This window comes from Pantherophis guttatus, chromosome 10 (assembly GCF_059756535.1).
Source record: "Pantherophis guttatus breed Tessera chromosome 10, ASM5975653v1, whole genome shotgun sequence".
In the NCBI taxonomy this organism is placed as follows: Eukaryota; Metazoa; Chordata; class Lepidosauria; order Squamata; family Colubridae; genus Pantherophis; species Pantherophis guttatus.
In genome coordinates, this window is record NC_142072.1 from 1919508 (window position 1) to 2024101 (window position 104594).

Genomic DNA, 104594 nt, shown 5'->3' on the forward strand with positions numbered 1-104594 from the left:
ACCCATCGGGTTAAATTGTATAGTGCTAATTTTTTCTTCGTGAGCTGCGAGCGGATAGAATGTGTTGGGCAGACTGTTTGTAGCTCAGAGTTATATGAGGGGTCGTTGGTGCTCTCTGAGTTTGGCGGATTTTTTTTGCAGATGTTTCATGACTGGACTAGGTAGCATCATCAGTGCCAGAAGGATGTTGGGGGGGGTGCAGAGAGGAGAAGGAGGACTGTGGCTTCCTTGGTTCTCTCTGAGCTTGGGGGTTTTCATGTAGATGTTTCATGACCCAACTAGATAAGTTCATCAGTGATGGGAAGGAGGGGGTTTGCTGAGAGGAGGAGGAGGAGGGTTGTGGGGTCCTTGGTGTTCCCTGAGCATGGCGGTTTTCTTGCAGATGTTTCATGACCCAATTAAGTAACATCATCAATGCAAATCCACTTTCTTCTACCAGTATGTTATCTAGTTGGGCAATGAAACATCTGCAAGAAAACTCCCCAGCTCAAGGACCCCACAGTCCTCCTCCTCTGTCTCATCCACCCTGGCTCTTATTCCTGGAAGAGCAAGGAACCCCACTCACACACAAACTCAGGATATGCACAAACTCAGGATATGCTTTTGGGAAGTGCCCCAAGTGTGCTGTGCTTGGCCACGTGGCTCTCCCCTGACCCCATTGCTCAGGTGTCGGTGCCCCAGCAAGTTAGTGATTAATCTGCTCTGCAAGGGCAGCCGGTGGAGGTGGGATCCGAGGCCCTGGGTGCCCCCCCTCCAAGAGATGGGCATTGTGTTTGAGGAGTAAACAATCATGGGTCACAGACTGCCCTGCGTGGGTGGCAGTAAAAGGTAACTGTTGGAGCCACGGCCTGGGCCTTCTGGAAGGGGGTCTTCGGGAGCTGGATGGGAGTTGAAATTAGTAGGAGTGGGAGTCCTTTGCACCCCTCTCCCGTTGCTCTTCAAAGTCTTTTCCAGGGCTATCAAACTTTAGCAACTTTTAAGACTTGTGGACTTCAACTCCCAGAATGCCCTAGCCATTGATGTTGAGAAATGAGCAATTAGCCCACTTTCAGTAGAAAGCTAGCATGTCAGGGAGAAAGGTCTTTCTCCCTGAAATGTTGATGTGTGTGTGTCCAAGTAATCTGAACACAGCACCATTGCCTTCTCTTACAGGTTGTGGCAGCTAACATAGGGATCTCCAAACTTGGCAACTTTAAGACTTGTGGATTTCAAATCCCAGAATTCCCCAGCCACCATACCATGGGTGCCATGTCTGTGCGTGCATATATATGTAAATCATGCTTTGTTGGTCAGGATATCAGTACTGTAGACGAGTGTTTCTCAGCCTTGGCAATTTGAAGATGGGTGGACTTCTGGGAATTGAAGCTCACCGATCTTCAAGTTGCCAAGGTTGAGAAACATTGCTGTAAACACTGCAATCGAAACAGAAGTTAAGAAAATTTCATAGATATTGGTTATCTGTTTTTTTTCTGGATTATACTTTTCCCTTAAAATCATTTCTTTGATTTGGATGATAGGTCAGAGGTTTCTTGGAAAGGGAAAGCAAGATTTCAGTTGCTTTCTGAGGCATGGTTGACTTGGAAAAAAGATGTTAACAGTGATTTGTTTATTATCAATAATAATCCAACTATTTGTAAGGTCTCACTAAGGGTTAGGAGTCATTATATCCCCAGGGCAGATTTATAAATGTTTCAGATGAACTTTTTGTTGTTGTTGTTCTAATCATCCCGAAAAGCAAGAGCGAAAGACACAGAATTGAAACCAAGACACCGCCCTGAGCTGTCTCTAAAGCACGATATATTAAATCAACTCTTACCCTTTTCCCAACAGAAAGCACATGTATTTAAATATAAAGCCATTACAAAAAAATATATATATTTGAATTATATTCCCTGTTCCACTTTAGGCTGTGGCATAATCGTCTTTGGTGTAACCAAACCTCTTTCTCTACGTGTAACAATGGAAGTCCTCACCAAGCTTGATTCTGACCTAAACAGGTTTGAGTATCCCGAGACGAAATTTCAATAATTGACTGTAACATTTTCATTGAGACAGCAAAGTCCTAGGCTGCAGCACAACCTCTTCCCTCTTCGTTTACATGTGGACATTCGCCATAACTCCATTCCTGGAGAGATAAAACATAGCTAAGAACTGAAACATTCCAAGTGAGGCCCCTCAATCTGAGATGGTGAGGTTTTGCCCTTGGGGAATCCATGCTGACCAATGACCTCCATGTCAACGTGGACAGGGATCCACCACTGGTCTTAACCAGTCTGCCCTTGATAGCAGCAAGGCATGGAGCTGGGGTTTTTTTTTCTTTCTTCTGGCTGTTCCCTGCTCCCTGTTACTTTGGGCACAAGAGTCTGTTGAAGCAGAAGGTATTGTTGACCATGATGAGATTTGGAAAGTTCATCCGAATCAGGTAGACCAAGCCTCACGGTACGCTCCTTTCCTCTACCCATATTGTAGCTGGCTGGTGATGGGAGGGAACATCTCGTGGATGGTCTTCCTGGTGATTTTGGCCGAGTTTCTCTGATCCGTCCGGTGTCCTTCCTTTTGATTTGGTGGTAGGGCAGCAGCCTTATGAGGCATTGAGCAACGAACGGCTGTAGAGGCTCTGGTAGTAGGAACCGGTCTCGCCGAGCGAGGTGGAGCTCTCATAGGTATGTTTATTTTCCACTGAGTGTGGGGAGTTGTAGCCGCTATACGCCATAGCCTGCTCATAGGATTTCAGGTCAATCTTATGGCTTTGCTCGGTGGACATCAAGTTGGTGATGGAAAAAGGATGATTGAAGTTGAACTGAGGGTCCATTTTGAGATCGTTCGGAAGATCCAGGTTGGTAATGGAGTTGGCAAAGTAGTGACTAGTCATAGATTGGGAGATGGGAGCTGGGGAGGCCTCGGACGCCGGGGAGGAGCCCTGAGCGCCTGAACAATCAAGTTGAACCAAACTTCTTTGCTCCTCAGAACCATGGGAGGTGTCTGAATGGCCAGACTCAGCTCCTTCTGAACCAGGGTTGGGACTCTGACCTTCCTGAAGGCCTTCAGAAACCTTTGAGGCTTGCTCTCGAGCGTGGGAAGCCTTGGAGTTGGTCTTCTTAGCCTTGTCCTCGATTTTGAAACGCTTCTGGCGTCTCAGGTAGCAGCCATTTTCAAACATGTTACCCGAATTAGGGTGGAGGGCCCAGTAGGACCCCTTGCCTGGCTTGTCTGGCGAACGGGCCACCTTGACAAAGCAGTCGTTGAAGGACAGCGAATGGCGGATTGAGTTCTGCCAACGTTGCTGGTTCTCACGATAGTAGGGGAAGAGATCCATGATCCACTGGTAGATCTCATTGAGGGTCAGCATTTTGCTGGGGGCCTGCTGAATGGCCATGGTTATGAGGGAGATGTATGAGTAGGGCGGCTTGGCATGGGTCAGCGTGCGCCGGTAGGACTTATTGATCTCCTTGGGCCTGCTCATGTTTGGGGAGGAGTAACCCAGAGGGGCCATGGTCTGGCCAACGTTTTGGTAGGGTGACAGTGAATTGAGAGTGGGGGGCTGGGCTCCCAGTGGCGTCAACACTGGGCTGACCGGAGATGCCACCGTGGGGAGACCCATGGGGCTGCTGGCATTGGTCAGTCCCGTGATGGAAGGGCTGCTCAGGCCACTGTTTGGGTAACTCATATTTATGGAATTGGGAGAACTCAACGGATTGAGGGTCACATAAGAATTAATGGGGTTCATCGGCCCCAAACTGGACGCCATTGTGCTGACGGAAGGAAACACCTGAGGAAAAGAGAAGAAAGACTTGGTCAGAAGATAAGTTCTGTGGTGAGAGAGTCACAAAAGAGGCAGAAAATCCATAAGTGATTTCCCCACTGTTGGGATCAAGTTGAACATTGATTTATGCTGCTGCTTCCGAGATACTTCTAATAGAAGCAGAGAGTCAGCTGCTAACAGTACAATCATCTGAGACTTGTTGGTCTCAGGAGAGAATAATAGAAAGGGAAGACACAGCACAGTTTATCTAGGGAACTAGAAGGACAGGGCCCCAATGATTCATAGGGGCTAACCCAATGTAGTTTCATGACATTTACAGAACTGTTATCTCTGTTTCATTGAATGGATCAGCCCAACATTTTTTCTATGAGGTCTTGCATTACCTACCATTCGTTAGAAGTTTTTTTTCTGTCCCTTTTCCCCAAAATGCCACCAAACTATAATTTTGAATGTGACCGAAGGAGATATTTAGTCAATGCCTACCTGGAATGCAACCCATATTGATTACATTTTATTTTTGTTACTTGTAAGCAGAATAAAATTTAGAAGACTAAACTGGTCCCAGTGACCGACCCAGACTGGATCTTGCAGAATAAAATCACATCCGGTTTTGACTCTGGATCACCCAATTCTTCTTAAAATGCAGCCTTCAGCCCCTGCTCAAAAGCCACGCTTGGCTCTTCGATTGCAGCATTAAAAAATTGGGATCTTTTGCCATAAATAGAGGCAGATTGACCAATGCATAAATTTAGCAATTTCCCATTTGAGCCTAATCTTGGCTATCCAGTATTTGTTGGCTCAAAACCACAGAAGAGAGAATTTAGATGCTGATGTTTGAAAGAGTGCAGACTCCACTATCCACTCGGTGTTGTTTATATTAGATAGGGACTTAATTGACAATCTGATTCGTCTTCTTTAATTAATGGAGAGTTGCTGCCAAGGGCTAGGTGAAACCAGTTAATGTAGATTGATGTCATGCTGGCCCTTGGCTGCGTCAGCAGAATAGCAAAAAGGAAACACTGAATTTGCATAGAGCTTTATGGAAGATAGGAAGTGCACCTGAAGAGGTGAGCATAGGGTGGGAAAACCCAGGTTCAGATCCCAGAACAGTTAGGATATTTCCTGGATCTGAATCATGAACACCAAGCAGGGTTGGAAATATTAGAAAGCAGGGCTAGAGACACAAATCAAAGCAGCTTCCTCCAAGCCAAACTCTTCCAGATGATTTGAACTACAGCACCCAGAAGTCACAGCCATTTCTTAGCCCTTGGATTTGTAGTAGCAACATAGTATTCCAACTTTGTTGGAAACTGTATGATGGCACACAAACACACATACACACACACACACACACACACACACACACCAGTCTCCTCAAGGAACAGGATTCTCAGACTTCTAGAGAATTTCAATTCTCAAAGTCCCATAAGCCAGCAGAGTGTCCTCTTATTCACACAGTGATCGGGGGTCTCTTGTGTATGCAAAGTACTTTGGGCTATTTCAAATTCTGTGCAATAAAAGTATCCCAGAGAGTATATCTGAAATTAAAAATATTATATACGGCATACAGAAAGTGGTGGCAGAAATTTTGGGTTCAGTTGTGGTCGTTCATCAAGGGCTACCTGTATAGTTCCCATCACCACCATTGGCAACACCATGATGACTGTGAAGACTGGACCTTGCGATTCAACAAAAAAGAGAATATCTATCTCAAAGTTATCTAAGGAAAGCAATGGTTGGAAACGTTAAGAAGAGAACCAACATAGAAATAGGAAGAAATTTCCTGACAGTGAGAACAATTAACCAGTGGATCAGCTTGCCTCCAGAAGTTGTGGGAGCTCCATCACTGGAGGTTTTCAAGAAGAGACTAGAAAGCCATTTCTCTGAAATGGTATAGGGTCTCCTGCTTGAGTAGGGGGTTGGACTAGAAGACCTCCAAGGTCCCTTCCGACTCTTATTCTGTTATTTTGTGCCTTGTGCTTAGGAAAGAACACTTTGGAGAGTCATCCTCAAATGACGTCTGATCCTCAAACAGTAACTCATCACCTCGGAGCAAAAAATGAACTTTCGGTTGACTCCGATTTGGCTGGCTTTGTCTTGGATGCATATTGCAGCTTAGTTTGGTGGGCCAAACCTCCTAAATCCTTTTTAGAATAAGGGAAGGAGATTAGGAGTCACCAAGGCCAGGGTCCCATTGTCTCTGAGATCACTGATGGCTTTTGAACCTTCTTTCCTTATCTTAGATTAAAAGGAGCTATTTCAGGGCCACTCTCGAAGACCCTCGTCACATGATTGGGATTTAGTAGACAGATGTTTCTTAGGTCCAGTAGGAACTTTTTCCCCTAAAATGGACAGCAACCTTTGGAACAAGTCCTGGGAGGATTCCTTGACAAGGACATTTTGAAACCCATGCAAGATGCCTCATCTCTTGCTCCAGGGGTCAAATCTCTAAGGGTGAGGAGCAAAGACAGTTAGCCCTCGATTTATGACTACTGATGTAGGTTGCTAAGTGAGATATTGGTTAAGTGAATTTTGTCCCATTTTACAACCTTTCTTGCCACCATGTTAAGTGAATCACTGCAGTTGTTAAGTTAGTCACATGGTTGTTAAGTGAATCTGGCTTCCCTGTTGACTTGCCTTGTCAGAAGGTTGCAAAAGGGGATCACGTGACTCGGGAACACTGCAACCGTCATAAATATGAGTCAGTTGCCAAGTACCCGAATTTTATTCACATGTCTGGGGGGATATTGCAACAGTCGTAAGTGTGAAAAATGGTCATAAGTCAATTTTTCGGTGCCGTTGTAACTTTGAATGGTCACTAAATGAACAGTTGTAACTCAAGGATTACCTGTATATCTTTATAAATATAGGGTGATGTGTGCTGTTTGTCCCAGATCCGTCATGTATTTACCAATAAACCAGCTGTGCTGCATACTTAGGGGTTTGATTGTTTCTGACACCAGAATGGATGCAGCAAACATAACTTGCCATATAAATTATATATGTGCGAGGCAGCACTTATAGGGAGCTAAAAACAATAAGGATGAATCTTATCCTGGCTCAGTTGTTCGACTGGATGCTCTTCGTGGAGTCTAAACATTTCTGCATAATTCTGTGAGCTACGGCCAGCTTTTTCATCAAATTGAATATTCACGGGCTATATGAAATATTAGAATTGTAAATATCAGTTTCACAGCCAATAGGGTCTCATGTTTCCCAGTACTTGAGGACTGTCATAGAGAGAAAAAGGCCAACCTATTCTCCAAAGCCCCTGAAGGCAGGACAAGAAGCAACAGAAGCAACAGATGGAAACTAATCAAGGAGAGAAGCAACCTAGAACTAAGGAGGCATTTCCTGACAGTGAGGACAACTCATCGTAGAACGGTTTGCCTCCAGAAGCTGTGGGTGTTCTAACACTGGAGGCTTTCAAAAATAGACTGGACAACCATTTGACCAGGATGGTATAATAGTAGCTCCTGCTCAAGCCAGGAGTTGGACTGGAAGACCTCTGAGGTCCCTCCCATCTCTCATTCTGTGTTCTAGAGCAGGGGTCTCCAACCTTGGCAACTTTAAGACTTGTGGATTTCAACTCTCAGAATTCAGCTTTGCTGGCTGAGGAACTCTGGGAGTCCACAAGTCTTAAAGTTGCCAAGGTTGGAGACCCCTGTTCTAGAGTGTATCAAGTCCAATTTAAATCTGGAATCGAGAGCTGTGGGTTGAACTCTCTAGATGTGGCAAAAGGCGGAAAACTTTGGAAGAATTAATCTTCGTTTTCCAGGAAGGCAAAGCAATTCTGCTCACACAGGGCATGGGTTCCCTCATTTCTCCTCCCCCCCCCATTTGCATTTGGTGAGCATTCTTCCCTCTAGGTTTTGACAAATCTCGGGGTGGGTGGGGGGAATAAAAGATCTTGAATTGCAGTTTTGGGGAGGGAAGATTTGCTCCCTCCAGGGCCGCTCTCATCTTCCAGATAGGCCCAAATCCTCTCCAAACAGCCCAGCAGACGCAGGGATTGTGCAAGTGAGCCCGGGGCCGTCACCCCTCACCCTTCCCCCTGAGTAGGCAGCCTTGGACGTTAGCATCTGTTGTTTGCCTGGGGTCTGGCAATCAGTGCTGCTGAGCTTGGTTCTCTCCCAAAAGGACAGAGGGAGCTCTTATTCCCCCACCCACCCCACGTGGACAAGATGACCTTTAGAACATGAGAGCAGCAGGGCTGCGGCCCACCCCTTAGTTGGGAAACTGGAGTTCAACCCCCTGGTGCAATTGAGAGAGAGACGGAGAGAGCGATGCAGAATTTAACAGAATGACAGAGTTGGAAGGGACCTTGGAGGTCTTCTAGTCCAACCCCCTGCTCAAGCAGGAGATCCTATACCCTCCTGGACCAAATGGCAGTCCAATCGCTTCTTAAAAACCTCCAGTGTTGGAGCACCCACAACTTCTGAAGGCAACCCTTCCTCTGATGGACTGTTCTAATCTTTTCAAATCTTCAACCTCTGTTATTTTATCAATCCAGCCAGCCGACCTCTGGCTCATGCCCTGCAGATGTGCTCAGCTGCAGTTTCCATCCTGACCCCTTATCCAGTATTGCGGGTAGAGATTAGGAAAAAGCTCCATTCCATTGGGATAACAGTCAATTAACTGAATTGGGACAGTCACTTTGATTTCCCAGTCAGAGGGCAAGCCTGGGAAGGCTTACACAGAAGCACGTCTTGCATGTGATCCCAAAAAGTGAGCCCACCCCCATTCCCATCGCAACTTCAGCCCCGAGCAATTGCGACATTGTGCACCCTGGGTCCTCCAGACCACTGTTGTTGTTTTTTAAATACACATTTTGTCCTTCCTTAAACACCAACACTGATGGTGAATGACGATCCGTTTGTACGAGTACCTTGAGTTGGGGATCAAGAGTTCTTAACTAAAGAACTCTTGATCCTTTAGGGCTAATCTGGGTTCGATGAATGGCTTTTAAAAACTTCCAAGGACTAACCCACCCCCACCCACCCCCCATCCCCATCCCCATCCTCCAAAGTTAGGATTCATTGGGCTGCCTTTAGTTACTTTTTGCAATATAAGGAAAGAGTCAGAAAGTCTATTCCATGTTAGAAATAGCTTATTTCTCTTAGATGATTCCTTTCCCTAATTTTGCTGGTTTCCAGATTATTTGGTTTATAATCCAAAATCTGCATGAGATACACGTGACAATAATTCCAAAGAAACATGCCTTCTGGCCTGCCTTCCTTCCTTCCTTCCTTCCTTCCTTCCTTCCTTCCTTCCTTCCTTCCTTCCTTCCTTCCTTCCTCCCTCCCTCCCTCCCTCCCTCCCTCCCTCCCTCCTTCCTTTCCTTCCTTTCCTTCCTTTCCTTCCTTTCCTTACTCACACTAAGGATCCCAGCAGGGGTAAAAAAAAACAACCCTCTTCTTATCAAACAAACATCAGCTAAGTATACAAAAGCGAAATAGCCATTCAACTGGGGTCTTCAGCATGAGTGGGAAGCATCCCAGAGGAAGGATGACTCTGCTTACCACCTAGGAGTGGGGTGAGGGCAATGGATTAAAGTCCCTTCCCCAACCAGGTACTCTGTACTTGCCCTGATAACTGCAGTTCCCAGAATTCAGGGCACCAGATTGAGCTGAGCCAACCTATCCCAACCTCCCTGAAAATTTCATCCCCCCCCCATACTCCAATTTGCTGGCTTCTGGTCAAAAGCAAAATCAGAGGTACAAAGAGGAACTACGTGGCAAATGCGGTGTCTGTGCTGTCCCTCTGTGTTTGAGTTGACTGCATGTTCTGTCACTCTTGCTCAAACTTTAGCCGGCCAAATCGGACCCCTCCCCCAGGCCACAGGGCCCCCCCCCATCCCTTCCAAATCTGGCTGCCAAATTGAAAAGATTAAAGTGAAAGCAGGCAAGAACGGTTATGATTCAGTGTGTGCGGAACGCGGGTTATCAAATTACCATTTAATTAAGGGTAAGAACGAGAAATAAATCAATTTTGCTTCCTTCTGGAAACTGTCCTCCTTCTAGCATCCTATCCGAAAGCTGAGCGTGGCCTTGCCTGTAACTAACCTGTGGCTTCTTTCGTACCTCCTCTGTGGGGTGATTTCCCAAACCCCTAAACCTGACCCCCTCCCCTCCAGTCCCCAGCCCAGGTATGGTCCTAGCCTTGGGAACAATTGAAGGAGATGTTTCAGTTGAAGTCAGGGTGGTCTAGTGGTCAAGGCACCAGGCTAGGAAGTGGGAGACCACGACTTCACTTTTACCCTACTCATGAAAGCCGGTCGGGTGACTTTTGTTTTGTTTATTTATTTATTTGGGAAATGTATATGGCTGCCTATTCACTCACCGCGACTCTAGGCGGCTTACAAGCAATAAAAACACAGCATAGAAAATAAAACTTTGCGCCAATCACCAAGAGACAGTGAGTTCTTGTTCCGCCTTAGCGTGAAAGCTATCTGGGTGAATTTGAGCCAGTTGCTTTCTTTCTCAGCACAACCTACCTCAGAGGGTTGTTGTTGCGGGGCAAATAGGAGGAGGAAGGTGTGTTGGATATGTTCACCGCCTTGAGTTATTTGTAAAAACAAAGGGGATGGATGGATGGATGGATGGATGGATGGATGGATGGATGGCGAAACTGCTTGCAAGAGATCTGTTGGTAGGACTCCAGTTGTTACTTCTTGCAAAAGACCAACCCAAGACATGGGTCTGGGCTGTTGTGCAAGGTTCTCAGGCCAGGATCCTCCTTCTCTCCCGGGAGAACTGCACCCTAGGCCAGGAATCGCCCCTAGCTTGCTCTCTCCCATTTTGAGAACCAGCCCGCTTGGGATGAAACTCTTGCAGCTTCTCTCCAAGCTCGGCTCACAAAAAGTGGAGGTAATGAGTTAACCATTCTGGACCCTGAGCTGGTGGGGGGAGACAGAAGCTCCTCAAGGAGCAGGGATTAGGAAGGCTCCAAAGCAGATACGCATTTGGGGGGAGTGGAAGTACCGGAATGATTCAGCCGAAGGCCACAGATTGTGTTTTCCTGCCCGGGAATCCAGTTTCTGAATGCCAGCCTGCATTGTTCAAAACACAGGGACAAACATCGTGCAAAATGCTGGCTTCCTCTTGCACACCTTCGTCCCGTATTTGTGGTGATGGGAGGCACCGGGTTTCCCTTCCAACTATCCCCTGACCTTCTCTACTGGCACCTTCCAGAAAGGCTGGCTTGAAGCAAGAAGCTAAATGAGGAAGGGTTGGCAACTTGAATCCTGAGGGCCCTTGCCTGCCCTAAATTTCCTCCCACTCGAAGGAGCTTGCCCCCCACACCAGGGCTCTCCAACCATGGCAACGTTAAGACTTCTGGAATCCCAGAATTCCTCAGCCGGCCTTGCAAGGAATTCTGGGAGTTGAAGTCTACAAGTCTTAACGTTGCCAAGGTTGGAAAGCCCTGCCTTATATTGTTGGGGGCTGGGAAGCCACAGCTTTCTCTTGCTCCCAGGTTGGCTGGTTGGTTTGTAGCCTGCCTTTATTCTTTTTGCAAATAACTCAAGGAGGTGAACACCTCCCTCCTCCTATTTTCCCATAACAACAACCCTGTGAGGGGGGTTGGGCTGAGAGGGAGGAATTGGCCTAAAGTCACCCAGCCACTTTCATGTGTCAGGCAACACTAGAACTCACTGTCTCCTGGTGATTGGTCAGAAGTCACCCAGCTGGCTTTCATGCCTGAAACGGGACTAGAACTCATAGCCTTCTGCTTTCTAGTCTGGTGCCTTAACCACTAGACCAAACTGGCTCCAAAAGCAGCTAAATCAAACTGGTTCCACCACAAGATTATTGGAGCAGGAGAAAGAATCATGCCAGTTTTACCTGCGCACCAGCCTTGATTAAAAGGGCTGGGCGATTTGTGTTTCAGCAGATGGTGTCAATCAGGCTTCTAATGCTGATCCAGGATATCATTTATTTGTTTGGGAGAGCCCGTCGTGTAAACATGGCCATCGGGCTTTGTTAACGGGAATTAGCGCGCTGTATGAAGCCAGCCTAGTATTGAGGGAAAAAAGGTTGTGGTCAGTTGCGGGGCTGTGAGACATTTTGTGTTGTAACAAAATATCTCACAGTTCCTCCGCAGATCTTAAGCCACCTCACTCGGTTTTCCCACTGTCCCTTCTAGCTTGCTCTTTTAACTTGGCCATTTTAGATTTTCTTAGCATCGGAGAAGGAGAGATTGTTAGTCCATGATATCAAACCATCAGAAGGCATCTGGGAAGCCCTTCTCCAACTAACCCGTTGCATTAAATTGTATTAGTAGGAAAAGGTGCTACCAAATTCTTCCTCATCTTAACACACAAGTGGTTCCTTTTAATTTTGCCTTTTCTGTGTTAGATTGAAATTGGTCCTTGTACAGAGAGCCACCCCAGGCAATGTCAAACATCTTTCTACATTCCCCAAAGGGCTGAACCCTCAATAGGTGTAAAACAATGTCCCGCCTCCCTTCCTGCTGCTTTCACGCCTTGCTTAAAAACTACATTGTAAACCTGAATTATTTTTATTGCTGAAAATCAGTACATTTTTGCTGCTGTTTTTGCTGACGCTACAAAGCTTTGTCTGAACTGGCACCCTAGTTTTATCATTGTGGCTTTGATTTCCAGAATAAAGCCTCCAGCTAATTTTATCTGAAACCTACTTCGTTAGTGCCAATCAAAATGACACTTATGTCTGCAGGTCTCTAGATCAGTTCCCTAAGCACAACGTTGCAAGACAAAATAAAAACGAAAACATGACTCCAAAATCGATCACTGAGATCTGCAGATTAGAATGAGTACAGGTAATCCTCGATTTACAACCATTCATTTAGTGACCATTGTAAGTTACAAGAGCACTTATGACGGTTTTTACACTTACGACTGTTGCAGCATCCCCGTGGTCATGTGATCAAAATTTGGACACTTTGCAACCGACTCATACTTACGACAGTTGCTGTGCCCAGGGTCAGGTCGCCCTTTTATGACCTTCTGACAGGCACCATCAACCGGGAAGCCAGATTCCCTTAACAACCCTGTTACTAACTTAAAAACTGCAGTGATTCATTTAATAACTGTGGCAAGAAAGGTCATAAAATGGAGCAAAACTCACTTGCTTAGGAAAGACAATTTTGGGATCAATTGTGGTCATAAGTCGAGAACTACCTGTGCACTGAGTGCGTGCATTCGTCTTGGGCTATAAATAACAGTCACACTTCTCTGACCTGGCAGAGAATCAGAATTTTAAAAAAAGAAAACCGTCTTTATATTAGCAAAAATAATGATGGGTGTTCCTCTAGGTGAAAACACAAAGTAAATTCCTGAGAAATATTTGTATAGTTGCCTTCGAAACAAACGTGGCACAGTTTAAGCTTGCGCCTATCTGCAATCCCACCCTGATTAGACACAAAAGATTGTACCAACAGGAGAGGATATTTATTAGATGGATGGAAGGAAGGCAGGCAGGGTGGCAAAATATATCCCTCATTTACAGTTCTCCCCACCATCTCTGGCCTCCGGACGGAGTGTCCATCCTGCTCAGCAGGTTTCTGTTTGCTCCATTCCACGAAGACCACAGAAGGTGCTAAAATTAAGTTGATTTTCCTGCTGGGCAATGTTTGGACCAATTTTGAAAGTCTGGGCACTGGGCGTGATGATGGATTGGTCCACGAAGCAGGAGGGGGAGGCATGGAGGGGCAAAAATGGGACGGTTGTGTTCAAAACTGCTCCCGGCGCCAATGCCATCTGAGCTTGCAATAGGATTCTTTTTTAAAAAAAAAAAATAATGAGCCCTCTAGAAAGATATCCATAAAGTGGATATCTACCATATCCATAAAGTGGCCAAATTTTTAAACGGGCTCTGCTCCTGTGCCTCTGACCTCTTTCTCTCTTGCATTGCTGAAGAAAAGCTTCTTGTCTTGCAACACAGTCAAGTTGCCACCAAAGGCAAAAGAGCAGGTCTAATTTAAAAATTTGGTCAGCTTTTTTTTCTAGGAGTGGGATTCTGCCAGCCAGCCGGAATTAGTTCACTAAATCAAAAGTTTCAGGTTAAGACATCCGGAAACAGAATAATAGGACTTTCTTTAGAATCAGCGTTTTATCTGTATCTTTCTCGTGGTGCTCAAAATTAAGAATTTTTTCTTAATCTGGCCCAGGGACTACAATGGTAGAAAGAAAACTCTGTATAGAATATATTTCAAAAGGCCATTAAACAGTGCCAGTGAGTACCAATGTTATGTTATAAACCGAACTTTAATACCGGTAGTCCTCGATTTACAACAGTTTGTTTAGTGACCGTTGAAAGTTACAACGGCACTGACAAAAGTGACTTATGACTCATTTTTCAGACTTACGACCATTGCAGCATTCCCATGGTCACCTGATCAAAATTCAGATGCTTGCCAATTGACTTATATTTATGGCGGTTCCAGTGTCCTGGGGTCATGTGATCCCTTTTGGCGAACTTCTGACAAGCACAGTCAATGGGAGGCCAGATTCACTTAACAACCGGGTTACTATGTTAAGTTAGTGCAGTGAGTCACTTAAGAGCTGTGGCAAGAAAGGTCATACCACAGGGCAAAACTCACTTAACAACTGTCTTGCTTAGCAAAGGAAATTTTGGGCTCAATTGTGGTTTTAAGTCGAGGTCTACCTATAAAATATTTCATTAATAATGTCAACATGATTCTGACTAAGTCAAAAATGCTTAAGCTAGAGCCTTTCCATAAATCTTTTCCCTTTTTTGTGTGACTTTTGGAAATAAATGGCACAGCCCTTCATTAACCCAAATGTCTGAAATGAATATATTGAGTTGGGGTTTTTTACTGTATTCTTAAAAAAAATTATACTTCAAAATACAGAAAAATTATCAACGAATGAATGAATGAATAATCTGAAATGCACACACACTTCCCAATCAGAAGCTCATTTACTAAGATCCCAGTTCTGCTATGATATGTGACTTATTTTAAAGCAAGTGTTCAGAAAGTTGCAAAATGTGTGTGTGCGTGCACACACACACATTTTTTCTTGGAAGTGGCGAGCTGCTCCTTAATAGCATGGCATCAGTCCAGATCTGTCACTGCAATGAACAGGACCTGGAGAATTTAGTACAGATCTGTCTGGCTCTAAAAAGGTCATTTTCTTAACCTCTCTTTTTATTTCCACATTCCGGATGTTCTGGTAAAGATTGCTTTTTTCTTTTTGCAAAGTAAAAGCATGCTGGAATTATCACTGCATTTATTATTATTCCCAGTTTTTGATAATGCAGAAATACTGACAGGAGTATCTGTGAAAGAGAGAGGAAGAGGCAAAAAAGTCAAGACAGTAGTCACACCTTTGAAGCCCCCTGTTCACGCGTGTTGCAAGTGCCCACCAATTGAAGCCCACCACCTTAAATACATCTAACTGCATTCAATAATATGTTGATTGTTCTAAGATCCAGATTTTTGGGAACTGTTTAAAAATACGCTCTTCACAAAATCTTGGAACCTTTAATTTGGGTTCCTGAAGTTGGCACCAGGATTCCAGAAATGCATTTAGAAAGTTTTAGGGGTTTGCCCAGTAAGTAAAATCCCTTTCCTGTTTTCTGCTCATTGACTCTTGTCAATGAGCAGATGAGTCATCCTGCCCGGATCTCCAGAGGTAAGTTTTAAATAAGGAGAATAACAGAGTTGGAAGGGACTTTGGAGGTCTTCTAGTCCAACCCCCTGCTCAAGCAGGAGACCCTATACCAGTTCAGACAAATGGTTGTCTAATCTCTTCTTGGAAACCTCCAGTGATGGAACACCCACAATTTCTGGAAGGAAGCTGTTCCACTGATTAATTATTCTAACTATAAGGAAGTTTCTCCTTAATTCCAGGTTGTTTCTCTCCTTGATTAGTTTCCATCCATTGTTTCTTATCTTGCCTTCAGGTGCTTTGGAAAATAGCCTCTTCTTTGTGGCAGCCCCTCAAATATTGGAAGACTGTAATCATGCCAGCCCAGTCCTTCTCTTCATTAGACTAGACATTTCCAATTCCTGCAACCATTCTTCATATGTTTTAGGCTCCAAGCAAGTCAATAATCCTCACCTCCCTCCCCGAATGCCCCACAGAAGACCCACTGGTGGGCGTAATGCCAGGGAATCCCTCAACTTCCAAAGGGCTGGAAGTTCATGGACACAAGATGACCACTGGCTGGTCTTCCACCACTGAAATAGTCTTCCAGGCTCAGAACAAATCTGAGACTAATTTATCTTCCTCTCATGAATTTGTGCCAAATCAGATTTTTTTTTTTTTTTGCTATGCCAGTCCTAACCTGGCAGGCAAAAATTTTTCCTGCTATGAGTTACATCAGGAAGTAAAAGCCCAAAAAATGGCAAGAGTAAAAGTTGTGGTGACAACATAAAGAAAGATGGAAAGGAAATAGCCTGCCTTCCGTCTGGGTCAACAGTGGCAGCGGGCACAACTTTTACAGATGATGAATGGGGCCTGCCCCAATACCCACACCCCTCCCCGATCGCTGCACATACAGGTGAGGAATTAAGGCAATAAATATATGTTTGAAAGAAGGGATGTGAGCGTTGTGCTCTGACACCCAGATCCAGCCAACTGTAAAGCTCACTTCTGGGGAGATTTCCAGCAACCTCCCAAATAAACGGAAACCTGGTTGGTTTCACCTTCCCAACCCTCAATTTTTAGAAGATCCATTCTATTCCGTGCTCATCTTCCGAGTACATTTAAATCCTTTACAGATAGTCCTTGACTTAATACCACAATTGAGCCCAAAAGTTCTGTTATTAAGAGAGACATTTGTTAAGTGAGTTTTGTCCCATTTTGCAACTTTTCTTGCCATGGTTGTTAAGTGAATCCTTGCCATTGTTAATTTAGCTTCCCCGTTGACTTTGCTTGTCAGAAGGTCGCCCAAGGGGATCAATGATCATAAATATGAACCAGTTACCAAGCCTCTGAATTTGGATCACGGGATCACGGGGACACTGCATCGGTCGTAAGTGTGGACAAAATGGTCCTAAGTCACTTTTTTCACTTTGAACCTGTCACTAAATGAACTGTTGTAAATCGAGGACTCCCTGTAATACATTTTCAAGGGGCCTCTTTTGGGTCCATTTCTGAAATAACCTTTGTTAAGACTCCGGGCATTTTCCTGGTCCGCCCCTTCGCCTCCTATCTAAGGCTGTGTGCAGTTCACGTCCATAAGGCTTCGTCACCTTGGGTGTGGGCCACACACTCTTTTTATTGTGCAGGTGTGTTTGCACGTAAGCTCAGGCGGGCTCTGTCTTCGGTGGGGAGGTGGTCATTCTTATCCTGGGATCATGAAGTATACATACAATGAGCAATTTCTCTCCTGAGCAATAATAGCTGCCCATCCTGAGGTTTGGGGCAAAATAATACGGCCTTCAGATTGGCGGCTCTCAATCCTCCTTGAGGTTCTTCAAGTGACAATTCTTTGGTTTGGAGCAGAGCCTTTGCATCTCTAAAAAATTTAAACAGTTCAGATAATACAGATAGTACCCTCAACAACAGTTCATTTAATGACTGTTCGGAGTTACAACGGCACAAAAAAAAATGACTTATGACCGTTTTTCACACTTATGACCGTTGCAGCATGCCCACGGTCATATGATCAAAATGCAGATGCTTAGCAATTTATTTATTTATTTATTTATTACTCCAATTTATATGCCGCCCTTCTCCGTAGACTCAGGGCGGCTTACAATGCATTATAGCAATAGCCTGCATACTTTTTTTGTATATACCTGCTTATTAGGGCTTTCGGGGCCCCCAAGCGGTGTTGTTCTATACAAAGTTGGCTTATTGCCCCCACAATCCGGGTCCTCAATTGATATTGATGTCAATTGCAGGGTCTTGGGGTCATGGGATCCCCCTTTTGTGACCTTCTGACAAGCAAAGTCAATGGGGAAGTCAGATTCACTTAACAACTATGGCAAGGCAGGTTGTAAAATGAGGCAATCTTCTAATCCAACCCCCTGCTCAAGCAGGGGATCCGATACTGTTTCAGACAAATGGCTATCCAGTCTCTTCTTAAAAACCTCCAGTGTTGAAGCACCCATCATTTCCAGAGGCTCTATGGAACGTTTTATTTATCCTCCTGTTTATTGGATTTATAACCTTTGCTCCCCAATTTTATAACTGAAACAGGAACCTCATAGGATAGTTTGAGCTGAGAGAGAACAACTGGTCCAGCGTTTTAGGGGAGGGGGCATCAATCTGATTTTCCCCAGTGCCAATCCAGCACTTCACTACCACAATCAGTTTTTTAATGGGATGGAAAGGGGAAGTAATTAAACCCATCATAGAAGCATAATATTAATGAAATGGAAAGCCAAGTAATGTGTGCCTTTGTGCTATTTATTCCCAGCTCTGTAAAATGTTCCCACTCTCCTAGGTCAGTGAATTTCATAGCTACAAACTTAACATTTTCTACAAAGGAGCCTCAGCAACGAGAACGAAGCTGTTGTGAATTCAGAGTTACACCAAAGCGCCAAAGTTACTGATTAATCCAAATCTTTCCAGCGGTTTACAGAAAAAGCCCCAGTCGTAAAATCTTCTGCAAGATAATAAACATATATTCATCTGCAAGGGAGATGATATGAACCACAACAGCCTCTTTTTCCCACCACGTAAAGTGAGCACCTTTAGCCCAAGCTCGGTTTTAAACTGATTTTTGTAGGACTGCAAGTTTTAATTGGTTTCTCCCATAAATGAAGCTCATGCAAGGCAGAAATGGCAGCCTACGATGGGTTTTGGTGGAGCAGGATTGTAATTCTAAGAGTGGTGCTGAAAGTTAAGGAGGTGGATGTTTAATCTGAGTGGCAGCTACTTTGGTGAAGTGCTCCTACTTCACACAATCTGACAATGCAGGTAGTCCTTGACTTACAACCATTCGTTTAGTGACCGTTAGTTACAGGAATGGCACTGAAAAAAATAATTTACGACCGTTTTTCCCGTGATCATTGCAGTATCCCCTGTGGTCACGTGATCAAAATTCAGATGCTTGCCAACTGATTCATATTTATGACGGTCACAGTGTCCCAGGATCATGTAATCCATTTTTGCGACCTTCTGACAAGCAAAGTCAATAGGGAAGCCAGATTCACTTAACAACCGTGTTACTCACTTAAAAACGGCAGTGATTCGCTTAATAACTGTGGTGAGAAAAGTCAGGAAATGGGAGCAAAAGTTATTTAGCAACCGTCTTGCTTAGCAATGGAAATTTTGGGCTCCACTGTGGCCACAGGTCGAGGACTTCCTCCATTAAGTCTGTTTCCTTTTTCACATCTTCTTTCGTGTGCCTCTACTTAAGTCTGATTTATTTGTTTCATTTCATTTTATTTATTAAATTTGTGTATAGCTCATCTTACCACGAGGAGACTCAGGGCGGCTAAATCGAAGCAATAAAGCCATAAAGAAGATATATTTACATTCAATAAAAATACGGGTTGTGATGAAAAGCTGGGGAAGGAGGGCGCGGAATGGGACTTTTGCTGAGAACTCTAAATAGTTCGCTAAAAGAGAAGCCAGCTAAATCCTCCTTGGTCAGCCTACGGTCTGATTTTCCCCTTCGTGTTTATTTATATCGAAGCGGGCAGCTTTGGCACGGAGGAAACTTTTCCAGTTCGGCCAACTTGAATTAGATTACCTAGATCACGGGTGACTGTCATTGAGCAACGGCACCCTGGCCTGAAGTGTCGCAACCTGGGTTATTTTATCTCAACGGCCAAATTAAAAGAAATCTGATGAAGCAATTGACCCCATGCCGTTTCTCTCCCTCCTTCGGCCCCAGTTCCTCTTCCGGCTACACACGGGGTCCCTTCTTTGCATGGACTCCCTGGACAAAGGGATATTCACGGCATGGCCAGCCCTGCCTGCAGTGGGATGGGGTGGAGCTGGAGTTTGTTTGGTGCGCGTGTTTTACTTGGGGGAAATCTGAAAACACCACCTTCCCCAAACCAGCGACCTGAAGGAGGAAATGAATCAAGGAAGACTTTAGCATCTTCCAACAAGGTGGACATTGTAGGGCGTCCAGTAAAATATGGCCATTCTTTACGGGCAAGCTGCTGGGAAGCAGGGCAGAAGCAGCCCATCTTTTAGGCTGAATCTGTTTTCTTCCTCCTTTGCTTGTTCAAATGGGAAGAAGAAAAAAATAAACGAAAGAAGAAAAGGAATAATACCTAAGTGTGTGTGTGTGTGTTAAATAAACAAATATAATTAGCCTTGTATTGCATGATTTTGAAGGCCTCTGGGCTCAGTTTATAGCTACCCAATTCTGAGAGTTTGCAACGCCAAGTCCCTGTTGATTTTTATGTAGTATATAAATGTAGGTATATAGGCATATAGGTATATATATCTAGTTATATACAGTATATGTATATACACACACATATGTATGTGGGTGTTTTGTCAATAAATGCAATTGATTCACGTAAGACCACTTTTTATTATGATAATTGTGTTTCATCATACAGTTAGCCAGATGTTTAAACTGGAGTTGGCTTTTTTGTTCACCTATTGAGTTATTATTGTGATTATCATCAACTAGAATATTACTAGAATATCCATAAATAAAAGAATATTAATATAACAACAAGAGAACTCAAGATGGTTGCTGCTGTTTGGAACAGCCACCGATACTCTTTTCCAGGTTATTCCATTCCTGACCCTTTTCTCTTCCCCAAAGTACAATCGATTGATTGCGCTCTTTGGGGCTCCCTATCCACCACAATCTTCACAAGGTCATGGTTTCCCTCCTGCTCCTGGGCCCCTTCCTCATTGTGGGCGAGTGGTCCATATATATATATATATATATATATGGGGATAATGCTTGATGCTTCAGCACAGGGGTCTCCAGACTTGGCCACTTTAAGACTTGTGGACTTCAACTCCCAGAATTCCTCAGTCAGGCATGTAGTTGAAGTCCACAAGTCTTAAAGTGGCCTCTGGTTTAGCAGAAAAGAATGGAAAGATAAGATCATTTTGGACCTCTTGACAAGCAGCCTTTGAGTCTCATAAGTGTTTGGGGTATCTTTCCAAATCTGGAGACCTCCAAAGACACTGAAACGTCCTGCCTCCAGAAGTTGTGGGTGCTCCATCACTGGAGGTTTTAAGAAGAGATTGGACAATCATTTGTCTGAAATGATATAGGATCTTCAACTGGAGCAGAGAGTTGGACTAGAAGGTCTCCAAGACCCCTTCCAACTCTGTTGTTCTGTAATTCTGATATTCTAAGTGATCCTTAGCAAAGCAGTCCAGATTAACATCCTGTTTGGCCTGCAAAATCCAAGACCACCAATTCCTCCATGGGCCCATTTCTTGGTCTTTGGGGAATGATAGCCCACTGTGATAGAAAGTTATTTTTTTCTCAAGCCCCCCACTGATCTTTTGTTGCCTAGACCAAGAAACAAGCCTGCAGTTCACATTGCACATTAAGCAAATTATTGACTCAGGCAACTGATACGACAGTCTGTCTTATATGCCAAAACCCTGGGCGGTTCACAGCAACAACATAAAAAACATGTTTTAAAAAACGTCATTACATGTTTCAGCTGTTTTGGGCATAGGGCGGTGAAATTTGCAACAAACATGGTTCAAACCATGATGTAGCATGGGGGAGGGAGGGAGACATCCTGCAACTCAGTGGCTGGACCTGTATATAACTGAGAGTCCTATAATTGGTTGGTTTGACCTTTAATCTGCAGAGAGTCCTCAACCTAAGTCCACAACTGAGCCCAAACTTTCTATTGCTAAATGAGACAGTTGTTAAGTGAATTTTGCCCCATTTTACTATCTCTTTTGCCTTAGCTGTTAAGGGAATGGCTTGCATTTGTTAAGCTAGGAACACAGTTATTAAGTGCATCTGGCTTCCCCATTGACTTTGCTTGCTTGTCAGAAGGTCGCAAAAGGGGATCACGTGACCCCCAGTTTCTGCAGCTGTCATAAATACGAGACAATTACCAAGCATCTGAATTTTGATTACATGACCATGGGGATGCTGCCACAGTCATAAGTGTGAAAAATGCTTATAAGTCATTTTTTTCAATGCTGTTGTAACTTTGAACTGTCGCTAAACAAATGGTTGTAAGTTGAGGGCTACCTGTACTAACTCATCCAACCTTCTTTACAATTATCTTCAAGTATGGTTTGTTCAGCAAAGCATAGGAAACAAACCGTGGTTTGAGCCCATTGGTGGGGAATGCTTTGAGGGCTGTTCTCGGTTTGGGTGATTCCTCCTTCCATTGGCAGAAAATAGTTCTGTTTTCTAGCGGCTGAAATCACGGGTGGTTCAGTGGGCTACGTGTTTAGGGGCTGAATGACCTTCTACATCTAGTAAATCAGTCAAGTAATCCAGATCCAGACCACCGTTGCAAATGAGGCCAAAATCTGTCTTCCTGCATAACTGGTGGTTTCTGCGGATTCACATGGACCCATCCCTTTGCAGTACTTATTGAACTCCAAACAATAACCTGCAGGTGTGGACAAGTCAGTTGATGTGACCTACCTCAAGCCAATCTTTTGAGGTTTGAGAACGTGTCAGCTCAAACAAGGCGCATTCACACGTTCAGTTGAGTGCAGGGTTGGCAAGGTTTTACCCATGTTTCTTTAGCATTGCTGGGTCTTCCCATTCCCAGCCTAATAATCAGGCTGATTTAAGTGTGCTGATCTATGAGCAGGCTTTTGTTTGTGACGTTGGTAATTTCTTTTCGTTTTAGAAAAGTGTATTATTTTAATATAAAAAGTATACTATGGTAATACTTCCTATTATGGGGCATCATAATAATAGTAAGTACCAATAAAGGAGAATATTTGTAGCTCAGGGTTGAAATGAGGGGTCCTTGGTGCTCTCTGAGCTTGCTTCTTTTCTTGCAGACATTTCATGACCAAACTAGGTAACATCATCAATGCTAGAAGAGAGAGAGGGGAGTTAGCCTAGCAGTGATGATGTTGGCTAGTTTGGATAATGAAACGTCTGCAAGAAAAGAAGCAAGCTCAGAGAGCACCAAGGACCCCTCAAACCCTGAGCTACAAATATTCTCTTTTATTGGTATTTACTATTATTATTATTATCACTTCCATTACATTTGGGTTAACTATATTGAGGATACAGAATTTAAACATTTTTTAAAAAGTTTTTTTTCCCATTAATTAAGGAAGGGATCAAGTCCTATTTATCCACGGTGTGCCACCTCTGACTCTTCTGGTGTTGTTAAAGGATCCCTTATTTGCAGAGATTGGTTAAAAATATGAGGTGGTATCTGAAAAAGTGTTCTCCCAACATTTCTGACCATCAAATCCTTTCTGCTGCCAGAAAGTGATTTCCTAGTGAAAATAAATTTGTTCAGGTTGCTTCCATGCCTGCAAAGGAAATTTAAGAATCTCTTTGCAACCGACCGATCCAACAGTGAAGATCCGCTGAAATTCAGCGTTGGAAAGTTTACAACAGAGGAAAGATTTCCTTTTGCCAGCCTGGAATTTCTGTCTCATCTTTGAGTTATTGAGGAGCAGGGAAAGACTGAGCTTTAATCTGCATTTACTTCCACTGTGATCAGCAGGGTGCTACCCACAGGTAAATGCGTGTAGATTTCAACTGCTGCCTTAATCTTTTCAGAAACTTCTGTTGACTTACTTAGTTGCAGAAGAGATTAAGATCAGAATGGATGAATTTGGAGAGAGTTGATGGCTGAGAACTGCAAGGAACAGAATTAGAAATTTATGGCGAGACGGGCATCCCTGGTACAAAAGCACATTCTTCAGGTGGCAAACGTGTGCAGATGGTAGTTGGACTAGTAGCTGAACACGGGCAGCATGGAAACATTGTAGAAACAGCCAAGATGGTTTCCCGAAAGGGTGTGTATGAAATCAACCCAAATCAAGATCAGACAGGGTGACAATCAATCCACCATCAACCCTCTTGCCAGCAAATTCCCTTTCCTCCACAATGCCAGTTTATGGAGCTGTTTTGGAAATTGGCATTTCAAACTCTCATAAGTAGGTAGCTGTAAACTGAACCCTTCAAAATTGGTCCCTTACAAGGCTGATTACATTTGCTTATTTAATAAAATTTAAAAATAATTAAAATAAGGGCAAGAAAAAGGCAGGATGGATGTCCCTTGTAAGTTTTTATAAGTGCAGCTTTCATTTTATTAAACAATCTGCTCGGTTTATTAAGAAGTTCTCGTTAATTGTAACAAAAATGGCCACTATGGAAAAGTAATTGGGTTTTATTCCCTTAGATAAATATGACGGGGTTGATGAGGATTCAAAATAAAGCAGTGCTGGTACCAATCAGTCACCAAGTTGGTTTGAAGTGATGAGAACTGTAATCCAACAATTATGTCAGGGTTTGAGGGAAATCTGGAAGCCGTTTTGCAAGAGACCCGATTGAGAGAATTTATCAGAATGCAAATTATCAAGGCGACCTGAGTTCTTCTTTATTTACAAAGTTATTGGTTTATTTTAAGAACGTTTATTGGGCGCAGTGCCGAAGAAATATTTTTTTTTTAAGATCATTAGATAAAATTATAAGCAACTTCTTTCATTTGTGGGAGCTGATTGGAATTTCCAGACCTGGGTAGTTTATAAATAATGAAAAATGATTTGATTCTGAATTTTCTGCAGATGCCTAATCACTTTTGGAACAAGGACTTTTTAGGATTAATGAATCTTAGCTCCATTAAAAAGAGAGTCTATTCCTCTCTTGTTAAATGTCATTGAACTGTGCTCTGAATTGTAACTTTTTCAAAATTACAAAATTTGTAATTTTGTTAGCAAAATTCTGTTACACCAAATGAAATAATAATAATAATGATCAAAATGCAAAACTCAACCAGCTTATGCGATCAGTCTATTTTATTTTAGCTTATATCTTAATTTAAAGTGTTTAGTTTAGTTTAGTTTAGTTTAGTTTAGTTTAGTTTAGTTTAGTTTAGTTTAGTTTAGTTTAGTTTAGTTTAGTTTTCTCCCCTGGGCAAAAGAGACCATCTTGCTATTCATAATATTTTGTAGGTTTTCCTACTTTTTCTGTGAAATCCCATCTCAGGACCCCGCCATTATTTTCTACGCACACATCCTAACCATGAAAGAAGTCCAGAACTCTTCTTTCCCCAAAACCACCCAGATTCCTTGAATACGACTTCTTGTTTAAAAAAACCCCACTTTCCACTCCACGTACCTCTGTAGGTTCGTTGTAGTACGAGGTCCACTCGGAGATGTCGTGCGATTCCATTTTGACGGAGCCCAGCATTCCAAAATCCCGGAGAGGAAAAATAATGGCTTGTCCGTGTTTAAAATTTCAAGGAGAGTGGGAAATCCTCCAATTGGTTTCTTAGGGAAGTTTTAATGCTTTATTTTAATGCTCTTCTTCTTCCCCCAAATGCGTTCGTTTGGAAACTCAGCCTAAACCCACAGACCGAAAGAAAAGAAGATTGATCTCGGAATGGCCTGCCTTCCCCTTTTTCCAAAGTGTGCAGTGGCACTTTGGGAGCCAAATGCTCAAGATGCCCAGAAGTCAGAGAAGTCAACAGGTTTCCATGATTATAGGACAATCCATCCAGTTTTGGGACCCAAGGCCCAGGAGGACTTGCAGGGGGCTGCCTTTGGGATGTGCAAGCTCTTTGTGTCGGTCGAAACCTGGACTGCTAGTTGTCCCGAGGTCGTCTCCCAGTGTCTGAAGGGCTGTCACCTGGACAGGTCCGAGTCTTTATAAAGCTACCTCTTTATCCCAACTCCTCCTGCTGACAGTTAAAAAATTACCATCTAGTTATCTGGCATTGGCAAGCGAGGGAAACCAGGTCCCTCTGCCACCTGGTGGAAGGGACACCGTTGCAAGAAAGTGGATGGCTAAGTGACATCAGAACCAGGACTTGGTTGAACTTTAAGGAGTGGTAACCTCTTTTAAGGGGAACATCTGGCTACTGTTTTGTATCAGGCCACTAGACAGCTTGGTAATGACAAAAATATTGCAGCCTACAGGTGTATTGAATTTATTTCACATTGTACATACTGTGATTTCTATTTCACACCAAGCAGGGACATATTGGCTATGTCTGGTCTAAGGAAGAGGAGGATTAGTGGTGACCTGATAGCAGCTTTCCAATATTTGAGGGGCTGCCACAAAGAAGAGGGGTCCACCTATTCCCCAAAGCAGAAGTAACGGGTGGAAACTAGTCAAGGAGAGATCCAGCCTGGAACCATGGAGAAATTTCCCGACAGGGAGAACAATTAACCAGTGGAATGGTTTGCCTCCAGAAGTTCTGGATGTTCCAACACTGGAAGTTTTTAAGAAGAGACTGAATTTACTACCATTCATTTCATGTCTGTTTGAAGTTACAATGGCACCGAAAACATGATTTATGATCATTTTTCACATTTAAGACCATTGCAGTATCTCCATAATTTCTTATTTAAAATTTGGACACGTCAACTGGTTCCTATTTATGATGATTGCAGTGTCCTGGCTGGGGGCATGTGATCCTGTTTTGCCACCTTCTGACAAGTCAACATGGAAGCCAGATTCACTTGACAATCATGTTCCTAATTTCTGCAGTGATCCAGTTAGTAACTGTGGCAAGAAAGGTCGTAAAATGGAGCAAATCTCACTTAACAACTGTCTTGCTTAGCAAAGGAAATTTGGGGCTCAATTGTGGTTGTTAAGTCGAGGACTTCCTCTACTGCAAGAGGCTCAATATAGAGGCATTCCCAGGAAGGGGTCAAAAAGGAAAGATTGGCTATTACCATAGGTCAAACCCTTTTCCCTTACTGATATGTGTCATGACACAACTTCACAGTGAGCTGCAGCTCATGAAAACTGCTGCCTTTTAATAAACTGTGTTAGTCACAAAAGCTGGTGCCATTCTTCTTATTTTGGGCTTTCCTGGACTCCTTCCACTGACTCCTTCTACCACATAAGTCAGAGAATGATTCCGCAAGACTTTAAGACTTGTGGACTTTACCTCCCAGAATTCCCCAGCCAGCTGGCTAAGGAATTCTGGGAGATGAAGTCCACAAGTCTTAAAGTCACCACGTTTGGAGACCCCTGCTATAAATCCTTGATTGCAGAGGAGTGATGAGAAGGAACTGTTTCCCACATGCTCCAGATCTGCCCAGGCTTCAGCTGACCCAACTTAAGGACACGTAGGTGGGCAAGCAAATAGGCTAGAAGACCCCTGGTTCTTCCTCCAACTGTTAAGTAGGTTGTCTTTTCAGACGGCTGCTTTTGGTGGTCCGAGCTGGTGAATCCACTTCTTGATGGGGTCACCTTGCAGCAGAGCTAATGTTAAGTAACACGGTGAGCATCACAGCTTCATGAGCTGGGGCTGAGAGATTCTCCCTTTTCTAGGGTAGCTTTGGGTAGCCTGGTATTCCAGTTTGAGACTCATAAACCGTTCTAGAATCTAGATGAATAGTTGCAGGAATTGGGAATGTCTGATCTAACGAAGAGAAGGACGAGGGACGACATGATAGCAGAGTTCCAATATCTGAAGGGCTGCCACAAGGAAGAGGGGGTCAACCTATTCTCCAAAACATCTGAAGGCAGGACAAGAAGCAATGGATGGAAACTCATCCAGGAGCGATCCAGCCTAAAACTTAGGAGAAATTTCCTGACAGTGAGAACAATTATAATCAGTGGAACAGCTTGCCTTGGGAAGTTGTGAGGGCTCCATCACTGAAGGTTGGACAGCCATTTGTCCGGAATGGAATAAGGCAAGAGTGTCCAACCTTGACAACTTCCAAGACTTGTGGACTTCAACTCCAAGAATTCCCCAGCCAGCATGGATCTCCTGCTTGATCAGGGTGTTGGACTAAAAGACCTCCAAGGTCCCTTCCCACTCGTTATTTTATCATTCTCTTACACCTTTGCCCTTTGCTCCTGCCCATGCTATGTGAAATTGTTGTCAGCAACTGCATGTTTTGCTGGTCATATGGCCTTTTAGGTGGCACCACCATCTATCCCAGGAGTCTCCAACAGTGGCAAGTTTAAGCCTGGTGAACTTCAATGCCCAGAATTCCCCAGCCAGCTTTGCTGGATGTGGAATTCTGGGAGTTGAAGTCCACCAGGCTTAAAGTTGCCAAGGTTGGAGACTCTTGGTCTATACGTTCTGGACTCAGGCATTGTCCATGAAATGTGATAAGAGACCAGAGGCCCATCACCACAGCCCCTGCCATAACCTTCCTGATAAATTTGTGGGGTGAACAAACTAGATAAAGGGCAACTTCAGATGACCAGCAAAGTTGTACACAAGGTGTATTTGTGTGTGTCATTACATACACAGACACAATAGCGGAAAAGGAGAGGAATCCATGGGGGGGAAAAAAGATAACCAAGTTTATTGACAGAGACAAGTAAAAGAAAATACAAAAACAAATTTAACCTTCTCTCTTCCCCCTCTTCCCAAAGATTTCAGTGTGGGAATCTGATCCCCACATCTTCTCCCGTCCAATCTCTTCCCCCATTGCAACACAAACACACACCAAAGTCGGCAGAACCATCAACGAGTGAAACAGATGTGGAATCACACACACACGCACACACACATCAGAGGTTATGGGGTGGTGCCTGTATTTTAGTCCCCTGCACCTCCAAATCCCATCACACCGAGTGTGCCATTCCTCCCTCCCCTTTATGGATTTATGGCCACCCTTCTTTAATTAAGAATGTTGATTTTTTTTCCCTTGCCGCCTAACACCACCCAGGAGATTCTTCTGTCACAGGATTCCTCTGGAGGAGGCGAGGAAGCCGAACTGAACTTGTGTGGGTTTTTTTTTTCCCCCAGTGCCATCCTGAGCAAGGATAAAACGCACAGCACCTCAGAGCAGTCTCCCCATCCAACCTGAACTCCTGTGCCCATTATTCCCAGCCATGGCTGGCTGAGGAGAATGGGCGTGGAAGCCAAGCTCATCTTTTAAGATATGAATACGCCTGAAGACGTATTCTCTGCTCTTCTCTTATTCTTTCAAGAGAGCTTGTGCGGCAGAAAGAAAATGGCAGTGGATTGGGTCCAGATTCAGTGTTTTCCTCCGCACACCTCTCTCAATCCTGGCCTTTCTCTACTCTCTTCCACCTGACAAATTATGCATTTTAACAACAAACACCCCCCCCCCTATTTTTGGCGTGCATGCTTAGTCTTTTGGTATGAAAAATACCCCCCACCGTCTAACTGAAGATCAACACGCGAGGCACTTTTTCCATCCCTCTCTTCCTCCTGCCACACTGCTTCCCCCTAATTTCCCAGACCCTCTTTCTCCTTTTCCCCTCCCCCCAACCATTCCCACACAGCATGCCTCCTTCCCTTCCCTTCCCTTCCCTGGATCCACCCAGCAGACTTCTGAACTTCCCAACCAAGGTGCACAGATTCAGAACAGTGTCCAGCGATGGGCTGTGATGGCCAGGCTGTGAGAACAACACGTACAGAGACCGGCCAACCAACGGGGAGAAGGCCTCTGAATGCAGTGGAATGGGGGAGCATGAGAAAGTGAAACTGCAACCAGGATTAAGTAGCACCTAAGGGACCAATGTGAGGCTGGGGAAACGTTTTGGTTCGGGAAAGAGTCAAACATCAAGACATCAGAGAAAAGCGGGCTGTAGCATCTTCGTGGCGAGCAGGATGCCTCAAGAAACTTCTGAAATTTCAGAAATGCATCCGCCGAGCTCATCAACTCCGCATTTCAGTCTCCCCATCCCACAAGTGAGTAGTTCATCCGCCCACCCCTCCCCCACCCCTCCCCCCCTGTAGTAGGTTACGTAGATGTGACTTCAGATATAAGCTGGCTATGGAAATAGGATTTAAAAAATAGAATTATATACAGGCTCCCCAAGTCCGCAGCGGGTTGCAGAGGATGTCAGAGAGGCAATAAGTTACTCCAGTCCCTGCCCCGGCTGCAGGAGCCAAGGTGGGTAGGGGGCGTCCCGTGGCACACCATCCCAGATCGTAGCTGCTCCTCTCTGCCACTTTCATGGATCGCGTTCCTTTTTTACTTTGACATCCCCTGCGAGGATGGTGGCAATCTCGCCCTGCATGAAGGCCCAGGGCACATTGGAGCCCACCAGGGGGCACTTCTCCCCGCTGGGGCAATAGACCTCTCCAGCAGCTCCTTGGGCTTTAATGAAATCCCGTGAACAGGGGAAGCAGAACTTGTGGCCTGGCACCGATGGACACTGCACAAAGTGGGTGTCCTCCAGCCGCTCGTGGCAGATGGTGCAGCAGAGCGGGGCGCTGCCAGCCCCTCCGGACGAGTCGGGGGCACTCTGGGTGCCGCTGGGTTCGGCCGCCCCGGAAGAGTGGGCTCCAGAGGACGAAGACGAGGAAGAGGAGGAGGAGGACGAAGAAGAGGTGGTGGTGGCCGCTTGGCCCGGCTCTCCGTTGCGGGGCACCAAACGGTGGGGTCCCGAGGTGGCTGGCGAAGCCGGGCTGGTGCTGTTCTGCCGGGCGGTGGTGGAATGCACCGGGTTGAGCTCCTTGCCGCCCAGCGTGTCCGCCACGTTCTTCAGGGCCGTGATGGGCGAGGGGTCGTTGCGCAGGGAGGCCTCGGGCAGGCCGGCTTGGGTGGGCAGGTGAGCCAGGCCCGGGGGCGGGTACAGCCCGGTGGAGGATCCCGGGGGCAGCCAGTGCTGGCGCTGCTGCTGCAGCTGCTCTTCACCCGTCAGCTTCCCGGCCGCCAGGTCCCCCTCGGGCTCCGGGGAAGCCTTGCGGCGTCTCAATCCAGGGCGGGCGGGTGGCGCGGCCCGCAGCAGCACGTTGGGCGGCCCGGCGGCCGAGGAGCCGTCGAGGAACTGCTGGGGCAGCGCGTCGGGCGCTGGCGGCTCACGGAAGTAGCGCACGGCCTCGGTGAAGAGCTCGGCCAGCAGGCGCCAGTCGCCGGAGCCGTGCCGCTTCTCGTACTCCAGGTACTTGTAGCCCGAGGACAGCACCTTGCCCGGCTCCTTCAGGCAGTCCTGGAACATCTGCTTGGCCACGGCCAGCACCCCGGCGAAGACGTTGCCCGAGCCGCAGGGGTACTCGGCGAAGAGCTTGAGCTCGTACTCGTAGCCCGGCCGGGCGGCGGCGTCGAAGGCGAAGATGCGCCCGGTGAGCGCGTGGTCCTTCTTGAAGCGCACGGTGAAGGGGGCGCAGCCGCACAGCGCCAGCAGCTGCTCCCGCACCGCCTTGGGTTTGCCGTGCCACTCCTCGGCGCGGGCCCGCATCGCCTCGTTCAGCTCGGCCAGGCACTCGCTGTGCCGCGCCTTCTCCTTCTCGTACTCGTAGCCCGCCCGCGACGCCGGCTTGGCCAGTTCACCCAGCAGCGGCGAGGCCAGGGGCAGCGGGGCCGGCGCGGGACGCACGGCCGCCGCCAGCATCAGCCCCGGCGGAGGCACCAGCCCGGCCGGCGCCGGACCCACCAGAGCGCGCCGGGCCGTCGGGCTCTGCCGGCTGCCTTCGCCGCCGCTCACCTCCTCGCCGCCGCCGCGGCCCAGCCCGTTGGGCAAGCGCGGGCTGAGCGCGTAGTCGGGGCCGGCCAGGCGGGCTCGCTCGTAGCGCTCCAGCCCCGTCCCGCCGCCGCCGCCGCCGTCCTTGGCCTGCTTGGCGCCCGGCGGCCCCGGCGATCGGCCCTCGGGCATGGCGTGGCTGCGCTTCAGCTGCCGCGCCGTCTCGATCAGCAGCTCGATGCGATCGGCGCCCTCGAAGTTGACGCAGCCCCGGCAGACGGCCTCGCTGAAGTCCCAGATCATGGCCCAGGGCATCTTGGGCAGGTCGCACAAGTAGCACCATTGTCTGCGGGACGCCTGCACCGAAGACATCTTGGCCGCCGCCGCCCGCCCGCCCCGCCCGCGCCGGCCCCCGACGCCGAAACGCCGCCGAAACAACCGGCCCGGCGAGGGGGGAAGCTGGCCCGCGCGGCCGGGAAGGGGCTCTGTGCGGGGCGGGGGAAGGAAGGAGGCAGGCAGGCAGGCAGGCCGGAGCGGGCAGGCAGGCAGACGAGGCGAAGAGGGAGGAAAAAAAGGGGGGGAATCCCCTCTCGCCTGCCCTCCTACATGGAGAAACTTACATAAGTCCCTCGCGAAGCCTGTCGGGAGATGTAGTCCTGGAACTGGAGGGAGGCGGTCTGGGTTTGCGGTGGGGGGGGGCGCTCTTAAAGGCCCCGCTGCGGGCTGATGGCCGCAGAGGTGGATTGAGGAGACTTTCAAAATTGAGGATGTCTTTGGAGCCTCGCTGAGCTAGATATCTCACAGTGGTGAAGGACTACTGTTCCCATTTTTCACAAGGGAATGCACAGGGGTTGGGGAGTCCGGGTGATTTCAAAGAGGAGAAGAGATGCTTGCAGTTGCACTAAAACGGGGGTCTCTAACCCTGCCCTCTTTAAGACTTGTGGACTTCAACTCCCAGAATTCCCCAGCAGACCTGCAGCTATCTGGTTGGCTGGCTGGCTGGGGGATTCTGGGAGTTGAAGTCCACAAGTCTTGAAGTTGCCAAAGGGTAGAGAACCCTGCACTAAAAACCCTTAAGACTAGGATGGTCCATCTGTCCATGGTCCCGTGTCCATCCTCCACAGAGGTGTTCTTTTGTTCCCAACGCTATATTGATGAAAGCAAGTAAATCTCATGAGATGGGCAGCAAACAAATGTAATAAATAACAAATAAATGAATTTGGGGTGTCAATATTAAAACAGCTTCTTTTCCCCAGGAACGAAGGATTCCCCACTTTCTCCCTTTCCTGCCTTTGCATCAGATGTTCCAGATGCCCAAATATTGTCTCTTAACTATTGCAGAAGGACCGATTCAGATAACCACTTTCCATGTAAATCACAGATTTAATTTTCAACTTTTATCAGGGGTGGTCCTGCCCCCACCACTTTTTGGGGTGCAGGTGAAGGTTCCGAGGCCCAGGATGTCTCTGCCCCTCGAAAAGTTGTACCTGCCCTTCCGACGTAGGATACCCAAGATCCAAGAAAGAGTTAACTGGGCTTTTCAGCGTTAAGGAAAAGGAAAATACATTACCCACTTGGCAAAGCGGCTTGAAAGCCCGGATGTTGGGCTGTGGTGCATTTCCGGCTGCACCACTTCCTCTTTTTCTTTTTTTTTCCTTTTGCAAATCACCTCTGCCCCTGCAGTTCAAAGTTCAACTATCAGGGGTGCTGCTAAGGGGGTTCTCGACAGGCAGGGAGAAAAATTTTAAAAACCCATCAAATCCACAAGGAAGAGGCTGTGAAGATGCAAGCCTCGTATTCCTTTTCGTCCAGCCAGAGTGAGTTCCAGGGTTCACTTTCCGCCAGAGAGCTGGCATGATGGCCCTTTGCAAATCCTTGCAAAGGATTAACGGAGAGAATGTGGTTGGTGTGCAGAGAATAGGCCCAGCGTTGTTTAACCCAGTGGTTTTTCAAACTTGGGGCAACTGGGTGATATGGGGACTCCAAATCCCAGAATTCCCCTAGACAATTTTCTCCCGCTCCCAAATATCCCGAATCTGTAAGCCCTGCAAGGATGGCATTGAATGGTGGCAGTTGGAAGTACCCAGGAGCCCCCATGGGGGATGCCAAGGGGGGGTGTTATTCAAGCAGGCATCGCTTCCCTTCCAGACATCAAGGCAGCCATTCAAAATCCCTTGTTGCTTTTTATTTGGGATCAACTACCAATTTTTCCTCTTTCCCAATTTAATTTTTTTTTTTTTTTACGTCTAGGTTTGTGGGTCTTTGGAAAGAGCACTGAAATATTTTAATCACAAAGCTAGTGGTTTTCCAGGAGACTAGGATGGATGGAGCCTATGCAAGCCCTGGATGGGCTTGGCAAAGAGCTTTTCATAGATTTGAGGCCTCTATGGAAATTGGGGGGGGGAGTCTCATTTGTCCTGCCATTCGAGCAGAAGTGGTCATGTGGCAGTGCCCGATGGCTGGAGGGGAAGAGATGTTTCTCCAGAAGCCTCAGCCAGCCCAACAGATGGCCAGAGCCTGACTGCATCCCCATTGCAAATGAAGGACTCCAATAGAAGAGAATTTTGGGAGCTTGGGTTGAAAGGTGGGATCCTTGGTGCTCCCGAACTTGGGGATTTTCTTGCGGATGTTTTATGACCCAACTAGGGAACATCATCAGTGCTAGAAGGGAGGAGGAGGAGGACTGTGGGGTCCTTGGTGCTCTCTGAGCTTCGTTGTTTCTTGCAGATGTTTCATGAACCAACTAGGTAACATCATCAGTGCTAGAAGGTATTTGTGGAGAGCAGGAGGAGGGGGAGAGGGGCAGGAGGACAACAACTGTGGGGTCCTTGTTGTTCCCTGAACTTGGTTGTTTCTTGCAGATGTTTCATGACCCAACTAGAGAACATCATCAGTGCTAGAAGGGAGGAGGGGGAGGAAAAGTGTGGGGTCCTTGGTGCTCCTAACCTGGTGGTTTTCTTCCAGACATTTCCTGACTCAATGAGATGACCACATCAGTGTAGAAGGGAGGGGGATTTGTGGAGAGGAGGGGGAGGGGGAGGATGACAACTGTGGGCTCCTTGTTGCTCCTTGAACTTGGTTGTTTTCTTCCAGACGTTTCGTGAACCAACTAGGTAACATCATCAGTACTACTGTTGCTGATACCACTGATGATAATACTGGTTGGGTGATGAAATGTCTCGCTGAGCAGTGGAAATTCCTGTTCAGTCATAAGTCAAGGACTACCTATGTGCAAAACCAGCAGTATGAAATATTCCCCCCCCTTTTTTTGGGGGGGGGAGTGTGAGAATATTTCTTAAATGACCGACTTTATCCCTTTTGCATCTTAATGAGGCATGAGTTCCACCTTCTCCGCCTACAGCCCTCCCTTGCTCACCGCCCGTGTGTCACAGGTGTTCCAGTGAGAACTGAACAAATCCCCCAGAGAGATCTGACCATCGTATGAAAATAGTTTATTGAGCTTCTACCGGAGGGAATCCAGTGCCACCAAAGGCATTGACTGCCACATGCTTTCTTCTCTGCGATGCTCCAATGATCTTCCGGCTTCCGGCCTGGCCTGAAATTTCCCTAAAAGTTACGTTTCTTTTCCAGACTAAAGGGGCCTGGACCAGCTCCCCATATGCTAGGATGGAACAAATAAAACTGTTGCATTGTGGGAACAGAACTGCAGGAGCCCTGGGTCTCACTAAACAATCTGACCAAATTACAGGTAGTCCTCGACTTACAACTATTTGTTTAGTGACCGTTCGAAATGACGATGGCACTGAAAAAAGTGACCGATTACCGTTTTAGACACTTAACGACCGTTGCAGTATCCCCATGGTCACGTGATCAAAATTTGGACACTTGGCAACCGGCTCGTATTTATGACGTTTGCAGGGTCTCAGCGTCACGTGATCCCCTTTTGCGACCTTCCGATCAGCAAAATCGACGGGGAGGCCAGATTCACTTTACGACCGTCTCGCTAACTTAAACCACTGCAGCGTCTCACTTCGCAGCTGTGGCAAGCGAGGTTGTACGGCAAGGCGAAGCACACTTAACAAATGTCTCACTTAGCAACAGAAAGTTTGGGGTCAATTATGGTCGTAAGTCAAGGACTGCCTGTCCTATGTGGCCCTATCTAATTTTTTCTGACTTTTTCCCAGCAAGCCTTCCCTTTGGAATTGAAGACCAACATTCCACCAATGGAGAAGTGAGCAGCGGTGCGTGGCAGCCCACAGGGCGTGGAATAAATGTTTGCAGTTATGCTTGGACCACAAAAATCAGCAGAGGGGACCTCAGGGACTGGCATGGAGTGTGGCCCCTGGTGCGGCCACCACAAGGCCTGGCGTCAGAAGTGGGGGTAGTGCAGAGGGGTCCAGCTTGCCCTCCCTGTGGGAAGATGGAGGGAGAGACTGAAACAGCCATCCCAGGAGAGCAGCCCCCCCTCTGCCTTTCCTTTTTGGATGGAGGGGGCAGCACATCTGTCCTGATGCTCACAAATTCTTCCAGCGCCCTCTGCGTTTCCGAGTTGGGGTCCCCTTCCTTCGCTTCTGCGCCGGAGGGGTCCGGTTTGTAGATGGCCCCCTTTCAGTCCCGGGCTCTTCCTGCCTTGGAGATAGCTCCAACTTGGCAGGCACGCCCTCGCGAGGAGGGGCAGTCTCTGTGCCCGGGGCTGCCATGGGGAGACCGTATTCCCCATGTGGGGGCAACAGACCATTTGGCAAAGCCGGAAGGAGGGGCAGCAGTGCCGCCACCACATCCGTGAGCCGTTCCAGGCCTTGCCGCAGGGTGTAGGTCAGCTCCCGGATGGCTGTGGCTGTCTCCCTCTGAGCCTGAAGGAAGTCCAGAGAGGGCTCGACAGGCAGGTCCAGGTGGGCACGTCGGCACCGCAAGGGGGGTGAAATCGAAGGGCAGGGAGTGGTGCCCAACAACTCTCCCGGGGAGTGGTCGGGATGTGGTCGGCAGCCTAGGCAGGATGGAGATGGAGCCAGCTGGACAATCTGCAGTGATGAGGGTTGGCCTGGAGGGGGCGCTGGTGAGTCACATTCCTTGGGTTTCAGCAAGCATGAAGGCTGGACAGAGGTCTCTGGGCTGCTGGAGACGTTGGCCCTGGTGGGCAGATCTGTAGGGGCTAAGGAAAGAGAGTTACTGTGGTGGAATGGGGTCTGGATTCCCAGGAGGGAGGGGCTGCATTTCAGAGGGGAAAGGGGCAGTGAAGTTTAGATCGCTTGTGTGAGAGAAAGAGGGTGAAGAGGGCTCCTCCCTAACTGTTCCCCAGAATATACGTAGAGTTATGCAAAGGGTTAGTTTAGGGTCCTTGGTGCTCTCTGAGCTTGGCTGTTTTCTTGCAGATGTTTCATTGCCCATTTAGGTAATATCATCAGTGCTAGAAGGCAATGGGATTTCTGGAGAGGAGAAGGAGGACTATGGGGTCCTTGATGCTCTCTGGGCTTGGTGGTTTCTTGCAGACATGTTATTACCCAGCTAGGTAACATCTTCAGTGCTAGAAGGGAGTGGGGTGTGTGGAGAGGAGGAAGAGGACGACTGTACGGTCCTTGGTACTCTCTGAAATTGGTGGCTTTCTTGCAGACATTTCGTGACCCAACTAGGTAACATCATCAGCCTCTTTACCAGTTACTTTAGTCTGGCAAGATTCTGCTATAGATGGGGAACAAGAACAACAATTACTCTGTTGTTCTTGGGGCCTGACAGTTACCAGCCTGCTGGCGTCTCCAACCCAGCTGCTCCCCTCGACACCTCCACCAATACAAAGGGATCCCGCCATCCCTGGCCTCCTGTGCCAGCACACCTGCCGAGACAGCTGCTGAGTTTCTCTAGTCTAGATGAATCTTGCTGGTATGCAAGGAAGGTGGCAGACAAACCTCATGGGGGTGCCGCAACGGTCGTAAGTGTGAAAAACAGTCATAAGCCACTTTTTCCAGTGCCGTCGTAACTTCGAATGGTTACTAAATGAACTATTGTAAGTAGAGGATTATCTGTAATGGTTTAGTTGTCTGAATAAAAAAATGCTGGAGTTTATTAATCCAGCACTTTTTAAAAAAAGTTTAAGAAGATTGTGGCAGAGTTTCTAAAATCTACATTGATTTAACTATACGCAGGATTTTTTTGGTGTCTTTTGCTGCAGTAAATTTCCTAGGCCAGAAGTGAATATTCTATTTCCATGGCATTAGCCACAGCAGAGAGATAGATCCATCTGTTGCCTCTTTAAAAATTGGGGGTGAGGAGGGGGGGCAGGTAGCTGGCCTCAAACTTTGCCTGAAGCCCCTACAAACTGGAAAGGTTGTCCTGCCCCACAGCAATATATGAAAAAGGGCTCCTTTTTATCATTTATTCAGAGAGAAAGTTACACAGTTTATTATGGTCATAAACCAGCTCAAAACAAATGCAAAATTCAAAGCAGCTGTTCCCAAATCACCAATATTAAAAATAAGCAGGAGGACCCGGCACTGTGAAACCTTGGAGGGAGTGAATAATTAGATTAATTAAACAGTGTTCAAATATTTGAGGGGCTGCCCCAAAGAAGATGGGGGGCTCAACCTATTCTCCAAAGCACCTGAAGGCAGGACAAGAAGCAATGGATGGAAACTAATCCAGGAGAGAAGTAACCTGGAACTAAGGAGAAATTCCCTGACAGTGAGAACAATTAACCAGTGGTTAATCAACGAGAAAGGAGAAACTTCCTAACAGTGAAGATAATTAACCAGTGGAACAGCTTGCCACCAGAAGTTGTGGGTGCTTCCATCACTGGAGGCGAGATTAAGGAGAGATTGGACAGCTCCTTGTCTGGAATTGTATAGGCCAGGGTCTCCTGCCTGAGCAGGAGGTTGGACTAGAAGACCTTTGAGGTCCCTTCCAACTCTGGAAAAAGTCTATTGGCTTGTCAATGGTGGGGAAGCCCTTGACTCATGTTCAGAGGCACCCTGGCAAGCCTGGGCCCTTTTTTCATTTAGAAACCAGCTCCAGCTACTGGCAACTGTCTCTCCCCCCCCCACCTCTAGGAACCCAGTCCGGTCCAAATGCCAACCCACCTCTTGACAAATTGATCCAGAGTGTTCCTGCTCCCTGATGCCCAACTGACCCTTTGGCCCCAGGACCGTGGCTACTCACCGATGCCATGCTCAGCTGCCGGTTGGTAACTGGGAGGCCCAAAGCCCGACGTGCCCTGCAAGAGCCCAGACTCTGCCCCTCCTGGACCTGGCATCACACCAGGCCCCAGGATGGCAAAGAGTGTTTCCTCTTCGGCTGAGAAAGCCTCGTCACCAGCGTTGCCCGTCCCTTGGGTGGAGTGGGGCACCCGTGCCAGCTTCTCCTTGGTGCGCCGCTTGAAGTCATTCCAGCGTTTCTGCACCTCCTGGCCGGTGCGCTTCCAGCTGGTGATGCTGTTGATCTTGCCAGCGATGCCCTCCCAGACCCGCCGGCGTTCAGCCACCGTCACCCGCCGGCTTTGGGTGCCATAAAGCTTGCCATAGTTGGCTCGCACTTCCTGGATCAGGATCTGGTTCTCCTCGTACGAGAAACGAGGTTTGCGAAGACGGGTGATCTCCTCGCTGTCCCCAGACATCTCTGGCCATCAGATCCCTTCTTAAGGGGGGGGGCTCCTGCCCTTGGGACCTTCCTGCCCGGCTCCCGGGAAGTCGGGTGAAGATGGTGGGCACTGCCAGGGGTCTCACCTGGGGGCTGTGGGGCTGGCAGTGACAGGTGGGGGGGCAGCAGCTGAGGCTGGTTTTACCACTCCAGGGAGCAAGTGGAAAGCTCCTTTGGGCATCGCTGGACAGGAGCCTGGCAGCCTGCAGGCTGGCAGAGGGGACCCCCCTCCCAAGAAGAAAGCAATGGGAGGGGGGAAGCCTGGCTGCTGGGCCCCTTTGCTTCACAGGATGCTCTCTAGGGCCACCTTCTCCTTCAGGCCCCCCAGCTCTCTAAGGCTGCCCGGTTCCATCTGATGCCAGCCTCCCTCTCTCTCTCTCTCTCTCTCTCTCTCGCCTCCCTCCCTCCCTTCTCTTCCTCCTCCTCCTCTTCCTCCTCCTCCTCCTCCTTGGGCATGCTCACTGCTTAGCCGCACTCCCAGCAGGCCATGGGGGCAGCCGAGCGGTTTCCATAGCAACCGTGGCCTGCTGCCTGCCTCCCCCCCACTTGCCTCCTCTGGCCAGCCCCAAAGCCTGCTGCTGCTGCCAATTTGGAGCGCCAGCAACACTCTGGGTCACAAGCCCCAGGTGGGGGCCCTCTTGGCCACCTCTCTTCCTCCCCCCCCCCAATGGGGTAAAAAAGGCATGAGAAGCAGAGCTTGGCACCCCCAGTTCTAAGGGGTTAACCCTTTGGGGGTTGTGGGGGGAAGATTTGGTCATTTGCCTTTGCAGAATGGGTCTCTCTGCTGATGGGAATCCAGGTTCCCTTTAATCTCCTCTGGTTGATCTTCAGCCAGCAGGGACCAAGGTCTCATTCGGTCCCCATTTCTCCATCTTCGGGGATCCTGCAAAGATGCTAAAATAAATAATAAAATAAAACAAAAATTCATTGGCCTGTTGTTGGGCAAACGACCAGCAGGTGGCAGTACTGGAGCAGACTAGCATGCAAACCAACTCCATTCTAGGCTATGATCCCTGTTTTGTCATTTCAGATGTTATTGAACTTACTATATGGAGCCCTTTTTCTCAACCATGACAACTGGACGCTTTGTCGACTTCAATTCTGGCTTGGAAATTCTGGGAGTTGAAGTGCACACAGCTTCAAGTTACCAAGTTTGAGAAACACTGCAATAGTATCTGTATTTAACGTGGTCCACACTCATAGATGTTAATTTTTTAATGAATGCATTTTAACTTTGTGTTAAACTTTATTTTGCTCATTATCTATTAAAGATGGATGGGTGGATGGATGGATGGGAGGGAGGGAGGAAGGAAGGAAGGAAGGAAGGAAGGATGGATAGATAGAGAGACAGATAGATGCATAGAGGTAGTTCTTGACTTAAGACCACAATTGACCCCAAAATTTCCATTGCTAATGGAAAACAGAATTTTGCCCTATTTTACAGCCTTCCTTGTCACATTTGTTAAACGGATCACTGCAGTTGTTAAATTAGTAACACGGTTGTTAAGTGAATCTGGCTTCTCCATTGATTTTGCTCGCCAGAAAGTCACAAAAAGGGATCACGTGACCCCCAAGATACTGCAACCGTCATAACTACGAGTCAGTTGCCAAACGTCTGAATTTTGATCACATGACCATGGGAAGGGTGCAATGGTCATAAGTGTGAAAAATGGTCCTCGGTCACTATTTTCAGTGCTGTTGTAACTTCGAACGGTCACTCAAAGAACCGTTGTAAGCTGTTAGGAACAATTTGGAAATCTTCAAAGGTCCTGGATCATTTTGCTCAATGAGTAAATGTATAGTTTTGTTGGATTGGAGTCTCTTTACCTAGTTTTAGGCCACATTTCAGGCCCAGGTTTGCATACAAATATTGACAATTCAAAAGCATTTGTGAAGTTTTCCTCCCCGCCGTGCTTTTCTCCCACCTCTGCTCTGTGGAGGGCGCAGGCTGTGTGAAATTGCACAACCAGCGTGCGTGAGTTTGCGTTGTCTTTTCTTTTCCTTTTGAGCAAAAAAAAAAAAAAAATCAATTCTCCAGCAAGTCTAGGAGGGGGCCAGGTGGTTAAAAAGGAAGGGTGGATCCCCTGGGTGGATCCCTCAGCCCCCATCAGGGAATGGGGGGAGGGAGAGGAAGGACATGGTGGCAGTCTCCCTTGGAGGGTGGGGGGTTCCTTGGGGGCTCAGCTTCCTTTGCCCGGGATCAGACAGCAGGACCAGGGGTGGGGGTCTCTGGGGAGTTTGTGGAGCAGGGAGGGGGCTGCGTCCAGGCTGCCCGGAGTCCAGATGTGTCAGCCGTGGACAATAGGCAAGCAGGAAAGGACAGACAGATGGGCCGGCTGAGACAATGGCCGGCCGCTTAACATTCAGGAGCTGTTCTCCACTGACTTGCTGCCCCCCCCCCCTCGCTATTGAGCTGGCCAAAGACTGCCAGGATGAAAAGCCCATCTGCTCAAGGCTCTCTCCCCCCCCCAGCCCCCATTCACTTGAGAAGCAAAGAGGGCCTGAAAGAGAGGCTTCCCCAGCTTCTCTTGCCCAGGGCTGCAAATGGTGTCCAAGGTGGGGGGGGGGTTTCAACACGGCTTTCGGCATGTGGATCTTTCTTTCTTTCTTTCTTTCTTTCTTTCTTTCTTTCTTTCTTTCTTTCTTTCTTTCTTTTTCTTTCTTTCTCTTCTCTTTCCTTCCTTCTCTACTTCATTCCTTCCTTCCATCCCTCTTCTTTTCTCTCCTTTTCTCTTCCTCCATTCCAACTTTTCCTTCCTTCCTGCTTTCATTACTTCCTTTCTTCCTCCTTTCCTCCTTTCCTTCCTCTCCCTTTCTCCCCTTCCTTTCTCTTCCTCTTTTCCCTTTCCTTCCTTCTTTCCTCCCTCCCTTCCTTCCTCCCTCCTTCTTCCTTTCTCTCCTACCTTCTTTCTTTTCCTCCCTTCCCTCTTTTCCTTCCTCCCTTCTCAATTTCTCCTCCCTCCCTCCCTCCCATTGCCCATTAGAGAAGCTGGGGAAACAGAGTAAGCTATCAGCTACCTACCTAAATGTGTGGATATCGAAGCCCCTGTCAAGGAAGGGGTGTCAGTCCGAAGCCTCTTGCAGTGCTCTGGCCAAAGGCCTGCAGAGAATCCAGAGCGTCTGAACTGAAATTTAGGCTGCTGCCTCCCTTCACCCAGATCTGGCTTATTACACCGACTGGCGATAACTGCTGGGTCGGCAAAGAATGGCTTAGTAAGACACATCCCTGAAGACTTTGTGTGCGGAGGGGCCATGGACAAAGATGAAAATGACTTTAACAACATCAGCAACAATAATAATCATATCCCTAGGTTTGATGAGAGATTCAGCATCCATCTCTCATCCAACGGGGGATATTATTATATTATAGCCGTAGAGCAGGATTGGGGCCAAATGGATCACCAGCCAGGATTTACTAAGTACTTCAGCATCCCCATTTTAAGCTCTGCTGGACAAGTTGCTGAGCTCCTTAAAAAAAAAGCAGTTCATTTATTTTTATGCTTATGTGTGAGGTTGGATCTGTGGAGCAAGTAAAAGGAGGGGGAAGGAGGGAGGGGGGGAGAGAGAGAGAATATTCAGATAGTCCTCGACTTATGACCACAATCGAATCCAAAATTTACGTTGCTAAGTGAGACAGTTGTTAAGCGAGATTTGTTCCATTTTGCGACTTTTCCTGGCCACGCTTGTGAAGTGAATTCCTGCAGTTGTTCAGTTACTAACACGGTCGTTCAGTGAATCAGGCTCCACCCCCCCGTTGACTTGGCTTGTCGGAAGATCGCAAAAGGGGATCACGAGAGCCTGGAACCCTGCAACCGTCATAAATATGAGCCGATTGCCAAGGGTCTTAAATTTGGATCATGAGACCATGGGACGTTGCAACGGTCGCAAGTGTGAACATTGGTCCCAAGTCCCTTTTTTCACTGCCGTTGTAACTTTGAACGGTCACTAAATGGATGGTTGTAAGTTGGGAACTACCTATCTTTGTATTACAGGAAAGTGGGAGCTGAACCCGTAATTACAGTGTGTCTTAAGGTCCTTTGTGAAGTGTGTGTCTGTTTTGTGAGTCCAGGTGGGGCACCGTGTGCAGGGAATGGTGGTTTAATAACCCAGGCAGGACAAAAGGAATGTTGTGTCCCTTGGAGGAGGGCAGAGCAGAGAGGGGCACTGGGAAGCAGCCAGAGGCACCTGCCTCAGTTTCCCCTGCGGTATATTTGAAAGGAAACGGTTCCTGGGAACAATCGGGGGCCTCTCTGCAACGGGAACTTTCCTGTGGGGCCCCCCTGGAAACCAGCTGAGGAACAACAGCCCCCCCCCTACGGTGGTCTTGTCAGGCTCCAGAAGGCCAGTTTCCCCATTGATGCTCACCTCCACAGCCCCTCTAGCCTCCTCACACCCCTGAGAGGTAGGCCGGGAGGATGCAGAAGGGCAGCGGGTGGCACAGCACAAGAGGAAAGGAAGAGGAGGGAGGAGGAGGAGGAGGAAGAAAGGAAGAAAGGAGGACGGATGAACGGCACCCTGGAGGACAGGCGAGCAACCTTCCCCCCCCCACCCCGCCTTTTTCCTTTCCCCATCGGCTCTGTCCTCCAGCCCACCCCACCCCCGGCAGCTGCCTCTTCTGTCCGCCCCCCTTCCCCCCTCCCCTCCCGCCCAGCTGCGTCCCCCTCCCGGGAAGAATAGCGCCTCTCTCTCTCTTTCTCGTTCCGTGCCTCTCCGCCGGCCCCCCTGCTTTCACTTGTCAGCTCCTGGCAACCAATCTGCTGGGGGGGGGGAGACGGAGGCTGGGGGGGTGGGTCTCTGCTTCCACGTCAGGGGCTGGGCTGCTCCCTCGGACGCCCCCCCCTTCTTCCCCGCACCCTCCCTCCCTCCCTCCCTGCCGGCTGCAAGAGCGAGATGCGGGGAAAGCCGAGCCGCTGCTGCCCTCCGCTCGCGCTTACTCGCTCTTTCCCAACGCGCTTCGGTGGGTTTCGCTCCCCTCGCCCCCCCCACCCTCCCGCTTTCTCCGCCTCCGGGGCTCCCCCGTCGTCGCCCCCTAAATCGCCTCCCCATCCCCGTTTCCCCTCGCTAAGCACCTAAAGAGAAGGGCGAGGGAAGGGGGGACCCCCGGGGCGGGTGGGAGGGTGGGTGGGCTAGCCTTTTCTTCTCCTTCGCTGCGCCTGCCTTCCTTTGCGGGTGGGGGGCTCCGTCTCCACCGCCCCCACACCCCGCTTTTCCTGGGGGAAGGAGGAGGAGGAGGAGGAGGAAAGGAGGCTGGCTAAAGAGAGAGAGAAAGAGAAAAGGAGGACTGGGTCCCTCTCGGGAGCCCACCCACCCAATTCCCGTCTCGGCCGGTCCGTTTCCCTGCCGCCTCGGGTCCGTTGCACCTGGATGTCTCCGCTCTTCCTCAGCTGGACACACCTCCCTCCTCCTCCTTCTCCCACCCCTCCCTAAAAGCTGAGCATCTTCGCCCCCCCCAACACCCCCTCCCCCTGCTGGAGTCTCCCGGGTACGGCGGGGGGGGAGTCCTCCGCGCCCTCGGCTTGAAAATGCTGGCAGGTGGATCGGTCCATCAGAACGGGCTCTTTCCTTCGGCCCCCCAGCAGCCGCAGCAGCCGTCGCCGCCCTCGCTGTCCCAGCCGCCGCAGCCGCAGCCGCCAGGGGGGCCTCAGCCTCAGCAGCCCCCCCAAGCCGCCCCGCAACCCCCCATGGATTCGGATCCCCCCGACTCCAGGAAAAGGCCCTTGGAGACCCCCACCGAAGCCATCAGCACCAAGAGGAGCAACACGGGAGGTGAGTCCATGGGGGGCGGCGAGCAGGTTGCGGGGAGGTTGGGGTGGGTGGGGGGCTCGGACGGGGTGGGGGGGCTTAATCGAAAGATGGAGGAAATCGACGGGGAAGAAAGACCCTTCCCCGTTCCGAGCCGGCTTCCCAACTGGCGACATGAACGCCTTCCCTGGGCTGAGAATATGTCTGTGTGTGGACGAGGGGGGGGGGGGGTTGTCTCTGGGAATTCCGACAGGGACCCCTGGCTCCTGAAAAGACCCTGCCCCATCCTTGGGGAGGCTGTCTCCCTAAACAGAGTCCCTGACATCCCAAGTCTTTCCTGCAAAAAAGGTCTCTCTCCTCCCCCCCCATCCCCCCCCAGGTCTGAATCTTCCCCAAAAATCTCTTAAAAGGGGGGAAAAAGGCTAATCTCTCTTTCTCTATGGGGGCATCAAAGCCCCTTGGATCTATTTTTCCTTTCCCCCCACCAATTTTTCACCTCCCCCTTTCCCCCACCCCTTCATTTCCTTCCTCTTCCCTTTCTCCCCCCCTCCTTTGGGGGGGATTTCTTCTCCCAGCCTCCAATCTATGGGGGTTTTTTTCTCCCCTCCTTCGTGCCCGGACCCACAACCCACAATTTGCACCCTCCAGAACCGGAGGCTGAATCTTGCTTAGATCAAAAGGGGATTTTTTTTCTTCCCTGGGCTTCAGCATCAGCCCTGGAAGGGTCTGGGTGAATCGGGCCCTTCCCTTCCTTCCCCAGCCTTTCTCCGGGGACAGCATCTCCATCTCGGCCTTTCCTGCCTCGAAAGGGGTGTGGATGTGTGGATGCACACAAAAGAGGACCCCCCCCAACACACACACCTCTTTTCCCTTCCTTTTCCCAGCCTTGGGTCCACCTCAGCCCATCACAGCTGGCGATGTCAAAATGGAGTCCGCTTGTCTGCTTAGGAAGGGAAGGGAGAGGAAGAAATTAATATATATATATATATAGTTTGCACCCAGAGGGACTGTAGAAAACCTGCCAGTCCCTTCTTTCTCTCGCCCTCCCCTCTGCAGCAGCAGCAGAGGAAACAGGGGAAGGATGTGGAAATATGAACAAAAACAAGGATGCAAAAAGGACTGGGTGATACCAGGGATTTCTGGGCAAGGAAGGAGGGACTGTGCCAGCTAAGGATCTTTTGGGGAATGTTTTCTGTTTTATTTGCTGCTTTTCTGAATGTGGAGGAGGAAAACCTGCTTTGAAAAGGATTGGCTTTGAGGTGTGGATTTTAATCCTTGTGCTGTCTTAAAAAAAAAAAAAAGGAATCTGGAAAATAGCAATCTCTCCCTCCCTCCCTTCCTTCTTTTCTTCCTTCTCTTTCTTTTCTTTACCTCCTTCTCCCCAATAGGACAATTAGCAGTCAGTTTATGTGTTTTTACTCATTCTTCTCGGCCTTTTGGCTAAGATCAAGTGTAGAATCTCACTCATTAGTCCTCCTCTTCCTCCTCCTCCTCCCCCTTCCTTCCTTCCTTCCTTCCTTCCTTCTTCCTCTTCCTTTTCTTCTCCCTCCTCTTCCTTCTCCCCAATAGGACAATTAGCAGTCAGTTTATGTGTATCTTCTACTCATTATTATTTCTCCACCTCCTTCCTTCCTTCCTTCCTTCCTTCCTTCCTTCCTTCCTTCCTTCTTTCTTTCTTTCCTTCCTCTCTCCCTCCCTTCCCTGACTCTTCTGTGAAGGACAACTTCAATTCCATGAGGTTTCGAGGGCTTTTGTGTGTTTGTTCCTCCCCGGTGCTAAGAATAGATTCCTTCTTATCATGATGATGATGATTACATCGTGATTGCATCTGGGTCTCTTTTATTGCTTCAAATGATGATCCGGGCTGTAGAGGCGCCCACCGAAACGCGTGGCTGCCCAGGCAAGGCAGGGAGTCAACGCCGACACCACCCTCGCCAGGCAATTAACATTTGGAGATATGCTGCTCGGGAACTGCAGCGTTAAGGCAGAAAGCAATAAATATGGCTGAGAAACAGCTTTGGGGTCCTGCAGGAAAATGTCCTGCTTTGATGATTATGCTCTGACCAGGGAGATGGGAAATAAATAAGGCTTGGAAAGGAGGCCTTAATAGCCAAGAGAGACTTGGCTATTCCGGCCTGCAGATTAAAAAAATAGGAAGAACAGTTGCAGGTTTGGGGTTTGGGCAGTCAGGAGAAAAGAAGGGGAGACATGATAGCAGCGTTCCAGTATTTGAGGGGCTGCCACAGAGAAGAGAGGGTGAAATTATTCTCCAGAGCACCAGACGTCAGGACAGGAAACAATGGATGGAAACTAATTAAGGAGAGAAGCAACCTGGAATTAAGGAGAAACTTCCTAACATTGACAATTAACCAGTGGAACAGCTTGCCACCAGAAATTGTAGGTATTCCATCACTGGAGGTTTTCAAGAAGAGGCTGGACAGCCACTTGTCTGAAATGGGATAGGGTCTCCTGCTTGAGTAGGGGGTTGGACTAGAAGACCTCCAAGGTCCCTTCCCAGTCTATTCTGATTGATTGATTGATTGATTGATTTGAGGAAGGAAGAGGGAGAAAAAAACAGGCCAGAAATGGAGGAATTCCCGCTTGGGTGGCTGTCCCAAGGAGGCTGCATCAGAGGGGAGGAAGAAGGAGATGAAGCTCAATTTGGCTGTGGAAAGCAGACTGTGGTTATCAAAAGCGGTTTTTATTTTGAAAGGCAACTGGACTGGTTTTGTTTGTTTGTTTGTTTGTTTGAAGAAGAAGAAAACCTTTTGCTCCCTATCCTGGGAGCTTCACCCGTTGTAGCTTCGTTGGCTTCCAGGATAGGAAGCCGAAATGTTTTCTTCTTCCACACACAAACCCAGTCCAGTTGTCTTTCAAAATTAAAAACCGCTTTTGATACAACGATACCCTGGATGACCGAGAAGGCCGTGGTGGTTATGTGCCCGGCTGGTCCTGCTTTTTATTGAGGGCCAGTCTGGGTGGCGTTGGGCTGATTCCAATATGGATTTCGGGGAGGAAGAAGGGAGTGAATTGGATGGCACGACAGGAAGGCGGGAGGGAGGGAACGCACCGAGATGTGTTCGTAGTACCTAACGTGTGTGTGTGTGTGTGTGTGTGTGTTGCAACGGACAACGGATGGCGGTGGAAATGCGCAAGGCGGAAGGCCAGGCAGGCCTCGCGGCCCAGCCAGGAGGTCAGTGAGCCTGGGGGTCTTCTGTGCATCTGTGCATGTTTGCCGCCCTGAACCCGAAGGGAGTGAAGGTCAAAACAGGGTGGGATTTTTTTTTTAAACTCGGCGTGTCCAGTTAGGGGTTTTCATTTTCGTTTTTGTTTTTTAAAAAAGGGAAGGTTGCTGGAGCATGTCGGAAGGGCGAAATAGGAAGGGATGCAAATGACCGGATTAATTCTGGCTTGGCATGGCTGGCAGTTAATCCCAGTGCCGCCGTTTTGTGGAGTATCTGGGAAAAAAAAGCATCATCAAAACTAGGCAGGTCCCTACTACAATGGACAAGCAGGCCTTGCCGGAGGAGGGCAGAGACAGCGTGGCATCATCGCCAGCTGGGCAGCCTGAGGAAGAGCTGTAGCCGTCGGCAAAGGAGCGTGGTGAACCCAATCTCTGGGTGTAGGAGTTGGTGGTTGCAGAGGCCGTGGGTTGGGGAAGGGAAGGCAAAATTTAGGGCTGGGCAGAAGGTTCGGATGAGGAACTCTGAGGAAGATGGACTCGGATGCGTATTTTTAGCTAGGAAGGTCTTCCTCATCAGCCTTCCGAGACGAGGTGGGATGGCGGAGTCCGGAGAGGCTTCCTGATGTCCAGCCTGACATAGCCTTGGGGTTTCTCCTTCATGCTGATGGACAGCTCCGATCTTTTGTGGTCCTCAAGGAAGCCGACTGGCTGGGGCAAGAGGGTGTTGCTGCTGCTCTCAAAATGGCTGCAGAGGTGACATCGCCCAGGCCAAAGCTGGCTTCCGAGGGGAGAGGAGACCCACAGAGCAGTTCCAAAGGCCCAAAGAGGAGATGTTCCCATACCACCACCAACCAAGAACAGAACAACAGAGTTGGAAGGGACCTTGGAGGTCTTCTAGTCCAACCCCCTGCTCAGGCAGGAACTCCAATACCATTTCAGACAAATAGTTGTCCAGTCTCTTCTTTAAAAACTTCCAGTGTTGGAGCTCTCACAACTTCTGTAGGCAAGTCATTCCACCGGTTAATTGTTCTGTCAGGAAATTTCTCCTTAGTTCTAGGTTGTTTCTCTCCTTGATTCGTTTCCATCTGTTGCTTCTTGTCCTGCCTTCTGGTGCTTTGGAGAATAGGTTGACCCTTTCTTCTTTGGGGCAACCCTTAGATACTGGAAGATGGCCATCACGTCACCCCTCGTCCTTCTCTTCCTTAAACCAGACATTACCCAGTTCCTGCAACTGTTCTTGGTCTGTTTTAGTCTCCAACCCCCTGATCATCTTCGTTGCTCTTCTCTGCACTCTTCGTAGAGTCTCCACATCTAACATCTAAGCCAGCGGGTCCTTCACATTTTACAGTGGTGTAGTGCGGTGTGGGGGAAACCTTGGCCCTTTTATGGCTTGTGGGCTTTAAACTCAAAAGGGCCAAGCTTCCCCACTCCTGTTTTAGAGGGTGGGTGAGCCTGAATTAATACGGAGAGAAACTACAGGTCCTGCCCACACAAGGGAGCCCTTTCCACAAAGCCGTGGGAGCAGAGGGTAAGGAGCTGGTCGGTGAATCAACCATCTTTTCCAAGTTTGGGAGAGTAAACAACTCCTCCCACCATGGCACGGTCTTGTCATCGCTGCTGCTGCTGTTGCTGTTGTTGTTGCTTTCGAGACGAGATGCCTTCAACCCCTCCTCCCCAAATCCCAATAAAACCAGCAATTGCTGGTTTGCGCAAAGAAGCATAAGTCCTGCGTGCAACAAATTTAACCTGGATTATTTGGGTCTGCGCTGTAAAAGAATCAAACGGGCTGGATCCGCACCGGATGCCAGGCTATTCACGTGCACACAAACAAACAAAAACCACCAACGTTGGTTAAAACCAACCAGGTTCGTTGAAGTCCACAAATCTTAAAGGAGGCCAAGTTTGAAAAGCCCTGTTCTGAAGGCCTAAATGACCTGCGGTCCTCTGTTGGGGCTTGGTTAGCTTAGCTCCGGGTTGAACATCCCTGCCTAGTTTTGCCATTGACCTGAGTCAGCGTGTTGTGTGCCTCCTTAAGGGATGGGAAAGGGGGAGCATGTGTGCGCTCAGGGCAGGGAGACCCTGAGGAGCGATGGGTTTTGGGGAGATCAAGACGGCTGACCAGGAAAAGCTAAAAGAAGCAGAGAGGTAGGTAGAGAAGATCTCCTGGGATCTGCTCTAGTCTTCTGTAGAAGGAGATCCTCCTAGGCAGGAAGAGGGAAGGGGGTTCTCTTTTGAGGGGATCTTGGGTGCTGAGGGTTTCCTTTAGGACTGGATTAGGGCCCCATTAGAGGATCAGTTGGTCATTTAGGACTTTAGAGGAAGGGTCTCCAACCTTTTGTGGACTTCAACTCCCAGAATTCCCCAGCCAGGAATTCTGGGAGATGAAGTCCGCAAGTCTTAAAGGGGCCTAGGATGGAGACCCTTGCTCTAAAGTCCTAAGTGGCCAACTGATCTTCAGAGGCATGTTGATGATGGGAACAAATGATTGCGTGTGGGCTCACTTTCTTGATCTTGAAGGATACAAGTAGGTCCTGCTGCTACCTGACTTCTAGGCCTCGGCTTTGTATACAGGTAGCCCCGGATTGGCAACCGTTCATTTAGTAACTGTTCGAAGCTATAACAGCATCGAAAAAAAACCCCTGACTTACTATCATTTTTCACGCTTATGACCATTGCAGCATCCCTGTGGTCATATGATCCAAATTTGGATGCCGGTCAACTGGCTCATCTTTATGACGGTTGGACTGTCCTGAGATCAGGTGATCCCCTTTGGCGACCGTCCAACAAGCAAAGTCAATGGGGAAGCCAGGTTCACCGAACAGCCGTGTGACTGACTTAACAACTGCAACCATTCACTTAACAGCTGTGGCCAGAAAGGTCATAAAACAGGACAAAAACTCACTGAACAGGTGTCTCGCTTAGCAACAGAATTTTTGGGCTCAATTGCGGTCGTAAGTCAAGGACTACCTGTAGGTGAAGACATTTCTTCTTCTCTGCCCGATCTACAGGGAGGCGAGGGTAAGGCTGGCACAGTCTCCAGGAACAACAAAAAAAAAAAACAAGACCTTTTAACAGATTAAGAGAGTTGGAAGGGACCTTGTAGGTCATCTAGTCCAACCCTCCACCCAAGCAGGAGACCCTACACCATTTCTGACAAATGGCATCCAATCTCTTCTTGAAAGCTTAAGAGCTAGTAAGCTATCATCCACAGGCAAGGCAGAATAGAGTCGATTTTGGTTGCAAGTCGGAAAAAAAGTTGGGCTGGAAGTGTTTAAGTGGTTGGATGGCCAACTGGCAGGGATACTGATGATGTTACCTGGTTTGGTCATGAAACGTCTGCAAGAAAACAAGCAAGCTCAGAGACCACCAACTGAGGGGTCCAGTTCAACCCTGAGCTACAAATATTCTCCTTTATAGGGATGCTATCATAATGAATTTGACTGGAGAGGAAGTTGACTTGCTGTTGGTGGTGGCAGATGTTGATGTTGAAGGTGGTTGGACTTGGCGGTGGGCCTAACTGGACTTGGTGATGTCCAAGGCCCTTCCAACTGTAAACATGATGGATTAATATAAGAATTGTAATGCTCAAAACCCCCAAAGGGGACAGGACGACGCCACTTTAAATCCCAGAATTCTTAGCAGCGGCCTTGCTGGTTGAAGACTTCTGGGAATTGAAGTCCACAGATCAGTGCTTACCAAACCTGAGTAAATTATCCAAAATGGGCTAAAAGTGGCTTTTATGAAACAGGGACATTTCCATTGAGTTAAAATATTATCAGGGTGTTACAGTGTTACGCAAACTGTGCCACTTTAAGACATGTGGAATTCAACTCCCAGAATTCTCTGCCGGCTGGGGAATTCTGGGAGTTGAAATCCATGCATCTTAAAGTGACCGAGTTTAAAGAATCACTGGCTTAAAGGGTTTGGGAATAGATCAAATACCAACAAAGAGGCCGTTTCCCGAAATCTCAAGCTATTCGATTTGTGATTGCTACCGATTTGCTTTGGCCACGATTCTCAAAGAATGAACCAAAGGGGAAAATAACGGCTAACCAGCCTATCGATCTCAAATATAGATTTCACACAGTGCCTTGAACTCACAAAAATATTTGGCACTCGCTGGACAGGTCAGTTCTGAGGTTGGTGTCAGTGTTTCTAACAATAGTTTCTTGTGATCGGTGAATTTCAGGGACACAACCTTGTGGTTTTCCTGGCAGTAATTTGGAAGCCAATTTCGGAAAGGATTTTGATTTCCCAGTGGTGGGTTTGCCTGGCGCTCTCCCCCTACAGGTAGTCCCTGACTTACATCCATTCATTTAGTGACCATTCAAAATTCGTGATCAAAATTCAGACGCTTGGCATCTGGTTCACATTTATGACAGTTGCAGTGTCTTTGGGGGTCACATGATCCCCTTTTGCAACTTTCTGACAAAGCAAAGTTAACGGGGAAGCCTGATTCACTTAACAACCGTGTGACTAACTTAACTATTGCAGTGATTTACTTAACAGCTGTGGCAAGAAAAGTCATAAAAATAGGGCAAAGCTCACTTAACGAACTTCTCACTTGGCAATATAAATTTTGGGCTCAATTGTGGTCATAAATTGAGGACTACTTATATTCCCCACTTTAGATCTCTGTCTTTCAGAGAGAACCCGAGGTTTTTCATCCCTAGCATTCCCCAAGACATGATGCAGAGGTGCCCATCACAACACCCCAGCAGTGTCTGCAGGGCATCTCAAATAAGTCAAGATGGAATTTTGGACCATTCCCTGTGAACACCCAACAATTTGTGCAAATGACACAGATTATGCAATCTGCAATGGACACATCATCTCCTCACATCCTCACCACCTTGAAGATAGCAAGGAAATGACTATCTCCGAATAGGTCTTTTGCAAGGGGCAACTGGACTTTTTGGTTTTTTCTTTGAAGATGTTTCGCTTCTCATCCAAGAAGCTTCTTCAGCTCTTGACAGGATAGTGGGGAAGGGAAGGCTTTATACTTCTTGCAGACTGCTGGTCATTTGCATCCTTTTAGAGAGTCGTTGAGGCCACCTAGAGGTTTATTTGTGTCCTCAGGGTCACCTGAGTAGTGCAAATGGGTGTGTAGCAGTGGTGGGTTGCTACCGGTTCACTCCGGTTCAGGCAAACCGGTAGCAGTAGTGGCAGGAGGCTCCGCCCACCCATCCGGATGTCATCAAATATGCTCTGTGAGTGAAACGGTAGCAAAGGTAAGTGAAACCCACCACTGGTGTGGAGCCTTCTTGGAACTGCTGAAAGGACTGTGTTGTAGACTGGAGATAGATGATGTCGTATCCCCCCCTCTGTTGAAAGAGGGCTGTTCAATTGTGACATAGATGGCCTCTTTGAGTCCTCTTTTAAACCAGCGGTCCTTTCTGTCCAAAATGTGGACTTTGCTGTCTTCAAAAGAACGGCGTTTGTCTTTTAATTGCAGATGGACCGCTGAATCTAGTCCTTATGGGTTTGTTCTCCTATGTTATGCCACGTGTTTACGAAGTGGTTGTTTTGTTTCCCCAGTATACAGAACTGCAAATGGCTCCCTGCATCGTACTGCATATACCACGTTGCTCAGTTTGTGTCTGGGTGTTTTATCCTTGGAGTGGACAAGCTTCTGCCTTAGTGTATTCTTGGGTTTGAAGTCTGGTTTCAGTCAGAGCTAAAGAAGCTTCTTGGATGAGAAGCGAAATGTCTTCCAAGAAAAACCAGAAAGTCCAGTTGCCTCTTGAAAAAGCACCTTTGGGACAACCATCACCTGGAGGACTGAGAAACTCCATAGACCTATTGGGTTGATCTCTGCTGGTTGATCACTCCAGCCAATTCAGAGCAGACTTCTCCGGGAGAATCTGGGCTCTTTGCCTTCAACCCGGTAGTTTTCTTCCCGGCTGCCATCAGAATCAAAAGGGCAGAAGAATTTTCTCGGGCCTGGCAGATGGAAGGGTCCACAGGACCAGTTGGCGCACCGGGGGAGGGTGTTGGTCCTGCCACCTTCTGATCAGTTGGGGGTTGTTATTATGGGCCATTTCATTTGTGCAAATTAAACGTCGCCGATCGATCTCGTCTTGCCCCGGGTTATTGGTTTTGTAGAGTGGGTTCTCGTCTTTAGTAGCCTCTCCTCCGTTCGCTCCATTGCTGATAGTCTGGGGGACTTGCCGTGGGCGTGCCAGATGCCTGTGGAGGATCCTGAGATGACAAGCAAGAAATGCGTGGCAGTATCCGAGTGGCGATGGTGGCCGTCGGTTTAATAAGGCCCCTTAAGCCGATTTGTAGGGGATGCTGGAAACCGAACACAGGATTGCTTGAAGCTGCAGTTTAGCTCGCTCATCTCCTAAAGCAGCATTTTTCAACCATGGCAAAATTAACAGTGAATGGAGTTCAGTTCCCAGAATTCCCCAGCCAGCTAGCTGGGGAATTCTGGGAGTTGAAGTCCACTAGTCTTAAAGTTGCCAAGATTGGACTCCCCTGATTTAGACAAAACTACATCACTCAGCTTTTAGTTTCTGACTCCAAATCAGGAGTGTTCAACCCTGGCAACTTTAACATGGATGGACTTCAATTCCCAGAATCCCCCAGCAGGCTGGCTGGGGAATTCTGGGAGTTGAAGTCCACAAGTCTTAACCTTGCCAAGGTGGGGAGCCCCGTGATTTGGAGCCAGACATTAAAAGCTGGGTGATCAACAGACAGCACTAAAAAGAAACTAAAAACTAAAAAGAAAAAAAAGTAACTGAAAGCCAGAAGGCAGAACGAAAAGCTGGATGATGAAGAAAAGAAGAATTATTTTTAGAGCTCAAGGTCACCCAGTCACATTGAGTCGTGGGGGGAGGGAGGTCAAGACTTTCTCCCCAGTTATAATTAAATGGAGAGTGACTTTTGGCAGACACAAGGATGCCAGATACTCCTTATATTAAGGAGAAGCCTTGAAATGGAATTACTTCCATTTCAAGAGGAGGGCTTTCTGATTTATCCACAGTTTACAAGCCAGGGAGAAACCTGGCAGGGTGCAAAGGGTGGGGGAGGGGGGGCTTTATTTTTTATTATTTATTTATATCCCATCTTTGTTATTTTTTCAACTCAAGGCAGCGAACATAACTGACAGCTTCTTCTTCCTCTTTTCCCCACAACAGCAGCCCTTGTGAGGTTGGTTGGGCTGAGGGAAAGACTGGCCAAAAGTCACCCAGCTATACTTTCATGCATCAGGCGGAACTAGAACTCACAGTCACCTGGTGATTGGCCCAAAGTCACCCAGCTGGTTATCCTGGATTTAAACTCATGGTCTCTTGCTTTCTAGCTTAGTGTCTTAACCACTAGACCAAACTTTTTGGAAATCTTCAGAGAAGGAGGCCTGAAAAGTCACGAAGGAGTCAGATGGAGGAAAAGAAGCAAGGCCACTTTCTCTTGGCTGATCAGCTTGGGCTCCGAGACAGTTCTAATGACTTAGCTGCTTTAATCCACCTGAGAGAGGGAATTCTTTTAAGTGGATTTGGACTGAGGATCCCTCTGCTTAGAGAAACCCTCGAGGGAACCTCGTGGGGGTGTCAAGACAGGAGGAAAGCAAAGATGTCCAAGAATAGATGTGGTTACGTTTCTCCCCATCTTCCTCATGAGAAGCCACTTTTATTTCCAAGTGGCCCACTAACAAAATAATAATCATAATAATCATAATCATATATTTTAAGAAGATACTTGGTTGATACCTCGGATGCTGGCAGCAACCCGTATCAACCATTAGCACCAGTCAATCATATTTGTGACATATTTTTAAATTTTCAGTTGACTGAGTTTCATGTTTAATGAATAAAAGAGATAATAATAATAATTAAAAAAAAAAAACAGATTGTAACTATTGCAGCACAATCTCTCGAAATATTCCTGAAAGCCAACGTTTCTCTTAGCAACTTTAAAGATACAGGTAATCCTCGACTTATGACCTCAATGGAGCCCAATGGAAATTTATGTTTGCTAAGTGAGACATTTGTGATGTATGTAGTTTTGCTCCGTTTTTCGACTTTCCTTGTCACTTTTGTTAAGCGAATCACAGCTTAAATGAGTGCTTAAATGAGTCACCCAGTTGTTAAGTGAACCTGGCTTCCCCCCTTGACCTTCCTTGTCAGAAGGTCGCAAAAGGGGAATCAGTGCGGCCGTCATAAATATGAACCAGCTGTCAAGTATCCAAATGTAAATCCCGTGACCATGGGGATGCTGTAATAGTCTTAAGTGTGAAAAATGGTCATACATCCCTTTTTTTCAGTGCCGTTGTAACTTTGAACGGTCACTAAATGAACTGTTGGAGGTCAAGGACTAGCTGTACCTGTATTTATCTCTCTGAATCTCCAGATGCCGAGGAAGCTTCTCGGATGAGAAGCAAAACCTCTTCAAAAAAACCCCAGAAAGTCCAGTTGCCTCTTGGAACAAAAGCACCTTTGGGACTCTGAATCTCTTGTATTCATGTATGTGTGTGTCTGTGTTTGTGGTGCACGTGTAGGAAATACTATATTTTCCATAATGTTTGTGCCTCATGTGCTTAATAATCGTGATACGGCTCTGAAACGTGTCATTTTGTATGTGCACAAAGCAACCCAGGAATGGTTGTTGCAGGAAGAGTCTTTAAAGATGGCTTGTTTTTAAATTGGACCACATGGTAGTTAACCCAAGTTTGTGCAAATGGTTTAAACCAGTGGTGGGATTCATTTTTTTCTTACTACCGGTTCTGTGGGCGTGGCTTGGTGGGCGTGGTGGGGCTTGGTGGGCGTGGCTTGGTGGGCATGGCAGGGGAAGGATACTGCAAAATCCCCATTCCCACCCCATTCCTGGGGGAAGGATATTGCAAAATCCCCATTCCCACCCCACTCTGGGGCCAGCCAGAGGTGGTATTTGCTGGTTCTCCGAACTGCTCAAAATTTCCGCTACCGGTTCTCCAGAACCTGTTGGATTTCACCCCTGGTTTAAACATGTCATCCGGAGGGATGCCCGAGTGACCCCTTTGAAGGCTACAGTCACACAGGAGGGAAGCTGATGGTGGTGGCGGGAGGCTCAGCCCACCCACCCAGACATCATCAAAAATGCTCTGCACATGCGCAGAACCGCACCACACACTCCCAATAGTGAACCGGTAGCGGCGGGATTTGAAATCCACTACTGGTGCATTTGTTGGCGACAAGCGTCGGTAAGGATTGATGCGATGCAGTGGGAGAAGGGGAAAAAAGCAACATCAGAACCAATAGAGACATTATTAAGAAAGCCAGCTGGGGAATTCTGGAAGTTGAAGTCCACGCATGCTGGCTGGGGAATTCTGGGACTTGCAGTCCATGCAGGCTAACTGGAGAATTCTGGGAGTTAAAGTCTGTGCATGGTTACTGAGGAATGCTAGGATTGACATCGGTGCATGCTGGCTGGAGAATTCTAGGATTTGAAGTCCAGACATCTTAACGTTGCTAAGGTTGAGAAACACTGGATTAAACACTAGTCTTACATACACTAAACCTGGTTAACTGACACCCTTTTAATATATATTGATAGGGACCCACCGCCCTTAGTCTGTCTGTAGAAGCCTTGCCAGCTGGAATCCAATATTCACTTTTAGGGTTTAGGATTTTTCAACGGCGCCTGCTTGCAAGAAGTATCGGGGGGGGGAAACCCCACCACCCTTGTCCTTTTGTGGGAAGACCCATGGGCGTGGCCACAATTCCTGGGCCCAGCTTCAAAAACAAACATCTGAAGGAGAACGGACCAGATTCTTAAGGTAACCAAGGGCAACAGAAAGCCTCTTTTAAAGAAACCGAGTTATTTTCCAGGAAGTAAACAGAACATCTGTTATTCTCAACTCACAAACAAAAAAGGCTGTGATGACTTTTCTGTATTAGTGAGTTATGCCTAGATCAAGGGGTCTTGTGGACTTCAACTCCCAGAATTCCCCAGCCAGCCATGCTGCCTTAAGCATTAAAACCAGTTGGGTAACTCTGGGTCAATCACCAGGAGATGGGGAATTCTAGTCCCATGATAACTGGTTGAGTGACTCTGGGCCAACCACCAGGAGACAATAAATTCTAGTCCCACCTTAAGCATGATAGTAGGACTAGAACTCCCAAGAGACGAGAGCTCTAGTCTTGCCTTAGGCGTGAAAGCCAGCTGGGTGACTTTGGGCCAATCCCACCCGCTCAGCCCAACCTACCTCACAGGGTTGTTTTTTTTTTTAATTTGATTTATATGCCGCCCTTCTCCGGAGACTCAGGGCGGCTTACAATACGTTAAGCAATAGCCTTCATTCTTTTTGTATATTTTATACAAAGTCAGCTTATTGCCCCCACAAACTGGGTCCTCATTTCACCTACCTTAGAAAGGATGGAAGGCTGAGTCAACCTTGAGCCTTGGAGAGATTCGAACCAGCAGAAATTGCAGGCAGCTGTGTTAATAACAGGGTGCACTAAACCACTGTACGTTGTACATTGTTGTTGTATGCAACGACATTTTCATAAGATTGTGGGAAGAAGGTCGCAAAATCTTCTGGAAAAGAAAAGGGTATTATTAGGCCAAAATTCTCAAAATCCAGAGTGAAAAGGAGAGTATCTGGAGCAGGCTGGGGAATCCTGGAAGTTGAAGTCTGCAAGTCATAAAGTTGCCAAGGTTGGGCACTCCTGCTCTAGATATTCTCACTCTGGATTTTGAGAGGATTTTCTCTGCCCTGAAGTTTTGGAGCGTAGCAAGAGGCCGGCTGACACTGCAAGCAGCGGACTTGATGGATCAGTTTCTTTGTCGGCAAGTGCATTTACTTTTACGCAAAGTTATTTAAGGCAGGAGCCCTGAGCTGCAAGCCTTCCAATAAATTCTGGATTGCCGCAAAGGAAAAATTTGCTTTGCTTTGCCTGCCATCCATCTCTTGTCAGCCGGTTCTCTAGGGTGCACCCAATTTCTAATCTCTGTTTGTGCAAATCGCTTAACTCTCATCGGTTAAAGGCCTCCCAGCTGTACACTTGTACTGTTTGAAAGTCTGGATAATTTTTAATCTTGGGGGTGTGTCTCTGGATAGCTGGGTTCGTACGTGTGTTTCACTATATTCCGGGGATCCAGTTTACGATCCGGTCTGTTTTGCAAAACTGCAAAGACTTGGATTTTGAAAAAAAGTTTATTTTTTTTATAAAGAATTAGTACCGCTTGATAAACCCCTTAGTAAGGCCGCACCTGGAATCCTGCATCCAGTTTTGGTCACCACATTACAAAAAAGATGTTGAGATTTTGGAAAAAGTGCAGAGAAGAGCAACTAAGATGATCAAACGCCTGGAGACAAAAACATAGGAAGAACGGTTGCAGGAATTGGGTGTGGCCAGTCTAGAGAAAAAAAAGGACTGGGGGGGGGACATGATAGTAGTATTCCAGAATTTGAGGGGAAGAATGGGTCAATTTATTTTCCAAAGGACCTGAAGGCAAGACAACAAACAATGGATGGAAACTAATCAAGGAGAGAAGCAATCTGGAATTAAAAGAGAAACTTTCTGACAGCGAGAAAAATGATCCAGTGGAACAGCTTGCCACCGGAATTTGTGAGTGCTTCATCACTGGAGGTTTCAAAGAAAAGAATGGACAGCCACCATTATACCACTGAAATGGTATATGTTCTCCTTGAACGGAGGCTGAGCTAGAAGACCTCCAAGGTCCCTTCCAGCTCGATTCTGAGTTTCCAATTTAGTCTTGTGCCTGAAAAGGAGTTTAAAGTTTCCCACTTTCTCGAGGTGCTTTAAAGCAGGGGTCCCCAACCTTGGCAACTTTAAGCCTGGAGGACTTCAATTCCCAGAATTTCCCAGCAAAGCTGGCTGGGGAATTCTGGGAATTGAAGTCCTCCAGGCTTAAAGTTGCCAAGGTTGGGGACCCCTGCTTTAAAGGGTTCTCTATTCAACAATCCCCATCACTGTTTTTCTTCTATCCTGAACAGCCCCGAAGGTCTCCGTGGGGAGCCTCACCTTGCCCTCTGGAGGTCACCAAGGAAAACCGCGCTCGGCGCTTGTGCTGTGGGATTTTTGTTCAGAAAGAAAGAAAGAAAGACAGAAAGCCGGGGAAGAGAGGGTGTGTTTGTGTGCAGGTGCGAACGAGGGAGCTGCTCTCACTCTCTCGATGGAAGGCTTTCATTTAGCAACGGGAGTTTTGCAACCAGAGGAGGAGCGGTGAGAGCAGATCCCATGTGCTTCTCACCAGCTTAGCCATCGCCTCTCCCGTCAGCATAGGTGAGAGAGGCAGGAGGAGAAGTAGGTCAGCCTCCTTCTGGAGTAAGCTGGGTGTGCAGGAGCAACCCCTCCGTTTCAGGTCAGGTAAAAATAGATACTCCTGAGTGAAAGTGAAGGGACGGATTTGGAGTGCCGGATAAGCGCAGACTTTCTCCCTGCACCCGTTGCGCCGCTCGCCATATGCTTCCCCGGACAAACGCCAAAAACCAGATTTAATTTTTGTCGTCGTTGCGATGTGTGTGTGTGTGTGGAGAGGGGATTGTAAGGACGGATGGAGAGAAGTCATTTGCTTATAGACGCCACAGGTGCCTTGAACCGCAAGGTGGGCGCCAATGCATTGGATGATCATCAGAAATACAAGGAAATAAAGGTCCTTGGCTTACGACCATAGTTCAGCTCCACATTTCCGTTACCGAGTGAGACAGTTGCCGAGTGAGTTTTGCGACCTTTCCTGTCCTTACGTGAATCACTTGCAATCGTTAAGTTACGAACACGGTTGTTAAGGGAATCGGGCTTCCCTCCATTGGATTTGGCTCACCAGAAGGTCACAAATGGGATCACCTGAACCTGGGACACTGCAACCATCATAAATACGAGTCTGTTGCCAAGCGTGTGAATTTCGATCAGAGGTTGATCACGTGACGACAGGGTGCCCTCCACGGTCTTAAGTGGGAAGAAAACGATCATTAGTCACTTTTTTCAGTGCCGTTGCAACATCGAACGGTTTACTCGTCAAATGGCCATAAGTCAAGGACTAGCCTGTATTCAAGAATGCAACTCAACAGTTTCTGGATCCCGAATGCTGATTTTTTCCCTCTCTAAACTGAGTCGCGTCCATTCAGGCCAGGGGTGTCAAACTCAATTTCATTGAGGGCTGTGGTTGACCTTGAGGGGGCGTGGCCAGCTGGGTGGGTGTGGCCAACTGGGTGGGCGTGGCTAGTTTGACGCCACTCCCCAATCTGCTGGCATGTTTCCTCTTTGCATTGGGTAGACCAGGACGGCACTGCGGGCCAGATCCGACCACATCGCAGGAGACATTCGGCCCGCGGGCCTCGAGTTTGAGACCCCTGATTTAGGCGATCAAAAGAGTAGATAAAGTGGCAGCAATTTTCTCCACCAGCTGTATCCAAATATCTGGAAAGGCTTGAGCTAAGGAGTCCGGGCAAACCTCCGTATAAAATTAATATTTTAAGCACAGCGCTGGAGGCTGGAGGCTTAGCACGCTCATCCCAACTCAGCTGGCTTGAGTCGCTTGTACGAAATCGTAACGGCATTCTTCTACTTCTTCTTCTTCTTTTTTTTTTTTTCCCCTTAAAGAAACTCTCATTTTGAGCAGACAGAGCAAACTCGATTATGCTACTGATTATTAAATTACGGCAAGGCCACTTTGCTCCAAACCTGCCATTTCAGGATTGTTGCTTTTTTTCTCCCTGGCGCTGGAAATAGCTGAAGATCTTTTGGGTTGCAATGCGAGGGTGAACGAAGCGGCCCCATTCACACAAGCGTAAGAAAACCACCATCGCCACTGACTTTCTGGAGGGCTGCCCTGAGGAGGAATTTGAAAGTGAGGGGGTAGGGGGCAAAGGGCGTGTGGAAGAAAAGGAATTTCCTTCGACTTAGAACCAGAGCCAAGCTTCTAGTTCTCAAGGTTGTGGAATGGAATGCAGAATAACTGAATAACAACAGAATTAGAAGGGACCTTGGAGGTCTTCTAGTCCAACCTTTGCTTCAGCAGGAAACCCTATGCCATTTTATAGGGTTTGTAGAATAGAATAAAATATAGAATAGGCTTTATGGAATATTCTATTCTATTCTATAAACTATAGGGAGAAATAGAATAGAATGGAATGGAATGGAATGGAATGGAATGGAATAGAATAGAATAGAATAGAATAGAATAGAATAGAATAGAATAGAATAGAATAGAATAGAATAGAATAGAGGAGAGAGGTGGCATCTTTTAAGAAACTTGGATGCCAGGTTTACGAAGTCCCTTCTTTCAAATAAATCAATGATATTTGTTCCTTCTTTAGCTCTTCTTCCCCTTCATGGTTGCAGAGCAAGCTGGGTGTTTTATTGTTTTGGCTTTGCAAAACCGGTGGGTTGTGGGAAAAGCTGAGTGGGATTGATGGGAACAAGGTGACGGGAACGAGGTTGGAAAGGCACTTAGGAAGCATGTTGTGCCTTCAAACACAGGCAGAAAATTCAATTTTGTTCCTGCGGGCCTCGATAGGGTCATAATTTTCTTCCTCGGGGCCCCTTCTGGGCTGCTGAAGTTTCTCCAACTACGGCCCCACCGGTCCTAAAACTGTCACTGAAGGTCTTTGGTGCTCTGTTTCAATGTGCGGCTTTGAAAGCTGGGAAGTCTCTTTGCCAGAAGCCGACCTTCTCAAAATATTGAGAAAGATTTCTTCCTGCTTTCTGGCCCTTAAGGATACCTGGGTCACCCCTTAAGAATCACCAGTGTTAGAAATGACAGGATGCAAGCAAAAAAATAAATAAATACAGTGATGAACAAAGGTAATATATGTGTCCCGGGATAATGTTGCAGGATCCGGTCTGAGTCAGTCACGGGGACGAAACGGGAGGTTTTGGGCTCATGCTGGAGCCCATCCTCAGCGAACTTCTCTTTCGCTAGAATGTGTGCACTGGGTCAACATATTAAAAAAAAGATGTTGAGACTCTGGAAAGAGTGCAGAGAAGAGCAACAAAGAGGACTAGGGGACTGGAGGGTTAAACATACGAAGATCGGATGCTGGAATTGGGTATGTCTGGTTTAATGAAAAGAAGGACCGGGGTGACATGATAGCAGTGTTCCAATATCTCAGGGGCTGCCACAAAAAAGAGGGAGTCAAGCTATTTTCCAAAGCATCTGAGGGCAGGACAAGAAGCAGCGGATGGAAACAAGGAGGGAAGCAACCTGGAATTGAGGAGTAACTTCCTAACAGTAAGAACTATTAACCAGGGGAACTGCTTGCCACCAGACGTTGTGGATGCTCCAACACTGGAGGTTTTTAAGAAGAGATTGGATAGCCATTTGTCTGGAATGGTATAGGGTCTCCTGCTTGAACAGGGGGTTGGACTAGAAGACCTCCAAGGCCCCTTCCAACACTGTTATTTTGTTATTCTGACTGTTCTACCCATTGTGTTTATATGGTGCCTGGTTGTGTGTAGTTTTTAGTTGTTAATTAGGGTGTTGATGGCTATTAAGTTGTTGATTGTTGTTCCAGATTCAGTGCTGAGTTGGAGAATTAAGGGAGTTGTGGAATGGGCTGGTCTCCGGAGAATGTGACTTAGCTTTTTGCAGAATAATTTATTTGTAGGGGTCCTTAATTTGATGCTTGGGGCTACAGTTATGGGGGAAAGGGATCCGGTTAAGAGAAGACCTCGCCTCTCCTTGTGTGTATCTCGCTCCCTTCCTCCCTGTCTTTTAATTGTAAAAATTCTTCTTCTTGTTGTTGCTATTTATTATTTTCATGTTTACTGGCTTTGTTTGAATGTTTGTAAGCTGCCCAGAGTCACCTCTAGTCTAATAAATGCATAAAAAGAAATAAAAAGACTGGATCCCGGCTGCAGTTTCCTGCCCTTTTATCACCGTTTGCCATTCTCGTCTGAAAGTTACACAAAATGACACAATTCCTTGATGGGCCAGAAGGCTAAAAACTACCATACAGGTAGTCCTCGATTGATCTCAAAATATCCCTTGCTATCCAAGAGTGTTGTTAGGCGAGTTTTGCTCCATTTTACAACCTCGCTTGCCACAGCTCTTAAGTGAATCATTGCGGTTGCTAAATTAGTAACATGGTCATTAAGCGAATCTGGCTTCCTCCATTTGACTTTGCTTGTCAGAAGGTCACCAAAGGGGGATCACGTGACCCCGGGACACAGCAACCGTCGTAAATACAGGCAGTCCTCGACTTACGACCAGTTCATTTAGTGACCATTCAAAGTTACGACAGTGCTGAAAAAAGGGACTTAGGACCGTTTTTTTCACAGTTAGAACATTTGCAGCATCCCTACAATCATGTGATCAAAATTCAGCTGCTTGGCAACTGACTCACATTTATGACCGTTGCAGTGTCCCGGGGATCATGTGATCCCCTTTTGCAATCTTCGGACAAGCAAAGTCTACGGGGCAGCCAGATTCCCTTAACAATTGGATTCCTAACTTATCCCTGCAGTGATTCACTTAGCAACTGTGGCAAGACATGTCGTAAAAAGGGGACAAGGCTCACTTAACAAAATGTCTCCCTGAACGCCAGACATTGGGGCTCAATCGTGGTCATAAGCCAAGGACTACCTGTACGAAGCAGTTGCCAAGCATCCGAATGTTACAAGGATGGTAAGTTGTGAAAACGGGTCATAAGTCACTTTTTTAAGTGCCGTTGTAACTTGGGTCACTAAATGAGCTGTCGTAAGTGGAGGACTAGCTGTCGTTGTTTCGCAGGTTCATCACAGCCGGAGAAAGTGATGGCTTTCCTTTGATCGGGAATTCTTGCGATGCCTCACAAGATTTTGTCTCTTGTTTCCTTTCCCGCAGAAGATGGCGAGTACTTCCTTAAGGTCCTGATTCCCAGCTATGCCGCCGGATCCATCATCGGCAAAGGGGGCCAAACCATCGTCCAGTTGCAGAAGGAAACCGGAGCCACCATTAAGCTCTCCAAATCCAAGGATTTCTATCCAGGTGAGTGGACCAATCCGCCTTTCTCTAGCCAAGCACAGCGGAGATGCTTAAAAAGAGCAGGTATTATTTTTGCTCCCGGGATACGATTTAATTTTTTTCCTGAATATTGTAGGGCACTTTGTACGTTTCTGGATTGAATGTTGACCCCAAAATGGAGTACAAGTTAGTCCTCGGCTTACGACCACAATTGAACAATTCCCCAGCCAGCATGCTAGCGAATTTGAAAATGTGTGGACTTCAACTCCCAGAATTCTGGGAATTGAAGTCCACTTATCTTAAAGTTGCCGCAATTGAGAAGCATTGACTGCTTGAACCCTGTGTGGACTGTGAATCGTCGTCTTGCAGAGGCATGATGGGAGCTGTAGTCCCAAAGCCCCAGAGGACTTCAAATCCTAGAATTCCTCAGCCAGCAGGTCGGTGAACTTTAAGGTGCGTGGATTTCAACTCCCAGAATTGTGCAGCGGTTGTGCTGGTGGACTTCCAACTGCTAATTGTCTTAGTTGGCTGGGGAATTCTGGGAGTTGGTCCACAGGTCTTCAAGTTTGAGAAACGCTGACGTGCTGTATTTCTGTTTGAGCTGTGCTAAGGCTGTGAAGCCTCGTCTTGTAGGGACGTGATGGGAGTCGTAGTTCCAAAGCTCCCAGAGGTTTCTCAACAGGGAATAGCAAGTCTAGGTCTCTCCACTCCCCCCTTCCTTTGCATCTAACCTTGTGTCCATTTCCCTGCCCAGGCCTTCCTCTGTCTGGATGGTGCCAAATCCTATCCTTCCATATTCAGAGAAGGCTGAAGGATCTGCAGAGGGCACCCCGGGCTCGGACTGGGACGGTGTTGTAGCCTGTCGACCACCAGCCCCTTCAGCAGCTGAATCAAAGGAGGAGGAGGAGGCGTGGGAGTCAGGGTCAGCCTCAAGGCAGCCTGAGAGCTCCAAGGGGGAAGAGGGAATGGAGCTGGCAGAGAGAGAGAGACAGAGGCAGAGTCTGGGCCGTCCGTCAGCCCTCAGATGGAGAGTCAACAGCCCCCAGATCTGGAGGTGGCTGATGAGGAAGAGGAAGAACAGCTGGGTCCAGTGGCTGATAGAAGGCAGAGGAGAGGAGAGCAGTGGAAATCTATGGGCCGGTCCTTGGGAGGGAAGAGCCACTGCTGCACCCTAGCTCTGGGGATAAAAGGCAGGGAGTGGAGAAGAATAGATGTGGCAGACAACTATTCAGCTCCCTGCCAGACAGCCCTGTTAGCCTGCGGTGAGAGAGAAAGAGAAACTTTTTGCCGGGGCTTCTGGTGCTCCTCATAAAGGAGTCATTGCTACAATTAAGAGGGTTTGTCGTGTCTGGGGAGCTGGCTCAGAAGAGAAGGGGTGGGGAGCCTGGAAGAGCAAGCCCAGGCTGCAGCGAGGACCGGATGAGCATGCGTGTCCCTTCTCCTGCCCTCTTTTTTTGGGTCTCTTTAATCCCAGCTGGGATTGAAGGACACACAACCTTTGGGTGGGGCAACTCTGCTAAGCCGCTTTGCCTTTAGAGAGGCCGGGAAATCCTCCCTGATGCAAAAATAAAATAAAATAAAATAAAATAAAAATAAAGGATGCTTGGGCGGATGAGAGAGAGAGATGAAGAAATCGGCCTGGATGGTGTTGCCATGGTGATGGGGAGCAGGTGCCCTATTTGCCGGCAGCTTCCGGGAGGGAGCCCCCCCTCCCATTCCCTCCCCTCCCTTTTTTCTCCTAAGGGGAAGGGAACCCCTCTCTATTCGACAAGATTTTGGCAGCTGTGGAAACGTAGCGCGAAAAAGAGGCAGAGCCAGGTGCCCTTGACGGCGCCTGGCGCTTCGGGAGCATTTGCAAAAAAAAAAGCTCCCTGCCTTTGCAAAAATCCCAGCCTGGTGTTGTGTGAGGAATTAATCCCAGGGAGGGCTGCTGGGCAATCCGGCTGACAAATCCAGCGGTTTGCAGCTCCTTCTGCCGGCTGGAAGGGCAGCTTTTGGTGCCAGCCGGAGGGTTGGCGAGGGTGGGAGGCCTGGGCAGGGAAATGGCAGAAAGCTCGATGCAAAGGTCAGGAGGAGGGGGACGGAGAGAGCAAAACTGGCTTTTCCCACCTCAGAAACCTCTGGGGGCTTTGGGACTACAAATCCCATCATGCCCCTGCAAGACGAGGCTTCACAGCCTCAAGCAGAAATTCAGGCAGTCCTTGACTTACAACAGTTCATTTAGTGACCGTTCGAAGTTACAACAGCACCAAAAAAAGTGACTTAGGACTGTTTTTCACACAACCGTTGCAGCAACCCCAAGGTCAGGCGATCAAAATTCAGGTGCTTGGCAACCGACTCATATTTATGACGGTCGCCATGTCCCGCAGGGTGACGTGATCCCCTTTTGCAACCAGCAGAGTCCATGGGAAAGCCAGATTCACTAAACAGCCGTTAACAAAGGCGGCCATTCGCTTAAGAACCCTGGGAAGAGAACCCCTAAAATGGGGCCAAACTCGCTTAACCAACGTTTCCCTTAGCAACCTAACTTTGGGGCTCCGTTGTGGTCGTAACTCAAGGACTCCCTGTACAGAATTGCTGGCTTCGGAAAAGGAACCTCACTTTTGCAAGCAGAGATGAAAAGTTCCGTCCAGATTTCCAATTTCCTGTTGCCGAGGAGGACGGCATTTAAAATCTGTGTTTTTATAATCCGGACCCCTAATTTGGAAAGGGGAGGAGGAGGAGGAGGGTCAGCCTGCCAAAAAATAAGGGAGGGGTCTCCTCTGGATCCCAACCAGGGGTGCTACAATCATCCTGCGCCCCCAATTTGCATCCTTGGAAGTATTTTTTGCTTGGGACCTTCTGCCGAATTTTGGCATGGGATGTTTTGAAGCAACGGAGCTTTTGGGTGAACGGAAAGGAAACAGGAAGGGCTGGTTGGGCAGGGCTGGACCGGCCGGCGGGGGGGAAACGGATTGAATGGCAGGAAACGGGCCTGGTGATAAGGTGACGGGCAGGACACGGACTGGGAGGCAGCCCTTCAGGGATGGGGAGGCCTGGAGCCGATGGGGACGATTTGAAGCCGATGAAGGACGGTTGCGGGAATTGGGTACGGCCAGTCTAGAGACAAGAAGGGCTGGGGGGGACAGGAGAGCAGTCTTCCAGTATTTGAGGGGCTGCCACAAAGAGGGGGGGGGGGTCCACTTGTTTTCAAAATCTCCAGAAGGCAGGAGAGGAAACAATGGATGGAAATTAATCAAAGAGAGAAGCAACCTGGAATTCAGGAGAAACTTCCTGACATTGAGGACAATTAGCCAGTGGAACAGTTTGCCACCAGAAGTTGTAGGTGTTCCACCAGTGGAGGTTTTTAAAATGAGACTGGACAGCCATTTCTCCAAAATAGGGTCTCCTGCTTGAGCAGGGGGCTGGACTAGAAGACCTCCAAGGTCCCAACTCTGTTATTCCATTCCATTCCATTCCATTCCATTCCATTCTATTCTATTCTATTCTATCCTATCCTATCCTATCCTATCCTATCCTATCCTATCCTATCCTATTCTGAGAAGCCACCTGGCATTAAGGAGAAACTTGCTAACAGTGAGGACAACTAACCAGTGGGAGCCCTATCTCGAGGGTGGGAGGTGTCTCTTCCTTAATTCCAGAGGTGCCAAGAAGCACCTTCTGCACATGCTCAGGAACACATCCACCAGGGCAGCTTCCCATCAACCAGGGATGCCTCCCCCTCCCAATATCAGATTCTGGGGGTTCCAATACGGTAGGTGTGGGAGGGGTGCTTTGTCTCCTCCCCAATGCCTCTTTTTCACACCTCCCCCCCCAGCCGGCTTTGGATGAGACCCCGGCAAAAGATGATAGGGCTGCCAAGGCCACGTGGGCAAAGTGGTCCCCTCTTTTCATCATCCTCCGGTTGCCTTGGCGATAGCCTCCTCCCCTCCCCCACCAAGCTGCCTCCTTTTTGCCAATGAGGGGGTGCCGGTTGCCGTGGCAATGGGCCCTGGAGGCCAGCCGCCACGGATTGGGAGTTGGCGGGCGGGGAGAGCCGCCGTGGGTTGCCATGGCAATCGCAAGCCGGGGAAGAGAAGCCGAGGATGCGGGACCCATCTTGAGGATGGGGGGAGTGTTGAATGGGGGCAAGCAATTTGCTGGAGGGTTCAGTCTTCTAGACATCCTTATCTCCTCCTCCTCCTTTTCCTCCTTCTGTTTTTCTTTTTCCTACTTCTCTTTCTCCTTCTCTTTTTTCTTGTGTGTCCAATCACACTTGGCCAATAAAGAATTCTAATTCTAATTCTATTCTATTCTATTCTATTCTATTCTATTCTATTCTATTCTATTCTATTCTATTCTATTCTCTGCCTTCCTTCCTTCGTTTGTTCCTTCCTTCCTTCCCCTTCCCTCTCTTCCTTCGTTCCTTCGTTCCTTCGTTCCTTTCTTCTCTTCCTTCCTTCCTTCCCTCCTTCTCTCTTTCCCTCCTTCTCCTTCCTTCCTTTGTTTCTTCCTTCCTTTGTTCCTTTCTTCCTTCCTTCGTTTGTTTGTTCCTTCCTTCCTTCTCCTCCCCCACTCCTCCTCCCCGTCCTCCCCCCAAGCGAACTGCAATCCTTCGGTGCTGCCACCACCTTCTATTGCCCCCAAAAGCAGCGTTTCAATTTCTGAGGCGTCCTTCCCCTCGCTCTGCTCTTTCCCTGCTTCCTTTCCCTGAAGCCCCTGCAGCTGCTTTGCATGCCCAAAGTCCTGGCCACGTTGGCATCATCGCCTCTAAATCACAAGCCGGCCACACGGGGAGGACCAGAACTGCAGTGGGCGGGGCCAGGGAGCCAAGTGGGTGGGGCCATGTCCTCCCAAGGGCAAAGATTCTCGGCGGAAAGGCCCTGGGATGGTTTGGCTTTGCGTTTGGGCCTCAACCCACGCAGAGAAAAGGGAATCCCAGTAAAATAAACGTTCGGCTATTGGTTTTTCTCACCCAAAAGGGAAGGCAGGCAAGCTGGGCCGTCCATTTGGGGTCCCTAAAAACAGGACGGGGGTCCAGAAGCCTCGGACTCCTTATTTGCAAGAAGTGGGATCAAGGAGCAGCTGAGAGGGAAAAATCTTTCTTGTTGCAAGATCCCTGAATCCAGAATCCTGTGGGATGGATCGAGGAAGCAGGTCCTCTTCCCAAAGGAATGCCTTCTGTTCTTTGCTCTGGATTTTGTTGACAGCTATTCCTCTACTTACGACCACAATCCCCCCCTCCTATTTCAATTGCTAAGCGAGGCAGCTGTGGTGAGCTTTGCCCCATTTTACGACCTTTCTTGTCACAGTTCTTAAGTGAATCTCTGCAGTCGTAAAGTTAGTCACACAGTTTTCAATCTGGTTTTTGCATGTCAGAAGGGGGATCACGTGACCCCGGGATGCTGCCACCATCATAAACACGAGTCACTTGCCAAGCGTCTGAGTTCTGACCACATGACCAGGGGGATGCTGCAACGGTCGTAAGTGCGAGAAACAGTCACCAATCACTTTTTTTCAGTGCTGCTGTTCCTTCCAACGGTCACTCAATGAACCATTGTAAGTCGAGGACTGCCTGATTTAAAGTTCTATGCTGACCATCTCACTATCCAAAGCAGTTTGTGGTCACTTGTCCCTCCAAGCCGAGACCCCTTCCAGGAAAAGGGACCCAGCCGACCTCAACCCCTTCCAGAGCTGCCAAGTCCCATTTTAAAATGTGATTTTTTTCCCCTTCCTCCACGCAGGGACCACGGAGCGGGTATGCCTGGTGCAAGGAACCGCCGAAGCCCTCAACGCCGTCCACAACTTCATTGCCGAGAAGGTTCGAGAAATCCCCCAGTCGGTGGTGAAACCCGAGTCCGTCAATATCCTGCAGCCACAGACCACCATGAACCCCGATCGAGCCAAGCAGGTAAAGAACGGTGGATATTTTGTACCGGTGGGGTTTTAATTTCCTGGTGGGAAAATTTATAGTTTTGGAAAAGAAAAACAGACGGTCTCTGCGAGATTAGAGCGAAGGGCATTGCGTTTAATTTGCCTCTTCAAGTGGATTAGACTAAAGTTTTTTAAACTTGGCAACTTTAAAATGGGTGGACTTCAACTCTCAGAATTCCCCAGCTGAAGTCCACCCATCTGAAAGTTCATTAGCAGTCTGGCTGGGGAATTCTGGGACTTGAAGTCCACCCGTCTTAAAGTTGCCAAGTTTAAAAAACATTGGATGAGCCCACAATTCCCATCATCCCCAGACCAGCGAAATTTGAGGAGTGGTGTAATCCAACACATTTAGATGCTATCAGATTCTGCCACAGCGTTATTATTTGAGAAAGATATTTTTTTTTTTGTTTGCTCCTGTTACCTTACCAATCCATTGGTTGCAAAATATTGGCGGTCTAAAGGTTAAGCAGATGCTTCTGAAAATATCCATCCAAAATGTTATGAAGGCTTTTCATCATCTCTCATTTTCATTCAGCTTTTCCCAAGCACCTAACATTCAGACCGTGTGCTATTTTTTACCATTTTGCTGGTACAGCCGAGAGTCACCTGGGAGACGTAGTGCTTATTTTCGTCTTTAATTGATGATTAAACATTGCAGAGGGCTGTCAAACTAGACTTCTCTTTCTATTATTTCTAAGTTTGAAAAGGGATCTAAATTCAGGCCCTGCATGGGGACTGACAAACAGGCGTTTTCAAATATAAATTCCAACAGATTCTTTCTGAGAGATATTTAAAATAGATCTCCATTTCTCTTGCATTAAAAACCTGGGCCTGTTACATTTCAGCAATGCATATTTTGATTGATTGATTACACGTATAAGCCGCCCATCTTGCTATCTCGAGAGCGATTCTGGGCAACTTATAGTGCAATAAAATAAGAATATAAAAACTCATTTATCAGTGTAGAAACACTTAAAATTACAGGAATTCAAGAGGAAAAAAAGGATAAAAAACCCGTCAGAATATTAGGGTCTGATGCTTTCCGCTCTCCAAATCAAACCTTAAAATGTTGGCAGAACCACCATATGGGCGGCAAATAAATTTGATAAACAAATAAAAATAAAATAAATCAACAAAATGCAAAAACACAATCTACCTTCTGTTTAAACAAACAGCCGTTTGTTGCACAGAGAAAGATCTGTATGTTTCCTATTAGGAGAAGAAAATGCCTTGAAAAATTAGGAGGTGCTCTCTCTCTCTCTCTCTCTCTTTTTCTCTCCTCCTTTTTCTTTGTCTCTTTCTTTTTTCCTCTCTCTCTCTCTTCCTCTCTCTCATTTTCTTTTTTCTCTCTCTTCTCTCTTTCTTTCTGTCTCTTCCTTTTTCTTTCTCTCTTTTTCTTTCTCTCTTTTTCTTTTTTTTCTCTCTTTCTCCTTTTTTTCTCTCTCTCTTTTTTCCCTTCTCTCTCTCTTTCTCTCTCTTTCTCTCTCATTTTCTCTTTCTCTCTTTCTTTCTGTCTCTTCCTTTTTCTTTCTTTCTCTCTCTTTCTTTCTCTTACTTTCTCTCTCTTTCTTTTTCTCTCTCTTTCTTTCTGTCTCTTCCTTTCTCTGTCTCTGTCTCTTTCTCTATTTTTCTTTCTCTCTCTCTCTCTCTCTCTCTTTTTCTCTCCTCCTTTTTCTTTGTCTCTTTCTTTTTTCCTCTCTCTCTCTCTTCCTCTCTCTCATTTTCTTTTTTCTCTCTCTTCTCTCTTTCTTTCTGTCTCTTCCTTTTTCTTTCTCTCTTTTACTTTTTTTCTCTCTCTTTCTCCTCCTTTTTTTCTCTCTCTCTTTTTTCCCCTTTCTCTCTCTCTCTTTCTCTCTTTCTCTCTCATTTTCTTTCTCTTTCTCTCTTTCTTTCTGTCTCTTCCTTTTTCTTTCTTTTTCTTTCTTTCTCTTACTTTCTCTCTCTTTCTTTTTCCCTTCCCCCCCTCTCTTTTGCCATTCAAGCTTCATGTACACAGAAGGGATTGGATCACAGGTCTGCATTGTCCCTGGATTGTGCCGTTGCTATGACAGCCAGTTGTGGGTTGTGGCTACAAGCCAGGCACAAAGATGATGCCACATTTACACAGGAGGCAGGAATGTGGTACAGAAGTCACTTTATCTGCCCGTCTGGATAGATGTGGAAAGAGAAAGTATTTCTTAAATGCTTCCTTGACTCCTAAAATTACCCTTCTTTTTCAGAAGACATTGTGACCTTCTTCCCACATTCTTATGAAAATGCTCTTTTTTAAAATATTTTTTTAATCCTGCCTTTATTACTTTTGGAATAACTCAAGGCTACAAACATACATAATACTCCTTCGTTCTCATGTTTTTCTCACAACAACAACAATAACCTTGTTGGGTTGGACTGAGAAACCTGTTGGAATTGACCCCAAGTCATCCAACTGGCTTTCAAGTCAACGGGGAAGCCAGATTCACTTAACAACCAGGTTACTTAACAGCTGCAGTGATTCGCTTAACAAATTGTTGCAAGAAAAGTCATAAAATGGAGCAAAACTCCTTAATGAATTTCTAACTTAACAAAATAAATTTTGGCCTCATTTGTGGTCGTAAGACAAGGCCTTCCTGTATCCACTCCAATCTCCAGAGCCAACAGCATTATTAAAGAAACACACACAAGGACCCACAAACACACAGACACACAATCTCATTCAAGGCCCCACACATTTAATTATATCTGAATCCTAGGAGTCCAACTTAATCCCAGTATACGTCAAGTGCCTTCTGACTAAACCCGTGTACATTCAGCCGTTCAGCAGAGGCACTGCCAAAATTCTCCGCGCGCCCTCTTGTCTTCCAAATTCATCATCCCGGGCAATAGCCAAACAGCAAACGCGAGCTTCTAGTCCTCATGCATAATTCATATTTCCCCCTCCTTGCAGAAAAGGGCACATGAGGTTCCGGCTATAAGTAGAACAAGTTTTGCTTTCCTCTCATGTGTGCATTTGGGCGTGTGTGTGTGTACGCTCAGACAGAGATTTCACTTTCTATCACGTCTAAGATGGAACGCCTGGAGCCCAAACATGTCAAAACTTCGCCTGTCCCTCCGTTGAAAGGGTCACAAGGCGGCCCAACCCGGAATTGTCCTAAATCTTGAGGGTTTCAATGGATGGAGAATGATGCTGTCCATGGTGCTGAAGGCAGTTTTGCAATTAGGCTGTTTGGCAAATATAGTAGAATATAGGATGATTTTTTAAAAAAAATTAAAAGGGGATGGGGGGGAGGAAGAAAATTAATGGGCCTCTATTGTCTGCGGTTTATTTTATACGACTTTTTAACTTGCCCCTGACAAGACAAGACAAAGCCTTAGTAAGACCACACTTGGAATACTGCGTCCAGTTTTGGTCACCACACTATAAAAAAAGATGTTGAGACTCTAGAAAGAGTGCAGAGAAGAGCAACCAGGATGATAAGGGAACTGGAGGCTGAAACATACGATGAACGGTTGCAGGAACTGGGCATGGCTAGTCTAATGAAGAGAAGGACCAGGGGAGATAGGAGAGCATCTTTCAATATTTGAAGGGCTGCCACAGAGAGGAGGGGGTCAAGCTATTTTCCAAGGCACCTAAAGGCCAGACAAGGAATAATGGATGGAAACTGACCAAGGAGAGATTCAACCTGGAAATAAGGAGGAATTTTCTGACAGGGAGAACAATCAACCCATGGAACAGAAGTTGCCTTCAGAAGTTGTGGGAGCTTCATCAGTGGAAGCTTTCAAGAAGAGACTGGACTGCCATCGGTCAGAAATGGTGTAGGCCCTACACTGTAAGGTCTCCTGTTGGGCGGGGGGTTGGACTGGATGACCTACAAGGTCCCTTCCAACTCTGTTAATATGTTTTAAAAAAACCTGGTTGAATTGGATTGCAAAAGAGTTTAGAAAGCAGTACAGGTAGTTGTTGGCTTACAACAGTTGGTTTAGTGACTGTTCAATGTCGCAACGGCACTGAAGAAAGGGACTTATGACTGTTTTTCATACTTATGACCATTGCAGCATCCATGCCGTCATGTGATCGAAATTTGGATCCTTGGCAAGCGACTCCTAGTTACAATGGTTGCAGTGTCCTGGGAGGGTGTGATATGATCTCCCTTTTGCGACCTCAAAGTCAACGGGGAAGCCAGATTCATTTAACAACTATGCTACTAATTTAAAAATGGCAGTGTTTTGTTTAACAACGGTGGCAAGAAAGGTCGTAAAATGAGGCAAATCTCACTTAACAAATGTCTCACTTAGCGATATAAATTTTCGGCTCAACTGTGGTCGCAAGTTGAGGACTACCTGTAGAAACCCTAAACCTGTGTCAATTAAACCTAATTGCTATTTTTTTTTGTTGGCATGAAATTGTACTGATGAGTAACAGGGTGATCTGGTTCCTCACGGACACACTAGCTCAGAAACACCATCATCCCACTCTTTTTATTATAAGAAAAGTATGTATTTAATATTACATGTTTTAGCAGCAGTGAGGATTATCTTCGCACGATATTGGAAAAACGAAGAAACACCGCAAGATGAAGAGATAATTAGGACGATATTAGATTGTGCAGAAATGGATAGACTTACACTGAAAATTAAACAGAAAGAAGACACAAAATATTACCAAACATGGAATTTATTTTACCAGTGGTTGGAAAAAAGGGGTGGAGAGAATAATAATGGAACCTGTGTTGCTAAAGCAAATTAAATACCCAGACATCACGATGTTCATTAAGCACTAAGAAATGTAATTAATAGAAAATTAATAAAATTTATTTTTTTTAAAAAAAATGACATAATCCTGGTTTAGCCCAGTTTAGCATGAAACGCCATCCCGCCCTGATGTAGAAGAGGGTTAGAAGTCACAATCCGAACTCAATGCTCTTCCTCTCCTTTCCCCCCCAAATTCAGGCCAAAGTGATCGTCCCAAACAGCACAGCTGGGCTGATTATCGGCAAAGGCGGCGCCACCGTCAAAGCCATCATGGAACAGTCCGGCGCTTGGGTGCAGCTGAGTCAGAAACCCGAAGGCATCAACCTCCAGGAACGCGTGGTGACCATCAGCGGTGAGCCTGAGCAGATCCACAAGGCCATCGACATCATCGTCCAGAAGATCCAGGAGGATCCGCAGAGCAGCAGCTGCCTCAACATCAGCTACGCCAACATTACTGGCCCAGTGGCCAACTCTAACCCAACCGGATCACCCTACGCCAACTCTACAGACGTTCTACCTGCGGCCGCAGCTGCCGCCACCGCTTCAGGCTTGTTGGGCCACACCAGCCTGGCTGGCGTTGGCGCCTTCCCAGCTGCCCTGCCGGGTTTTTCCGGCAGCGACCTCTTGGCCATCAGCACAGCACTCAACACCTTAGCGAGTTACGGATACAACACCAATTCTTTGGGGCTCGGCCTCAATTCGGCCGCCGCTTCCGGGGTCCTGGCTGCGGTGGCCGCCGGAGCCAACCCAGCGGCTGCGGCCGCTGCTAACCTCTTAGCTTCGTATGCTAACGAAGCTTCTACGAGTACCACGGCCCCAGCCGGTGCAGTTGGCGCCTTCACCTTGGGCTCTTTAGCGGCGGCCACCGGGGCAGCCAACGGCTACTTAGGGACTGCCTCCCCGTTGGTGGCCAGCTCCTTCCTAGCCACCGAGAAGCTAGTGGAAAGCGCTAAAGATATGGTGGAGATCGCAGTGCCGGAAAACCTAGTAGGTGCCATTTTGGGCAAAGGCGGGAAGACGTTGGTCGAGTATCAGGAGCTGACAGGGGCCCGCATCCAGATTTCCAAAAAGGGTGAATTTATTCCAGGTACCAGGAACCGTAAAGTCACCATCACCGGCACGCCAGCCGCCACCCAAGCCGCGCAATATCTCATCAGCCAGCGAGTAACGTACGAGCAAGGAGTCCGGGCCACCAACCCACAGAAAGTGGGATAAGAGGAGGCCAAAGAGAAGGCCTGGGGAGGGGAGGAGGAATAGGTTCAATCAGCTCATTCATCGTGAAAAATGGTAACCGCCATGACCCCGACCCCTGCCCAGTGCCCGTCTCTCTGCCACACACACACACACACACACACACACACACACACACACACACACAGATACACAGAGCCCCCTCTGATTGGGAAGCAGCCCATCATATTCTGCCGGACGTTTATTTCACCAACGGTGTGGCCTGATTGTGTATATATTTCTCTCTCTCTCGGTCTACATATATATATTTATATATATATGGCGACGTTTTCTTTTCTTTTTTCAGTTGATGGATTTGAATAGAGAAACAAAAAAAGATTTTTTAAAAAAGAAAACAGTCCTCTTTCTTTCCCTCTCTGTTTCTGAGTCTCCGAACGAGTCCGATGGAGCAAGGACCGACCTCTCTAGCTTTCTTTCCTCTCTCCGGGAGAGGGTAGATCAGCTTCAGGGATCTCTCGGTGGGCTTTCCGTGCCCTTCTCCACGTCCCTTTGATCACGGGTAGATGGTCAGGTTGGGTCTTGGGAAGGAAACGGGGAAGGAGTTAGGCCCCGACTGGAAGCGTGACATTATTCCTGCCGTGATCGATTCCGCTTCTCTCTCGGAGCAAAAGGAGGCAGTTGGGTTTCCGCTTCTGAGTTGCCTTGTTTGTCCTGAATGAAGATGAGGAGGGAGAAGGAGAGGTTGGGGTAACAACCTTGTTCAGTTGGCTTTGAAACAAACAACTATATTACCATTCAAAGCACATTTTTACAGGTAGTCCTCGACTTACGACCACAACTGAGCCCAACATTTCCATTGCTAAGCAAGACAGTGGTTCAGTGAGTTTTGCCCCATTTTACGACCTTTTCGCCACAGCTGTTAAGTGAATCGTTGTTCAGTGAATCGCGGCTTCCTCCCCCTCCCCTCCCTTGACTTCGCTTGCCGGAAACCAGCTGGGAAGGTCGCAAAAGGGGAGCCCGTGATCCCGGGACGCTGCAACTGTCATAAGTGCATGCCAGTTGCCAAGCACCTGCATTTAGACCGGCGGACCGTGGGGGACACTGCAATGGTCCTAAATGTGAAAAACTGCTTATAAGATCACTTTTCTCAGTGCTCTTGTAACTTTGAGCGGTCACTAAACGAATGGTTGTAATTCGAAGACTACCTGAATTCTTATTTTTCGTAAGGAAACGCTGTGTCTTTCCTCTCCATTTCCCCAGCCCTGGTGATCAAAACACGGTCCTTAGATGAAGGTTTCGTAGACAGGATCTGTGTTCGGTGTTCTACTGAAGGAGGAGGAGCTTGAACCAGGGGTAGAGAACTGGATCCAGGTATTGACGCAGGGAACTCATGACGATAGGTGTCTTCTTGTCTTGCTGGGGATCTTGCCCAGAGTTGCTGCGGTGACTCTTCCTCGGGTTTGGGATGAGCATCCCCCAATTGCAAAGAAGGCTGAACCTCCTGAGATATACAACATGTTGAACCTCCTGAGATACGACCTGCGTCCTGGAAGGAGAGGGTCAGGTCCTTCTTGTGTGATGAAAGTCAGACTTGTGGAGTCAGGGTCGGAGGTGGTATTCAACTGGTTCGGACCGGTTTGCCTGAACTGGTAGCGGAAATCACGGGTGGCCCAGCCCACCTGCCTTGGCTCTATGCCGTCCTATTTAGGCACCTTTTTGAGGCCCGAGGCACACGCTCACATATGCGAACCGGTAGGGAAAGTAAGTGAATACCAGCCCTGGTTAGGGTTTGGGGACCTTCTTCCTGCGGTCCACCTACAATTTGTTGTGTCTTCCTTCCCAGATGAGGTGCTGCGTCCCCTCTACTCTCACACCCAGTTGTGTTTGGGCCACAGGAAGATCTTCATACAGGAAGGTGGCATCTGAACCTGGAAAGGCCCAAACCCCAGCTTTTAGCTACAACTCTTAGCAACAGTGGTGGGAAATTTGGAAGGAACGACGTGGCAACGAAAGCTCCTGTTTCTCCAGGGGACCAGTCAGTATTATGGGCTGTTGAGCTTCTCCTCAAGCCCAGACAATTGTGTTTTCTTTCTGACTTTCTTTTTTCTCTGTTTATTCACCCTCTGATATGGTGTTCCTTAACCTTGGCAGCCGGAAGAGGTGTGGACTTCAACTCCCAGAATTCCCCAGCCAGAGGTTTCAATCTCCCATCAGAATTCTGGGAGTTGAAGTCCACACCTCTTCCGGCTGCCAAGGTTGAGAACTTGCTCTTAGTATAAACCAGCAGTATTACTAACCCACCATGGTGAGGTGGCCTTCATTCATCTCCTCCCTTCGTTCTCGTGAATCTTCCCAGTGAGGGTGTTCTGGTCTTCGTGTAGTTCTTTTTCTTTTCTTTTCTTAAGATCATAGTTTGATCAGGGCTTCCTGTTCCCAGTGTAAACTTCGAGTAGCCGTGAAGGCCACATCAAGAACAGGTCCCACCACCACCCAAGTGGTGACTTACCACTTGGTAGGACTCTGCATCTTGATCTTCTAGTTTGGTTAGTTTCCAAACGGGATGACCGCTGGGTTATCTCCTCCTCTCCTCCTCTCACCCTCAAAGGGTACAATGGATGGATGAAGGAATGAATGAATATTAAAAAAAAACACAGGGTATCTCCCTGCTATGTTTACATATCGGGCTCGTGTCGTTCTCTCCGTCCGTAGGGAGCTCGCCCGCTTGTCGGCTTTTGAAGGTTGCCAGCATTTTAACCAAGAGTTTCTTGATCTTGGGTTCCTCCCCCCCCGAGGATGATCAGAGTTGAGTCAGCCAGCAAGGCTGAACAAATCGACCACACGTCATTGCAGTGTTTGTGGTAGCTTGCTCCTTATGTGTTTCTTCTAAGGATGATGGCGTTTATCCAAACAGGGCTGGAAAAGGTAGCTTGAGGGAGGACCTCACGTTGTTGGCTTGTCTGATGGCTTGTGACAGTTCCCAGTTCTGTCATTCAGCATAAAAGGCCTGAGTTGTGAAGTCAAAGTCTACCTCTTCCCAGAAGATCCCACCAAGGTGTAGAAGATAGCATGATGTTGCTGGTGGACGTCTACCCGGGCATTGTGTTGGTTGAGCTAGGCGTGTTGGAAATGTAGCGGAGTTGGTGACCTAATGTTTCTTGAAGTTGGGGGGGAGAAGTCTCACGGGAATCCTAGAGAGCCCCAATGTTCTCTAGGATAGAAGTTGCTGGCTGGTGCATTTGGTGTCCTTCTCAAGACTCGAGACCCGAAGAAGCTGAAAAACGTAACTAAGGAGAGAAGGTCTCCAGCCTCAAGTTTCTTCTCTTGAGGGCTTGGCCAGGTCCTTGTCTGTCCCTCTGGCACAGATTTTCCTATGCTGCATTAAAATTCCCCCCCTCCCTCGACTCTTCAGCACTGAGTTATGGACTTCTGCAATATTTCAGTGACTCTCAAAGGGGGGGAAAAACCCACAGTTCCTTTCAGACTGTCTCCAAACCATCGGGTGGAGATTCAGATCTGCCAGGAAAGAACTTAGCACACGGCCCATCTTTCCTTGAGGCTCTTAAAACAAAGAGTTTGATCAACTGACCGGCTCGCTTAGGCCAACGGCTCTGGTTTCGGGGCGGTAGAAGTGGGGACATATAATGGGTGGGTGGGTGGGTTTAATCTCTTAGGTAGTAGCATGTGTCTGTTTTCCTTCTTAGGCCGAAGGGAGGGTCTTAAGACTCTGAGAACCACTAGAGAACAAACAAAAACAAAAATGTGAAACTTATATACTATTAATGTGTTGGTTTTTTTAAGGAAGCAATATCTATTTAGCATCTTGCACTGATTTTATGGAGTAAGAATGACTGCAATCAGCATTTTATCGACCAAGATTCACAGCTAGGGATGTTTTTCGCAGGCAGTGGGTGGGAGGGGGGAGAAATCACCCTGCCTTTCCACTGGCTGAGATTCTTATTCTTATTATTTTTATTTTTACAATGAACAAAAAAATACTGTTGCAGTTTTGCAGGTGCATTGCATATCATGCTTTCCTTGGGGTGGGCTTGGGGTGGGGCTGGGGGGGCCGAGGGGAGAAGGATGATATGGAACAGATTTTTGTGCCAAACTCTCTGCGTCTTTTTAAATATGGTCAGTATTGAAGGGAGAAGGAGCCTCTTACTAATTTCTGCCCCCCCAAATCCTGTGTATATTTCGACAGTACAGATCGTCTTCGACTTACGACTCCCATTTGGACCATAGTTTCCATCGCTGGGGGTCGTTAAGCAAGTGAGACCCGATTTTATGAACTTTTTTGATGAAGCAAATTATCACAGTCGCTAAGCGAATCGGATGATCGTTAAGCGAATCCATCTCCCCAACCCCCCTTGACTCGGCTTGTCCGGAAGTCAGTTGGGAAGGTCTCAGCTGGTGATCACGTGGAAAACGCCCCCCCCCCAGGCATTGCAACTGTCGAAAATACACACCGGTTGACAAGCGCCCAAATTTTGATCACCTGACCATGGGGAATTCTACAGTGGTCGTAAGTGCGAGGACCAGGCTGTTACTTCCTTTTTTTCAGTGCCATTGTAATTTCCAGCGGTCACTAAACGGAATGGTCGTAAGTTGAGGACGACCTCTATCTGATCCCTGCTTCTTCTTATTTCACCCCACTTTCCTTCCTCCCTGTGTGCCGAACTGGGCGCCTCTCAGTATCACAGTTGTGTGCCAAGGAAACGAGGATTCAGCAAGAAATAAGGAGAATGGCATTCTGCCTCAAATTGGGCTCGGCAGCCCCATTGGGCCAATATCTCTCATTTTGCATATTCCTGTAAAATTCCTGCAAAAAGGAAGAGAACCAAGGATGACCAGGAAGGCCCCTTTCTCTGCCCTTCCTCGGTCGCAGAAATCCATCTGAAATTGCAGAAGTCGGCTTCCCTAATTCTGGTTTGTTTGTTTTTTCAAAAGCGACTTTCGGGTTTTAATTAAGGAAGCCGGCTGTTGCACGTTGCAAATTCTGCAAATTGCACAAAAATTTTTTTTTTAAAAAAAATGAAATTGCAATTTCTTGCAGTTTGGGAGGCAGAAAATCCCAATTTCCCTATCAGAATTCCTGCTGTTTCCCCACCGCCTTTTAGGATAGGTCTCCGAGGAGAAAAGACATCAGGTCTAGAAATAAAAGTAGAATATTGGGAGGGGAAGTCCATGAGTCTGGTTTAATTCGTTCTTTGGTCCCCAAAACTTGCTGTCGTGCCAGGCCGGGGAGAGAGTCCACATGTCCATTTAATTCAGGGGTGGGCAATTAATTTCCAAGCCCTTTTCCTTGTCTCTCCTCCTTTTCCCTTTCCTCCTTCAAATCCACGCAATTACAGGTACTCCTCGATTTACGACCACAATTTTGATTGCTAAGCGAATCTGGCTTCCCTCCTTTGACTTTACTTGTGGGAAGTCAGCCAGTAAGGTCATCAATGGTGATCACATGACCTGCAGCTCTCATAAATGCATGCCGCTTGCCAAGCACTGAATTTTGAATTTTGATCACATGACCACGGGGGATGCTGCAATGGCCATAAGTGTGAGGACTGAGTCGTGTCTCTCTTTTTGAGTGCCGTTGTAACTCCACAAACGGTCGCTAAACGAGATCTTTTATTTTTTTAAGCAATCAAAAGTTTGGGATCGCCAAAAGACAATTCTGGTACCTTCTCCGAAGAACAAATACACTTCAGAAATGTTACTGACATATCCTGTTTAAAAAGACGCACTTTCCCCCCCAACCCCCCATTTTTGAAGTGCCAAACTACTATTATTTATAGGGAACGAGCAGCTTTTAAAATAAAATTGAAAAGAGGAAAAATGTTGGGGAAGCTAGGGGCATTTTAATATTTAAAAACAAACGTTTTAAAAAAAAAGATAAGTGTAGTTAGCGGATCTGGAACCTGGATCCTTAGTAGCTTTTAAATATATAAATATAAATATAAATATATATATATATATAATTTTTTTTTCTATTAAAAAAGAGAGAGGCCGTTGAGGACTTTCTGTCGCTGTTTAGGAATCTCCATAGCTGTCCTGATGCTGATTTCTGGTTGGTTAAAGGCCTGATTCCTAAATATTTTTCATCACAATCTTAGGGGGTGTGATTGTCTGTTTGATTCCTTTGGGGAAGTGTGAATCTGCTTAGCAAAACAATGTCGGTGGGTGTTCTACCGTATTCATTGGGGTTGGTTTTTCTTTTTTTAAAACAAAAAAAAAACAAAAACAAGCGAGCAAAACAATAACTCCAAATCTGATAAAATGCCATGGTTTTTTTTTTTGAGAGCAAAGAGAGAGAGGATTCCTGCATTTGCTGAGCCTAATCCTGCTTTGATAGAAAAACGTAACTTTTACTTACTCAGGCATATGCTGATTTGCGAGAAAAGCGGAGAGACGAGAGGAAAGCCGGGCACATTGTAAAGTAAATCCTAAAGTGATGGATTGATACCCAGCTCTAGAAAACGTGGAATGTTCTTCAGCAAACAGTGGTTTGGGGGCTGCAGGCATCTTTGGATAGCCGAGAGGCCCGCTCTTGCCAAAATCGGCCGGGGGATTTTAGCTGGATGCTCCTAAATTCCCTCCCCAACCGTGTCGTCTCTCCATCCTAAACCAGAATAAGGTCTCCTTGCTGTCGATGGGACCCCCGTGCAAATCAGTCAGTGTTTGCTGTGAAGCACCCCAGTACGGCTGTGTTTTTGGATCTCCCGGCTGTTTCCCAGGCCGGGATATGACCTATCATGAATCTCAAGGGTGGGACTGAGGGGGAATTACTCCTGGTTTTGACCTGGTTCTCCTAACCCCAATCCACTGGAGAAATGACCTTGTTGGGCCAGGGGTCAATCCTTCACTGATGGCGTCCCTCGGCTGCACCTGGAGAGAAAACCAGGGCCAGCGATGGCAAACCTTGGCCATCCAAGGGCCCGTTTCTAACCCGTCTCCTCTCTTGGCCAGATTCCATTACTGGGACCTCCAGGTTCTCTCCCTTCCCCACCCCCACCCCCTTTGGATCAGTTCCTAAAGCCACCCTTCCTTGGATGCATGAGTGCCCTCTCCCCTCTCGGTGCGCGGAGGGACAGTGTTGCTTGAGCAAAGCAGTGGTGAAACAAGACTTTTGAGCTTTTTCATGTGCCAAATATGAGCCAGATGTTTTTCTGAAACCCATAAGGACAGATTTTTTTGGGGGGGGAGGTGGGGGGAAGGCAGCCGGGGTGGCCCGGCTGGACTTGTCTGATGTTCCCTCTTCCTGGTGTCTAATCCGAGGTCTCCTGTCCTGCTTGGATTCACTCTCTAAGTCGCTCCCGTCTCCTGCCTCCTGCCAAACCGGAGCAGGGAAAACCTACTTGGTGCTTCTGAACCCAAGCTTGAAAGAGGAGGCCAAAAGAGGGTCAACCCCAGAGGGGGAGGAAAAAAAGGGGGTGTATGTGTGTGCAAAATGTTCCTCTCCCCAAATTCCAAACCCCCGAAGGACCAAGACGCAACGTCGTAGCTCCTAAGTCACCGTCACCCAGCCGGAGAAACGCAAGTGGCGAGTTGCGCTCTTGCGTTCCTTCCCTTCCCTTCCTCTCCGCATCGATCATCTCAATTGTGGCTAGTTTCTTGTCTTCTTCCTTTCTTAATTTCCAGGGAATTTGGATCAAAATCAAGTGGTTTGGTGGCAGGAGGAAGGGGATAAAGCGAAGGGGCGAGCGGACCTTCTGCAACTTAAGGTCTTCTCGGTGGTGACCACACACAGTTGAACGTGAACATTTGTCAGGCGCAATTCCTCCTCACCACCCCTCGTGTGAACCTCCCCGTGTTTCGAATGCCGAGCCTTCATATTTTGTCCCCTCCGCCGCCCCTTTCCTTAAAAGCCGCCTGATACTTCTTAGTTTGGTTTGTGTCGGGACATTCTCATTTAACCCGGAGCATCTTTTTTTCCATTCAGCATTTTGACACGTCCGCCCACCACAAAGTTCTCTCTATAAATATATATATAAGTATATATATATATATATATATATATATTATTTTAAAAAGCAAACACACACTTATTCTAAAGCAGCGTGGGACTCTTTATTACAATAGCTGGCTACCTCCGGACTGCTCTTTTTTCCCCCCCTCAAAATCCACCTCCATATCTTCCTCCACATCAAGAACATTTCTCGAGTGTTGTTTTCTCGGGCGACGCAACCTTTCATCTTTTCCAACGTTTGTTTGTTTGTTTTTTCCAACGTCAACTTTTTTGCTTCATCCGAATTTGGGGAACCCCATCTCGAATTCTCTCGCTGCCGGGGACCGCTCATCTCGTTCCGATCCGTCTTCTGAACTTTTGAACTTCACCCCTTTCATCATTTTGAACTTTTTAACAACCCACCTTCTATGTCCATCCAACCTGTGTTTTATGGAATTCTTCCTCATCTTCCATATTACAAAAACAAAAGAAAAACATTTCAAAAGTTATATATATAAATATATATAAATATTAGGGGTGGGAGGGTGCGAAAGGAAGAGGAAAAAAAACGCAAGAGACTGTCCAAGTCTTAACGATTTAGACGATTTGAAGAGGGGATTTGATGTTACATTTTTTTTCCCTTTTAACTGTGAAGAAAAAGAAAGAAAGAAAGAAAGAAAGAAAAACCGTTTCTCCACCATTGCTTCATTGTAAATGCTTGGTTTCTGTTTTAAACATGTCTGCGGAGTTGGGAGGGGCGGGGAAGACAGGGGTAGGAGGGAGACCATGACTTTATTTTATTTTTATTTTATTTTACTTTATTTTTTTCTGTTCTCGAACATCAGAGGCACAGCTGTGCGTAAAAGAACTGGAGGTTTGGAAAGCAAAACAGGTCCGTTAAAATTTAATTGCCCGGAAAAAGTTGCAGAGCAATGAAGACGTGAGGATCGTTTTCTATTTCTTATTGCTCACTTATGCAATATCAGAAGCAATGGAATGGCACCACTTCTGTTGTGAGGGGAAAGGAGAGTGTTACCTATTAAACCATCTCACACGGCAAAAAGAAAAGCAAACTTACCTTTCGTGGTACAGCTCTGAGGGAAGGATACATAAAGGGCAGTCTCTTTGCCATTCAAACTTGGGAGGAATTTCCCAACCATTCACAGGTTCACCTAACTTATTCCCCAAAATTTGCAGCAAAACAGCAGGACGAGTCTCTGTTCCTTTCTTTTTTGCCGTCGTAATGGACTTGCTGAGGAAATGAAGGAAGATTGGCGAGATGGGGCTAAGAATGAGTTGGAACAGTCAGACAATCTCATCCTATTGGAAACTGTCCAGTTTGAGTAGCAAGGTGAATCCCGCCATTCTTGGGATGTCTAGAACCAGGAAAAGGAGAACCATAAATTAATTTTGCATGATTCAAGTTCTGCTGCCTTTAGATAGCCAGGTTTCCCTGCCTTTAGTGGCCAAGAGTTCCCTGTTTCATGCCTTTTAGAGCAGAGTTTCTCAACTTTAACCATGTTAAGATGGGTGGACTTTAACTGCCAGAATACCCCAGCCAGCAGAGCTCATAGCAGGCTGAGGTATTCTGGGAGTTGAAGTCCACCCATCTTAACATGATGAAGGATGGGAAACACTGCCTTATAACAACATGTGTCTTCCTTTGTTAGTCACCATATCTTAGAGAGCCTCAAGTAGGGAGGCCTCCCTACAGATGCTTTCCACATGAAACCCCCCTCCAGACCAAGACCTCCCCAGTTGAAACCACAGGGGAAACCTGGAGGACTCCAAACAAGGCAGCCTTCAAGATGGTCAACCCAAGTCAAGATGATGGTCACTGTAGTGCAATCTTCTATAGAACTTCCATCACGCAGGTGCAACCACGATCCGGGCTTTTTTGACCATGCCCTTGTAGACCGCCTTGGGGAAGAGGTTTCCTTAACCTGGTTCTCTCCATGCTGGTTGGGGTTCAGTTCCAGTCCATCCTCGGTCAACATCAGTCTGACCCTCCTGGTAGCCCAACATCCATGAGGTTGTCCATTTCGGGAGGCCAGCTAAGACAGTTGAAGGTTCGCCATTCCCACTTGAAGAAGTCCAGCGAGACCTGTCTCATTACGGAGCCACAAACCTCCAGTTCCTTTTATACAAACTCGCTTGCAAACCATTCCGGATCTTTTTCGTTCTCCATCCAACCTCTCCTTTTGAACAGAAGCCTTCTTTAGTCTTATGGGGGTTGGTGCCAAAAGGGAGTGGCCGCACAGCCAAGGAAAGCGTTATGGTTGAAAATGGGGTTTTGGGGTTTTTTTTTTATTATTGGTTTTTTATTTTTATTTTAAAGGAGCAACTAAGTAAAACAATTCCATCGTCCTGGCTACCTAGCAAAAAAGAGAAGAGAAAAAAAAAATTAAGAAAAAAAAATTCTGAATGTCTTGGTAGGTTTGTGTGTTTTAGTGTAAAGTTGTGTATTGATTTTGTGCTTGGTGGAGTCAGCCTTTTTTTTTTTAGTGCTAATACTATTAACTCATTTCTTGTCATGATAAATGTCCATTCACGACATCTCTTCCGTCTTCTGTTGTCGTTTTTTCTTTACATTTCACGACAATCTCTTAACCCATTTTAACTAATGGAGTTGGGGAGGGGGGAGGGGGCCTACCAACTACGACAAGGCATCGAGGGTTCATCATCTCCCTTCCCTTCACACACCCTCCTTCGTCCCATTAACCGGGCAGAAGGTCATTCTCGAACCACCATCCCACCACGCACCAGGTTCCTTCAACTGTGTTGGACTTCCTTCATCCTCACCCACCAGAGGTGTTGTCTGTGCCAGAGATCACAACATTTTTGGGGGGGCAGTGGCTCTCAAAAGCGTGGCTTGGGGGGACAAGTGAGGGGTCCCTAAGACCCCTTCAGGGCTTCTCCCATGTCCAATGTTTTAAAATTTCTCAAATCTTAATTTCTACAGGAACTATGGATAGACACACCACCTTAAGCTCTTTTTGAGTTCCTCAGTCAGAAGCTAAAGGGATCCTTGAGTCCAAATTGTTTGAGAATTGCTTGAGAACAGGACTTCCAGTGTTTGGCTGAAGGTCACGTCTTGGTTGCTCCCCCTCCACGTCTTCAGCTCTCAGGTGGTCAAGTCTGGCCACAGAAAAGTGTCCCAAGGAAGCTGCCCTGCTGTTTGTTCTGCATGAAGCGTGGTTGAAGGATCTCACAGGGGGAAGAAAGACGGAAGAACGAAACCACCTCCGAAAGGGAGGGGCTCACCGGGGTCTAATATTACAAGTGTATGGCCGTCTTCTTCCCTCGGGGCATGGCCAACTCAGTCCTTGGCTCCCAGTGCCTCAATCAGCCAAGCTCAAGTAGTTATGGAAGCTACCTGAGATACATAATGACTTGGGCAGAGATATAACCCCACGGTGTTTCAGCCGTTGGGGTCTTCCAAGTGGTACATGGTCCGTCTGCTTGGCAGCCCCAGCTACAATCGCCACTGGCCGGGAAGGACAGACATCGCATTTCTGCATCCTCTACATAAGATCCCAGAACTTCTCAAACCTTCTAAACAGAGGAGTCCAACCTTGGCAATTTTAAGACCTGTGGACTTCAACTCCCAGAATTCCCCAGCCAGCATGGCTGGCTGGGGGAATTCTGGGGGTTGAAGTCCACAAATCTTAAAAGTCACCAAAGTTGGATGTCCCTGCTCTAAAATATCCTTCCTTCAATTTGCCCAGCGTGGCAACCCAGTCAGATCTCCTGATCAACGATTATGACAACACTTAATTGGATCAAACATCACGATTCGGCCCCATCCCACCACCTCTTTCTTAGAAAAGAGCTTGCTATGTCACCATCTTTGTGCCAGATGACTGGCAAGGCTTCATGCCTTCCCCAGCTCTTTTTTTTCTTCTTTCTATTGGCCGAGTAAGAAGTAATAGGTGTGACATGGCCCCAGCAGCCAATCCCTGTTTGGGAGAGACAGTCTGGGCTTCCAGGTCTTTGTGATCAGTTCTGTGATGGAGACCTTGGGGAGGGAGGGGGTTTCAGCCTCTCTTTCTCTCCATCTCTTTGACTTGGAGGACCATGTAAGCAAAAAGGGTCAAGGGTTAATTGGATTGACCGGCATTGGCAAGGTGCTGTTCTTTTAACCCTATATATAGGATTTGGGTCTGGCTAGTTTAAAGAAAAGAAGAATTAGGGGCGAGATGACAGCAGTATTCCAGTATTTGAGGGGTTGCCACAAAGAAGAGGAGGGGGTCAAATTATTCTCCAAAGCACCAGAAGGCAGGAGAAGAAACAATGGATGGAAACAAATCAAGGAGAGAAGCAACCTGGAATTAAGGAGATGCTTCCTAACAATGAGGACAATTAACCAGTGGAACAGCTTGCCACCAGAAGTTGTGGGCGCTCCATCACTGGAGGTTTTTAAGGAGAGACTAGACAGCCACTTATCTGAAATGGTATAAGTTCTTCTGCTTGAGCAGAGGGCTGGACTAGAAGACTTTAATTCCTAGAATTCCCCAGCCAGCCGTAGCTGGCTGGGGAATTCTGGGAATTGAAGTCCATCCACCTTTAATTTTGCCAAGATTGAAAAACACTGCCTGCCCTCCAACTCAAATCCAGCCCCAATATTCCCCCTCCCCACTTTCTTTACAACAAGAGATAAAGAGAGCCCCCCTAAGAGCAGGGACCGATCACGAAAAATCGAGGGTGAATGTCAGCTTTGGATGTTTCTGTTGAGTTTTATGCCCAGAGATTTCCTTTCTAACATAGGAAGAAAGAATCGCTCCCATTAACACCCCCACCCCAATCTATGGGGTGGGGGGGGACACAGGCTGCTGACCCCCCTCCCAAGAAACCTCTGGAGTTTCATGCTGCAACTGCACCCACTCCTTGCTCATCCCCCATTGGCTGCATTTCCCCACACGCCTCACCTGAAGCCATTGCAGAAAGTCCTCGACTTACGGCCCCAATTTGAGCCCCAAATTTCTGTGGCAAAGTGAGACGTTTCTTAAGGGAGCCGTGCCCCATTTTACAGCTTTCCTTGCCACCGTTGTTAAGTGAAATGCCGCAGTTGTTAAGGGCGTTCACACAGCGAATCTGGCATTCCCCGTTGGCTTCGTTTGTCAAATGGGAATCACGTAACCCCGGGATGTTGCAATCGTCACAAATATGAGTCGAGCATCTGAATTTTGATCACATGACCACGAGGATGCGGCAATGGTCATAAGTGTGAAAAACAGTCCCAATTCGCTTTGTTTTAGTGCTGTTGTAACTCTGAACGGTCACTAAGCGGACTGTTGTAAGTCGAGGACTACCTGTGTATGTACCTGGGCTTGTTCATTGAGGGCCGGTTCATTGTTGCGACCACTTGTGTGACTTTAGGATGAATGCACCAGTGTTGCTTGACGTCGGCCCTGCCAATGTGGTGAGATTCCAACGTGTAAATGCTTAGTAGGAGGAAGGGGGCCGGACAAGATAAGAATAGGGCTCTCCTTGACCAAGTTTATTGACGGAGTTCCGAGTTCGAATGCAGCTCACTCAAGGTTCAGTCTCCAAGGACATCAATAGCCACTTGACTATACAGTTCAACTTGCCCAATTGCATTGATTTGGTGCATTCATAAGGTAAGGACCCTGATTCCCAACTCGTGAGCCTGGTGGTGGTTTCACTTAATGACGGTTTCACTTAATGACCTAATTGCCAGTCCCAATTGTGGTCGGTAAACAAGGACTGGTAGTACTTTCATCACAATCCCCGGTTTTATCCCTACTATAGCCCAGTGAGATAGGTTAAAGCTAACTGACCCCAAAGTACCTCATTTGGACTGGCTCCTGAGCATGTCGTGAGTTCCAACCCGGATCTTCCACAGTTTCTAATTCTGGACCTCAGACTCTCTCAGCCTCCACTGCAGAATTTAAACTCTCGCCGCCAACCTGTGAACGCATCACAACATTTGGGAGGGTGAGTTTAGCCACTAAAATACGATGATAAAAGATTAAAAATGAATTTAAAAGTCCAAATGCATTGGGGGGGGGGGGAACCAGGAGAATAAGTTTTTAGCTGCAAGAGAAAAAAAGAGAAATATTTGTTCCAAGACAAAGTGCGTCTCCTCTGGGTTTTATAAGCGATCGGATTTTTTTTTTTAAAAAAAACAAAACAAAACGGGTGTGGGGTTTTTGGTTTTTTTGGCCGATGGATCACAAGGCACTTTTAAGTTAATTAAAACTCACCTAATGGATCCCGCACAACAATTAATCAGCGAAAAAGGTTGCATAGCTTCCCCTGCCTCCGTTTTTTTCCTTCAGCGGTGCAATTTCAAACGTGTGCGAGAACGGGACCGGGGGGGGGAAGGAGGAGGAGGGGGGGTGCTTTGGCCACTGCACCAGGCAGGAGGTGGGCGCAATTTGGACGCAGGCCAAGAGGAACAGTCTGAAGCCGGTGCGCCTTCCCTTTTTCCAACGGCAAGGAGTCCTACGAGGTCTCCGACTCTCTGCTCACTCCCAACTCCTGCTCCTCACAGACACAGGATGGGAAATGACAGTCGTCACCTACGGAGATGATGGCCGAGGGTGGAACCAGCTGATGTCTTCCATTCTTCACCTGGAGAGAGAAGTAGCTGGTATGGCAGCATCAGGAGCTGAGAACTACCAGCAGTCCTCGACTTACAACGGCCCGGTTAGTAACCGTCCGAATTTACCACGGCACTGGAAAAAAACCGGACTTATGATCTGTTTTTCTACCAGTACGACCTTTGCAGCTTCCCTAGGATCACGGGATCCGAATTCAGATGCTTGGCAGTCGGCTCGTATTTACGACGGTTGCAGTGTCCCGGGGAGGGCGTGTGTGTGTCATATGATCCTCTTTTGCGACTGTCCAAGAAGCAAAGTCAACAGGGAAGCCAGATTCACTTTAACGACCGGGCGACTAACTTAACAACTTGCAGGGATGCATTTAACTGATGAGAAAAGAAAGAAAGAAAGAAAGCTCATAAAATTGAGCCAAAGGCACTTAACCGATGTCTCACTTAGCAACAGAAATGTTGGGCTCAATTGTGGTCGTAAGTCAAGGACTGTGCACAAGGCTGCTACCCTCAAGAGCGAAACCTCTGCTCTCTCGGCGGAAAATGCCCGATTCTCTTCACCGTCTTTTCGCAAGCTGGGATCACATCTTCTCGGCCGAGCCTTCTGCCAACACTCGCTTCTCATCAAGCAAGCTGCCGGTCCTCCTTCCAAAGCTCAAAATAGTATTTTTTTTTTTAAGCTGCTTCGTTCATTTGGATGGAAAAGAAAGGGCTTTGCATGATTTTATTTCAAAATTGTAACGTTAGGGCCCCATTCTGGGGAATTCTGGGAGTTGAGGTCCACCCATCTTAAAATTGCCAAGGTTTCAAAGGACAGAATAACAGAGCCGGAAGGGACCTTGGAGGTCTTCTAGTCCAACCCCCTACTTAGGCAGGAAACCCTACACCACTTCAGACAAATGGTTGTCCAACATCTTCTTAAAAACTTCCACTGTTGGAACATTTATAACTTCTGGAAGCAAATTGTTCTGGTCCACAGACCTTTGGAAAAATTCATATTTTCACTACCAGCGTCTCATTTAATCCTTGAAATCTGTTGAACGCAGCCAAAGAACTCACAGCTTCCTTTCCTACTTCCACACATTGTTTGTGCTACACAATTGTTGCTCAATTCAGTTTCCCTTTGCCAGTCGGAATGCCGGTGCATAATGTTGTACCCCATCAGAAGAATATGTACGGGCCCCTACCCTGAGCTCCTGTGCCTCAGCCTCATCAGATCCCCCTTTAGATAGATAGATAGATAGATAGATAGATAGATAGATAGATAGACAGACAGACAGACAGACAGACAGACAGACAGACACATACATACATAAAGGTAAAGGTTCCCCTCACACATATGTGCTAGTTGTTCCCGACTCTAGGGGGCGGTGCTCATCTCCTTGCAAAGCCAAAGAGCCAATGCTGTCCGAAGATGTCTCCGTGGTCATGTGGCCGGCATGACTCAACGCCAAAGGCGCACGGAACGCTGTTCCCTTCCCACCAAAGGTGGTCCCTATTTTTCTACTTGCATTTTTTACCTGCTTTCGAACTGCTAGGTTGGCAGAAGCTGATACAAGTCACGGGAGCTCACCCCGTCATGCAGCACTAGGGATTCGAACCGCTGAACTGTCGACCTTTCGATCGACAAGCTCAACGTCTTAGCCACTGAGCCACCATGTACATATACATATACACATAACATGAACATATGTATATGTATAAATACATATATATATATAGTTAAGAACTTGAGTCCAGCAGGTTGCAAATAATACTGCAGCCGTTGCTAAGCAACCGCCTCCCCTCCAGGGTCCACAAAGGGGCTTCCAATACAGATAGCCCAGTCCCCGATGCAGAGTTTGTTTGGGTTTTTTTTGCTGCTGTTTAGAGGAATCCTAATAAATAGGTGGACAAAAATGATAAACCCGATCGAAACATTCAGCTGACTGTACAAACAACCCGAATAACAATTATAACTTTCGGCTTCTATACGGTTTGCCTGCAAAAGAAATATCAATTCTCAGTTTCGAAATGCAGGTTACAGGCAACCCTTGACTTATGACCAAAATTCAGCCTAAAATATCTGTTGCTGAGCGAACCGCTTGTTAAGTGGGCATTGTTCCATTTTATGACCTTCCCTGCACTTAACACTGCAGTTGTTAAGTTAGTAACACGATTGTTCAGTGAATCTGGACTTTGTTTGTCCAATCTCTTCTTAAAAACCTCCAGTGATGGAAGCACCTCACAACTTCTGGTGGCAAGTAGTTCCACTGGTTAATTGTTTTAACTGTCAGGAAATTTCTCCTTAGTTCTAGGTTGCTTCTCTCCTGGATGAGTTTCCATCCGTTGCTTCTTGTCCTGCCCTCAGGGGCTTTGGGGAATAGGTGGACCCCCACTTCTTTGTGGCAGCCCCTGAGATATTGGGACGCTGCTCTCATGTCCCCCTTAGTCCTTCTTTTCATTAAGCCAGACTGGATTTAGGAAGGATTCAAAGGAACGGCAAATAGGAAGAAATGGAGGAGGAGGAAGATGGGGAGGGGGAAGATTTATTCTCAGGTAGCATCTGAATGAGGGCAGCTGTCAGAAGAGATTTTATTCCAGGGAGGACAAAAGGCTTGAAACAAAGAACATTTGCAAAAGAAAAAGAGACCGCAGAAAATGTTACGATCTCCAAGAACGGATGAAAAGAAGAAAGAATTAAGCAAGGAGAAGAGAGACAAGCAATATCGCCTTAAGGTTATGTATATATATTTTTACACACATACACACACACACAAAAGAGGGGGGGGGGCAATGGCCATATGACCATTGCAATTCAGCATCCTGATCACCTGGCGCCCCCTACTGGACTCTTTGGAAACAGCACATTTTCAGGACCTGAATTGGCCTAAATTAAATCATTCTCTTTCGGGAATTTCAGGCGGAGCCCGACTTACGACCATAACGGAGCCCAAAATTTCTGCTGTTAAGTGAGACATTTGTTAAGTGAGTCTTGCCCCAGTTTTACGACCTTTCTTGCCCCAGCCGTTAAGTGGTGACTCAGCAGACTGATAGCACTGTGATTAACACCAGCTGCCTGCAATTACTGCAGGTTCGAATCTCAGCAGGTTCAAGGTTGACTCAGCCTTCCATCCTTTCTAAGGTGGGTAAATTGAGGACCCAGATTGTGGGGGCAATAAGCTGACTTTGTATAAATATACAAAAGGATGAAGGCTATTGCTTAACGCATTGTAAGCCGCCCTGAGTCTCCGGAGAAGGGCGGCATATAAATCAAATTAAAAAAAAAAAAAAAGTGAAACAACTGCGGTTGATAAGTTAGTCGCCCGGTTGTTAAGTGAATCTGGTTTCCCCGGTTGACTTGGCTTGTCAGAAGGTCGCAAAAAGGGGATCACGTGACCCCCCCCAGGGACACTGCAACCATCATAAGTATGAGTCAGTTGCCCAAGGATCTGAATTTTGATGACGCGACTATGGGGATGTCGCAATGGTCGTAAGTGTGAAAAAGGGTCATAGGTTTCAGTGTCACTGTTAACTTCGGTCACTAAACGAACTGTTGTAATGTCGAGGACTACCTGTATATACCACATTCCCTGACCAAGCAGGAGCCCACCACTCAGCCTCTTCCTACAACTCCGGAGTAAACCTGCCCACATGGAGCAGGGTTTCTGGAGCAACCGATGCAGGATAAATGATGAAGCATAAAAATCTTTTCTGCTTCCCACGGAGCAGTTTTGATTTCCTATTGCAGATGTTCCTCCCTCCCCCTCCTCCTCCTCCTCCCCCTCCTCCTCCTCCTGGTACTTGGTACCACCCTGCTCTCCTCTTTCTTGTCCCCATGGCGATGAGAGGCAGCCCCAACGAGAGATGCCCGAGGTTGTCATGGTGACACCTGGGCTTCAGGGGAGGAGAAAACATGGCCGCCATTTTCTCCCCAAGCCCTCCCTCTTCTTTAGGGGGCAGATTTAATGACTGGGGCAAGACGTAAAATGCATCAAAACTCAGTTAACAAATGTTTCACTTAGCGATAGAGATTTCAGGCGCAATTGTGGGCGTAAGTCAAGGACCACCTGTAACAGGTACAACTGTGGGCAGCAGGAATCCCTGCCCAGTGTCACCCTGGGCGACACTGGCATTATGGCAATTTTTCAGAAGTTGTGGGTGCTTCACAACACTGGAGGTTTTTAAGAAGAGCTTGGGCAGCCATTTGTCTGAAACGGTATATGGCAGGGATGGCTAACCTTTTTGCCGCTGCGTGCCAAATGTGGGGGGAGTGCGGGGGGGGGGTCGCACGTGTGCGTGCCCACACCCATAATTTCTTTCTTGGAGCCTGGGGAGGGTTAAAACGGCCTTCCCCACCCCCCAGGAAGCCCTCTGGAGGCCGGAAATGGCCCATTTCCGAAGTTCCAGTGGGACCGAAGGCCCGTTTTTCACCTCCTCGAGCTCCAGAGGCTTTCTAGGAGCCTGGGGAGGGCAAAAATGGCCTCCCCCCACCCCCAGAGGCTGGAAACAGCCTGTTTCCCAACTTCCGGTAGGCCCGGAAGGCCTGAAAATTAGCTGGCTGGCGCCCGCATGCATCCTAAAGCTAAGCTCATGTGCCCACCAATATGTCTCCGCGTGCCACCTGTGGCACGCGTGCCATAGGTTCGCCATCACGGGTATATGGTTTCCTGCATGAGCAGGGGTTGGACTAGAAGACCTCCCAGGTCCCTTCCAGCTCTATTCTCATGGATGGATGGATGGATTGAAGACATGGCTGAAGAGAAGCTAAACTTCTTCTGCTGATGCTGGCTGGTTGGGGTGCTTGGCAGTTGGCCTGCCTGGACTTCCTAAAAGCCAAGTGTAGCAAACACGGGAAGAGAAATAAAGAAACATTTATCCAACCGGATGGAGAAAAAAAAAACAAAAGAAAAACACACACAAAAAAAGGAACATGCACCAAGTGGATGTGAATTTTGTTTGATAAACTGCTCTTCTTTGGAATGCCCTTCTCTCTCTCTCTCTCTCTCTCTTTTCTCTCTATGAGAGAGAGAGAGAGAGAGAGAGAGAGAGAGAGAGAGAGAGAGAGAGAGAGAAAGAAAAACAGAGAGGAGAGAGAAAAAGAAGAGAAAGAAAGGAGAAAGAAAGAAAGACAAAAAGAAAGAAAGAAAGAAAGAAAGAAAGAAAGAAAGAAAGAAAGAAAGAGAGAGAGAGAGAGAGAGAGAGAAAGCAAGGAAGGAAGGGAGAGAGCAAGAGAGAGAGGTTTAATCCTTTTAATCCACATTCAACCATTAGCTAACGAATGAAACTGGAGTTCCCCAACTTTAGCCATGTGAGGATGAGAACCCCCAAATTTGGTGAATCTGCAGGTATCCCCCACCGTGCTGACCCGTAGCCCACGTTTGGGGTCTTCTGGGTGGAGTGCAAGGCAGCCACGGCCCCTCCCTCCCAACTGCTGGCTCCCATTGCCCCCTTCCCTGCTGCAGCCTGGCCCCACATGGAAAATGGGGAGGGGGGAAACGACTTCAGCAAGTCCAGGATTAAGCCCCCTCCCTCGCCCCCAACAAGCTTGAGTAAAGCTGCTTTGGAATAATGGATCATTTGGGGTTGTGAGAAGCCCCCCCCTCACCATGAACCTCTTGTTACCAATAAAGGGGAGCATTTGTAGCTCAAGGGTTGAAACGAGGGGTCTTGGGTGCTCTTTCAGCTCAGAGAGCACCCAAGACCCCTAAGCTCTTAGTTTGAGATGAAGGCAGGGGGTTGGGGGGGGGAAGGGCAGGAGGGTCCCAAATGCTCTCTCTTGTCCCTGAAGCTGTCAGGTCCGTTTGAAGAGATTTGTCTACCTCAACCCCCTCCCCTCTTCCAGCTGGAGGGTCGTCTGCCTGAAAGATACAAAATTCCAGTTTCACCCAGGACTTTCTGCTCTAAGAGGCAGAAATCTGGTGATGGTGGTGGGGGGAGTGGGGGTGGGGAAGGAGGGATGGGTTTTCTGCAAGGAGGAGCTGAAAACACAGCCTGAAGCTGCAGCCCAGCCATGCAAACCCAGGAACCCCCTGGCTGGGGGGCTATCAAAGGTCCCTGCATCCAGCCATGAGGAAGGGGGAAGGGGGGAATATGCAGGAGGAGCATTTCAAGGCAGCCCCTCCCCCAGATCTCTGCAGACACATCAGCCTTCCTTCCCCTTAGGTCACCTTGCAAAGGTGGTGGACTGCGACACCCATGCTCCCCAACGGATCTGGAGGTTCTCCAGGTTGAGCGGGAAGACTGCGTGGAAGGTTGACTATGGCCAACTCAACGTGGACAATAGGAAGTGAAAGCTGATGGCCCTGAAGGACATCAGCGTTGTGGGAAAGTTCTAATTCAATTGTTCAATTTTGGCTACTTGACGATGGGTAGACTTCAACTCCCAGAATTCCCCAGCTAGCATGCTAATGAAGTCGCGTGGACGGCAACTCCCAGAATTCCCCAACCAGCAAACTAGTGACCTTGAAGTTGGGTGGACTTCAAGTCCCAGAATTCCCTAGCCAGCCAATGAAGTCCACCCATCTTCAAATAGCTAAGGTTGAGAAACATTCTTCTAACTCAGTGTTTCTCAACCTTGGAAGCTTGAAGATGGGTGGACTTCAACTCCCAGAATCCCCCAGCCAGCGCTGCTGGCTGGGGGATTCTGGGAGTTGAAGTCCACCCATCTTCAAGCTACCAAGGTTGAGAAACACTGTTCTAACTGGAATTTCTACCCAAACCATCATCTTCCAGGTTTCTTGGTCTGCAATACCCATAAGGCCGGGACAGGTTAGGTAAGGCTGCTCTACTCTCCCCCCAAATTGCTTTTCCTAATCATCCAAGACCAAAGCAGACTGTCTGGGGAATTCTGGGACTTGAAGTCCACACATCTTAAAGTGACCTAACTAATTTAACTAAATCAGTGTTTTTCAACTGATGAGTTGAAAAACATTGATTTAGAGATAATATTAAACAGTATTCTAGGAGCTACAATCATAACACATGTGGAAACCCCCGTTGGTGGGGGGCTGGAGAGGCCCTCCCCTCCCTTATCTTTTGCTTTCTCTTTCACACACACACACATTCACAGGTTATTGGGACTATTCAAACAAACACCTGATGTTTTGGTGCCCAGTTGTTTCCTAATTTGGCCCAACTGACTCTTTAATCCTTTTTTCTTTCTCACTGATTGCAAACTCTCAGAAAAGTGCACTTGGATTTGCAGGATGGAATGATATGAACAAATCAAGTTTCTAGCCCCTAGGAAAGCTCAGGTAATAATGTTGGTAGAAACCTCTCCAGCAGGGCAGATCGGATTGCCTCTTGCAGGAAAGAATCCGGCATGTTTTGTGACACTTCTAAACTTTTCAAATAGGCGTTGCTGCCTGAGCTTGTGTCTTTTGCAGGACAGGAAGCAATGGGTGGAAACTCATCAAGGAGAGAAGCAACCTAGAACTAAGGAGAAATTTCCTGACAGGGAGAACAATTTAATCAGTGGAACGACTTGCCTCCAGAAGTTGTGAATGCTCCAACACTGGAGGTTTTTAAGAAGAGATTGGACAACCCTTTGTCTGAAGTGGTGTAGGGTTTCCTGCCTGAGCAGGGGGTTGGACTAGAAGACCTCCAAGGTCCCTTCCAACTCTGTTATTCTAAGTTCTAAGTTTCATTTGGAGCTGCTTGGAAGTCCATTCTTCCTCATGCCAGCAAGGTAAATCTAACACCAGCAACGGATTGCAACCGTGTGCGTGCTATCTAAGTCTATAGAAAACCATACCACAATAAATGTGTGCAAACTAAGACAAGATGATAGTTGTGCGAATCTCAAAAGCCAAAAAGAGAATCTGGAATTTTTCAAGAGAGTTTTCACTGCTGGAAGTGAAGACGTGATCCTCCCCAAGCATGAAAAAACTATACGGATTGCAGAAATAATTGCTGATTTTCAGTATTTGCAGAGGTTGCAAAAAAACCCCACCAACAACCCAGGATTGACATGCAGAAAAGAGAATATCACTTTCAGTTTGTGAACTTTCCCAACGTGATGCCCCCCCCCCCAACTGGTGCATCAAAATACCGTAAGAACTGCGCCTTATGATACAACTACACAACTTGAACAAAGTGAAACCTACTTAGGATCAAATCAAAATTAAATGTGGAGTGAAGATTTGAGTATCAAATGAAGAATCAGTGGCAGAGAACCCAGGAAAATTCAACCCAGGGATTAAAAACAAAGGAAGGAAGCAGTGATTTGATGCAATCATGAAAAAAAAACACTGTTTATTAAAAGACAACATCTTACGAGTTTTAAAAAAACAATCATAATAAACTTTACCCATTGCAAACCCAGATATAAATACTGTTCAAGGTATCTCAACTTTGTCAAACATGGCCAGTGAGGAACATTTCAAGAAAAGGGGAAAAAAACCCCACCACCTATGTTCCTTTTATCGTGGTTAATTTAAGGCAAACGGTGACTTCTTTTGCACATCGTTCAAGACAATTACAAACAAACAAAAAAGGATTTCTGAACTTACAGGTTTAATTTTGGAAAACAAAGTCCTGCTTTTTTCTGTCCGAAACTGAAATTGCATGCAGCTGAAAGACACAAATCTTCCTCTTTTTCAAAACAAAGTTTGGTCTCATCCATCATATATATATATATATATATATACTAAAAAAAAATAATAAGGTCATGCAAAATCACCTCTTTTGCAACTGTGATTTTTGAAGAACTGGAAAAGGACGGGTGGAACCCAGTTTACTCCTTTTTATTTATTTCTTTCCAAATCTTTTTCTTCTCACCATCCACTCTCCAGGCGTTTTAACTTTTTTTTTTCTTTTTCTTCTTCCACTTTTCCGTGGAAGAAAGAGTGGGGAAGAGGTGTGTGTGTCCCTTTATCTCTTGATCATGCGTCCGGCCGAGTTGCGTCCACTTCTGCGGTACAAGGATTGCTTCCCTTTATTATGGGGGCAGTATTTCAGGGTGTGGGCCTTCTCGGCGGTGGCCCCACAAAGCGGGCAGGTGTAATTGCGCAGAATGGGGCAAACCACTACCCCGTCGGCTCTCTTCAAGGTGTGAGAAGAATAGACTTTCTTGGACTCCCCATTGTGCTTGCAAAAGTTGCAGATGCCTTGTTGGGTTGGTTGAGCGGGCGGGAGGTCTCCTCTGTGGGTGCTGTGGGTCTTGGGACTGTAGGTCTTGCTGTTGCCTCCTCCATTCACCCAATGCAGAACGATGACGTCCAAGGGGTCTCCCCAAGAAGGAGAGAAGCTTTCTGGCTTCTTCCGCTCCTCAACGATCTCCATCACCACTTTGGAGAGGTTCAGATAATCCTTCCATGGGTCAAAAAAGGCCCCTTGGGCCACAGCTGGAAGACAGGCTGGAGAAGACTGGGATGAAGTGGAGAACATGGTGACCAGGGCAATACTGTCCCAGCCAGGCACGCACCCCTCTCTGAATGAGCATAGGACACACACACACACATTAAACGGCAATTTAAACAATGTTAATAACTTGTACCGGAGAGGTGGAGTCTAAAATGTAAATGGCCAGGAAAAACAGCTCTTCCTTTTTAAAGGTCTCCATCTAGATCAGTGTTTCTCAACCTTGGAAGCTTGAAGATGGGTGGACTTCAATTCCCAGAATCCCCCAGCCAGCGCTGCTGGGAGTTGAAGTCCACCCATCATTCTGGGAGTTGAAGTCCACCCATCTTCAAGCTTCCAAGGTTGAGAAACACTGATCTAGATCTTCCCTCTTTGAGCTTCCTGGAGTTGAACCTGAGCAGATCGAGAGAGATCCCTCGATCTGCCAAGGAGAACTCTCTCATCTCTCTTTCCCTCTGCTTTTCTTTTTCTTGTCTTTTGGTTGCAATGTTACCTGAAGTGGCGCGGTGGTTAGAGTGCAGCCCCGCGTGCTACTTCAGCTGACTGCTAGCTGCAGTTCGGCAGTTCAAATCTCCCCAGGCTCAAGGTTGACTCAGCCTTCCATCCTTCCGAGGTGGGTCAAATGAGGACCCAGATTGTTGGGGGCAAGAGGCTGACTCTGTAAACCGCTTAGAGAGGGCTGTAAAAGCACTATGAAGCGGTATATAAGTCTAAGTGCTATGGCTATTAGGCATTGGGCAACGCTGGGCGCAAAAGCTGCCAATTGTCCTTGGTTCCGTCTAAAATTCAGCTCCATTTTTCTTTTAGGTGATGCACGGATGGTGATGATGGTGGTGGAGGAGGAGGAAATCATTTGTCAACTGCAGTTGGAAACGGATGGGATTTTCCCTGTCCAGTCTCATAAACCAAAAAAAAAGGGGCCACTGTTTCAAGTGATATTTTCCTTTTAACGAAGAATTGCTGGCTAGCAGGGCACTTGTGATGTGAACTTGTTGGGTGACGTCTGCAAGAAAACCACCAAGCTCAGAGAGCACCAAGGACTCCTCCTCCTCTTTTTCCTCCTCCTATTTGTCTTCCTCCTCTTCCTCCTCCTCCAAGCTATCCCTGCATTGATGGTATCCCCTAGTAGTTGGATAATGAAACCAGAAAACCACAAAGCTCAGAGAGCACCAAGGACCCCACAGTCGTCGTCCTCCTCCTCTTCCTCCTCCTCCTCCTCCTCCTCTCTACTCCACAAACCCAACTGCCTTGTAGTTATTGCTGATGCTACCTGGTTGGGTAGTGCAACATTTGCAAAAATGCAACGAAGCTCAGAGAGCACCAAGGACCTCACAGTCTTGGAGCCGTGATGGCGCAGTGGTTAGAATGCTGTATTACAGGCTAACTCTGCCCACTGCCAGGAGTTCGATCCTGACCGGCTCAAGTTTGACTCAGCCTTCCATCCTTCCAAGGTTGGTAAAATGAGGACCCAGATTATTTGGGGGCAAGAGGCTGATTCTGATTAGAGAGGGCTGGAAAGCACAGTGAAGCGGTATAGAAGTCTAAGCGCTATTGCTAATTCTCCTCCTCCTCCTCCTCCTCCTCTGCTCCTCCTCCTCCCCCTCCTCCTCCTCTCTGCAAAGCCCTTTCCTGCATCTACAAGAAAACAACCAAGGACCCCCCAGTCTTCCTCCTCCTGCACCTCCTCTCCACTTTCCCTCCTCCTCCTCCTCCTCCTCTCTGCAAACCCACCCTCCCTTCTAGCCCTCAAGATGTTACCACATTGGATCATGAAATGTTTGCAAGGAAACAATCAAGCTCAGAGAGCACCAAGGACCCCTCAAACGCCCCATAAGAGGACAGAAGCCAGCATCTACCACAGCTCCACTTGTATTTAGGAAGGCCCACCGCTGACATGAATTCACCCACCCTGTTCAAAAGCCATGTCCTTTAGCTGGCTTATCGTGATCAGATGAAGCATCGGTCAACCATAAACGATGGAAGAAACACAGTTAGTTAGATCGGCAGGTCTTAAAAGGCCTGGCAAAAAGATTTCCCCTGTTTCCTGGCGACGGTGCTAAGCAAAAGAGTCCATCAAAGGCAGGCCTTCGAGTTGACTTCGGAGTCTGAGATACACGTAGAAATATCTTCTATCCGGGGCTATCACTGCAGGGGCTAAGTTAGTCACCGGTTGTTAAGTGAATTTGGCTCCCCCTCCCCCCCATTGACTTTGCTTGTCGGGAGGTCACAAAAAGGGATCATGTGACTACGGGACACTGCAACTGTCATAAGTACATGCCAGTTGCCCAGCGTCTGAATTTTGATGATGTGACCATGGGGATGCTGCGACGGTATGAAAAACGGTTGTAAGCCACTTTTTTTCAGTGCCGTGGTAACTTCGGTCAGTAAATGAGCTGTTGTAAGTCGCGGGTGACCTGTAGAAGTTTAATTTACATTTACAGAATACAGCAGAGATCTTCAAACTTGGCAGCTTTAAGACTTGTGGACTTCAACTCCCAGAATTCCCCAGTAGTATGAAGACCTCTGGAATACAGGATAACAGAATCGGAAGGGACCTTGGAGATCATCTAGTCCAACCCCCTGCTTTACAATGTACGATTTACAATAATATAGTGTTTTCCCGGCCTATAATGATACCAGAAAAGTATCACTGTACGTTCAACGCAACAAATCTCAACTAAGTTACAAAATGTTTAGAAGGAAAACAAGGAAAAATTGAAAAGTAAACAAAACCCTGCAACAGGAAAGCTAGGACATTCGAACTCAGGACGGGCTACAAACTTTTGTCTAACTTTCAAGGGACCAAAAGAATCCTTGTCCTGATCTTTTGGGTCAACCCCAACCTCTGCTACTCCTTTGACCCACTGTTGACTCACCGATAGTCCCAGTGTTGCAGAATATACAGCCTCATGCTACATAACTAAGCTCCATTTCATGCTGAATAAACTAAATTATTCATGTATCTTAAATAGAAAACTATCTTATGATAGATTTTTACCCCAAAAGTTTTTTATTAAAATAAATTCAATCAAAATCAAAAAAATCCAATTTAAATAAAAAAAAATCTGATTTTTTTGATTTTTTTTTAAAAAAATCATTGATTTTTATCCACCCTGGATGGCGGCAGGTGGTTCGGAGAACCGGTAGCAAAAATCCCTGCCCCCACCCCCACATGTCCAGCTGAGCCGCGCAATCATCAGAGGCTTTTTAAAAAACTTTTTAAAGCATTTTTTCTACAACCTCTTTGGCCGAAGAGGTTGTAGAAAAACAAATTTTACATTTCCCCACTGCATTGAACCATATTTTTCAAAGGTCTTGGAGCACCAGACAACTGCCTGAGGACTGAAAGGGAGCTGATGTGGTCCCCATCTTCCAAAAAAAAAAAAAAAAAAGGCAAGGGGAGAAACAGACCTAGGAAACTTTTTTAAAAAAAGCCTCTGATGATTGCGCGGCTCAGCGCAAACCAATCTTATTTCATTCTTCGACAAAGTGACTAAATTAGTGGATGAACGAAATGCTGTGGGCATAGTAGACTTGGATTTCAGAAAGGCATTTGACAGAGTAGACCAAGTTACTTCTTGGTAAGCTAGAAAAAAAATGGGATAGACAGCGTCACCACCAGATGGATTTGTAACTGGCTGACAACCCATATTCAAGAGTCATTCTTAATGGTACTACATCTACATCAGTGTTTCTCAACCTTGGAAGCTTGAAGATGGGTGGACTTCAACTCCCAGAATCCCCCAGCCAGCGCTGCTGGCTGGGGGATTCTGGGAGTTGAAGTCCACCCATCTTCAAGCTACCAAGGTTGAGAAACACTGATCTACATTGAGGGAAGTAAGGAGTGGGGTACCCCAAAGTTCCATTTTAGGTCCAAAACTCTTCAATATCTTCATAAATGACTTAGATGAGGGAATAGAAGAGGAACTTATCAAATTTGCAGATGCTACTCAGCTGGCAGGAATAGCCAACACCCCAGAAGACAAGCTCAGCACCCAAAAAGATCTTGACAGACTTGATTCATGGGCCCTATCCAACAAAATGAAATTTAATGTGGAGAAAAGCGAGGTTTTTACACCTAGGCAAGAAAAAGCCATGAAAGCCAGCTGGATGACTTTGGGCCATTCCCAACCCACCTCAGCAATTTTCTGCTGATGCCTGGAGAGGTTTGGAATAAAGACCAGCACCTTCTGGAAAACCAGACAGAAAATTAAATTAAATCTCAAGAAGGAGAAACGTCCCCATCTGCCACTTAAAGGCTCCATCTCTCTTGGATGCTGAATTACTTACATGGTAACAGAACAATGATATATATCTTGATT

General features: G+C 47.3%; 5 protein-coding genes across 8 annotated transcripts; 1 reads left to right on the forward strand and 4 right to left on the reverse strand.

The window, feature by feature from the left end:
- Window positions 1-2313: 2313 nt before the first annotated feature.
- FOXA3 (forkhead box A3) lies at window positions 2314-25101 on the reverse strand. Its single transcript, XM_034438159.2, has 2 exons — window positions 24946-25101; window positions 2314-3769 (listed from the first exon to the last, which is right to left on the reverse strand). Exons 1-2 carry the CDS (start codon window positions 25015-25017, stop codon window positions 2582-2584), a joined length of 1260 nt encoding a protein of 419 aa, XP_034294050.1. The 5' UTR covers window positions 25018-25101; the 3' UTR covers window positions 2314-2581.
- A 2973-nt stretch (window positions 25102-28074) lies between these two features.
- IRF2BP1 (interferon regulatory factor 2 binding protein 1) lies at window positions 28075-31805 on the reverse strand. Its single transcript, XM_034438157.3, has one exon. It carries the CDS (start codon window positions 31546-31548, stop codon window positions 29725-29727), a length of 1824 nt encoding a protein of 607 aa, XP_034294048.1. The 5' UTR covers window positions 31549-31805; the 3' UTR covers window positions 28075-29724.
- Window positions 31806-34613: 2808 nt separating this feature from the next.
- MYPOP (Myb related transcription factor, partner of profilin) lies at window positions 34614-44144 on the reverse strand. Of its 2 annotated transcripts, none has more exons than XM_034438156.3 (3): window positions 44072-44144; window positions 38287-39657; window positions 34614-36289 (listed from the first exon to the last, which is right to left on the reverse strand). In XM_034438156.3, exons 2-3 carry the CDS (start codon window positions 38738-38740, stop codon window positions 35652-35654), a joined length of 1092 nt encoding a protein of 363 aa, XP_034294047.2. In that variant the 5' UTR covers window positions 38741-39657; window positions 44072-44144; the 3' UTR covers window positions 34614-35651. The 2 variants fall into 2 exon arrangements, with proteins under 2 accessions (XP_034294047.2, XP_034294046.2); XM_034438155.3 differs by lacking the exon at window positions 44072-44144 and adding an exon at window positions 41786-42017.
- NOVA2 (NOVA alternative splicing regulator 2) lies at window positions 43619-80052 on the forward strand. 3 transcript variants are annotated; one of them, XM_060693782.2, is made up of 5 exons: window positions 43619-43720; window positions 44340-44529; window positions 64460-64603; window positions 70303-70469; window positions 75419-80052. In XM_060693782.2, exons 2-5 carry the CDS (start codon window positions 44445-44447, stop codon window positions 76433-76435), a joined length of 1413 nt encoding a protein of 470 aa, XP_060549765.1. In that variant the 5' UTR covers window positions 43619-43720; window positions 44340-44444; the 3' UTR covers window positions 76436-80052. The 3 variants fall into 3 exon arrangements, with proteins under 3 accessions (XP_060549765.1, XP_034294045.1, XP_034294044.1); XM_034438154.3 differs by lacking the exon at window positions 43619-43720 and having other exon boundaries at window positions 43737-44529; XM_034438153.3 differs by lacking the exons at window positions 43619-43720; window positions 44340-44529 and adding an exon at window positions 47426-47698.
- Window positions 80053-99640: 19588 nt separating this feature from the next.
- Window positions 99641-100348, reverse strand: NANOS2 (nanos C2HC-type zinc finger 2). Its single transcript, XM_034437919.2, has one exon. It carries the CDS (start codon window positions 100297-100299, stop codon window positions 99784-99786), a length of 516 nt encoding a protein of 171 aa, XP_034293810.2. The 5' UTR covers window positions 100300-100348; the 3' UTR covers window positions 99641-99783.
- Window positions 100349-104594: the final 4246 nt, after the last annotated feature.

What these genes read in the sequence shown, in the direction of transcription:
- FOXA3 (XM_034438159.2), bottom strand. Translation starts at nt 25,017, where the DNA reads ATGCTGGGCTCCGTCAAAATGGAATCGCACGACATCTCCGAGTGGACC. An exon ending in ACTACAACGAACCTACAGAG is followed by an intron (nt 3,770 to 24,945) that starts GTACGTGGAGTG and finishes TCTTTTCCTCAG; the next exon opens with GTGTTTCCTTCCGTCAGCAC.
- IRF2BP1 (XM_034438157.3), bottom strand. Translation starts at nt 31,548, where the DNA reads ATGTCTTCGGTGCAGGCGTCCCGCAGACAATGGTGCTACTTGTGCGAC.
- MYPOP (XM_034438156.3), bottom strand. Translation starts at nt 38,740, where the DNA reads ATGTCTGGGGACAGCGAGGAGATCACCCGTCTTCGCAAACCTCGTTTC. An exon ending in GGCAGCTGAGCATGGCATCG is followed by an intron (nt 36,290 to 38,286) that starts GTGAGTAGCCAC and finishes CTCTTTCCTTAG; the next exon opens with CCCCTACAGATCTGCCCACC.
- NOVA2 (XM_034438154.3), top strand. Translation starts at nt 44,286, where the DNA reads ATGCTGGCAGGTGGATCGGTCCATCAGAACGGGCTCTTTCCTTCGGCC. An exon ending in CAAGAGGAGCAACACGGGAG is followed by an intron (nt 44,530 to 64,459) that starts GTGAGTCCATGG and finishes CCTTTCCCGCAG; the next exon opens with AAGATGGCGAGTACTTCCTT. An exon ending in ATCCAAGGATTTCTATCCAG is followed by an intron (nt 64,604 to 70,302) that starts GTGAGTGGACCA and finishes TCCTCCACGCAG; the next exon opens with GGACCACGGAGCGGGTATGC.
- NANOS2 (XM_034437919.2), bottom strand. Translation starts at nt 100,299, where the DNA reads ATGTTCTCCACTTCATCCCAGTCTTCTCCAGCCTGTCTTCCAGCTGTG.